This window comes from Zosterops lateralis, assembly GCF_965231275.1.
Source record: "Zosterops lateralis genome assembly, chromosome: 6".
Lineage (NCBI taxonomy): Eukaryota > Metazoa > Chordata > Aves > Passeriformes > Zosteropidae > Zosterops > Zosterops lateralis.
This window is the reverse complement of record NC_139761.1, coordinates 18,608,846-18,753,024: the sequence shown is the minus strand read 5'-3', so window position 1 is coordinate 18,753,024 and position 144,179 is coordinate 18,608,846. Positions and strand designations below refer to the sequence as shown.

The window sequence follows — 144,179 nt, the reverse complement described above, 5'->3', positions numbered from 1 at the left end:
AATTATTGAGCAGTTCTGCCAGAGAAATTGAAGTAAAATAGTGATCAATCTCACATATTTACTTTAAAGGTTTAAGTTCCATAAGTTTCATAAGACTTTTTTCCCAGGGATGTTTTGAAAATTTTTATGACTTATACCAAAGGCTTTCTGATAATAGTGCCCATGATAATATTTTTGAGTAGAGATCAAATCTTAGCCATGCAGTGATTGAAGAAATGCATTTATATACACAATTAAAAGCCCCATTCTTAGACAAGGACATTATTTTCTTTATACCTGTCACTGAGTGAATTTTGGAAATGCTTCTGTACACAAAACGGTATCAGGCTTTCATACAAAGTTTATTGATTTGTGAAAGCTTGCATAAACTTGTACCTCACAGAGGTGTGAAAAGCCTTTAACTGATGTAATGGCCATAGTTTGATGTTTTCTTCAGATTTCTGCTTTTAAAACAAGCAGTGCTGACTAAAGAAATGTTCTGAACAGATGTTTGCAACTGAAGCAACATTGGTATTACTGCACTTTATAATACAGCTGGTCTTTGAATTTCTTTAAGAAAGTATGTTATTCAGAAGCTAGTATTTATTGGCAATATTTATGCTCAACTTACAATAAGGGCCTTTATAGCACTGTATGTTTCAGTAAGCTCATAGTTCAGTAATACATGGATAGGCCTCCTGAATTGAATGAATTCTCTGTTTGCTTTCTAATAATTTCTTCCTAGTTAAATAAGCTGAACAAACTGTGTGCAAGTATTAAGAAAAAAAAAAATGTCTTCAGAAAAAGAGCTGCTACCTGCTCTAAATCAAGGACAATTTTTGGAACCAATTTTTAATTTGGTTGGTTGGTTGGTTGGTTGGTTGGTTGGTTGGTTGGTTGGTTTGTTGATGTGGGGAGAGCTTTTATTGCAAAGATTCATGCAGATCTGCAAAAAACCTATTTAGTTCTTCAAGGTATCATCAGAACTAAACTGTAGATAATTATACCAGCTTTTTCACATTTTCACTGTCTAAACAAAAAGTGCAGTCCAGATGTTCCTGACGTGCAGATCCTTTTTTAAAATTTACTATGTAACAAGAAAGGAAATACGATCCAATGGATATATATAAATACACACTGGTTCAGAGACATGCACTTTTATCACCTTTCTCTGATATTGCAAGATGACTTTAGCTCAGACTGAGGAAGAACTTAATGTGGATATATCAAACTTTCAACTTCCAGACTTGTTTGAATTTACAAAGCTAATTATGTATCTGCAAACTGTAGATCAGACATTTATGTATTTTTCAGATAATCATAAAATGGTTTGCGTTGGAAGGAACCTTAAAGATCATCTTGTTCCACCTCCTCTACCATGAATAGGGACGATTTCCACAATGCCAGGTTGCTCAGAGCCTGATCCAATTTGGCCTTTAACACTTGCAGGCATGGGGCACCTACAGCTTGTCTGGGAAACCTGTTCCAGTGCCTCACCATCCTCATAGTAAAGAATTTCTTCCTAATGTCTAATCTAAACCTACTGTCTTTAAGTTTGAAGCCATTCCTCCTTGTCCTATCACTATATGCCCTTGTAAAATGTCCCTCTCCAGCTTTCTTGTAGGCCCCCTTCAGCTCAAAGGCCTAAGGTCTCCCTAGAGATTTTCTTCAGGCTGAACAGCCCCAGCTCTCTCAGCTTGTCTTCATAAGAGATGCTCCAGCTCTCTGATCACCTCCATAGCCCTCTTGTGGACTTGCTTCCACATATCCATGATGTTCTCATCTATGAGGCACCAGAGGTGGATGCAGCACTGCAGGTGGGGTCTCAGCAGAGCAGAGGCACAGAGGGCACAGAGTCCCCTCCCTTGCCCGGCTGGTCACACTGCTCTGGATGCAGCCGGGGACATAATTGGCTTTCCAGGCTGTGAGCACACACTGCCAAGTCAAGGTGAGGTTCTCATTCACGCGCACACTCAAGTCCTCCTCAGGATGTTCTCAATCTATTCTCTGACCAGCCTGTATTTGTGCTTGGGATGGCCCTAACCCAGCTCCAGCATCTTGCACTTGGCCTCATTGAACTTTATGAGTTTTTGACAGGCCCATCTGTCAATCCTGATAAGGTCCCTGGTGCAGCCATGCTGGCTGTCACTATTCACCTCTTTTTCTACACACATGGATTCAAGGAGGATCTGCTCCATGATCTTGTCAGGCACTGAGGTGAAACTGGCCTATAATTCCTTTAGGCCTTCCTTATATCCTTTTTCAAAAGTGTGAGTTATGCTTTTCCTTTTCCAGTCAATGGAAAATTCACCAGACTCAAGGACTACTCAAATATGCAGATGGTGGCTTTGCCACTTCCTCTGCCAGTTCTCTCAGGACCTTCAGATGCATCTTATCAGGTCCCAAGGACTTGTACTTCTCCAGGTTCCTTGGACAGTCTCAGAACTGATCCTCTCTTACATCAGATGGTCCTTCATTATCCCTGTCCTTGGTTTTGCCTTCCGCAACTTGGGTGGTGTGGCAGGAGCACTTACTGGTGAGAACTGAGGAAAAAAAAGTTGTTGAGCACCTCAGCCTTATTCCTCTTCTGGGTAACCAGGCCTCTCATTTTCTTTAGAGAGGGCCTATATTGTCCCTGGTCTTTTCATCACTAGCATATATAGAATATATAGAATATATACATGAATATATAGAATCTTTTGTATTTGCCCTTAATGTTTCAGATCAGATTTAATTCTATGAAAGCTTTAGCTTTCCTAGCCTAATCCCTAGCTATTTAGATATCTCTTTGCATTCCTGTTGGGCTACCTGTCCTTTCTTCAACCACCTGACAGTTTCCAAAGTTTGGAGCATTAAACTGAATTAACAGTAACCACACTGTTGAGCAGGGTAGGAACTAGTGAGTAATGCTGAGGGAAGGAGACTATTTCCAACCTGGTCTTTTCCATGGCTTTGGGTTTCTAATGACAGCCAGCATTAAACACCTCTGGATTGACAGCCTGGATCTAGGTGCAATGATCTGTGTGACATACATGTGTCAAAACCAGCCAAACCTGTCAGGAGATGCCCAAGTAAGAATAAGCCAGAGACCTGCTCTGAGACAGCTTTAGCATAGTGACTTTCCAGCTCTGGCAGGATGACTGCATTCTTAACTTACAAATTTGCAGCATATATAAATGAAAAATCGTCCCTATAAACCTCAGGAGTCTAGTCAGGAGCCTATTCACCCTTTGCTCTCTCTGTGAGGGTATTTCAGTAACTGCTAAAAGGGAATTCAGGCCCTCAGCAAGCTGACAGACTGAGACCTCATCTCCACTTTAATGTGATATTAGGAAGCTAAAATCCACATTTGTTCTTTAATGCCTACAGTTATGTAGGATAGTTCCTCCAGGTGTCTAAAGACTTTCCTAACAAATGCTTTCTTGCAGATGTCATGAGTTACTTCCTTATATTTATGCAGAGTTTCAGTATACAAGAATTCTTCTTGTTCTGCTATCCCCTAATCAGCCCTTGGCACTAAAATTTCTGTTGCCTAATTTGCTAGGCTCTGGAAGAGCTAAGTGAAATAGAAAAAATATGGATATTAAGTCAATCTCAAAACTGATCAATGGAAATCACACCCACTCCAAATACAGCCACATCAAAATGAAAGAAAAACCTGTCCATACTTCATTAGTCAGAAATGAGAGCAGCAGAAAAAATCTTATGCTTTGTATGTCTTCAGTTTAGACAGGTGTAGCTCTTGCTCCTAATAACCTCACTTCTGCAGGAACTTTCTTCCCAGGGTTCACAACATAATAGAGAACCCAGATTTAATATAATATTTATAGAACTCTGTTAAAATAAGTAGCACTCTTTACTCAGAAATCTCAGGTACTTTCCGTTTCACTTCTGGTAAAGCTATTAGAGAAATGTAGCCAGAAGAGTATCACCTCATTCCAGAGATGGGGTGGGAGCAGAGCTGGTGATGGGGAGTTGGAGGCCTCCCAGGGCAGCCTCCTGCCTTGGATCCAGAGAAGAGAAGGGGCCCTGGGAAGGTGTGAGATCATCCAGAGGACAGTGCCTGATGTGGGCCTGCAGCAGGACCAAGCACGGCTGGGACTGGAGTTTCCCCCAGTCTCTTCCTCTGGACTCTGCTGAAGTAGTATATACTGAAAAGAGAGATGCCAGGCCAATAATGTTCATCATCACTATTCTAAAAAGCCCATCTCCTCTTTTTTTTTTTTTTTTTTTTCTTTTTTTAACATATTTTTTACACAGATTCAGTGAAAGAAACGCATATAGTAACATTTTTCAGAAATTACCATAGAGGAAGAAAAATAAACAGGTTTATTATTTCAAACCCATATATTTGGTATGACATAGAAATAGGTTTGAATATATAAATCAAAGTCTGAAGCTGGTTAGAGATGAGACATTAATAATTTCTATTTTGATTGTAACAACATTAGATTAATATCTTCCCTTTATAAGACGAGTTAAATCCTATTAAAAAAATGACAAGAGATGTATTAGCTTTAAAATAAAGTTAATAAAATGACAGATAAAATAACTTCCTAGGCTTCTTTGAGGCTTGATATAGTCCATAACACTGTGGTGTAGATAAGCTACACTAATAAATTCCAGGAAGCCCATAATAATAAAATTTGGGCTGTCACTACCCCAAAATACTGTGACAACCACCTAAGGCAACCCCTTGTGTCCTCTTGTATATGTCCCTGAAATTGTGACAAGAAGCTGTGCAGTCACAGGATATAGCAGCACACAATTCCATGACAGAAGTAGAACTTGAAGCCAAGAAAGCAAATAATAGCTTCATGAAGACTTTTCAAAAACAGTTTGTATGACATTTCTTGAACTTACAATACCTTTAAAACCTAGTCCAAGCTCCACTTAATGTAGAAACTGAAATTTATTTTACAAGGCCTTGGATCATAGTCCAGGCTACACCTATTCTAAAGTGTTCACTTTAGTGATTACCTGTCCATTGCTTTATAAAAGGTACTAATTGAATTTCATGTCCTAGCAGAAGCTAAAAAAATGGATGGGAAATAATACCTTGTCACTCTTCCGTGTATGTAATTAAGTATCTTAATAGACAACAAGAAAAGTGCAATTATTTGCTGCACATCAATCCTATAACTGCTTTTCCCATTTCCCCCTAGTCAATTTGCCATTCCCTTACAACTCAATTCATAAAGCTTGTAACACACACCACAGAGAGGAAACTGATTCCTCTAGTAAATATTTCCTGTAAACCAATGGGATCAGCACATCTCAAATGAAACCAAATCCAAAAGCATTCCTGATCAGCTGTTTCAGATAAAATTATGAGAAAAACATTTAATCTTCTTCTAACGTATCACTCATCACTAACCCATTTTGAGACATAGAATGTGCAACTATGTAAATATCTCTATAGCCAGAATAGCTACAAAAGAAGAGTCAAATATTCACATATATCCTCTTAATTCAATATACTGTAATATTTTATGGCAGACTATAAACTTACATCTAGCTATCTTCCCCCTTCACCTCCCCACCCGCAATTTCTTTACATGTTCACCCATAAACATTGATGCGCATAATTTGGGGTCACTGAGATGTATTTATTACTTTAACTGAACTTTTTCTTTCCATACAGTGATATAAATAAGAACATCAAAACCCTTTCCAGTAACATTATGTTCTCACATTTTTGCTATACATCTAGGCCATATTAAGAAGCATGCATAACATAGGAGGCAAGCGAGTTTATACATCACAGCCTACAAAGGCTAAAATCAGAAAACAAACAACAAAAGCAAAATCATTGAGGGTAGTGTTGAGATGGAATTCTGCAGAACAGATTTTACCTAACAAATTAGTCTTTGTTCCAAGGCTTAGATGGGATGCATAAATAAGTTTAAAGAGGAATAAAGTGATGCAAGTTACATCTTCTGTCACTCTCTCTCAGCCCATAAATTATTGCAGCCTACCCTCTCACAACCTAACAACCAATGTGGAAATATTAGCTGCATTGTCCCCTTTTGGTTTTTTGCCTTTCACATCCATTTTTCAGCTCTGTAAATATAGTGAGAAAAAATTATGTGGATGAAAAAGTATGCATAATTCTGGTATAACCCTACCCTTTCTCTAGAAACTCAGTTTAACTGTTTTTTTCATTGAACTATTGCACAGTGTAAAACTTGAGTGTTAACAACTGCAAAGCTTACATAATTCTCACACTTCCCAGTCAGTGTGCAAAGAGAGGGTACTTAGCATTTTCAGAGTCAGAAAGATATTTCAATGTCCATTGAAATATCATAAATGTTCCAAAAGGATATAACTTTGTAATACCATGAATTACCTCTAAGAAAAAACTAGGTCGATATTTTTTTATCCACTCCCCATAAACCCTTTCACTTTGTTACTCATCCAAAAAATATAAATACTAACTTGAAATGCAACATTCACAGCTCTGCACTGCAACATGCACATCTCTGTAATGTGTGCACACAAACATTCCCTCTTATCATTTTCTTTCATGCGTGATTTATCAGATGTCTATAATAGAAGCATTTTGCCAGCACAGACAAGTAGAACTTTATCCCACACAAGCAAAAACTTTTTTGAGAGCTGCATGTTTTGACCCACCCTTAGTTTTCCCCACTCCTCAGTGAAACTCTCTATGTTGACAAAACAGTTTTTATCTTCATAGCTAAGTTAATTAGTGATTACAAATGTTCAAAACCCCCAGAAAAATACACTTGAAGCGTGTATTACAGGCAAGTTTCAGCTTTTTTTAGCATACCTGTAGGATCTGTTTTGTGTGCTTGTGGTTCTTCAGAACTAGAAAACAAGGGTAGTCTCCCACTTTCTTTTTATCCCTCCAAACAGCAAAATCTTGTCAGCAATCTGGAGCCTATGTACCCAGCAGCAGGTTAATAGGTGACTGGTCCTCAGCTCAAGCAGTAATTTGTAGCACGTACCCAAAGTCATACACGTATCAGCCTATAAGGTATCCCTTACTCTTATCTTACAAAGCTCTAAATTTAGAGACCTTACCTTCACTATGTAAACCCAGTGAAGGCAGGGAAGAATTAATAAACCTTCACCTCAGTGACTTATGCTGCTTCTTTTCTGTTAGCAAAGGCACAGTTCCAGCTCAGAGCTAAGAGCTAGTCTGAGTTTTGCAGCCTCAATAGCCTTGAGACTTCAAGTCTACTTCTCTCCTGTCTTGTCTCCTGTAAGTCCATAAAATATGCAAGTACAGACAAAGCATTAGATAATAAAGGACTGCCGTCATAAATAAACCTGAAATAGCAGCTATCCATATTCAAGTAGCATACAATGGATTCTGACCGCCTCCTAAAATACCTGATTTGATTGTGCTTTGATCTAAACCAAAATGCACAGAACCATTTTCAACAACTACAAGCACAGTTGGAGTAGTTGTAACAACAGGGGCAGTTCTAGAACAGCAGAAACAGAAAGGAAGGCATTGTTCAGTGGTGAAACCAAAACATTACTTAAGCTTGGACAGTTTTTAATTGCCCAAATAACTGCTAGGAGTTTACACGATAGAACTATAAGTATTTTTAACATTTATTTTTCTTAAAATCTAGAAAGCAAAATATTTCAGTAGAAAATGTTAAAATTAAATATTCTAAATTTTCCAATTTCCCTGAATACATAACATGGTGAAGCCAAGTTAAGTTCAAAACATGTTTCAGAGTCACTGATTGCATTTTCTGCCAAACCCACCCCCCACAAAAAAAACAAACAAAAAACAAAACAAAACAAAAACAACAACAAAAAAAAAACCAACAAAAAAAAAAAAAACCAACCAAACACAACCCCCCCCCCCCCAAAAAAAAAAAAAAAACCCACTAAAAAAAAAAATCCACTCTAAAAAACCAAAATCACAGCCCAAATTCTGCCTCCTCTCTCCAAAAGGGGCATAGTCAATGCTTTGGTCAAAATATTTTACTTCAGTTTATTTACAGTCTTCTTTAAATCTAGTAAATTCTTCTATCACATGATAAATATGTGGAAAACATCTTTTCCATGATGTAAGCCTCCTACATAGGTTCTCAAATTTTATTTGGGAATTTTGTCAGTGATATCTTTAATGTTTGAGAACTTCTATGATCTTCTACCTAAACCACTAGGACTTCAGATCAGTGCAAAAGGATGGGGAGAGGAACCTCCAGAGCAGAGGCTCCCCAGCAGCCCATGGAGGCCCCACACCGGAGAAAATGACTGAACAGAAGGAAACTGTGACCCTGTAGGAGATCCCGTGTTGGTGCAGGACAGTCCCGGGCAAGACCCTGAAGAGAAGTCAGGAGTGAAGCTGAGCCCAAGAAGAAAGGAGGTGATTTTAGACTTGCTTTTACTTCTCATTATCCTACTCTGAATTTGATTTGCAATAAACAAATTAATTTCCTCAAATAGAATTTGTTTAGCCCACCAAGGTAATGAGTGATCTCTCCTTTGCTCTTAACTTGACCTATGAGTTTTTCATTGTCTTTTTCTCTCCCTTTCTCTATGTTTTTCTCTGTGTTTTTAATGGAGAAGGGAGTGATAGAGTGGTCTGGTAGGCCCCTGACAACCAGAAAAGCTCAATCCAGCACACTCACTCTCTGCCTTTCTAATCTATTGGAATTCTGGTATTCCTTCCTACATGGTCAAAATACACCAAGGCAAGAGAAGAGTACAGCCCTCTTTTAGTCAGCATAGGCCACTGCTTGAAAAATTTTTTGATTCTAGTATAAATCTCAACACAGTAAGTAACACCAAAACTGATTTATTGAATTATTACCAGTTCCTGGCAATAAATACCAAGTTGCAGGAAAAAAAAATATATATACATTTTATTTTCACTTGAATGATCTTGGCTATTGTGCTGAGTCACGTTAGTGCAAGGGATAGTTTAAAATATGTGTTTATAAGGCTTAGTCTCACTGACACCACAGAGAATTTATGAGGTATGTTAGCCTCTCGTTGTCAGTGGAGCTTAGGCAGACACTTTGGCACCAGGAGTATTAAAAAGCTTTGCTCAAAATTTTATTTTAATATATAGACCATTTTCAATTATCAGGATCGAGCATTTCTGGATCATAGCTCTGAACAGAGTACCTAGATTGGGCATTGTCCTCACCAGACATGTAATTTGTCATTTACATTAGCTCTGAGATGACTGAAAGTAACTTGTAGCTGTGTGTTCACAGAGTCCAGCTCCAGTTATCCACACTAACTAGTAGCAACCACAGACACCCACTGGTGCCACCCACTTTTGTGGCTGCCTTCAAAGCCTTCCTCACAACAATCAAGATTGTCTCATTGTTCTGATATTGGCATATATGCAAATTCTATGTTTCCAATTCAAGAAAGTTCAAAAGACACCTTCACATCACAAGGAAAGAAACAAACCATGTATGTTTTTTCTTGGCAGGTTCACTGCTTTGGCCTGAACACATCATAGAACCTTCAGAACAGTGGATCTTACACTGAGATATTTGCTAAAATGTTGTTTAGGGATAGCATAAGTAATTTCTTTAGCTCTCTCACCATTAGTTAAACTCCAGGGTTTACAGTTCTAGAACTTAGCCTAAAACGCAGTTCTAAACTCAGGCACAGCTGAGTTTTTCCTTTATGAAGATTGAGTAAAAGAATTTTGTCACTCCAAGAAGCAAGACTTGCCGTAATAAATGAGATCACCCGTCTTTTTGATGTTATCTAGTGTTCTGACACTAAAATTGTTCAGATGCATTAGAAGTTTGAAGGGGAGAAAAAACCCTATTATCCATGAATGAAAATTACCTATAATTCCCTATCTGTGTAGAGAGTTTTCTTGTATCCTGAAATATCACTACAAATAACTTTTGACTATTATTATTTTAGTGATGCTCCAAAAATTTAAGTAGATAGAAGAAAAAGAATTTTTATTATTTGAAATTTTTTACTTCCTTGTTCTATAAATCTCTTCCTGAGATGAAAAGATGATCCTGCTTGGTTAACCATGTCTGCTGATGTAGGTTATGGAATTATTAAAGCCTTATGGGATTAATTTTACTGCTGTAGCATCAGCAAGCCACCAGACATCTGACAATATTGAATGACTAGATGTGTTTATATAAAAGAAAGTAAAAAATTTAATCTTGTTAGTAATTACAATGCTCTTATTATTTCTTGACTTTTTAACTCTTACAAAATTCACAAACACATAATCTCTCATGCATCATTAAACAGTTTAAGAGGTGATGGTGTCTACACAATAGTATCTTACTCAAGTAGCTGCAGTGGACAATCACTGCATTTGACAGAAGTCTGCTTTTCAGAATATACACATGCTACTCTAATTAATCTCCAGTGTCAACCTATAAAGCAATCTTCAGGTTCTGATTTTTGGTTACCAGAATTTTTTCCATTGTTTTAGGTATTGTTACCTTTTTTTTTTTTTTTTTTTTTTATTTGCATACACTACTTATGTCATCTTTTGGTTCTCTTTCCCCAGTGCATGTTTTGGGTACTTTGGGACAGAGAACAGTTTTCACTCTGCAGAGTTAGAACAGAGGTCTCCAAACTTGATTTAAGGAGAAGATGGAACATAGTGTAGGTGTCTGCCCTACAGTTAGCCATGCAAAGTGACAGCCTTTGCCAGCACTAAGTTACACAGGACACACAGGGTGGGGAAAGCAGCCCCAGGTGTATTTTTGGGGACTAGTGCCTGGCTGTACAGCAGCAACACTGTTACAAAGGCAGTTTTGTTTTGCTACAAAAGCCCCTGTACCATACAGGCATGGTTATCACAATGATCAGCTGGAAGTACATCTGAGAAACTCCAGAGTAACAGTGACACCAGGCTCACTTAATACCTTTGAAGAATTTTTACCATGGCTAGACTAGTATGGGTTCAAACTGAGAGATCCAAGGAAAAGCAAGAGAAGTAAAGTAACACTGAAATCCCCATTTAACAGTCCTGTGAAATGCCTCTAGTATTTTCCACCCTCTCAGAAGTACACCATTCTACCTAAAAACTGTATAGCAAAAAAAAAATAATGTCCTTCTATCTCTTCTCAACAATGTAGTTGGTATGTTCAGTTTTGTCTGAAAATACTAAGTACAACAAACCACAACTGTATTCTGTATGATTCTCTAAAATTTAGTTTTAGTTCTTTCTGCATAAACTTCTTCTAGATCTGGAGAAATGAGAGTAGTTTTCAGCCAAAAATACAACAGGGGTTATAACTTTTGGGAAATCTTGTTCTCTTTGAAAAAATAAGAGAAAAATGTTTAGTCACGAAGACAACTTCTCTTTAGAATTTATAATTCATTTTTCCTTTGCCTCAGCTTGTGATTGAGGTACATGAGGAGAAAGTGTAACCTAGGAGCAGAATTAGTTGTGGTGACTATATCAATGCAATACTTTTTATTCCCCCCTCAGTTTCCCCACTCCCACACATACTTTTACTGTAAGCAGTGTTTTGCAAAGATCTTGATGGCAAAGACTGTCAGCTCTGACACAGCTGGTGGTATTGAGAGGAGGATGCTGAAACTTTTTCATTCTTCTGATAAATTACTGTAGCTAAGATAATTCCTTATAATGTTGTCATTTGCAGCTGACTCCCTCTTCTCCTTTCAAGTCTAGTTGCTCTTATTCCTTTGCTGTCCTGGGACCAACAAAGATTCAAAACACAGAAGTAAGATGCAGGTAGCACAGATATTACCCCTGTGGGCAAAGTATCAGGTATCTACAAAGTGTTCTGTCCCAGTCTCTGATCTATAAGATATTCCAAGCCTTTCATCTGAAACATGAAATGAGAGCACTTGATCCTTGGATGTTGCTTTGCTGTCTACATTAATATTGAAAGCCTGGTTTATTGTGCTTAGTTTGTTGTCATAGTTAAATGTCTACCTCTGTGTGTGTAGCTTTCAACATATGAAAAAGAAATCATTGGGTTCACTTAGAAAACAGAAGTCAAGTATACTGACAACCTTGCATGCATCCATGGTGACAGATGTATGTAAGGCGAGCAAATTAAAGAAATACATTCTTAGCTAAGGAAAAATTATATTGAGACTCAACATATTTGTAAGTTTATTGCTCTACTCCAAGAGTTTTGTGGTTTGAAATTCTGCATGATACAGACTTGCACACATAGAGTTGAATACATAACCTGTACATGTAATTCTAGTCATGAATTAAATTTGTCTTTCAACTGGAAAGGACCTAGACAACTTTAACAATTTAATCTTTATTTATGATAAATGCCACATATAAAAAAAAAAAAAAGTGCACTCTCTTCTTTAATTATTACCTAAGAGTAATTTATGTGTCCAGGGATGCAACCATATTGCAATATATTTACTGAATAGTGTAAAATTAATATCCTTGCAACTATATAAATCAATATTCTAGGTCAGGTTTTTAGCAGTTTAGCAAATACAAATTCTAAATATCATCCTTTTTCTCAGTCATTATGATTGATCTTCATGTGAAAATAAAGAGATCATAAGTATTACTTTCTTCTCTTTTAAGGAGAGAAAATGTCCTTGATCATATTATTGACAGCATCTTCCATATTTCCTACAGGAGTGTAGAAGCCCTTCTCTTCGGATAGGCTAAAAAAGTCTATCTGAGCACCACCGCACTCCACTCTCACAGAAGTAAAGGTTACAGAGGATCATTTCCATACTACATTATAAAACTAATTTATTTCCCTGTATTCCTTTCAAGGAAAAAGTATAGCACAGCCATTGCTAAACTATTCGAAGTCTTTCCTTTGTGGAGGAGACAAACATGAAAAGCACTGCATTCAGTTCCCCCTGCCTAGCTGCATTCTCCAAAGTGAACACTGCCATCTGATTTTTCCTTGCTCCTACCCTGACCATCTTCTTTGGCATTCAAGAGATCCAGCTGCTCTGTTTGACCCACTTCTGGACTAGACCTACCCTCTCTGATCCTTGCTCAGGCACTCCAGTGATCAATAGTGTCTTACCAGGAGATGCCCCCTTGAGAACCTTTGCTGTTCTGTGTTGGTTTACAGCAGTTGAATATCAGTGTTCAGGATGGAACAGCTTGTGTCCACCCAGCCTTGCATATCAGAGCATTATGAGTGCCTTTTAAGTCTGGAGTAAAGACATTCCATGATATGCAGCTGGGAGGTGGAGGAGCCATAATTAAAAAGTAGGGAGCATGACTTCTGACCAATTATTGTATGCTTTTATCATGCAACCTGGAATTCCTCTTTCCATCAGATATCTCTTCATGGCTCTAGTACACAAGCTGTGCTGTCTGATGTCCCCTAGACATGTGGCAGAGACCTGCTTTTATTAACCAGAAGAAAAATAGCTAGACTTAGAAGTAGAAGAAGAAAAAACTCCATTTTATTTGTATGGATCTGGGGAAAAAAAGAGAATTAATTTTGTGACAGATTAATCCTATTTGGGAATTTTCTAATTTTCCAGAGAATGTGGATTCAAAAAACCATACATTATTTAATTAATATTAATGCTAAAAAATCTGAACTGAAATCCATTTATAAAAGTATTCCTAGAGATTATAAAAACTATATTTGGATTGAAAGAGGAGATAAAAATTTGGGATAAGAAAAACCTTTCTGACAAGGGAATTTTTTCCTCACAGGAATTTTGGTGGAATTGTTTGGTTTTTTTGTTTGTTTGTTTGGTTGGTTTTTTTTTTTTTTTTTTTTTTTTTTTTTTTTTTTTTTTGGGTTTTTTTGGTGTTTTTTTTGTTTGTTTTTTTTTTTTTTTTTCTCTTTAGTTAATTGCTTCCCTATCATTCTATCATCTTTTCAAACTAATGCTCAAATCCACGCATTTATTTGGAGGCATATTACTTATTCATATATTTATTATTTTATTTTATCTGTCTTTTATTAAATAGGGCTTCTGACTAATGTATGAGCATATCTAGTTCCCAAGAGTCTGGAAGTTCAGATTCAGTCTGAAGATTAAACTGATTTTCAGTATCAAGAAATTAAATGAATGCACTAAATATCTCTTGCAGAATTTGGAAATGTCCAATAGAACTATTTTTTTTCCTGATAATTAGCCACCTATTTTTCTGATGTGAGTTTCAGAAAGCAAATAGAGGTTTTCCTAAAAGTATTGACTTTGTGATACCAATTATTTTTCATAATTTATTATAAAAGTAGTCATACCAAATACAAATGAATGCAAATTTTCCAAGACTTAGCATAGCTAGAGAGGCTTTGCATAGAACAAGCTTCTTAAGATCTCAAAAGCAATTGATATTTCTAAGATGTTATAATCTGCCTGATGAAGATTTAACAATATTGATGATACAGAGTTTTGTGATACACATTATACGATTGAAGTGAGTCACAAAGTAATTATGTCTTTATGGGTGATAGATATGTAGATATTCTATTCTAGCCATATTTGATAGTTCCTTTTCTGACTGCCAATATTTAACTATTTAATATAATTTTCCACCAAAGTCCTGCATTCTCTCTTCAAGTTGCAGATAGATAAAGAACAAAACACATACATGAAGAATTTATGAGACATACACAGTAGAACATGCTGGAACTAAAAATGGATATGCTCAGCTATCAACATTTTCTAACAGTGCTTGAGTTTGGGCAAAGTTACCATTTTTCACACCTCTAATAGGCAGCAATAAAATTGCAAACTCTGGCTCTAGACAAACATTTATAATATTCCTACTTCCTAATGACATCCCTGGGATTACTTTTTTCATAGAAAGAATAAGCTATGGAACATAAATTGACAAGACACAAAGATGACATGCAACAATGAGATTTTTTGTGAAGAAGAAAATCTCTCAGAATAAATGTTTTGTTCATCTTGTTAGCTTGACAATTTGTTTCAAGATATAAATGTTACTGTAACTATGTTAATTCTTAAGTTACAAGTTTCATGCTCATGATTTCTGCAGAAGTTTTCTTCAAGCAGACAGCATGAACCCTAGATACAAAAGGATTATCAAGCATTAACGTGGATGTCTCCCAGGAGGGAAATATACTCAGCAAATAACATTCTTCCCCAGTTATTTGTTAGAGTTGTAGTTCAGATACCAGCTGAAATTGGTGCATTTCATTTAGTAAGGACTATGGAATATGACTGGAGAACAATGGTAATCTGATAGGTTTGGGGTCTGTCTCTGCATTTTTTAATTTGTCAGAGCTCTCTCAGAAAGAAGTGCTGCCCATCCTGTGGTAGGTTTGAGCACTTTGCTTCTTAATATTAAATTAAAAATGAAGCTCAGATTTTATATATATATATATATATATATATACACACACATATATATACACATATATGTGTCTATATCACATTTTATTTTTTAATAATCTGCTCCTTAAGGTATTGTTAAAGGTTTATGTTGAAGAACAAAGTTCCAGTTAAAATAATATATTTTCCCTTAAGATTGCAGTATTAAACAGTTTCCTGGAGTGTATGCCTCTTGGCACACAGGCCCTTCAAAAAAATTGGACAGTCTCAGTAAAAGGCATTTTTGCATTCCACATTGCAGGGTTGGTATCATACCATTACAGGCATTCTCATGATGAGACTTGATGGCTAACCTGCCAGAAAATAGCTGACTTTTTTTGGCTTTCTTCCTCCATTTTTCACCCGCCCCCCTCTGCTCTTTATAATATTTTTAAATAGAGAAAAAAATCACACATTTTTGACAAGTAGGAACCGAGGTCAGAATCAACCCCCATCTCTTTCCCAGCTTTCATCTGCCTGAAGCAACATGGCTTGTTTCATCTCATACCTAGGAAACAAGCCAAATGGAACATGCCCTTTGTAGGAGCTGCCTCTCATACAAAGAGCCTCTCTTTTCTGAAGGACAGGCTGCTCCTCCCCTTCTCCTTAACTAAAAATTACTTTCTATAGGGTTCTCAAAGAAAAAAGAAAAATTTTATTACTCCACTAAATATCTTTTTTTCAGTAAAAGTGCATAAAATTTGGACTCTTGAGCACTTAAAGATGAGGAAACAATAACCTTTCTTTCCTCTGGAACAGAAAGAGGCCATAACTGCTGTGCTAGTATGAAATGGGCAACTTCATGCAAAGTTTGCCTGTGCTATGAACATAAGCACATAAAGCCTCAAAAATACTAAGTGATTCTTAAAGAAGTCAAAATGGCAAGTGTAATTTTGGTTTAAAAGTCAGTGAGGTGTGGGTTTGGTTTTGTTTAAATTCTGTGTTCTTTTGAGGTTGAAATTGTTTTGCTATCTTCAAAAAAAGTGCAAAAGGAAATGTAATTTTTAGCTTGTACATACATTTCAGCCAGTCAGCTATGGCACTGACCTGCATTTCAGGTGTGCAGTGAAATTAAAGATCACACTATTCTGTGAAGGATCTCAGTATTGTTCACAAAAGGTAGATGATAGGTAGAAAAGGGTGGAATGGACTACTTTGACAATGAATTTGGCACCTCTGGACAAAAAAGAGCTGTCTAAACAAAAATATGTGAGCAATATTCTTGTAACAGCAATGTAGAGCTTCCTGTCTGATAATTTCTTAGCTGTTTAAATCAGTCCTGAGGAATTTGACTGATGTAAGCACAACTTAGTACATATGTGCGAAATTCTAAGAGAAAAGAAATATATTTTGGATATATTCCAATTATTCCCCCATTTTTGTTGGGATTTGGAGGGGTTTTGTTGTTTTGTTCTGTTTTGTTTCATTTCTGGAGAGATGTTTCTATTGTATTCCGTATGTTGCTTTTCATGGCAGAGATAATAGATCGATTTCCAGGGAAGAGGGGTTCACAGGAGCCACAAAAAGTGACACAGAGAGTTCTCATGTATAGTGTGGCCAGGAGTTTTAGTCAGGAGAGAAACTGTTGTTGAGTTAATGGTGTCATATTGCAGTCAAATGTGTTTATACAGACCCAAAATTTACAGATTCTTCCAATTCTCGTTACTGGTCTAATGAAAGACAACTGATGAAGCAGAGTTGTCAGCAAGAAACTGTGTTCACTTAACACAATCAACAAAATAAAATACATGACAAAAGTAGTAAGAAATGCTTCTTAAAGTGTGATCTCCTGAGTATAGTACTAACAAAGCTTTTTCACAAGGAACTTGCACTATGCAAGTTGACAAAGGGATGACATAGGAAAATTGAAATATGACACTCTACACAACTTCCATGCTTCTGTAGATTATTAGGCTAAAGGTCTAGATGCTGTGAGAAGAGCTCTTTCAACTATTAAGCCTTTGTCAAGGAATTTACAGTCTACTCTACTTATAACTTTGGTGTCTGGAAAACTAATATAAGTAGGACAAAATTGAGAAGAAAGAAAAAGAACATGCCCAAGATGCTTCAACTAGAATATAGAATAGTTTTTGGAGAAAAGTTGCCTAATCTCTATCCACTAACACTCTTAAAAGCAAACTGGAAAAAGCAAACGAACTTCAAATGTTCCGTTTAAAAAAATCTTTTCTCTAGCTGGAAGACATTTATAGTTTCTTTAATTCCAGTACTGCTTAGTGAACAATGAAAAATAAAGTGGTTTGAATAATACATTTGGTGGGATGGTAATCATACCATTCATTAAAATTTGTCATCTTCATTGCAGCTCAAATTAACAAAGGCATCATTATTTAAGAATGCATTTACATTTGTATTTAAATTTATACTTTTGTTGAAACAGAGGAATTACAAATTCTGTGGTTTTGCTTAGCTTCCTGCATTTAGATGTAATTCTAACATATTACTGCCCAAAGGCTACTGTGAATTATATTTCAAAAGTGGGCAAAATTCTGTCCTACAATTCTTGTAAGTGGAACTGAAAAGAAACTAGAGCATCCATGTTGATGGAGTGATTAATCCACTTCATTCCTACAGCACATGCTCATGAACCCATTACTGAAATTGTGCTAAAGTATGGAGTGAGAGTCAGGTGACAAACTGGTTTTGAGCTGGCACTTTCTAGTGCCATCAGAATTTAAATCTAGAACACTTTAGTTTTCCTGAGGGCTTTTGCCAAGGTAAGTGGTGGGTTTTGGACATTTTCCCTAAGCTGTCTGTATGAGAAAAGCCAATATCAGAAATATTCCATAGAGTGAAAATCAGACTTTCCCATTACTTCATACTCTGTTGATTCAGTTAAATGTTATTAGCTATATGTTATCTATTCTTAAAAAAAAAAAATAAAAAAAAAAATAAAAAAAAAAATTCAAAGACTTCAATAAACATTGAAGTTTTAAATTAGTATTAAAATGCACACACATTGTTTTAGAACACACATGCCCTGTAACATGCACAAAACACAGCTTTTGCTGCTAAGATGATCCAAACACCTGCTGTCAAGTGTCTCAAAAGCTTCAAAAATGCAATTTCTTGAAATTAATAGTTAAAAAAAGGCCCATTTCAATAATGTCTTTACACTTTTCTACATGATTTAATAGAACTGAAGCTACCTAATACCTGAAAAGCATTATTTAAAATTATCTCAAATCTATTTTACAACTCAAGGTGAAATCAGGGAAAGTAATACAGGTCTTCCACAGGTATAAGATATAGGAAACAGGTTTACACTGTCTTTACTTTTCATTACTCTTCCCACTTTTTCCAGTTGCAAACTGAACTGTCAACCTGTTTCTTGAGTTTTCATGTTTTCCCAAATGCTTGGTTCATTCCCTTTTCCACCTGTATCTGGACAAATTAATCCTTCACATTAGTACTTTGTAATGAACTATTCTTGAGAATCAAGAGACTTCCTTCATTTTCAGAGTGGGGGTAAGAGAGGGCTCAACACTAACCTCCACAAGGAAACCAGTAGGAATTCTTCCGTTAGAAAAAAAAAATAAATTATGAAGAGGAACAACATGGGGGATGAAATTATTGTTCCTTATTTATTTTGAAGTGGCATGTAAAAGTCTTGATTTTTGACATCTGTTTGTCCTGTGCAGTTGTACAGAACCAACCTCTGAATTTCCTCCTATCAATGAGTTCTGAAGAAAATGCTGTCTCCTTATCCCCTCTGAAAATATGTTTTGGAAAATTTATTGTGTTTCTGAAACATGTTTTGTATCAATGATTTAGTAATCAGTGTGTTCATGAAATTGTAAAAATAGTCTTTGAGCCCCACTGAAATGAAAAAGAACTCATTGGAATGAAAAATACGTGGAAATTACTATAAAGAGAGTAGAAAACATGATTTCTTGCAGTCATGTCAAAACCTGATTTAACATATGTATAATTAATATGTTATGAAAAAAACCCCTCAGTCTTCTGAAAACATTGGACTGAGCCTGATTTTTGGGCAGAAGATGCATCTAGAGGTAACTGAGATTACTAATGAAATTACTTATCTGATTCTTTTAAGTCTTTGCATGGAAATTCTAAGTGTAGATAAGGAAGCAGAAATACAATTTCCAAAATTTCTAGTCCATATATAATGTATAAGTAGAAGTGGGTGGCTCTCATAGGTTAACCTATGATATATAGTAACCTTCATAGACAGGCTACACTTGACAATAAAGGCTTACACAAACTCTTAGGAAAACACCATCTTAACTCAGGATTGCAAGCTGGAGACAAGAGAACTCTGGTTAGAAATGAAGTACACAATTCTTGGAGAGAAAGTGAAAAAGCATTAGAAGAAATTTGGAGAGAAGCAACTAAAGGAAATTATGTGATTCTTCAGATTCAAACCCATTCTTTTCCCATCCAGGTTCAAAACTTTTAATAATGAAGTCACTATAAAAAAGCCTTCATTCTTCCAGTAGCCAATTGAGAGGAGAAGGCATCTTGCAATTCAGGTTGATTCTGGATCTTGGTGTCTTTAGGGATGTCACTTACACAAGATACCACGGTCAGTTGAGGGGAAACTTGGTGAATTTAAGTTTTCATAGAGAATATCAGAACAGATAGTCCAGTTGTCTCAGATGGTTTTAAATTTCTTGGTTCTACCTTTTCCACATTGCACTGCAGCATCTCATTTCTGCTTTGAAAGAGCTGCTTCCAGGGCTGATAGAGCAGCTCTATCCCCCATTCCAGTCAGGTCTCTGTTTCTACTGCAGTAATGAGCAGCTATGCCAAAGAAGGCCTGCCATGGCAGTTATTTTAAGTAGTCCATTCACTGAAGCAAATATAGAGTAACAATTCAGAGACAACAGAATAGTCGTCAGCTAGTGATGATTTACCAGAATGAAGTTCAATATATACAAACTGTTGACTTAGAAATGATTGTATAAGCCATTACTAATTTTCTGAGTCACCTAGTCAGATCTCCATTGGGTCTTAGATAATATCTTGTAGCTGAACTCAGAACTGCTAACACAAAGCTATAGCAACTTCTCACCTAACAATTACTCATCCTCACTCTGTTGGGTGTAAATTTGATACGAAACATTCCTTGGTAGTTTCTGCCCCCATGCAGCCTACAGAACTTCTGTTCTGAGTGAACACTTAACGTCTTCAACAGTTCTGTAGCCTTGAAGGAATAAACTTATTCAGATGAGCAGAACAAAAAGGCTGGTTCGTGCCCCAGTTCTTACTTCCCTTGAATTCTAAGCAGTCATCCATACAAATGTTGATTGTGATATGGATGTAAAGCGAACCATCGTTTCAGTGTGCTGCTTCTCACAGTGTAAATGGCTACACAATGTGAGTACTGAAAGAGGCCCCGTCAGCTACAAAGAGCAATCTGATATTGAGGTACAAAGTTCATATTTTACTTCAGATAAGTGAATTATTTTCAGATATATCAAACACTTGACCAGTCAGTGAAAGGTTATTTATGAAATTAAATTAAATATTTTGTTTTGAATAGAGTAGACATAGAGATCTAAAAAAAGAAAAAAAAAAAAACAACTGAGCTTCAACTCCTTGCTTACTATAGTGATTAGCAAGCTGCATGTTTTATTTCCTATCAAAAATATATCAACTTTTTTTCTCTATAAGACTTTGAGCATCAGATTTTCCTTGCCTTTCTGGCCTTAAGCACATGTTCAGCTGATTGGTTACAAGAAATTCTTTTACAGTCTCTGGCTAGGTGCCACCTTCCAGCTTGCTTTTCCACATTCTTGAAATGATCAATCTGTTCCCTCTGTTTCGGGGGGATGAGACCTTGTGGTTCAACCAGCTTTTAACTGAGTTTCCAGGAGCACAGAGTGCTTCCTTTTACCTGCCAAGGTACTGTTGCACATATACAAGTCTAATACCTTTCTTAAATATACTTTGTTATTTTTGTACTAACTAAAAAGCATTATTATTTTGAAATTGTACTTTGTTTCTGCTAAACTAAGCAATACTCTCTCTTTCTCTCTCTCTCTATATGTATATGTACATGTGCATGTATATGTATATATATATATATATTTATATGTCCTGTAATTTTTTTTCTTCATATATTAGCATTAGTTCAAGACTAAATAGGTTTGACTGAGTTTGTTATTTTCTGCATTCTTAATGACAAAATCACAGCAAGCTGAATGTAGATCTTGTCTCAGTTCATGCCAGTATGCAGGAATCTGTAATTTCCATTTTCAGTCTTCCAGTTGGAAACCAGCAAATCACTGATTTCTGATCTATTCCATTAGCTTTGGCAAAAAGCTTTCCATACAGAAGGTGGACAATAAGAAATTATTATTATTATATATTTATTACATATATAGTAATACAATTCCTATATTAATTATCCAGACCATCTTTGAGGAGATGAACTTTTGATGTCACTGTTTTGCCATATTTGTCAGGTTTTTTCTAACAAATTCTTTTGATTTATCTCCAGGTATTCAAGGAAGATATCACACAGATATCTGTAAGCTATAGAAAATTTTACTGCAGTGTGGGTATTTTCCATTCTGCACAGACTTGAGCAATATTTTTCCATAAAAGATTCTGAATTCTGAAAGCATAATCTGGTTCTTTTGTCCCTGTAAGAAGGAACTTACATTCAGCAGGGGTTTTTTTCAGTATATAAGTCATTAGTAGATCAAGACTGTGTCACTGACCTATGTTTTTATTATAACCATTACATTATTTATCACTACAAATGTTTTGGCATTCTCTTCACCAAATAGGATTAAAGTTTAATTTCTAATTCAGTGAAAAAAGCTTTTAATAGGTTAGGCTAACATACCCTCAATCACGGCCAGAAAGATAAATCATGATCTCAATTAACATAGCTTTATTATCCCTATGTATATTTACATCTAAAATATATTATTAGCTATTTTATTATGTGACAAAGCTGGCATTGTGCTCTTCCAGTTCATCAGTCAAAATGTACCATGAAAACCAGTCAAATAACTTACAACACTACTCTTAAAAATGTGCAGTAGACTGAAAGGCACAGTTACATGAGAAGTGTATTACCCAAGATGTAATCTAAAGCCATAAAATGACAAGAGGGAGCTCATGGTTGAGAATGTAGATGAAAGACAACTATATATACAATTTATTTTAATATAAACTCCCAGATTTATATATATGCTTCACTATATGTAATGATCACTGACTACATCTTAAATAAATACATTGGTTATGATACTGAAATAGTTTTGTGGATGAGTTTATAATGAAATCAGCCACAGGATTACATGAATGAAAGAAGGATCACCAATCACCAGCCTAGGGTAATAAAACACTCTCTGTCAAAAAAGCTGTCACTTAGGCATGTACTTCCAATATTCAGTATGAGGTTTTCTCAAGACTGTCTACAAAAAACCTGAAAGTTAAAATTGAAATCACAACAGATAAAAATCTTAAGAAAAACAATGAAAACAGGGAATTGGAGACTGACTGCAAGCCACTTCCAACTCATTCTTTAAAAAAATAATTTTTATATCAAACAATACTTTCAATAAAGAAACATAAAATGCTAAGATCTCATCTGAAGAACAAGATTGCAATCACCAGTTTTCAGAAAGAATAACTAAATGTTTGAGATGATTGAAAGAATGAAAAAATATAGAAAAATAAAAGAATTTAATGAACACTCAAATAAAAGTTTTGAGGTATTTATTTTTTTTTACATATATAAGTAGAGCAAACAAGTTAAACAGTTATGCAGGCTTAAGAGTTATTCAAACAAAAAATTTAGCAGTAGAGAAAGCAGTGGTTTATGAACAGAACTAATTTTTTTATACAACTAAAAAATCACAGAATATTTGAAGTCGAAAGGTAGCCACAAGGACCATTGAGTCTAACTCTTAAGTGAATGGCCCATACTGGGGTAAAACCCACAACCGGGCTATTATTAGCACCATGCTATTAACCACCTGAGCTCATCTCAGGGAGAAAAAACCCTGCATCATACTCATCCTGTCCAACTAGTGGTCAATAATAGAATAACAGTGCATCTTCAGTTCAGCACCAAAAAATAAAAAAATAAAAATTTAAAAAGAAAAGTAATTTAGAAGTCATTTGTTTGAAAACAAAAATGGTCTACAGAAATATGAGATTGGTTTTAATGAGCCAGGAGGTTCCATTCATTATTAGTATCCTAAGATGCAGGGTCGAAAAAACTTCACCAGCTGTTATCCTTGTCCACTCACGAGGAATGTACTTAATTAAAAGGCAGCAATTACTATCCTGTAGTTACATAACTACCACTGCGCAATATGACAGCCAGTTACAAAGGACACAGACTGAATTTTATCCAGCAATTTGCAAGCAAAATATCCTACACCCTGTTAAGAATCCCATAGGGTTTTTTGTGGCCCATGTGTCGGTCTTTGTCCCCATTCTGGTCAAAGTCCTAAAACTCCCCAAGAGCTGCACATTGTCACCCTAGTGGAGCAATTAGCAACTGACCATTGTTTTTCCCTTGTTCATTTATGTTTGAATCCTTTGTAATGTCAGTGTTTTAGATATCTTCAAAAGAATTGTAGCTTAACATTTGCTAGTCCATTACAGTTCCAGTTTTCTAATATTTTTTGAACAAGGACTGTTCCACAGTGCCACAGCTATAGGGATTTACTTGTGCTTTCCACCATTTTAAGTTCTTTAATTCAATCAAGCGTACGCTACCTAAAGCTTAGGACAGTGAAAAACAGGCAAAGATATTTTATGGTTTTGACTCTATCTCACTTTTTGAGACCCAAGACCCATTTTGTTTTTTTGAATGCTCAAAATAAAATGCTAAAAAAATAAAATTGCTACAAAAAAGTTACTAAAAAATTAAATTGCTACAAAATAAAATGAACTTCAGGTAAGCCCAGATGGAAAGAAAATATTAGTTGTTTTACTTCCTCACCAAGAAAAAATTCTATCAGCACCTGGGGGATGGACATTTTTCCATAAGTCTGAACAATTTTTAACAATATTGATCATGCCCACCAAGATCATGACAAGGCAAAAATCAAACCTATTTTAAAAAGGGTTCAGTAGACTCAGGCTTTTATGGAACCACATCCCTGATACTTTTGTGCTTCTTACCTAATACGTAAAATAAGCTTTAATCCAAAGACTCAGACTAGTAAGATAATACCAATGTTTCATGCATTTTGAATTTCATAAGTAGAGTTTAAATATCGACTTAAAATAAGACCATTTTGAAATATATGTAAAGTTCTGTATTGCTTGTCAGAAATACATTAGGCCTTATACCTCTATGGAACTACTCAGGCTTGGGAATCCATAAAACCCATAATCCTTCTGTGACATCTTTCAGATATATTCTGGGACATAGAAATCTTTGTTAGGGCCTGAGCATCTCTGGATATGACACACATGATCACAGAAAAGGGTTGTTGATTGTATAAAAACAAAATTCAAATATTACAATAGAGAATAATATTTTTGAATCATTACTCTTCTAGGAAGCCAAAATAAAAAATTTCATGCTAATTCCCTCAGGAAATATAATTTTTAGCTGGATTACTTTGGTATCAAAGCTCACAGAATTTATTGAGAGGAAGGGACAAAAATCAAGTGTGATGCCCAATTTTAACTGAGATAGGAGTTTCAGATGCAAAAAAAACACATCATCTTTTTGGACTATTTCACACTATATTTTTAAGGAACATCATGATATTATAAACTCTTCAACTTTGACACATCAGTGAAAAAATCTTTTTTTTTTTTTTTTTTTTTTTTTTTTTAATTTCTCTACAAGATGTAGTTTGCCTCCAAATCCTGCTGTGCAGGGGAGTTTATAGCACTAATGAAAATATAAGTGGAATAATAGTCTAGAGTGATGATTACTGTGCATCAGATTCTGTGACTAAGCAACACCAACTAGCTAGTCAGTCTGGGTTTTTCATGTCTTGGAAAGAAACAGACAGCTACCTGAATCACAAACATTTTTACATGTCTCCCAAAATACCTTTAGCTCCAGAAATTTTCTGTAACATAGTTTGTGCTTTTCAACTGCTTAATAGTAATGAGAAGTGTTTTTTCTGACTTTTTGCTCCTGTCAAGAGAGGTCCAGTGAACAAAAAAAGAGCGAAGAAAGTGAATCATAACTACAATACGTGGTACCTGATTGAGATTGAAAACAAAGGCAGATAAGCTGTTTAAAGAAATAAAGCTTGAAAAAAAAAAAGTATTTACCTATTAAAAAGACCTTTAAGAGACACAGAAAGGGCTCATTAAATGGAAAATTACAAACAAAAACTTGCTACTTTTTTTGCAAGGTTGCACATTTTGGAAGACTTACTAAGCATTATTTTTATTACAGCAACATTCATAAACATAGTCCTAATCTCCTCCAGCTCTGTACATGATTCAATTTCTTATGGTATGATTCTTCTGCTTTCCACACAGCTGTCTGAACAAGTAAATGATGTAAATACACTTCTCAAATCATCATACTGCCACTAAAAGATGCAATGAAATTCTGGACAATGTAAGTAGAACAGTCAAGGCTAGACTGGATATTTTCCCCCAAAAAGTGAATCAATAAGTGATTTTAAACTGCAAAACATCTGCTATTTATACAAGACTTTAAAAAAGAAGAGGCTAAAAAATTGTAATGAGTGGATGCATAGAGAGGTCAATCTCTTTTCCTTATCAAAAAAAGGAAAATCTTATTATATGTGTTTAAAGACCTTGAGAAAAAAATACTAAATGACTCATCACTGACAAGCAAAAGAAATTTACCAACTGAAACGTGAAGACACGCACTAAAAATAGTAATAAGGTATACAGTTTTCTCTGTTGTTTTTGTTTGGAGTGGGTGCTGCAGTGAGCTATTTTTTTTTTTTTTCCAATATCTTCTAATTAAATACAAGTTAGTATGATCACTCTTGATCATAGTTTCATGACTAACAGGCAGCTATTAACTTTAAGTAGCTATTGATGTATTATAAAACTTCACAATATTAACCCTAGGACTGAGATTTTTATAGCAATAGAACAAAAATATCAACAAGACCAGCAGATAAAAAATCACTCGTTCAAAGAGACTGAAAGAAAAAATGCTTTTATATTTAGGAGGTTTTAGGGAAGGATGATCTGAAAAGGATGGCAATTTTATGGCATACTGAATGTAGTCTCCACTGAAGAGAGTTATTGAGATAACAACAACTTTACAGTTCAGGACCTGAATTGTCTACTTTTGCCATACATGGATGGAGAATAGTGTAGCCCTTTGCTAGTACTTGGTTCAGAGCCATATAATAGGTGAGAAAAAATAGAGCGAGTGAAAATCTAGTTTTGCAACCAGTGCGGAACTCATGATCAGACCTCGGCACACTGAAATTGCCTTGTTTCTGATATAGGGAAGATTTTCTGATTGCTGGCAAAATATGAGTCAGGCACTCCCAATTCCTCCTACTATGCACACGGGGCATATACAAAACAAACATTGATTGTATGATTTGCGCCTTTGTTGCATCAACAGTAGCAAGCAATTGTTTCCCATCCACATGTGTCTGGACAGCAGCGTGGTGCTCACTGAAAGCTGAGATGGGGAGACCCCACTTAGGTGTACCAGCTGAGACTGGCTCTTTTGGCAAGTCCACAAAGACTGGGAGGGAATTTCCTGAGCAATGAAACAGAAGTCTAGTCAAGCTACTCGTCCAGGAGGCATTGAAATGTGAAGTCCAGATTTGTACAACTAGATACAACTACATACTTGAGGAAGAAGTCCCAGCTCACTTGCTGTCCTGTAAGGTTTAGGATTGCTCTACAGTAACATTTGTAAATGGACATCAAGAGTGGCATCTGATGACAAAAACCTACCAATTGGTAGGAATTAACCAGCTGGAACAATTCCCTTGCCAAACAAGCTCAGCTGCAACATCAGAGTCATATGAGGTCATCAGAGCTGCTCTGGATAAGCATCTGTGCAAGACTATTTTTAAATAAGATAGAACTAACAACATCTAGAGAAAATAATCTAAATAGCATTTCTCAAATGATTAGGAGATAGCCATTTCAGCAACATTATGAAGATAGATCTGTCTTTAAGCCTCAACACTTCTGTATTCAGTCTTATAAGAGGATCTTTCAGGCACTGTACAAACCTTAAGAGAAATCTCTTCTTAGTTTCAACTTCAAGAAGCAGAATATATTGAAACTGAACTAAATCAAGATTTTAACGCTGATGTTGCAACTTTTTGTCATTGCTTCTAGTCTCTCACACTTTATTTCTTTTTCTCCTGTATCACAAAAATTATTTGTTTCACAAAGTCATTCCCGAGAAAAATTAAAGCAGCAAAAACATAACAAAACCTATACAATAGATGTCAGCATGAGTACAATATATAATTAAACTGTGGAATTCACAGTCCCAAAACATTACTAGGGTGCATTCTTGAAATGAATTATCTATTTGTTAATATAAAAATGAACTTTTGCAGATATTTACAGGAGCAAAATTACAGGGCTTGTCAGTAAATAATTCAGTACTAAAGAATCTTTCATAGACTTGCAAATTTAGGACTAATTTTATACAAAAAGAAATTAAATACTACATAAAAAGATAAGTTAGTTTCATAATCAAAATTATAGTCATCATAAAATGAATGTTATAAATCTAAGCATGGGTGACATACTCTTACTGACAAATGGTATATCCTAGACTGTCAACTTCACCATTTGTGATTTTATCACATAGAACTCTCAGTCTATAGCCTGTTTGTCATCCTGCTGCTCTTAGGAATTCCAAGTAGGAGGCACCTCACTGTCAATATTAATTGTATATTTCTCAAGGATTTGAAGTGAGGTTTCATTTATCAAAACACTACATTTTTTAGTGTGTTTATTTGCCCTGTGAAATGAACTCAATGTATTTCAGCTGGAAATAACACTGTTAGACTTCCTACTTTAATTCCACAGATTCCCTTATTTCTCTAAGGACCTCCCAAATAACATTGATAGCCCTGTCTGTCCATGTCTAAGGCAGCCATTGACCAGTCATTCATCTGCTGACTGTTGTAGTCTTTTATATTGAATAAAGTTTACAAACACAAGCTTTCTAATCCATTATTCTACTGAATGAAGTTTACCAGATAGATGAAATTGAAAGACACTTGTAAAATGCTTTCCAGGAAGCTAGGCTACAATGACGGTTTTGTGATAAAAAGTGATCAGGCAATATCGTGAAGCATGGGATTTGATTATTCTCAAACACAGAAGTAAACCAATATAACACATCTAATATAATTTATGCAATAAACTACATTATCTATGCTATGATTTATACATAACCCTGAAGCAGAAAGAGAACAAAGGAGGAAAAAATTTAATTTAGGATCAGTCTGATCACTGACACATTGCAAAAATAAAGATTCAGGACTTGATCTTGGGGACATTTAGAACTTTAGCTGCAATGTGAATCAGACCTTTCTTTGAACAGAACTCAAGCATGTTTTTCCTATATTTATTTATTATTTTATTTTTTATTATATTTATTTTTTTATTATTTTTTTCCTCATTTAAAAGAAAAATCTTTCTCTCCAAGTATTTTAGTGACTAGAAAATCATATCAAGTGCCTCAAGCACATGATATTTATGTGTATTAAGGATCTCCAGAAACCAATTCCAAACCTCCCCTTGATAACAAAATACTGAGCACACCCAGTAGTACTGTGCTATTCCCATTTAATAATGGGATGTCAGTGAAAACACAGGCCTAGCAATGTTTTGCTTTGTGAAGTTTCTTCCAGTTCTAATTCAACACTAAGATAATTACTGGATATTTTAATAAGCAATACTCCTTATTGAGAAGAGTAATTACAAATAAAGAATATCTTGTACATTTTATTATTTATTTTATAAATTAAGAAGGATTGTATCAAAGTAACAAGGTATCAAAATATTGTAGATTTCTATTCTTAAATGAAGGAGGGAATTTTACCAGTGAACAACAGAAAACCTACAAAAGCTTCATCATTTCTCAAAGTCTCTGAGATGGATCTCGACTTAGAAGCCTTCATCCTCTTCCTGTGAGGTCATCTCTGAACAGCCCTGAATTTCTGCTTCTCTGAATCTATTTTGAGTCCTCTGATTTCTCCTACAAATATATTAACCTCCTTACTCAAAATATTGTCGTTCCAAGCTCCCAGACCACATAGTTTCAATACCCCAGGAGGTTTTCGTGTTGCTGTTGTAGTGATCCTATGCAATTTGGATGGATTGTTTGTTGTTGGGCTTTTGAACTACTTTTTTTGTTGTTTTGGTTTGTGTTTTGTTGTTTGTTTGTTTTTATTAGCCCCCTTGTTTTCTCACATTTATCTAAAATATTACATTTGCATTTGATAGAGCTTAGAGTATTTATAGTACTATATCATCAGGGACAAAAGGGGCTAACAGAGATCTGAGAAGGAATTTCTTACAAATTCATTACTTCTTGGTTCACCCATCACATAAACAATTAACAGATTACACCCTCCTTCTTATTCCAGTTTTGTAGGTTATGTTCTGAACTGTTTCCTTGGCTCTCTTCAACTGTACTAGCAATAAGCTCAAAGGTACTAATGGCTGAAAGCCTCATACTTGCAGTTTACCCTTGCACCTTCCAAACTACTGCTTTGTTCATATGTTGGATTGGATGCTTGCTTTTTAGCAGCAGCATGTTGCTTTTTACTCAATTTGCAATCTAAATTATTTACTTTTTCTGCTGACCTTCCACATCCCCAAAGATTTTCAGATCTTATATTCAGCAGCTGATGGTTTTCACCTAGATTTTTCCATGTAAAACAGTTAAAAAACAAAACAAAACAAAACCAAACAAACAAACAAACAAAACAAAACAAAACAAACAAACAAACAAACAAACAAAAAAAAAAAAAAAAAACACACCAACTTCCGGGCATTATCAGAGAAATCTTACTCTCTAAACCCAAGCATTTTCCAGAAGAAGACCGGAAATCACTGGTTTTCTTACAATTCCTAAAATTAAATCCATTTCTTAGCTCAAGACTCACAAGTACGAATTACTTGCTTAATTGACAAAGAGAAGAATAAGAAAGTATTAAGGAACTCATGATATATATGGCTTGTCCAACCAGACTGAACAGAGAAAATGCTAAATTGAATCCCAGTTTCTTAATCGGGACCCAGTCCTGGTCACTATGGATATCCTATCAGGCACCCAAAGTGTCCACTCCTTGGTCAGAGCAAGTACCATGTGACAGCGACATCCACCTGCCTGTACATTAAGCTACTTTCAGCAGTAATAAACAGTGTCAGTTGTTACAGAATGTTTTATTGCCCAGTTATTCTCTACCTCCCCTGTCATAAAAGCACAGCTCGGATGAAACATCCCTTGGGTCTCTTCTGACTTAGAGACTGCCTTTAGGACTAAATTGTGTTGATGAACTAGATTTTAATCTTAATTGCAGCCCTCAAACTCAAAACAACCTCATGAGATTTCAGGGATGTCAGCATTCACAGCAGCAGCAACATAGAAACCAAATCACTCCTACCCTCCCCCAGGTGCAATCTGGCTATGGCACCCTCAATTCTATTATCACTTTTGTTCTTGCCAAAAAAATGCCAAAAAATCTATTAAAAAAATCACAGACATTAGTTCTCAGATACTTCCAGATGGAGTTCTGGCTCAACATCTGAAATATTTATTAACTGACCAAAAATATTCTCCTGTGAGACAAACATTTTTATTTTTCAATTATAAAATCAAGTATTGAAGAAGTTTGGGTTTAATGCTTTGTGCTGTCACAGGTGAATCGAGCAGACAACGTTTAAAATCAACCAGCCTTACTGTGAAAATATATTCATTAGTACAGCTAAAGAAAGCATGTTGTCTTTAATTCAAAGTCAATTTAAAATTAAATTGGTATAATAGTTAGATAAAATATTTTAGGCCTTAGAGGACACTGATTAGTGGTAGGGGTAGTAAAGAATTATTTTTTATAAGCAATGGAAAGTTCCCTGTAGCTTCTGGGTTTGCAACATCGGAAAAGTAAAAATGGTCCAATCAGTTTTGACAGGGTGTTTGCAGTATGTGCTCAAACTCCATTTTACTAATCCTGATCTTTGGGATGATCCAATATCAGCCATCCTGGGAGCTGGAGAAGACATTTCTGTTGACTATTTTCTCAGAAAACACACTACATGCTGAAAATTCCAGAGATACTGGAATTTCTATTAGCAAACAAGTTCAACCTTGCTTGCAATGAATGAAATTAAAGTAAGCAAAGGCACAGAAAGTATCAAGGCAGAACTGGAGCAACAGGCAGTTAGTCCAGGATCCCAAAGAACCCACAACCACATTAGCTGGGCTCATGTTTTTAATGCAGAAATGTCATAATCAGCTTTGCTGTTTCCAGAGGGGAAGATGGTGTGTAAGGAAAGGAACTGTTCAGCAAAACCTATTAGAAACAGTGCTCACGTGGCCCTGTCAGGCCACTCTGATTCACAATCACATCCCTCTCTTTTCTCAGGAAGGAGGAATTGTTGCTCAGAGGAATGCAACAAGAAAGGAGGCTCCTTACGTTTTACAAATTATTAAACTATAAAAATATATAAACTATAGGACCCTTACAAGCCCTTTTGGACAAGCAGCATCCTGTCTACTTCAAAAGTGACAACTCATCTGAAGAGGAAATCCAGGGGAAATCTATCAACCCATAGATTAATCTCTGTGACCTTGTAGAACATTCCTAATAATTCTTCCAAAAACTGATCCTTCTTATCCCTGATTAACCACATTTCTCATAAATCTAGACAAAATAGAGGTGAATGCTTGCCTTTCTGTTGACTTTGAGAGAATCCCAGAAAGTCAGAATGGATTTCTTTTAAGATGTAAAACCACTGATTAAAGCATACCTCATTCAAGAAACACTTTTTAAAGAATATTAAACCAGCAAGCCACACTTTAATCCTTTAAAAGACAGTAAATAGCCCAATTGAGTAAAAGGGGAAAAAAACCTCAATTTTAATTACTCAGACAAGACATGACAAACATTTCATGATTAGAAATGAGAACAGTCTTAAATGAAACCTTTTCTGAATTAACTCCAGTGGTGGATTTTTAAAAGAACAAGCACTACTTGAAAATCTCTTAAATAGATGCCAGGAAAATCATTCTGGGAAAGAATTTTAAATTCTCCAACTGATCCTGTAATGACATTAGATTATCCTTCCATTTATGCTTAATAATCTGTAAAACAGTGGATAATTTATGCCAGTGAAACCTCAACCTGCCATAATTTCATTTGTAGTCCTTAGCAAGCCAATTACACAAATTTTTTTTACACTTTTTTTTTAAACTGACAGTCTTTAATGCATATTGATCTGATGGTAAACAGTATATAAATCTGTCTCTCATCTGTGGAGAGGGAATGAAATAAAGTTTACAACTGACAAGACAAACTTGAGTAGTTTAACCTAATCAATCTATCTAATCAAATGTCACTCACGGTTACTGTCACTGTTGAAGTATCTCCTGCATTTAATTCATGAGCAGTATTAAAAGTCACCCCAAAACCTCTGAGGATAAAAGGTAGGCCTCAGGCTCAAACTAAAAACCTGAAGGATATGCAACAACATAAATCTAAGTGTATAATCAAAGAAAAATTTTCACCCTATTTCTTATGCACCTATGAGAAAAAACCTTTTAGATAATACAAATTAAATTAAAATTAACAAGTACTATACAAGTGTGTGCATAACATAAAACAATGGGATGAAAACAATTAATCTCTGGATCCTAGCTGATTAAGACTAAAGATAATTATTCTCTCATGAAAAGTTGACAACTTGCAGGAATACACTCTATTTTGCTTATATTTCATCCTATTCATCTACCTACAATAAGCTGCAATTTACTGTCAGTGTCAGAGTTGTGATCAAGGAATGAATGGGCAGGGAAAGTCAATTCCATTTTGTCAAAATATTAAGTTTAGGATAAAAAAAAGTGAAAATACATGTGCTATTTAATATGTTTGTCCTGTTAGTTTTAAAGTATTTCTTAGAAACCTACACTTTTCATATGCATTTAGAAAAACGCGTCTGAAAGGAAACGTTCTCTACATTTTCTTTATGTCTCTGCTAGGATAGATCACAAGTAGAAAGGGTATATTCAGTAAGTATTTGAGTCACTTGTGAACTAAATTACTCACAAATAATTCTTGACATTATTCAAGTAGTGTTAAGTCTGAGTAATGACAGAGACCGGAAAGGACCTTGTTTTTAGCTGTCATGATCCATTACTACAGCATATATCTTTCCAAGATGTTTAAGATTATGAACATCTCCTCTACAGCAGCTGCACTGGGCTTGGTTTGAGCCATTAGATATTTCCTGGATGTGTGTTAACACAGCCAAAAACCATTTCAGGCTCTGTCCAAAAAGTTCTAAGAAATAATCTGAAAATATTTCAGCTGTTTGAATAAAAGAGGGGTTTAGATTAGCTTTCAGAGTCAACAGACTCAAATTAAAAGTTAACTAAAATGCCTTGAAAAGCAGCTCCACATATAGCAAAACAGTCAGTAATTTAGGATTCTTTAACTTCATTTGAAGGCTACATTTTCTCCAGAGTGTTCAGAGTTTCAAGAGACATTCCTAACACACAAATGTTTTTATTAGTAGCTTTTGTCCCAAGGCATCTCTGAACTTACCATTTTATCTTACTGCTGTTTTGGTACTTTCATTCTCAAAGACAAACTTCATACTACTGTCTAGATTTAGTTCCTCTTATCCATTCCTCTTAGTGTCTTATTCACTATAAGATAAAATAGTACCTTATTAAAAGCGTTGTACCTCCAAAAACATGGGCCATGATCTCCAGCAGCCTCAATAGGTACTACTTTATTTACAGGGGTCATGTCTCCCCATCAGAGGAGATGGGTCAAATCAAAGGACCCAGTTCTGTCTTCAAATTTGTAATCTGTCACTGTAATCAGCTTCAAGCATTTTGGTAAAAAGAATTCAAAGCATTGCACACCTTGTAATAATTACAGAACCACTCTACCAAATCATGAAATAGCAAAATCTCAAAATAAACAACTAAACCACCACAAGGAATAATATCAGCTCAGCTGCAGATATTTTTCTGCCCCATCCGGTGCTAGAGGAAGCAGGTTTCCTCTTCATGCTGAGTATATAGAGTTTTGACTCATATTACCAGGAAGGCTGAAAGGAGAGGCCTCCCCCGAGCTTCTGAACTCATCTGGTATCTACTCACACAAAGACATCAATGTTCTGAGAGAAATTAGCCCCTGGAATGTTTTTGTTTTCAAAACTGTGTTCTGAAAAGGCAGTGTTTGCCACACATCTGGAAAAAGTGCTCATAGGTTAAGGATGAAAATGGGAAAGTCTTGAGAAAATAAAACATGAAAAGGGGCAGACTGGGTGGGAAAACTGCTGCAGACTAAGTGAGAGGATGAAAGGGAGCTATCCTATCAGGAGGATGTCTTGCAGAGAAGCTTACAAAGATAGCATTTTCTTCTGGGGCTTGGAGATGCTTCGCTTGACACACTTCACTCCCCAGCAGAGTGGGAGGACAGCTAACTTGAGATTTTAAAGGAAAGTGAAATCTTTGAGATATAAATACATAGAAAGGATCACAGAAATTTTACACAGGGTTGGTTGGGTGTTCTGGGGGTTTTTTTAAGACGTCCTTTTTTGTTAGAGAAATGCCTTACTATACTCTGATGGTAGAGCATAATGGGTGGGAGAAAAGAAAGAAGATACAGAGACCTTAAGTGCCATTTTCTTCTGGCCTGATTTTTTGTCTGTGGTCTTCCTAACTGTACTTTGTAGTAAACTATAGGTATAAACAAATATGTGAGACATACTGTAGTACATAATATTCCCATAATCAACAATGCACTGCCTGTTGCAGCCTTTTCTCCAGCCCATCACCAGATCTCAAGCCTGTACCTGAAGTTCAGCTGAGAGTTATGAATGTCTCTACAGTCCTTGCAGTCCCTCCAAACACTCAAATGCACTTACTAAGATTGAAGTTGAAGCACATTTCTAGTAAGCAAAATATTGCCATTGCAAGAAGAATCATCTGACTTAGATTTCCAATACGGTCTTCACAATTGATTTCATATGATCTGACCATTCCCATCTATAATGACCTACACAGTTCTTTCTGTTATTTCTGTACATACAGAAAAATATGACTAGGCAGCCATCCAGCATTTGTATAAATATGATCTGTAATGAAGTGAAGGGGAAGAAGCATGTTGATACTGTATAAATACAAAAACAGTAAGTTGTCTGGTAAGGCATTAATTAATAACCAGTAGCTCAAGGATATTTACTAGCTTGCAGATTTTACTTCAATGCAAGAAAAAAAAATCCAGTAACTGACTGAAAAGAAAGAAAAGGTCAGAAAAACATTCTCCTTCCATCACAATTATGCCAGACAAGTTATCAATATATGAAAAGGACTCCAAGTGCAATGGTAAGTCTCAAGAACAGTTCTATTCATTCTGTGAAATGATAAATTCCACAATCAGGAAAATATTTTAAAGCATGTATCAATAAAATTCACAGAGAGAGAGAAAAAACAATGAAAGTGAAATCATAGTCCATTGAAAACTCTAATAAAGATTAGTGGTTGACCTACAAGTCAAAGACTCTTGACAACAGAATTTAAGGCCAGAGGTGAGTATTAGACTGTGTGCTTGCTATAATCTAAGGATTTTAATTACTTATCATTGACAGAGAACCTATGTCAATTATATACTTTCACTAAAACATGCACTTGATTTGAGAACAGTAAGATATGATCTACCATTTTTCTAACAGTTCTCTTAGTATATTGGAAAATGCTGATCTAGATATCCATGGACTGACAAGAACTTGAATTTTGGTCTACCATTTAAGAGTGTCAGTCAGACTATCTTTCCATAATGATCAATAAATATAAAGAAATTCATCTCTATCCCACACCCAAAACACCATTTCAAAGGAAAAATTGAATAAACATGGAAAAAGCTTGAGACTTCAGCCTAGAAGTGAAGAGAAAAATGCAGAGGGGCAGAATCAATCAAAAGGCTCCTCTCTGTTTTTCTTATTGACTAGATGAGGTACCTAATCTGTTTTTCTCCCCTGAGCCTACCCAAATTTGAGACTTGACTGTTGAGAAGCCTGGTCCTGCTATCTATCTCTCCAGGACATTGAACCAGATATTTGCTTGTTAAATGTTTAAAACTCAAAACATCCGCCACACAAAGAAGCAGCACAGCAATAATGACTTTTATCATTCTTAGAGTTTTCACTTTCAGAATTTTAGTTCAATTTTTACCTTTGCAGAGCACAGAAAAAATGTCTGCTGATATGGATGCCATACTGCCTGGTCTCCTTTTTAATCCTGTCCTTTATCAATATATACTAACACCCGAAAAGTCCCTGTTGGTGAACGTGACCTTGGTAAACAATAGTCCATGATATTTCCAGATAATTTTATTATATGCACATTTTTAGCTTATCAAATCAAGTATATGTTCTTCTATGTACTTCTTAAAACTTAGAAAAGAATAGACTAGAATTGTAAGTTTTCTGGAAACTGGTCAACACTTACATGTTCCCTTACATTGCATTTCACACAACACTTTCTACCAGTTATGTGCTTACGTAATAGTTTTTAATCAAAAATTTCCCATATGATGCAGTGTCATTGTTCAAAATAAGTGGTAATATCAGTTTATTTAATCTTGTTTTAGAAACAAAAGAACATTTTTAAAAGAGAGAAGAAAAAATGTATGCACAGATGAATAACAGAGAGGGTGATGCACAATATACATGAGGAGGTGAGAGATTAATGAGAATCAAAGTTGATATTAACTAATCTTGTATTCAGCCTTGTGTGCATACCAATCATAACTCACTAAAAATCAAGGAGCTGTTACAAATGCTTGAAATGGATTGCATTTATGTCACATGTATGTGTTCATATTAAAGCTCCTTCAAACATTAATCTCTTACTTTACCTAAGAAGTGAAATGTAACTGAGCCATTATGCAGAGAGGAACTCTGTTTTAAGCTGTTTCTCCCTGATAATTTTATTTATTTCACAGACTTAGTCAAAACCCAGATGGCAGATGAGTACAATGTACAAAAAATTGTTCCTTGTAAACATTGCTAGCAGAGATTGAACATCAGCTGACAATCCAGAGAACAAGACCATTTCCTCTGGTCTAATTCCAGTCTGAACAAGTGGTTCACTGTGAAATATGAAAACTTGAGATATTCCTTCTTTAACATGCAGAATATATAGCTTTTTCAAAATGAAAACTAGCATCTGTTAGTAGTTTTAAACCTTTGCTAATAAGTAAACCTCAAATATTTTGTGCATGTGTGTTGGACTAGTATAGCATATTTCACTTCAACCAAGTGCATCGAGTGGATAAATTAATCTCTTTTTCAAGCTACAATAGAAAAATGCAAAGGACTTAAATCCATCCCTGGCTTTATCTGCACTAAGATGCAATGTATTCTGGTGATTGACTCAAATGCTCTTTCAGTATTAGTAGAGATTTAGGCAGAACAGGACTGACACAAGTGAGGTTAGCCTGTTCTGAGGCATACATGTTCACTCCACCCCCTTTTCATTGCTGTGAACGCAGAAATTGGATTAAAGTCAATCCATCCTGCACCTCCAGCAAAAATATTTGTCCCCTGGCTAGCATACATATATAACTCTTAATCATCTGTTTCTTGCCTCTGTTATAGGGAGTGGTTAAGAGCACAGCCCAGTTACTCCATTCTTTAGTTACCTCCAAAAGGTAAAAAGGCATCTTAGAGAGCCATAGCCCTGTTTTTGTGCCTGAAGAGGTTTTGGTTTTCTGAAATTCTTTTCCCAGGGAATTTTCTGTAAACAAGGGACATGTTTTTGGAGTTGTAACTTTGTTTTTCATTCCTTCTCCTAAGAGAGCCTTCTTCTTGATCTTCCTCTGGTCTGACCAATGTGAATGTCCTTTTGTCACCAATCAAATTGGCCTGTGTAAAATAGTATATAAGTAAGGCATATCTCAAAAATAAAGGAGTCATTTTCAGCCTTTTGAAGTTTGCAGTCTGTGTCATGGTGTAAAACAGGGTCAGAGAGCAACAGAAAAACTCAACTATTGAAACTTTCCCATATTTAGGCCAGGGCCTTAACATATATAGGGTTGGTTGCAAAAGAGCTGAACCCCATCTGTCCCTGAAACCTGTAGAAACAGCTTTTGCTGACTGTCTTGAGAATTTGGTCACTGCATTTTAAGTTATCATGTAATCCTTGATTATTTAAGAAAAGTCATTCTTCCTTTCCTGCTTGAGACAAAAGTGATGAACTAAACAATGTTTTAAGGAAAAAATTTTCCAGAACATAATAGCAAAGGCATGAAGATTGTCCCTGTCTCCCAGCACACTGCATGGGGATCAAATGACATACATGCACTGCACCTCAGGGAATAGCAAGGGCCACTGTCCCCTTAGCAGCTGAGTGCAAAGGGGAACAGGAGCCAACATAACGGGCAGACCCAGTGCTGGGTACAGGTACCACCAGCATGACAAAAACCACTTGGGTCAGAGAGGGCCAGAGACAACACAACACACCTGAACAAGGGGTCTAACAGGTCTAGCACATTCACATCAGAAAAAGACTAAATTCACAATAAGCTTAAATGAGACCATTTCAGGGGAATGCCTCAGAGAAGACAGGTCAAGGCCAGTAAAGCCTATTAGCAAGCTCTGGGCTTCGCCACTGTAAGATATTGTTGCTCTCTTACTGCAGTGGGAAGGGAAGGACTTAGGGAAAAAAAAACAACAACGAATAAACCCAAACCCCTCATTTATGTGTCTGTTTCCCCTTAAGCTTAAGGTTTTGTATTGTCCATCTTCTCTCTGCTGAGGCCACAAGGCCTACAGCTCTTTAAAAGAAAAACACAAACTTAGCCCTCTAAAAAAGAAAAGTTCAAATGAAAATACAGGTCATCTCCCTAATGCCTAAATTATTTGAATAGCTGTATATCAAAGCTAACAAAATTGTCTCCTTTAGTTAGCTGTGAAGCATTTTAGGTAAAAGTCAAAAAATGTCAAAACATTTTACATTTAGTCTATGCAAGTGCAGATTCAATGGCATGCGTGGGGAAAACCTTTCTTTATCTCTCTATATAACAACTGCATGCACAGGAGCTTTTTTCTCTACTTGGTTACTTTGGCCAACTCATTCCCAGTAAGAATAGTTTAACTGGTGATAACATCAATGGGAATGGCATTCTCAAGGGCTCAGGAGCTCACAGTCTCATTTCATGTCTGACTGGGTACGAGCAGTGTCAGGTTACAGTTTAACTGTAGTTATGGGCTGTATAGCTTCAGTTTTTTAAGCATGAGCATACCCCAATACAGTTCAGGCCATTGCTAATTTTCCAGCACCATCATTGTTATAGGTGTGACAGAATGGGATTCTTGGAAGAACATGTAGAACATGAGACAGTTCCTCACACTGTAAAGATCACAAATATTATCATAGGTGCTAAGATTTAAAAGACGTTTCAGGTGTGTTTTGGCTTTGATGTGTTTTCCTCTTCTAACGCTCCATTTATAGCCCAGATCAAATTAGAAATACTGGCCATAGCCCATGTTTGAAATCAAAGAAACAAATACAGTGATTATCCCTTTTAAAGGAGGGATCTTGGTGCAGTGTTGTGTTCTCCTCTTCTTGAAAAACAGTCAAATGATGCCAGATCCCCGACAATGGATCTGTAAGAGAGATTGATTGCCAGGGAGAAATGGCAGAGGTACCTGACACCTTCCATCAACTGGCAGGCACCTCTGCCACCTCCTCACAACTAGTTTCTTGGTTGGTACTGAAGCAGAAAAATGCAAAATTATATTTGCCATCTTTACTTTGAGGATTTTGACATACCCAAAAAGGGAACTCGCTTCTGTTATAGCTATTCTTTGAATAACAAGATAATATCTGCCAGTTTTTCACTTCCAAGGTTAAAACAAGTTACGCTCTGATATTAAAGAATCATAGAATCACTGAATATCTTGAGTTGGGAAGGGACTTGCAAGGATCAGTGAAGTCCAACTCCTGCACAGGACAGTCCAAAAAAATCACAGCATATGCCTGAGAAGATTGTCCAAATGCTTCTTAAGCATTATCAGTCCTGGTGCTGTGACCACTTCCCTGGGGAGCCTGTTCCAGTGCCCAACCATTCTCTGGTTGAAAAACCTCTTCCTAACAAACAACCTAAACCTCCCCTGACAAAAGTTCAGCCCATTCCCCCAGATCCTGCCCTGGTCACCACAGAGCAGAGATCAGTGCCTGCCCCTTCTCTCCCCCTCACAGGAAATTGTGACTGTACTGAGGTCTCCCCTTGGTCTCCTCTTCTCCAAGCTGAACCAACCAAGTGACCTCAGCCGCTCCTCATTTGGCTTTGCCTCCAGAGCCCTCATCACCCTCGTGTTTCTCCTCTGAATGCTTTCTAATAGCTCAATGTCTATTTTATATTGTGGTGCCCAAAACTGCCTCCAGCACTCAAGGTGAGACTTCCCCAGTGCAGAGCAGAGCAGGACAATGCCCCTCCTTGCCCAGCTGGTGATGTTGTCCCTGATGCACCCCAGGACAGGGCTGGCCCTCCTGGCTGCCAAGCCACTGCTGACTTGTGTTCAGCTTTCCATTGACCAGGTCTCCCAGGTCCCTTTCTGCAGCGCTGCCCTTCAGCCTCTTCCTCCACAGCCCATCATACATCCAGGGTTCCCCATTTCAGGTGCAGAATCTGTCACTTGTCTTTCTTAAGCTTCATACAGTTGGAGATTGTGCAGACCTCTGATTTGTTGAGATCTCTTTGCAGGACCTCGCTTTAAAAAAGTCAACAGTTCCTCCTAATTTTGTATCATCTCCAAACTTGCTTAGTATCCCCTTGAGTCTTGCATTCAATTTGTTAATGAAGATATTGAAGAGAGCTGGGTCTAAGATGGAGGCCTGCGGAACCCCACTAGTGCCTGGATGGCAGCAGCACCCATTCAGTGTAACCCTTTGCACCCAACCCATGAGCCACTTGCTCATCCATCAAATGATGTTTTTATGCAGCTGAAGGCTGGACATTTTGTCCAGGAAGATAGAATGAGAAACAATATCAAAAGCTCTGCTGAAATGTAAGATTGCATCAACTGTCTTCCCTTGATCAACTAGGTGGGTTACCTTGTCATAAAAGGAAATCAGGTTTGCAAAACAGGACTTTCCCCTCATGAAGCTGTGATGACTGATGACTGTGTTCTCCTTCAGGCATTTTTCAATACCCCCCAGAATAACCTTCTCCATAACTTTACCAGGCATTGGAGTGAGACTAACAGGCCTGTAAAAATTAAACCTATCTGAGTTTTTCCTCTGCTGTGCAGTATGTCTTCAGAAGTCAATCCCCAATATATTTCACAGAATCAGACAGAAAGACTTAGGCTGCAGTTTGAAAGAAATGTAAATATAATTCTTCATTATTTTTATTCACACAAAAGTATCTGTTTATAATGAGATAACAAAAATAGGCACAGAGCAATGAAGAAAAAGTAACAAGATAGAAATACTCTTTCTAGTTCTAAGGAAATTCCCTTCCCTTCCCTTCCCTTCCCTTCCCTTCCCTTCCCTTCCCTTCCCTTCCCTTCCCTTCCCTTCCCTTCCCTTCCCTTCCCTTCCCTTCCCTTCCCTTCCCTTCCCTTCCCTTCCCTTCCCTTCCCTTCCCTTCCCTTCCCTTCCCTTCCCTTCCCTTCCCTTCCCTTCCCTTCCCTTGCCATTTTAGGACATGTCAGAATTCTGAGATTTCTCCTGTAGATGCTTTTCCTCTCCTAAGAGTGCTGAGATTCATAAAATTTAGTATGACTCCAGAATTTTTTAGGATAAATAGCAGATGGTATAAAATCTATTTGTCAGTGGATTCATGTGAATCCAAGTAGCTATAAGGAAAGATTTTCCTGCTTAAGGATGGTGTAGGGAGTTGTGTGACATGAGCTCCAGCATGTTGGTGGGCAGCTACATTTCAAAGGAAGGAGGCTTGAATCAAATAAGGCAAAGACCCACTTGATTCTGAAATGAACTGAGAGAAATTCTTCTTGCCTTGAAGATTATCTTAATAGTTTTCCTAATTTTTTTATATATACTGTATTCATACCACTTTCATGTTACTTTTATGAAACACAACTGATAAACTTGCTTTACTGCTCCTCAGAGGTACTTTTGTGTCCAATTAGTTTGGTACCACAGTTTGCTCTAATTAGCCTGGAAATCCGCATCATAGTTAATTATACTGTACACCATTTGAGAGGCTGGAAATAATTAAATATGTTTTCATTACTCAACTGGCCTGGAAAAAGTATATACATTTCAAGCAGTAGTCCTGAAATGCTCTTTCAGATGCTGGCAGTCAGTTACAACAAAACTTTCAAAAAAGCCTGAATATATTGTTGGAAGTACACAGCAACAGTCAAAACAATGAGTGAAAAATATAAATTTAATAGCTATGGAGAATACTTAACATAAACAATAGTATATAACCAGAGAAGTGAAATGAAACTATAAATACAGAAAACTTTGAAAATCAAGCCATCAAATTTTTTTTTTCAGATTTGTCAAGTAAATAAAATTCAACAGTTTCACTACAAAATAGTGCACTGTGATATCTGAACAAGAGATTATCTTTGTTAAAGACCTTAGTTTTTGATAGTCCTGGCCTAAATGTCCCCTGATTCAGCTGGAGTTTTATTTTGAATCAGAGGCCTATGTCTACAAAGGACTTAGGTGACTTTAAAAAATGGGTTCACAGGATCCCTTGCAGGGAGCATTCAGCCAGTGGGAGCCCTCACAGCAGCACACTCAATGGCAATCATGGGGGCTGGAAGCACTCAGTGCTCCCCAGCTCAGCGATCACTAGATAATAATTAGCCAAGAGGGGGACACTGTGGTCAGGAACATGTCAGAAATGTCACTCACACCTATGTCCCAGTGCATGTACCTGCCATACCTCACCTCCAGCCCTGAGCATCCTCCTGGAGGGAAAATCAGTTTGTTGCTTTCTCTGAATCACAGACAGGGTAAAGTTGGGAGGGACCATGGTGGGGTCATCTGGTCCAACCTCACTTTCCTTACACTGTGGTGGGCAGATTTCATGTTTTATTTTTAAAATAACCCACAGAACCAGGTTATCATATGGAAGGGCAAGCTGTTCAGTTTGGATAGCCAGGTCTGTCCTGAGTTGCCTGAGATGTATACCTATTGACCTCCTCAGCTGGTCTGTTCACCTCTACTGCAGTTGCACCAAGCACTGGACACGATGAGAGAGCCTCTTCCAGAATTATCACTCTTTTACACGAAATCTGAATCAAACAATAAAGAGCTTTAAGAAAATCAGCCCTTAACGCTGTGGAGGGGCTGGAAGTTCCATTTTGGGAAAAAAAATTCAATGTATAACAAATTCTCCAGACACCAAAACCTCCAGGAAGGTAAGTTTTAACAGGGGTGACATAAGAGAAGGAAAATTCCTGTGGCTGGTGAAACTTTTAAAGTGTTGTAATTTAGAGAGGGGAGAAAATCTGCAATAGAAATAGAAAATGTAAGTAGTAAAATCAATAGCAAAACGTAATTGTTATGAAAATGGTAAAATGAGACTTTTTAGCATTGTGATGATGTTTTCCCCCCCAAAATAAAATTTTGCAAATTGCATTCCACATATGTAGTATGCATCCCACACACACCACAGAAATGTAGTTTTGTAGGGAGGAATCATTAATTTCAACCAAATATGACCCCCTCAAGATTTCTTTGTCCTGGACTATTTCTTAGCTGTTTCAAGAGAATCATTCTCAATAGACACAAAATTTACATTTAAGCCTGCATTTTGTCAGGGCATTTAGAAAGGTTATCAGGTGAAAGAGAAAACTAGAAGAAAAGCTCTTTCTTCATCAGGTACTTCAAACTAACTTTTAGTGCCTATTTTCTCCAATGGTTTGGAGGACCAGGAGATATGCTTACTGTGAACATCAGCAGAAATCAGCAGGTTCGCTTCAGCTTGCATTTACAAATGAAGCAAATCAGATGCAAAATTTGTTGTTCATGGATTTGCAAATTTGTAATAACAATTCCTTTTTGAAGCTAAGACAAATGAAATTTAACCACCTTATAAAATATTTTTCTATTTAAAAATGTTATTTGTATGATCTGACTTTTTCTCATGACTTGACAGCTATATTAAACAGAGAAATTTAAACCTGAAAAAAAATGTACCTTCATTGTTGTAATTTAAACTTCAACCAGTAACAAATTCAAATGCCAACAATTAAATGTATTCAACCTAAAACAATATCAAGATTACAAGAGGCATATTTTTCTGTTCATTATGTTAATTTAAATTTCCAAACATGATTGTTTCAAATTATTGACTTACACAATTTAAACATATTTTTACTTAATTAAAGCCATTCATGACCCACCAAACTCTTTTTTGAAATTATGCAAGGACATAAAAAAGTTTTAAGTAAATTTTTGTTTCTATTTTACTTCAGTGAGAGTGAAGCTGTATAAAAGCCTCCTGAACCAAACCAATCAGATTTTGCTTAGTAAGGGACAGCAAAGTAGTCATGCTTTAAGGATGATATCTTTAGCTGTAAATTCCTTTGTTTACTTCTGCAGTTGGAATACACATCTGTGTTGAATAGGTACACATACCCAGAATCAAACTGAAAAGCCCATTGAACTCATTAATATTATTTTCATTGATTTTAAAGGGTCAATGCAGTCTGATGGCCTAACCTAATATGTAACTGTGTTTGCTTTCACATGCATTTATAGCTATGAGAACATGCAACAGATTGTACAGAAGCTGCTTTACTTTTAAATGGAATATGTAGCAGCTACATACAAACTCATTTATATGTACTGGATATATATATCAGCTGTTATTTCTCTTCCCACTGAAATATAGCAGAATTAATATAAAAAATAGAGATGATAATATTATTATTGTAGATTTTCTATCTGAATAATGATGGTGTGATTTACCATAGCAAAACCATAAATGTTTTATTTGGTGATTTCCTCTTAAAATTACAACTTAACTTGACAGCAATGCTAGATGAGCTAGATACAATAAAAATCACCCCATTGCACTTGTTTCTGTCATATTATATTTTAAAAAGCCTGCAAGTGACAAGAGCAATAAAAGGCTATCAAGTTCTAATTGCTCCTGCATTGAAGGCTCTTAACAAAACTTTTGACTTCCTGACCTAGTCCAGTAATGTCAAGCACAGCTTGATTGGCAACTTTACTAAATGTCTATATTTCCCTTAATGAAAGGAAAATGAGGGCAAACTGAACATCACATTAATACATTCTAGTCCAGCAGCTCTATGCAAAGTTGAAAACTTCAGGAAGAAGAGGTTCACACTTTGACCTCAGGCTGCAGGTCAGAATTTTTTACCCACCTTGAGGTCCACAGAGAGTCTGTGAAACAAAGGAAATTTTTGACTCAAAGTCCTAGGTAAACAACAAAATTCTAACACTTCAGCCTTAAAAGTGTATTTTTCAACCCTTATTTTACTCTTAAATGTAAATAACAACCACATAAAATTCTACCTCTTTTTTGCCCTATGTGAAGTTTATGCTAACAGACTTTTCACTGTTTGCTGGGAGACTGAAAATAGTGTTATTGATTTCAAGCAGTTTGGAGGATGAGAGGCTGCTGACCTGAGGCCTCTGCAACAGCAGAAGGTGCTGCTGGTGTTGTGACAAGTAATACAGTAGCAGCAATTTAATGGAGCATTTCCTTCTGTACATTAGTTAAAAATTAATTTAGAACCTGGGAGCCTGATTCTAATTTCGAGAAAATCAATGTTTAAACACCCACTGAATTGTACAAGTGAGAGATAAACTTCCAAATTATTGACTGCTGCTGCTTATGTCATCTGTTTGCAGTTCAGGTGTCTGGTTTCCTTAAGGGATTTTAGCAAGATTCAAAGTCTTTCCTTATCTTAAACACTGAGCAAACTCAGACAGACTCAGACATAATCTGCACCACAGAAGGACCAGTCTGACAAGCCAAGGCGATGCATCACTCCCATGACACTCTGGATTTTATAACACATGGAATTACACTAAATAGCTGATGCTCCACTTTTGCTCTCCCAGCTGTTCAGAGCAAGTAGATCTAGTTCCAACTGTGCTAGATCATCACTATTACTATTAACATATTATTAACAAAAGGATGTCTTACCTAGACAAATAGCCATGGCTCCAACTTGTCAGTCATCTCTCAGTCTGCTGGTCTTTCAGGACCTCCTTATTTCAGTGGCATGATCACAGACATGATTCCTTAAGGCTAGGAAAAATCCAGATTTTTTAGGAAGAGGAAATATTTGTCACTGAAAGGAATGCTAGTCCAACTTTCTGAGACAGAAAGGAAAGGGTTCTTTTTAAGCAAAAAAACCCACCCCAGTTTCCGTGCAACAGCTTGTCGCTTTTTCCAGTGGCAGTTGGTTTAGCTTCAGAGTTAAACAAAATTGCTTCCCTTTAAGGGTGGATGGTCACACCTATATAACATCCAGATTTTTCAAAACAAAAGTGATAATATTAGTATAAATATGATCTATAGTAGCCAGGACTTTCCAGATGTAACGTGAAATCAAATTTGCGCAATTAGGAAACAATCTTTAGATGCAATAAAGTCAGTTTTGTTCCTCACATTCTAAAGGTTTGTGCTTTATTTTTTTTTTTTTTTTCTTTTTTTATTCAATTCCTTTTGGTGTGATATTAGGATTAGGTGTGCCCCAGTTTAATAGATCAGGGTAGTTCTGTATCAATCACCAGAAAAGGCAGGCTTATGCTTACTAAGAATTTGAAGGAGATTAGATAATTAGCTGCAAAGAGTGAGCAGAAGAGAGTTTCTTTTCAGAGCCAAGCATAATAAAAATTCACTCACTTTGTTTTAGTAAAACATATATCTTGTAAATTGTTCTTTTAGAGGACTGGATGGTGAAAGTTAGGTAAATTGACTGAGGCAAGGAAAATAAACAAATAATTCTAAAGTAAAAAATCACAAGAACAATAGGAAGAGATTCTCTATTTTTTCAATGGAGCTGGTCCAAAATTCATAATAAAATGTTAAACACAGTCTAATATAAAATAAGCCTAACTTTTCTATTATCTTATTCTACCAGTTTTGCTACTTTACCTGCTATATTTTTTGTGTAATTATATGTTTAGGTATCCTCAACAGCAGTATGTTCATACCTGTAATGACTGAAAATAGATATGAATAGGTGTAGGAGGATAATGAGATTTTTTGTTTTGTAAATAGGTAGTTTGCCTTTTTACTATTTTTTTTAACCTTAATTAGTTTTGCTAAATTTGGGATGTATTTTCAGGTTTTTGAACTCCAGAAAAAAGGTAATTTTGTTGGGTAGAACAAAAATTACATGTAATGTGAAGCATATCTTGCTTTCAGGATAGATCACGGGAAATGCAAGAACAGTAGTTCCTCTACAGAATAGTATAGAAACACAGCAAAATTTATTAAAGACCTACTTTCTTAGGTCTAGCAGCTTCCTCTGAGCTGAAGTTCAAGGTCTCCCTGAGCAGCAGGTTTTCAGTTATATTTATTAGCCTTTCATAGATTATTCTTCTTTGAGTCTGCTTAATGAGTTTTTAAATTTATGTAAATTTTTGGCATTGGCAAATACTTCAGCAACAAGTTGCACAGATTAATACTTTTTTATGTAGGAAAAAACCAAAACATGTTGTTTGGTTTGAGCCTACTATATGAAAACATAATTTGATTTCCATTGCTTCCTGTATTTAGAGAAGCAGTGAATAGTCATTGCATATAAACATACCTTCCCCAGGCAAATAATGCTTCTTTAGATCTCTGTAATTCCCCGCTCTTTGTGTCTTTTCTGTCTTGTATAATCTTAATCTATTTGTATGTACTTAATATAGAAACAATTTATTTCCTTAATCAGCCTTCTCTCCTTTCAATGCACTTTGTCTTTTTTATTATATCTCATTTTTGGTTAAAATAATCACAAAAATAATTAAATGTTGAATCTATGGGCACTTAAACAACATATTTGATAAAAAATTAAGTTTTCCTTTTCATACCCAGTCCCTTCTCTAATACTTCCTAGCACTCAAATGATTTACATTTTGGGGGCTTTTTTAAAATATCAAAACTTAACAAGATTAAATATGTCAAGATTTATAAAATATCTTTTTTTTTTTTCTTTGCTTTCTAGGGAGGAGACAAAGAAAAAAGTTTAACATAAACTATTTAAAACTTAAATCTACAATATCTTGAATTAAAAACTCCTCAATTTTTTCAAACTAGAATCTTGCTATAAACTGAGTGATCTACATAAATGCAAACAATAAATAAGTACTATATTTAGTTAATTTATTGAAAAAAGTTGAAAAACTTTAAAACTGTATAAAGTGTACAAAATCCCCTGTGCAGAATCCCTTCCTCACACTGGCATTTTCAGACTGATTTTTCCTATCAATATTGTATTTGGATATATTTTTCAGTGACTGTGATGTGTTTGTTTTTTTGCCCTTACGTTTTTGCCCTTCAGTTCTTATAGAAAATTACTGTAAACAATAATAATAATAATAATAAAAGCCTTTTGTGGACTCCAATCTCCCATTTTGGAAAATGGAGCTAGATGAATTAGCTCATCCCAGCATGCCCATGACTTTGCTGGGAACGAACTATCTACCTCACTACCTTGCTCTCTGGAGTGTTAACTTGGCTGCTGTTCTGCCCTTCCCCACCATGGAATTTGCACCACCAGCCTGTGCACAGGGGAGCATCATCCAGGATGTCAAGGCTGCTCACATCATCCCCACACACACCCCAACCCTGCCTTCCTGGCCATTTGCCTCTCCACACCCAAAAGCAAGATGGAATCATTGACCCTCTTGACTAATCATAAATGTGACTCCTTTTTTTGAAATAATTAATGCTTTTAAAAGGATTTTTTTCTGTCGAAGTCTCACTCTGAACACTCTGACTTTGTGAATCCTATTTGCATGAATGATATTTGAAAAGAACTGTAAATGGTCTTTTGGTGAAAAGAATAAAAAGATTTTTCAATTAAAAATAGAAGGAAATTAGTTAGGTGACACTGAAGAGTTTTATCAGACCTTCAGTGATCTGTAGAAAGTTAAATATTTGTTTTCCAAAGCAAATTCCACAGCACATTCATCATCACTCTTCAGCTCTATGAGATACAATTTAGCTGCAGGAGCACAAGGCAGAAGTCAGGGCTCTGGCATGCCATTGAAAAATACAGGTGCTTTTCTGACCTAGAAAATGTCACTAAACTTTAAGTGCTTCACCTACCAGATTTAAATAGACAACCATTACTATTACCTCTTTAAAAAGGAGCTTTTAGAAATCAGGTTTTACCTGGCTAATATGAGGGTGTGCAAAGGAAATGGAGATGGTACTATCGTTTTCTCTCAACCTCAGGATGTTTAGTCATGTATGCTGATGTGATATGACAGGGAGAGCAAATATGGTAAATGCTGATCTGTAATAGTTATTATGACTATTACCTCTGCAGCAAGTAAAGAGAACATTTTAATGCAAACTGAAATGAGACTGGCTGCATTTTTGTTTTAACATAGCAGCACAAACTAAAACTGTTGGACATTCCAGGTGCTGAGGTGCTGGCTTTGGGCTGTTTCCCTGTTCCTTACACCATAGCACACCCAGCATTCAGATGCCTTTTTCCAATGAATGGGCCAGATACTTCTACTCTGCTATCATTCCCTTGGAGAGGCTCTCTGTTGTTGCTGGCCACCTAAAGGAAGGACATAGGTGTCCACACACACACAGAGAGCTGCTGAAGACAGGGTGTGTTTGAGTTCTGGGGAGACTGAAGTGAATGTTTCCTTTGCACAGTCAGGGTTACCCAGTAAACAGGTTTTACCTCCATGATCTTTCTGTGAGGGAAATCTAAAATAGATGAATGAAGGTCTTAATGTAACAAGCTGGCTCAAGCTTGTGTTTATCCTAAAGCTTCAGCACACTGTTCCAATGGCATAAAAGACTATAAAATTCAAATATATTTGAATTTATATAGGTTATCTTTACAGCCACTGTAAGGCCTCTTTACAGTGTGCAAGTGATAGAAACAAGAAGCAGGTATGCCTGCAGAGTACTTTGAAGGAAGCCTTCTTTTATAAATTGGAAAGCATCATAATCTTTCAACTCACTATCTCAAGAAGGTTTTTTTCAGCTTTTCCTTCTTTTGTTGTGAGGAAAGGTTTGGCTGCAACCACTTTACACTTATGGCTGACAAGAATATATGGCACTGCCATCCCTGTCAGTATCCTTACTAACCTAAGGAGCATGCTGGGGAGGCTTGCTCTCGCCAGACCTTTCACCACCCCAAAGGCTGTCAAACCTGTTGTCACTCACATGTTTTGGAGTGTAGCAGATCCAGCATGGGGGTTGTGTGTGGGGGAAGATGAAAAGTTACAAGTAAAGGGCATAAATTAGGAAAAGAAAGAGAAAAAAAAAAAAGAAAAAAAGTATTATAAAGAGATATTTTTTAGTGGTAGTATACAATAAACTATAAACAAAGAACCACAATATGTTAAAACTCTCTGGTAAAGGAATTGTAAATGCTGTTGTAATGAACAGTTATGCTTCAAGCATATCTCAAACTTCCTTAGGCCAGATTTGAAATTCTTTATTCAGTCATTAGTGCAAGTCTTGAAACTGACACCATTTTTTTTTTCATTACTCCAGATAAAGAATTGTAAATTTGGCCTTTTGTGTCCATATGATTCATTCCAGCAGTGTTAAACTGAAATCTTTAATGTTTGGGTTTGATAACCTATTGTATACAAGCAATTTATCAAAAGTGTTATTAAGTTAAAGGCTAGCTGATTACAAAAGATTTTTCTCTTTGATTTACCAAAAGTGACACAGTAACCAAACACACATACTCCACTGTGTGCAATTCATCTATATGACAATTTTATCTCAAAAAAAAAAAAAAAAAAAAAAAAAATAAAAAAAAAAAAAAAAAAAAAAAAAAAAAAAGGAAAGGGATAAATAGGTCAGACACTCTGAGCTCTACTTTCCCATCAAAAGTTAAACCGAAGTGTTGCGTATGGAACGAAGAAGTGCTCATGCAAATCTCTGGCATGACAGACCTTAATCTCTTCTCACCAAAATCATTACAAATTAGAGGGCAGCCCAGGAAAGTCAGTACTCCAGTATCAAAGAGTACAGAAGAAAGCCACTCCCAGAGTCCTAGTTATGTAAAAAGCAGGGTGCTATTTAGAAGCCTCACCCTTAGAGGAAATCTGATATGTATAAATTAACTTTCTTAAGAGAAAAGAACCTTGATAACTCTGTCAAGGAGGGCTGCAGATCTGGATGTTGGAAATAGGAAGCAAGGGTGGCTGAAACACCACAGTACAGTGGTTCACACTTCATGTTTAACCAAACCTATTTTAAGTTTCTTAAACAAGGATTTGCAGCATCCAGAATATTACGTGCCTAGAAATTGTTAGAAAGGCTAGAGAAGAAAAGACTATAAAGAGGAAGCTGAAGTCTCTTAATTTACCAAGTCACTAAGGTACTCAGATTCTACTTATAGCCACAATATTCAAGCTAAAAATCAGTCATGAATTCTCATTAATTACCACCAGAACTTGTTTCATGGGCCCAGAGCACCAAATCATTAAGAGTTCCCTGCCAGTGGCCCACTTTGCAGGAGTTCTGCTCCCCAAGTCTTCATTTAAAAGATTCTGATATATATTTTACTCAAGCCTTGCAAGAAAAATCAAGTAAAAAATAGCAAAATAAAAAGAAATTAGAGATGCCACCATAGTTTCCCTAAAATTATGTAAAGATTATATATACTAAGATAATTTTCTCTCAGAAGGTATGAAAGCATGATCTTGCTGCCATTAAACTCAATGGTCCACTGAACTAAAAATATGCCATAAAGTGTCTGTAACCTTATCGTTCTGTACCACTGGTTTTGTGCTGCTGGTGATTTCAAGTCAGTCCTTATTTCTGACCATACTAAGTTGATTAGGGCCACTGGTGGTAAAACCAAACAGGTTTTATCCAGTACTTCACTAATGATCTATTCCAAGTGAGAGAACTTCAAGGGAAATTAAAGAGAACACAGATTTGAGATAACTGCATACAACCAGCTGTCCAGTGAAGCAAAAGCCCTTGAGGTATAAATTGGTTAAAATGGCTTGTCTTGGAGGAGAAAGGATATTTGCAGTAGGAGATCACATCCCTCCCTCTGAGCAACAGGTATCTTCCTAGGAAATCTGTGACTATGCAAAGATAGAACAAGAGTAAAAAAGCAGGCAACTTTCAGAAGTCATACCTCTAAATAACTATAAAAGCTTTCCCTACTGTACTTTTTGTAAGCCATAACTCACCACGTTTTTTCAATCCCAGTTACAAATTTCAGTGTTACTAGTTACTAAATGTTGAATTAATGCCGAGTTAATGTTGAATGCATGCTAGCACAGTTTATGAGGGTGATCCCTGGAAGACCCTCTCTGGGAGATGAGTAACCAGAATTATTGAATAGGGAAATGAATCAAGAAGATCAAATAATTTATATAAATATGTTGTATATAATTGTCTCACTCTCCTGAGGTGCTTGATAAGTTGATATTTTCTGCCTGTCTCTCTTTATCCATGCCACTGTTCCAAAAGTAGAAACATTAGCATCTAATAGCTATATCCTCAAAGGTACCAAGGCAATTTTCTTCTCTTTTGTACTTCAATATAGTCAGAGATATTTAGAGAGGCAGAGTGGCTAATTCCTAAGCTTTGTTTAAAAGTAGTATTCAGATCCTATTTTTTTTACTCATGGGCACAAAACAGAAAATTTTCTCTGGAGAAAAGACAGTGCAGAGATGGTTCTTTGGATATTACTTATAGCTTAAGAGTTCAGCAGTGCTAGGAAGAACATTATCTCTATGGGATCAGAAGTTCAGAGCAAAGTTCAAGAGACAGCTTTTGCTACACAGAAATTTGGAGCTTATTTCATTCTTTCAGTACTTACTCACTGTCACAAGAACGTGACATGAGAGCAAAGCTGTTGTCTGGGTAGGGAATAGTGACTAGAATCCCTATTTCTATGTATCTGTGATGTCCCTTACAATTGATACCCTTTTTAATTGTCCCTAGACCCAGAAACTGATGTTGCTGTGCTCATAAATTGACATGTAGAGATGCCAATCCTTGCTCAAAGACACAACAGCAAAATAAAACTTCACATTTATAGCCACAGTTTATTTAGTAAGATTAAAAAGATACTGTACTAAGAAGGCAGAAATAAAAATATGAGGAATACACTGGGCACAGAGATTAACATTTCAAGAGTTTTATAAATTTGTCAAGTCTTCAAAATTGAGTTACGAGTTCTCTGTGGAAAAATTCTAATGAACAAATTTATAAATGTATTTCTAACTTCTTCCTGGAACTCATGAATTATTTCTCCATTTTTCACAGATCCAAACACTGGTGAAATGGCTAATGTAGTTTGGTCTATAAAACATAACTGGAAAAATCATTACTGCAACACTGTAATATCTCTTTAGTTTCTCTTTCCTCCTTCTCCAAGTTAACTCTCATTAACTTCACCTCAAAAATAGAGAGTTTCAGTGCTCCTGAAACAGCTGTAGCTGTTCCTGTCACAGCATATGCCTTATGCTAGCTGTTGTCTGCTTGTGTCCTTGGTAAGAGTTTTACACTTATCCTGTCATCTTTCTGAGGCAGCTGAAAACATACCAAGAGGCGAAAATCAGAGTTCAAATCCAAGTCAAGCCAAACTCTGAACTAATGATTATCCAAAGTAGACAAACAAGGAAAGATGTCACCACTGATATTCACATTATCTCATTTAATCTTATCCAAATAGTCAAGAAGGGAAGGAGCGAAGAAAACAAAGACCTCCTTATATTCTATTTTTCCCCTTCTTAACCTGGAGGAGCAGGGTAAACCCTGAAAACAGTGACAGCACACTGAATAGATGGCTTCCGTGTAGTGCTGTCAGGGTGGGATATCAGGCAACATCAACAGTCAGGCTGTACTCTGTGGTTTCTGAGGTTCTCAACCATGGCTTGAGATCTGATTTACTTGACTAGTCCACTAATTGTCTTTACATGGAATTCTGAGGATAAAAATGTGAGTTTTAATGGTGAAATGTAATGCATTTTATTTTATGTTTTGTAGATTGGTGTCACCTTCTCTTTTCATTTAATAACTCAGTGATTCCTGACCATGCAAGTTACTAGATGCATTTATGGAAATTATTCTTAAGGTTATAATATTTTCCTGTGGTAACAAAGAGGTACAAACTTCAGTCTTAAGCACCATAACCTGGACCAAAGAAAACTGAAACAGGTCCTTAGAATCATGTAGTAATTTGGGATAGAAAGGACATCCAGAGTCCACCACTCTATCCTTGCTGTAAAATCAGTGTTCCTATAGGGAGTCAGTGACTGACATAAGGGGAGATTTGTCTGTGGTTCCATACATGTGATATCTTTTGTTGAAGTGCTTTGATCGAGCTTGATTGTTTCTTTTCATTCTGTTTAATAAAAAAAATACAGATGGAGCTCTCCAAACAATGAAAAATTGCTCTTCTGTGTGCCTAAGTGAAAAATACTTCATGGAGTTTTTAATGGGATTAGCTAATGCATATAGAAAATAGATCTTTCCTGAGAACGATGTCATATCTTTCAAGCATATATTACAGGCACAAGGAAAAGGAGCTGGAGAGAATCACATTCTTCTTAGTGGTGTATGTTTGTCCTTTGCTGCTTGAGACATCAGATAAAAGAAGAAAGGTTCACCGAGATCATAAGTGGAATGGTCTCAAACCCAAAATACAACCATCACAGTCTCAGACATGGAAAAAGACGGAGAGTAGGAAACTAGGGATGTGACAGACCCATTGACTATTTAATTTCCTTTGAAACACAGCCTTTTTCTGCTTTTTATTAAAGATCTCAATTTCTATTCTGAGAAATGTTCATGAGCTCTCCCTTTGTGTGGGACAGTTGATAATTTCCAATCAATTAGACTAAACTTGAGAAAAGCTCTTCTCTTCCTGGCTTGCTGTGACTCTGATCTAGGCATTTCCCAAGTAAACACACTTCAGTACACTTCTAATAGCACCAACAGTGACCTTTAGAGCTGAAGCCAAAAATAGGTGGCGAGGTATAACATTAACCCTCCTACAGTGGATTATCTTATCTCATTCTATAGGATCAAATGTGAATTTATTTTATGAAATCAGTAGCAAAAACTTGACCCAAAAGATACCTATGAATGAGCAGGGAATATGCCGTTTTCAATGCAGGTAATGCCACAAAATCAGGAATAATTCCATTTAATATAAAGATTGAGAGAACATAAACTATTCATGAACCAATCAACAAGGTCGTAGTGTGAGTTGTTCACTGATTCATATGCCATTTTTATTTGATTTTGCTCTGCATTAGATACCTCTATCTCCTATTTTTAATTCTTGGTTGAGAAAACTGCTCACTCAAATTTCATGTGCTTCCAAAGCCAAATATAGATACGAATTGCTTTGGATTTTAAACATATGTATGGTGTTAAAATTCACAGTGATGCATGTTAGGGAAGGATCCTATTCTCATTTCACACTTCTGACAATCTGGAGCACCTCTTTTTACTTCGGTGAAGATACAGTAGTTCACTCATAAGAGAATTTGGGTCCTAGATTTTAGTATAGCTTTGTACCTTTGAAGGTGTGTTTTCCTTCACCCTAAAAATATGCATCCCCTGAACAAAAAGTGTATACAACAGTTTGCCCATTAAAACCAAAGAACAAGAACAAAAGGTTGGGATTATGTCAATGTATGAACCACAGTCATCAGAATTCATGATGATGACTTCAGAATTCATAAAATATTTCAAATCCTAAAGGTGCAGACCTACCTTAGAAAGGTAAGGTACCTTTGAGAATACTGTAGCAATGAGTCTGCTTTTTAAAAACAGTTCTCAAGTAAGTCAGAATCATAGTCAATAAACAACTATGTGATAAACATCTACAAATAGCTATGCACTCTCCTTATAAAAAAGAATCTATCTGAAACAAGTAGATGTATTTGGCTAACATTGCACATTTTTGCATATATAGGAACTTCTTCAATAGAAGGATAATGTTTGAAGAAAATGCCTAACTTACCCATGCAAGGGTTATTAAGGCTTCTACAAAGCAGAAAATTAGTTAATGCACTCAAAACCTTGTTGCTCTTAAATTACATAGCATTGCTAAGAACTTAAAGGCAGTTATTCAGGTTTACAATTCTTCCCATTCCTGACACCAGTGCAGATGAATTTAGTGTAAAAGTGTTGAATATGTTTACTAAAACTGTGGGGAGATGAAGGTGTTCACAAATAGCTTTTAATTTTCTTTGGTGAATCCTTGTATCTTCAAATTTATCTGGTCAAAGTCTGTCAAACAAAAATGAACAAGAACCTCATCCTACAATTCAGATAGAATTTTAGTCAAAACTTCCCCAGAAAATTGATTAAATTAAGCAGGAGAAAGAAAAAGAAAAATTACTGAAAAATTCTAGGTAATGAATTCATTACAAAGTATTTTTAGGACCTCATCTTACAAGAGTTCATAGTCTGAAAGTACTTCCTGAACTCCTATGTTAATATGTGCCAAGGTGGATCTATATCTTCAATGACTGTATGAAATAAATTCCATCATTCTCATTTGTTTTCTGCCTTTTTTCGTGTTAATTTGTGAATCTTAGGGACACAGTGTGGTGTCCCTAGGTATCCTGTAAATAGCAAAAGTGCAGGAAGGCAAAGAAATAGAAAAACATCTTATTCTGTCCTCAGAAGAACCATGGCAAGAGAAGTATCTCCCTGGGCCACTGCCATCATCCCAGCTCTACAGCTGGCACCAAAATAGCACAGTAACTGGAGACACATAAATATCATAGATAATTATATTCCCTTTAGTTAATTCCAAAACCACAGTCATACTTTTCAAATGTCAGGGTGGTGCTGGCAAATCAACCCTTCCACGTGTTTGACTGTGCTGTGATGAGTTCTCAGGTCAACCACGGCTACCCTGGCCCCAGTGTCACCCTGCCCCAAGTGATCCTGCTGATCACAGACACTGAAACAGCCCCTGTGGGGCAGGCTGCTGCTTCCTTCAACTGCATTTACACACACAACCCGGTTCATAGAAAGTTGTTTCACTGACATTTGCTGTAGCTATCTGCTTTGCTGAGTCATTTTCCCCTAAAATAAAGATTTGTTCACATGAACATCAGCAGTAATTCCAAGTGGCGTCATATTCATTATCCTCTTTGGGGATATACTATGTGAGTGAGCTTGCATATTTTCTCTTTCTTCTAAATTTATTCCTTGTAATTCATATTTCTTTTTTAACAAAGAGCAACACAAGAAACCCTTCTTTCCTCTTTAGTTACAGGATTTCCCAAAGTCTTCTTTTTATTTTTAAACTCAGTGCCATATTTAGCCTCAAATATATTTTTTTCTTTTAAAACACTTGTTTTAAGACATAATGTTAAATATTTTGAAATAGAAGGTAGGATATTTCCTTCATTATTAATTAGGTAAATATTTGGGGTTTTTCTGACGTACAGCTTAACAATGAGCTAAAAATGGACCATAACTGTAGCCACCAATTAGGTGAAATTTTGGTGACTTCATGCCTTTATTATTGAAAGAAGGACTTCATGGATGAGTTGGGTGACATTGATGTTCATAATTTTAGAATGAATATTACTTCTGGGAAACATGCATGCGTAAATTCAAGGTTGGTTGCAAGACTTTATTTAGAAATAAGTGAAAAAATCAGATGAAAATTATAATTCTAATCAAGATTAAGCTAGTTGTATAGAAAATGAGTTGAATTTATATTGGAACACGTGATCATTCTAATATGTAACAAATAATTACTTTCTTTGTCTTGACTACAGTTTCAGAAAGCATTAGTTGGATTCAATTCTGCATCAAAAAAGCTTTTGGCTGCACCGCAGAATCTTCTTAGTATAAATCGAGATTTGAATGCAAACTGAAATAGCAATTTAATCCTAGAGTAGGTTTACTTATTGTGGTTAGCAACCTATTTACACTTTAGCTGTGTGAAAAAACCCCACAAAATAGAATTAAATAAAAACGTATTGTATATAAAAATTATAGCTTATATAATGGCTAAATTCTTTCTGTCTATAAAACTTGACTGATATCTAATACTAATATACTTATCACAAAGCTTACATATAGATCATACTCATATGAATACTTTTATAATCTTGTGTAATTAAATATATGACTAAAATAATGAGTTGATAAAGGCTTTCTACCAAAATGTGGAATTAAAGAAAAACAAAAGAAAACAAAACAACACAAAAAAGAGAAATGAAAAATTAAAAAAAAAAAAAAAAAAAAAAAAAAAAAAAAATGCTAGTGTTATAATTTTCTGAAATATTTTTTGGCCAGAACAATTGCCATTTGATTTTGCCAGCAAAGCAAAAACTTGATACATTTTTTTTCACACTTTATCTATATATGCTCCAAAATTTTCCAGCGGAGCCCAGAGTCTTCACTAGGATAGCTTATATCTCTATTCCTTCTCTTCCTTTGTTCTTTATGCTTCATCCCACTATTTTCTTGTACTTCAGACTAACTTGAAACTTGAGTCTTGCTTATGTTATAACCATGATCTAAGGCTAAGTATTTTGGTCAGGTTTTGGGGTTTTTTTTAATTATTAAACTAGTGTGCTATCAGGAGAGGTTTTAAGGCAGTAGAAACTGATATTAATAGATTTATGATTCTTTATCCTGTAGGAATTGCCTCTGTACTGGTAGTGTTTCAACAGGCATGTTTCAAGCGGTACAATTCTGGGAGCTGACAAGGTTTTACATAGCTCACTTGGCAAAAGAGCAGCTTACCGCAGGGTATGAGTGTGAAATTACAGCAACGTGGTAACTGCCAGGTGCCTGTTCTTATCCCACAGAAAATATGGTGGAGCTTTCCTCTTACCTGCCAGCTTGTCAAACAAGGCATCAGGGCAAAAAACGCAGTGTGCACTGGATGTGAAAATCTTCCCTTTCTTCTTTTCTTGTAGAAAGCAGAGCAAGAACCATAGATGAGAACAGCCATTATAAGTAACTACAAAACTGCTGGGTTTACAGCCAACTACAAAGAGGAATGGGAAGCATAGCCTTTAGTTACTTATTTATAAACTCCATACTCACTCCTCAGCACACAGCTTTTATCATGCTTCTTCTATTTCATCAGTGCCTTTGGTCCAGCAAGTCTCACTGAATGTGCAGGAGCTTAAGCAGTCAAATGCAGACATCTTTACTCTGGGGTACAGAGGAGTAGCAAGAAAACCACCTGAACATTAGAAAGTGTTCATACAAAGTCTGTTCCCTCCTAAAGGTAATACCTTCTCACTCTGCCAGCTCCTCCACATGTAAATCACATCCATTTACACTCCATTTCACTGACTTATACTGTACTAAGTGAGTGTAAGTAGGTCTTAAGGTGTCTAACTGAGCATAAAGGACTCTAAATTACACATTTTATGCATCACCTCTGAACTTAGCTCATAGGTTTTAAACAAAAGCAGAGTAATAAATCGGTAGTTTGGAGGAGGAAGGACATGAAATGTGTGTCCATTTTGGTTTCTCGAGGTTATCACTGTATTTCATCAAAATGAATAAAAAGGTCCTGCCTTTTTACTTGAAACACTATTGAACTCAGTTTGAGATACACACCACATTTTTTAAGCAATTATTTAAGCAGATTAAAAAAATTTAAAAAATGAAGATACTAAGTAAATCAGGATTTAGTTTGGTTTCCTGTTGGTGCTTTAGTTTTTTGCTTTTTTTTTTAATCTCAGATTTGAGTTGTCCCTAAAAAATTTCAGAGAAATGCGTGTTATTTTCTGTTTTGAGCCATGCTCTGAAATCTCTATTGTTAAACTTTGTTCTGATTCACTGTCAATTCTACAATGGAATATGCATTTAAGTAAATTGCTAATGAGATTTGTGGCAAAGCTGTGAGGCTATGAATAGCATCTCAGAGTAAGTAAACTCATATTTAGTAACAGTGGAATCTATTTATTACCCAATTGCTTACTCCTGAGGTCAATTATTGCTACAAACATTTAATTAAATGGTGATGTAAATTTGATGAGCCTACTCAATACAAGCAAAGCCTGTTCTGCACTTTGAAAAGGTGAATAATAGAACTGTCCTTCCATCACTCCAGTTAAAATTAATTGGTCTCCTGGAACTCTAGTTATAGAAAATATGCAAACTCCCTAGTTCATTTTCCCCAGAATCTCATCTCTATTAACTTAAAAATGTAGTAAGAACGAGGCTTCTCAAAGCAGACTAAAAGAACAATGAACATTAATAACAGGAAACATCCTCAGGGTTATATTTTGCTATGGAGGTTTTTTTTAGGATTTGTTTTTTGTTGCCTTTTTTTTTTCCCTGAGTTAGGGGGAGGATTTCTTTAAGATGTGGTGTAGAGCTGGAGGGGAAAAAGCAAAGCTAAAAAAGCTGTTATTATTAGTGCTCTGTCTCCACAGTCTTAAAACAGATTCTGGCACTTAGGAGAATGGGGAATGGCATTGCTCTGTGACTTCCTCCTGATAACAAGTTAATTAGATGCCAAGTGCCAAATGCTGTATTCTATGCATTCAAAGGGACACTTTTGAAAACGAAAGAATTTGGCATCTAAATAGCCTGTGTTTGCTTCTGAAAATATTTATTTATTTTAAGACTTCAAAATAATGACAATCCATAGAATATAGCAGTCACATTTTAGAGTACATATTTCATCACAAAGATCCTTTATTTAAATTCATTCTTAGAAATGATAATTATATACCAAGCTTACCCTGCTAGTACTCCACTGTACAGCTATAAAAATTAAAAGACTCTATTTTATGCATTTGCTGAACCAGAGATTTTCTTGAAATCCCTTTGTTGAAAGAATGTCCAGTATGATGAATGACACAATCTTTTGGTCTTCATTCAGACAACATTTTCAGTGAAATAAAAGACATTTTCTGGTGTAGAGCCTATCAATTTACTCTTAGTTTAGCCCATCAGAGTTAAGAACAGTTAGGAGGGAGACATGGTGTCAGAACCAGAAAGACAGAATGAACTCCTTGAATTCTTGAAACACTAATGTTTCATTACACATTCCATATCTGTCTTGTTTAGTGTCTCTAACAATAAGCTGAAGGAGCTGATGAAGTGCCCTTTCTTCAAGTTTGCAGGTGACAACCAGGAGGGGAGGAACAGTCAATACAGTTGAGGGTGGATGGACCCAGATTTTCTGAAGGAATGGGGTGAACAGGAGCATTATCAAGTTCAGCAAAGACAAATGTAAAGTCCTGTACATGGGAAGCAGAGCCTTTTGCAGTATTACAGGCTGGAATGGATTGGTTCCAGGCAGTTCTACTGGAAAATTCCTGGAGTTTGCAGTGGTTAGCAGCTGAGTATGAGCCATCAGTGTGTACCTGCAACAGAAACGGCTTACTGCATTCTGAGCTGTAGGAACAAGAGGAGAGTGCATTCAAGAAATCAAGACAATTGGTTATTCCCACTTATATGCTACTCTTTAGAGTGCTATACAGCCCCTTTGCCCAGTTTTAGCCAACTGCATCCTGTAAAGACATTGATAAAAAGCATCATAGAATCATTGAGTCATAGAATGCCTTGGTTTGCAAGAGACCCTGAATATCATCTAGTTACAAGGCCTGCTGTGAGCAGGGATGCCACCCACAATACCAGGTTGTACAGGGCCCCATCCAATCTGGCCAGCTAAAAGGCACTCCTCTGGACCTTGTCTTTTCTGTGCTGAAGACCCCAGAGATGGATGCAGCACTGCAGGTGGAGTCTCATGAGAGTAGAGTAGAGAAGAATCACCTCCTTCAACCTGCTAGCCACTCTTCTTATGCAGCCCAGGATACAGTTACCTTTTTGGGCCGTAAGCACACACTGCAGACTCATGTCCACCAGAACCCCCAAGCTCTTCTCCTCAGGCTGCTCTCCAGAACTTCTTCCCCCAGTCTGTTCTCATGTCTGGGATTGCCCCAACCTAGGTGCACCACCCTGCACTTGAACTTGTTGAACCTCAATATGTTCTTGTGGTCTCACTTCTCAAGATTTTTCTAGTTCCCTGTGGATGACTTTCTATCTTTTTGTTCTGTCACCCCCGCCATTCAGCTTCTTGTCATCTGCAAACTTGCTGAGGGTGCTCTTAATCTCACTGTCTGTGTCATTCACAAAGACCTTACAGAGCACTGGTCTCAGAATGAGCCCTGAAGGACACTCCTCACCACCAGCCTCCCAGGCATAGAGGTGAGGCTCACCAGTTTGTAGTTCCCTGGGTCTTCCTTTTTACATTTTTTAAAAATTATAGTGGTAATTCTCTATTTTCCAGTCACCACGGGCTTTACCTGACCACCTTGACTTCTCATAATATAGGGAAAAACTTTTTCCTAGTGAAAGAAGTCAAGATTAAATAGATTGCCAAGGGTACAGTCTGCATCTTTGGAAATTTTAAAGTTCTGAGAGGATAAAGTTCACCTGACAATGAGTTGAACCTAATTTCAGCAATGAATTGAACTAGTATTAAAGAGTACTTTAGTAAGTGAGAAGAAAACCTCTGGAAAGAAAATATATTCTTCACATCAAGTTGTCTTGTGGAGGATTTTGTTCTGAATGATCTTATCTCTCTCTAGCACTTTTGGAAGATACTACTAGAGTTGATACACATCATTCCGAATAAAATCTTTATTTTCATACTAATTTGCCACCGAGGAAAATGGACTATTCCAGTCACAGCACATTTTAGAATGACCATGTCAAAGGCATTTGTTCCAGTCTATCTGCAAATATTGGCCAAGAACTGCTTAACGTGTCTGTCCATCAGAAACATATTTCACAAATACTTGTGATCTCTGGTCTCAAGAGATCAGGTTCAGTGAATTCACATTAATTATACCTCTTTCTCTCTGTTTTTATTTTTTTTTTCTTTTGCATTTTAAGTGTGAGTTGTCTTAAAATTTTGTTTATCTTTAGATAAGTAAGCAAATTAAATTAAAGCCTTACTTATGACTCTTCAGCCAGTTTCCGTTAGAATTAAAGGGGACGCTCTTTAAGAGGTTAGGTAGTAATTGCTGAAAAATCCTCTTTAGCAGCATGAGTCTCATGCATAAATAGACACAAGAAACTCATTTAAATGTCCTTAATTGTAATTATCCCATTTATCCCTTAATAGTATGAAAGTATTATTAGAATGCTTTAAGAAATACGTTTTATTCACCGAATAGGCTCTGGAACCATTATTCTACATTGTGTAAATATATATCCAGTCACATAATGATATTCTATCATTATATATTTAACGACTTTTTTGAATTCTGTTTACTTTTCAGCTACAAGTCCAGCATACCTATGAAAAGCAATGGTAAAAAAACTGGATATTGTTGTAAATGTCCAGAAATGTGCACAAGCTTCCAGTAGGCACACAATTAACCACTGCAGGAACTTGCTCATAATTCAACATTTCTCTTACCAGTACCAAAACTCATCTGCATGTTTTTATGAGATCTAAAAATGAATACAGTTCCTATCAATGTAAACCCTTTACTGAGATGTGGAGGATGCAGAAAATCTGCCATCTACTTTGTAACAGGTGTAACCAAACCAAGGATTACATCAGCGAGAACAATTGCCTCTTTAACAGAAATCCAGAATGAAAGGGTGAAGGAGCATTCCTGAGAAAACATCAAACTTTTTGTAACATAATTTGTAAAGCTTTTTCAAATTTTAAGATATGTTATCATCAATTGTTCTGAAAATAACTACTGCTCTTAACTTAGAAGCAAAACATAGCAAAAGCAAGCAGGCAGTGAGACTGATACCATTTTAATGACTTGACAGTTCAAACCTTGTAAGAAAACAAAGTTTTTGAGATTTCAACACAGCAAGACACCTACTGCCAGCCATGATGACTTGTGACTTGTATGGATTCTTTTGAAAAACTGGAGTCCATGAGGGTTTGCCTTCAGCTAATTATATTCTTCGGAGAAGAGAGAAGAGGAAGAATTTCTGTCCTGATAATACCAAGACTCCTTCCAAATCCAGCATACAGGGATTAGCCATTGAACAAGACATCCAGGGTAGATGCCATGTGATTTACACTGGTTTAAAAAGGACACTGTTTGTTTATTTCTGCCCAGCTAGATTTGGATTTGTAAAAGGCTGACACACAATTTGACAATTTCCACTAACCTGAGTGGGAAAAGTCCTGTGGTGAGGGGATCCCTTCACAGAGTACTAACACCAGGTAAGCAATCAAAAAGAGCATGCTGACATGTTAATTTGGAGTAGAACATATGCTAGGAAGTGAGGTTTTGTCTTCTTCACACCTCCAAAATCATCTCCCAGAAGTACGTTCTGTGCAGGGTTGGAAGGAAGAGTCAGATCTTATATTAATGTGCCAGTTTCGCTTAGTTGGCAGCTGGGGTTAAACCATGACAATTGGAAAGCTGCAGACTTGTTTAATCCAAACACACTACAATTATATGGAGAGACAAGTTGTATAAATGTTGAACTTGACTTAAAGATTGTATCAGTATAGACAGATCCCTGTCTATGCAAACATATTTATTTGTGTATATATTGCATTTTCACACTATACACTGTATATATAAAGATCTCTGCCTGTGTTAGAAGGAACTAAGGAAAAATATTTTCATAAAATACTGTGTTGGAAAAGGTAATAAAGCAAAAAAAACTTAATTTGCATTTAAAACTGAAAAGTGATTGGTTTGCCCTGGATTTTCATCGTTTGAGAAATAAATCCAAGTGAAAATTAAAAAAAAGTGGCAGGCTGCTGGTTAACAACACATTGAATCTAAATTAGTAGGAAACAGCATTCAGATATTCACTGCTCCCAAACTTGCCTCCATCTCTAGCTCACACTTTCAGTTTTCATAAAACTTCTTTTATTTTCCTTTCAGACTTCTTCTCACACTGCCACTGAAGGCTGCACAAATAGTGTAAATTATAGTGTTCCCCGCATCTTTTTCTTTAGGGAGGCCTTTTTGTAAATATCTTTCAAATAATGTATGGTTCTATGAGCCATCCTGTCACTCTTTCACTCTGGAGAGATGAAAAGTGAGAGGTCACAGATAGAAAATACAACATAAGTCACATGAACTATTTGGATGAAAGAAGTGGGAGGTTATTAGTTTTAGAGGGCCATCATAATCCTTGCTCAAAACATGACCAAAATATTGCCACTGCATCTCCAAAATTTAAGACAAATCACAACCTTTTTTTTTTTTCCAAAATGCCTTCTGCTCTGGTGGATGACCAGAACGTTTCTAATGAGTTTCAGAGACAGTGGAAACCTATTGTTTACTAAAGATAGGGAAGGACTTGGGATATGTGGCCTAAAACACTGCTGGACACAGTTAAGAGCTCTTTCACCCCAACTTGACCCACGAAGAAGACTTTCAGTGGCAAGTACACAGAGCAATAGACCCTCTTCTTGATTAGGAACTGCACCACAAGGTCCCAAATATAGCCAGTCACCCTCTGGCTCCACACCTCTTTAACTTACAGCTCTCTCAGGCCTGTTACTATCATGAACTTCCCTGGCAGCTGTGGGGCAGGAGCAGGAGAGCCAGCAACCACTGAATCTGCCAGTTACTGTTAGGTGGAGAGGCTGAGCAATAACCAGTTGAGCAGACTAGCTCTAAATGATGCTGTCAGATATTCAAGAGAGGAGAGATTTTGCTTTCACCTGCCATTACTAAGCAGACTGAGAATGAGGACTGCAGTTTTCCCTGGTATACTGTGTGCTGTGTTTAGATACAAAAAAAAAAAAAAAAAAAAAAAAAAAAATTGGTGGTAATACATGAAGAGAAAATCTTAAAAGATATAGCTTGTGGGGAGGAAAAAAACCCCAAAACATATATATGTCATTCCTAAAATATATCAGTATGGTCATTTCATTTTCTACTTCATATTGTCTTTGCCTATAGGCAGGTGGGGATGAAGTTCAAAGTTGGCATCTTTTGCTATCTGTCCTGCAGGGGCAGAAACAGCTATATAAAATGCAAGAGCAGAGATTAATGGGGGCATTTTCCCCGACCCTTTTTCATTTTCTTTTGTAAGTTATAACAGCACAGCCACTTGTGCTTATTACATTGCACTTTGTGATTTAGGACTTGAGATTCTGTGCTAAGATAAAAGGGGATTAAGAAATGAAAGGGTAGGGGAATGAAGGAGGGAAGAGGAGTACAAGATGAGAAAATCAGGCAACATGAGAAGAGTTATGTCTTTTGAAGCCATAAATAAATCCAAGTTAAGAATAATAGAAATAGTTAATCCACAGCATACTTCAGCACAGATGAATAAAACAACAACCTCAGTGACACAAGTGGCAGCAGCGGCACAGCCAATCTATAGGCAGAAAGGAGGTGTAAGGTAGCAAAGGGAATTAAATAGCAATGAAGAATAGACAGTCAGAAGGCCTGACTGTGCTATGGCATTTAGCAGCACAAATTAAATGGCAGGAAAAAGCAAGCTTTTTCCTGAACATTAAAAAATTTTCCACAGAACACCAGAAAAGCACAAAACATGGGAAGTCAGAGATAAAGTTTCATCTTTATGTGGCCTTGAAGGACAAAAAAACGGAGTTCCTTCTATCTGGTGCAGTTAGAATTTGGTTTTTCACTAGTTGCTCAGCCAAAACTATGAACTTGTTCTATTGACATTGTGTTACTAGCTGTTTCTAGTTGAAGCTCAGAAGTTTTTCCAGAGCCATGTTATACTCCATGCTGATGAAGACCAGAAAATAGAGTAAAAATAGAATTCCTCAGTCTTTCAAACATGGGTGCCTGCCAGGAGCCTTGGATAAGTACCTATTTCTTGATTGTTTCTTGAGAATGAATGGCAGCATTGATAACAGGTGATGTATTCTGCTGTTTTGGAAGGAAAATGAGAGAGTGGCAGCTGGGATGTGTGGGTGGGTGATGCTGTAGTTGACAAGGAACCGGTAACCCACAAAAGAGTGGAAAGACGAAAAAAATTGCTATTTAAGGAAGTTAAGGACATGATTCCATTTTGTTTGTGATGAGAAGGTTCATATGTCATAATCTGTAGTAAGGTACAATAGCTGAAAATTCAAGGTAGTCAAACTCAAATGTATAATTGGCATTGAAGATAATTGGTCATCATGATGGATTATCTCACTATGTTTCCAAGCTATGTGTTCTTTCTCAGTTAAAATTTACTGGCTTAATAAAAATATTTAAAAATCAAAATAGGCATACTCTAAGAATGCTTCATAGATCCCTTAGATTATTCCATTGCTAATTTAAAAATATAACATCTGTTAAAGATTAGTTTGCTTAACTTCATAGTACAGTGTATATAAAGATATAAAGTATTTCTAGTATTTATAAAATTATTGAAATTAAAACAACATATGAAAAATTAAAAAGGCTGGTGACGTATTTGTCCCTTTTTACTTGGCTTCTGCTTCTTTATTAAAACTATTTAATAGTTTGCACACTATCAGAAATTTTAGTTTTGGTGAAAGTAGAAAAATTAATTACAGAGAGACATTAATGAAAACAGAGCTTCAACAGATTTCTCGTGATCTGATATTATTTCTAGTCTAAAGAATTACCAAACACTAAATAGTGTTCACCTGAGCTCAAGTAAATATAGTTTCTAGGCCTCTGAAACCTGACTACATGAGGCAATGATACCACTGTTAATCTGCCTGACTCTGCTAAATCCAAAAGCAAATTAACAAGCCCATCCACATTTTTTTCCATTTTACATAAACCCCCATATTTCATTGATTCCATTATGTCAATGTACCTCAGTTAAAAATCTGAAATATAAAGTATATACTATTTTATCCTTCTACAGTAGTACAGTATCTGTCTGATAACCTTCACCTACTCATAAAAAGGATTTCCTTGTGAAGGAAAGCATGATCATTTGTCCCATTTTACAGATAAAGATCACAGCATCTGTACAGCCCAAAATTAATGTTTCCACATTTACTTCTTTCAAAGCAGTCCTCTTAAATTTGAGTTCTTTATCTAATTTGTAAAGCACTTTCTGTAACCCAGTTTTGCCAGGTCTTTTAAAATAAGATATAGTAAAGATGATGAGTCAGGTACCTAGAGGAAAAGGACAAGTATGATAGGAAAAAAAGTTAATATTTTAATTAACTGAAAAATAAAACATGATGCATGACAAAAAAAAAAAAAAAAAAAAAAAAAAAAAAAAAAAAAAAAAAAATTAAAATCATCAGTAACAGTCCTTATCCCCTTCTGGCCATCAATCTAATAATTTTCTGCTGACAATTCTACAGAAATTACTTACAATAAATGCTTTTGAGTTTTAGGCTATGTTAAGGAAAATGTCCAGAGCATAAAAGATAGATTAGGAAAAGGTGTGTAGGCTGTTGTGGTGTATAACAGATCCTCAATACTGAGATTTATCCTGCCTTGCTGGGGCACATTAGTCTTCTAGATAAATAGTATTGTTGACTATAAACTCTTGCTAAATGCAGAAAAAAAAAGCATTATCAATATTTCTGGGTTGAAACTGCTAGGTTACAAACATACCTGGTAATCAAAAAAAATCAGAAGCAGACATCAGCTAGCAAGAAGTAATGGATGGTCCAGGAGAAGTAAATGAGGAAGAATGCAGACAAGTGCAGAAAGATGTATGGAGTGTTCAAAATGCTAACGGATGACAGACAGTTCAATGCAGATAAATGAAGTGCAATTATGACTTTGATGAGCCTTCGTGACACAAGACTACTCTTTGTTCGAGATAAAATATGAGGAATATAGATGAAAACAGATGAAAAAATGAGAGACAAGTCATTGTGCATCATTAATAAGAGATAAGAAACAGAAAGAAAAAGACAAATCAATGCATTTAATGAATCTTAATAGTCCAATTGTCTATGTCTCTGGATTAGTATGCGCACGCTTCATAAAATATGATCGTTTAGAAAAAAGTGAGAAACAAAAGGGAGCTTCTTCATGTTCTGTTAAATACAAGGTGTCTAACTGAGCACTCAACTAGAAAAATATCATCAGTTTCCCTGACTTCTGCTTCTTCATCCATAACTTTTTTAATCAAGATATGTTACTTGAACAATTGGCCAGGTGGTTTATGGATTTTTTGCACATTTCTCTAAAGTGTCAAACAACGGCATGGCCAGAAGTAGCAGGCTGCTGGCACAGCTATGCCAATTCTCTGAGCCATTGCATCAAAAGTTGTGCAGTCAGTGTGATCTGACTCAGCTGACTCAATAGAGTTTGCCCTGCAACAGCAGGAGACATTTTTGTCCATTTATCTCCAAGTATAGAATTCCAGATTTGTCATAGTAACCAAATACGTAGAAAGCAATTTAATGGTCTGTCTTTTAGTACAACTACAGAAGAGATGTTCCCAAAGGATCTACTCACATGTCTCCAAGAACAGATTTCCTAGGAAATGATAAATTTAATATCATCCCCTGCAAACCTGAAATAAGCCTAGCTAAGCCAAATAATTCTATCAGAGGATAAGGTAGGTAAGAGTAGACAATGGCCTGAGGCTACAGGCAATAGAGAGTTCACAGGTACTGACTGCATCACACTCCTTAGCTCAGGCACAAACATTGTTCAGCATTTTTGGGCAGTTTAAAATATAGGGGGAAAAGGGAGGGGGAATCAAAACAAACAATCCAATAAATCCAACTTTAGCAGTAACAAAAAGTGAAATAAAACCAAAACTGTTAACTCTGTAACTATTAACTTTTCTTAGTCACAAAATTGAAAATCGTGAGATTCAAAACCTGCATTTCTAATGGAATCATGACAAGAATCTGTGACATGATGTGGAATTTTAACCCAATATTCACTAGGAATTTCTTTCTTGCAATAATTATCATGTTCACTTGCTTTTTATTGGCTCGTTAATGGGTTATTTTTTTTTGGGGGGGGGGGGTTGACTTTTTTCTAGTTTGAGGATTAACATTCTTGAAAGTTAGAGACTTTTTTTTTTAACTTTAAATTAGAGCTGTGACTGTTGACTCATTTGCAGTGGGGGATTAAGCAGCACTGGTTAAAGTTATTACCTCCCCCAGTTGTCCACCCATCCCTTTCCTCATTTTCCCTCAATAGGAAGAGCTTTTATAGACTGGGAGCATCTTTTGATAGTTATCTGTTTACAGCCTAGCAAAAATATAGGAAGCTGGAAACTGACCCTGGTCAGTGCTAGTACATATTTTGCTGTCATCTTCAGAGGTTCAAGAATACATCTCAGTAATAACTACTGCAGAAAATGTACCTGCAGGAGCACAGCAGAAAGTTTTGATCGATAATTTCTTAAACCTCCTCAGTTTAGACGACAGCAAAAATCTGCATGTCTCAAGCAATAGCTTTACTCTAGAAATTATCTCCATCACATTACCATCAATTATAAGAAAAAATATAAGACAATTGTTCAAAATGGTAATGGTGTATCTCCTCTCTGAGACTGTCCAATCTCATGCACAAAAATGAAAAGACTAAGAAACAAAAGCCTTGATAGCATCTGAATAGAGCTTAAAACTTTCTTACATATAGATGAAATATTTGATCTTTCAAATATGTAACACTATAGACTATCCAGTATGGATTGGTAAAACTAAATATTGTTGGAGGAAAGAGCTTGAGCTTGTTTGTGAATTTATGAAATGGCCCTTCAGATAATTGATTTATTCATCAAGTATTAATGTGCATTTACTGGTGACTAGTGTCATAAATCCAGAGTCTACCATGTGCCCTGACTAGATCCATCCTTCCCTGGGAACCCCCCTCCTCACTTCTCTCCAACTCTGCTCAGGTGCAGGGGCTTTGTCACCTTGGAGGTGACAAGATGTAGTCACCTCTGGAGGTGTGAAGGTCTCCAGTCCTCTCTTCTGGATGGACACTGGACAGGTATGATAGCCTTCTTTACAGTTTTGTCTCCAGTCCTCTGTGAACCCTGAGCCTGAATCTACATCCTGATATGCTTGGGAATATTAATGAACCCTTTTTTGTCCTCCTTGTCTCCCTTCTGCAGGTCTGGCTGAGGGGACTGCCTTTTTCTAGGATCATTCTTGACTTCCAGCTCATCCTCTCCTTTTCTTGCTGTTCCCTACACCAAGTCCAGCAATAAGCTAAAAATTATGAGAATGCTAAGACTGGCCATATGGTTCAAAAGCCAACAATAACCTTTGAGACCAGAGAAATCCAAGGACAATGACAATAGAAGTATACAGTTCAACAGTGGTTAAGACAAATCGTGTTTGACAAATGCAAGAAACAAACACCAAAGATGTTCCTGCAGTGAAACCCCAGCTTCTCTGAGCTTGCAGAAATCTGTCTCTCTGATGAACAAATGTTGACAAATATGCATAAGCTTCAAAATTAAAAAGAATGAGCCAAAACCTGAAAACTCTCCTCTCCCTAACTCATTGTTTGGACTTACTAAAGTTCACCAATAAACAACTACACACTCAAGCTGTTTCATTTTCTCCAGGGACAATTTCACTGTCTTCTCTAACCTTACCAAAAAGAATAGCTTAACTTCTCAGCATTCTTTTTGCCTGAGGCACAGAAAGGAGGATCATTTTATGATGCAAGTAAAAAGTTCAGTTTATCCTGGGGGTATGTTCCTGGCTCTTCTTCATAACTACTCCACCTAGAACATTTTAAGTGTGGTATGTTTAACTAAATAATCTCATGGTAGATTTCAAGTGCAATTTGCTACCACCAAAGCAAAATTTACTGAATAGATAACTCATCATGAACTGAGAAAAGGTTGATTTGAGTTAAAAGCAAAGAAGAAGGAGATCTCAATTACTTAGTTGTAAATTCTGCAAGACAATTAAATATATATGTATACGTATGATCCAGAAAAAGAATTTCTCATGTCCTGTTATCTTTGAATATAGCTGAGGTTTTATATAAAATGGTCAGTACTCTTTCAGAGGTTGAAGATATAAAGTATATATAAAAGGCAAAATTGGTCTTTCCTCGGGGATTGTTCAAGATCTTGAGAATTGTAAAGACTGCTGAATGGGAAACATAATTTCACAAGAGGAATGGGATTGCCTAACAATGACTCCTAGCTGAATTAAGTTCACCCTAAATTTGCAGTCCTGGTGCAATTGTGCAGATAGGTTTTCTCACCAGAAGGTTCCTTCAGCATCCCACCAGTGAAGCAAATTTAGACTTTCCCAGTTCTGCTATGCCATGGGAATGAAACAAAAAAATCTACTGGCACTAGGCACCATATTCTTCATAGCATTGATTAGTAAGCAGCCTCATAACTTTTACCACTGCATTTCTACTTCAACATAACACATGTCCCTCATGAATGCATTTTCTGTCAGCCAGCCATGGTTACCTGGATGGGCACCTTTCACTGGTTCAGTAGATCTAACCAGAGTTCCCTGCTCCTCCTGACAACATTTCCCTTAAGTCTAAAAGGCAGTGCCTTCCTGTTCATAAAGAGATTATTGAAGTGATACAAAACCTCTTTTACTATATCCTAAGAAAAAGTTTTAGGTCTGAACAAAATTAATCTGGTACTCTATGTTTTGAAAGAGTTGAAGTTGTTGACTGTTGTGACAACCTTTCTATCCCCCTCAGTCCATAAATCTGTGATGTGGGTGCTTTGCACTGCTAAAGAGCAAGACAAATGATTTCACATTTTCACTGCCTCAAAATCCTCTTGAAGACCTGAAAGCTTACTGCCAGTTTATCAGGATTCAAAACAGATACCATCTGCCTAGTCTTTTGTTTTGCTTTGTTTTTTCCTTTCCTTTCAGGTAATTGGTCTGTACCGTGGTGACATGTTTTTCTGCTCTACAGTAATAGCCTCTGGAAAGGGGACCTCTTGGTGCACCAGCATGCCAAGATTACTGCTCATTTATTTCTGAGTTTGGAGGTGTAATCATGTAGTCTCTGCTTCTTGACCCTGATGGTCAAGGTAACATCTTTGTACCTTTTCCTTTAGGTAATTGAAACCAATTTTCCTTTTCACCTATCCTTTTTACAGAAATATGTTCTAAAATAAATAAACAGAAAAGACTAGAAAAGGTTTTACCAAATGATGCTACCAGATTATCAGAATCTAGGGAATAATACAGAAAAGGCAAAAATCAATACATTTCAATAGAAAATTTGCATTCTCCATTGTATTCTATTACACATAATTAGCTGGAATTGAAAGAGAGTTAACAGTTGTCAGATAGAGCTTGAAATATTTTGAAATACTGTAGATCAACCTTGCTAACCTTGTGTAAAATGATGTATGGAAATCAGGCAAATATAAAGATAAGCTATGCCATGAGCCTTGGAGTCTGTATTATAAATGGTAACATTTTTAAATGTTCTCTCTTTAAATAATACTGAGAAATTTTGATCAGGCTAATCTTTTAAAAATAATGTTCTCCTGTCCAACTTTTATATATTCTCATAATTCTAATGTTCATTCATGTTCATTGGGCTGAAAGAAAACTGGCTCCTTCTTGATCATTTAGAGGTCCCTGTCATAATTGTAACCATCCCCTAGAAAATCCAAAAAGTTACAGAAATAGACTGGACAGAGACAAAAGTGGAAGAATGATTTGAGCTCGCCAAACCTGTGGACAAGAAAGTACAAATAAATCTGATTTTTTAATCAGTAGGAAATTAGAATGAGTGAGCTCTTGAGCTCCCATGGGAGATTGGGTAGATAGTCTTGTAACCAGAAAGGGTTGCTTTCCCTACAATAGATTGTTAGCCTGCCTTCTAAGCTTCTCCACTTAGAATAAAAGTAGAACACTGAATACAGAAGGGGGAACTTAATGAATGCTCTGTGACTCTCACTGAGGTGCCTTGGCTTTATAGAGTGAAGCAAGAGTTTGTCTGATAGAAGTGTGTGAATTATTTTTTCCAGAAACATAAAGGTGCAGTGACAGAATCAGAGATGGAAGATATTCCTTTATTTTAAAAGATGGCTATGACAATGAAAAGGACCATAATGATTATGCTTAGAAAAAGTGAAAGAAAAAACTTTTGTGGGCTATTTGTATTTGTTATTGAGAAGGCTTTACTTATGCCTTCCACTCATCATGGTAGGTATTTAGGTCAATCATAAATTAATTACTGTTTCATAAATATGTTGATTTCAGTTTTTCTCATTATTCTATTTTCCCTTACATTGTGTATACATAAAAAAACCCAAAACCACAAAGAAACAATGCATAACAATGTTTAATGACTGCTGGATTCTTTTGTCATGATTTAGCTGCTTTAATTACCTGAATTTTATAAAATTAAACTAAATGTTTGTTGGATTGATCTACATTTGTGCAACTGTCATAAGCATGAAAACTATGGTAAGAAACATCAATATTCTATAACTGTGTACGGTTCCCTTCCCTTCCTCTTTTCTGCCCCTTTCCTACTCCTTCCGTCCCTTTCCTTTCTCTCTTTCCTTCCCCATGCCTTTTCCTTTTCCTTTCCTTTCCTTTCCTTTCCTTTCCTTTCCTTTCCTTTCCTTTCCTTTCCTTTCCTTTCCTTTCCTTTCCTTTCCTTTCCTTTCCTTTCCTTTCCTTTCCTTTCCTTTCCTTTCCTTTCCTTTCCTTTCCTTTCCTTTCCTTTCCTTTCCTTTCCTTTCCTTTCCTTTCCTTTCCTTTCCTTTCCTTTCCTTTCCCTTCCCTTCCCTTCCCTTCCCTTCCCTTCCCTTCCCTTCCCTTCCCTTCCCTTCCCTTCCCTTCCCTTCCCTTCCCTTCCCTTCCCTTCCCTTCCCTTCCCTTCCCTTCCCTTCCCTTCCCTTCCCTTCCCTTCCCTTCCCTTCCCTTCCCTTCCCTTCCCTTCCCTTCCCTTCCCTTCCCTTCCCTTCCCTTCCCTTCCCTTCCCTTCCCTTCCCTTCCCTTCCCTTCCCTTCCCTTCCCTTCCCTTCCCTTCCCTTCCCTTCCCTTCCCTTCCCTTCCCTTCCCTTCCCTTCCCTTCCCTTCCCTTCCCTTCCCTTCCCTTCCCTTCCCTTCCCTTCCCTTCCCTTCCCTTCCCTTCCCTTCCCTTCCCTTCCCTTCCCTTCCCTTCCCTTCCCTTCCCTTCCCTTCCCTTCCTCCACCTCCCCTTTCCCCTTTCCTCTTTTCTTAAAACCTTTTTAATAGGCCAATATTACAAAATTTGACCAAGAATATACCTAGTGATTTTTCCCGTCAGCTGCATGAATTTAAGGCCTGAAGTAAAATTTTACATTACTGACAAAAATTGAGATTATTCAGTATGATTTAGACCAACCTCCCAGTTACAAAATTATGCCCATTTCCTTTTACCCTCTTTCTTGTAAAGCTGCAGAAATCAATCTAACAATATAGCTGGAAGAAAAGAAATATTAAAAGGATACTTTCATTTTTATAACATTTCCTTATGTTACCCCATCTTACATTTTCTATAAAATAAGTGAGGTTGTATTATGGATCAGTGGACCATCACTCCAGGCTAGCCATCTTGTATGATCACAGATAGTTTAAAGAGAATATATTTCTATATTCTCCTTTCAGTTTACAGCTTTTCAACCATGCAAAGCAGTTTGCTAGCAAATAAATAAATAAATAAATACATCCTTGACACATTTATAGTCTGGTGATGGTGAGGAGAAAATTTGTTTAAAATCCAAGTAATCAGACTATTACCAAGATTAGGTGGAGAGGGGGGAAGAGGGGGAAGGGGTGTGCAGCAGTGTAAAGGAAGGAAGGAGCGGAGGGGGAATGTCCATCCTAGCGCTGTGCTCTGCTGCCACCTTGGCCGCGCCGCGGGACGTGCAGGCGGCCCCGCTCCGCGCCCGCGGAGCTCCAGCTGCGCACCTGCGGCAGCGCTGCCCCTCCCGCCCGGGAAACTGCCCCGGCCAGGGCCACCCCCGGCCCCACCCACCTCACCTGCTGTCACCAGCTGGACAAGGATAGATGTGATGTCTAAAGGGTCAGTTCGGGGGAGGGTTTTTTTGGGAGGGAGGGGTTGAGCGTGGCTGGGGGTTGTTCTTCAAATGGGGTTTATTTGCCTGCTGTGCTTGCTTAAAATCGGAACTTAGAAATGTGAGTGGGAGGAGAAAAAAATGGGCTTTTTTCTATCCTTCTGCTTACTGTAGGACTCTTCTCCTCCCTTGCCTCCCTTGTCCAGCCTTATCTTACACATATAATGAATAAAGCACTGAAATTCCCATTCATACACATCTACATCATGCACATCTACCTCTCCATCCTTCCTTCTGCATGACCACAGGGGCCCTGGCAGGACCTCCCGGAGCTGCAGTCAGAGGTCGTGTCCCCACTTTTTTTTTTTTTTTTTTTTTTTTTTTTTTTTTTTTTTTTTTTTTTTTTTTTTGAGGTGGGGGAGAGGGTGGGATGAGTGCAGAGAAGGGTGACAAAAACATCCTAATGCACTGAAAATATATATAGTTGAATACTAGGCAACCAATAGTTTGCCAATCTTGTTTCTCTGTTGTCATGATGTTGTCTTTGACATCGGGCTCTGGGCTGGTGTTACACACTTTGGAAAGCTTTCAGGCACTTCATTTCATCTTTGAATTGCACATGCTTTTCTCTCAGTTTTAAGATTTCTTGTGCTTAGGAGAAAACATGTTCTGACATGCTGGAGTTTGATGGTGGTAAATATTTCCTTTGAGTACAAAGTGCATGTGTGAAAAAGGCTTTTTTTTTCCCTCTTTCCTGAAAATCTGTTTCTTTCTCGCTTGCTCCTTTCTCTGTTGCAGTTAATAACCTGTAAAAGAGCTGAATCTGGAGAGCTGAGTGAAATGGCACTTTTGGAATTGTACTTTTAACCACAGCACGCTGGGGAAAGTGCAGAAGCTCTGGATATGTGGGTATGAAAGGAATCCGTGCCATGCAGATGAGTTCGCAGACTCGGTGACAGGGACCACAGGTGAGTCCCCAGCAATCTGCTTTGCCAAGAGGATTTTTCCAGCCCCTAATCACAGAAAAGCCCTCCATCTGCTCCCCAGAGTTGGCGGTTCTCATCTGTTTCAGGTGAAAATAACCAAGAATAGAAAATGGCACGTAATAAAGAATCCTCAGCCAAGTAGCCGCGTTGTCCGGCATTCCCCCCAATCCAGCATTCCCCGGTCCCCGGGCGAGAGAAAGAGCTGCAAAGGGTTAAGCCGCTGACTTGCTTGCTAGGCAAAGTTTGAGGAAGAATATGTCTGAGGCTGGATACGCTGCAGCCCCGCGTTTGAAATGTGTCAGCCTCACTTAGGAGCGCCGCATCCCGGGCTGTCAGCGGTGAATAAGGATGGCTCGGCGATAGCATCGCTCGGCGGTGAGCCCGGGCCGCCCGGGGGGAGAGAAGACAGGAAATTGAGAGGCGTTTAGCCGCTCCAACGGGGTGTTCCTCGGTGTCATCGGTGGGTGTCAGGGTCAAAGGACCGGCTGGAGAAGATAATTTCTGCGGTCAAATGACAGCTTTGGGAAGATAGTTTCTTTCCTCCTTTCCTTGAGAGCAACCTTGGGTGTTGGCGACCATTGGCAGCTATGGAAAACAGAGCCCTCGGTGGTGATCCTTAAGGCAGTACCATGCTGGAGCACAGCCCTTCTGCCACTTTCTCCCCTTTCAACCTGCCGGACCCGGTGGGCTTTGGGTGACCTACCGAGAAGGAACTCGCTTCCTCAGGAGCAGGTAACGCCTGATTAAATCACTTTCTGGATTGACACGATCTTGATTTGACCAAAACGGGTCCTGAGTACCGTTCACTGCTCTGAAGTATAGGCTGGTTGAGGGTGCAGGGACAGGGAGAGGAACAGAAATAATTCCGCCTAATCCCTCTAAGACTGAGAAGCAGAGCAACAACCTCCAGCCTTGCAGAAGTTTTTAACGTTCCCACTTTCCTCCCTGATTAGGGGCACAGAGGACAGAAATGCCGGTGATCGACAATGGCCAGCTCTGCCTTCTGTGCTGACGACAGGTTGCTAGTACGGGGGACATGGGAAACAGAGGGACAGGTGGACTAAACATGAGAAACAGAGGGGGTTTTTTTTTGCCAGAGAATTCACTGGTTCTCCATCAGCTTCGTGAGGGAGATATAAATCATGCTCAAATAAGAGCTCTGAAAAGTATGCAGGGGCAAAGAAACAAAGAGAGAAAGATCTTAAAAAGTCAAAAAAATACCTAGAACATTATCCTTTGTACTCTACGGGGCTCCTGATCCTTTCATCCCTCGGGAGCAGCTGGCAGCTGCGAGCAGACTGGACTGGAGCGCAGGCGGGGCCGCAGGGGCTGACCGCGGGACTGACCGCTGGCACACCTCTCATGGGCCGGGACCCGCGGAGAGCCCCGGGCTGCCGCCCCTCCGTCCTGGGGGCGTAAAGCAGGGAGGGAAGCGAGGTCTCGTCCTTAACTCTCTTCCCTTGCCGAGTCCCCTGAGAAATGCTGGCTACCTGCCTTTCCCCGTCCGTGCCCGCTCCCCACCCCATCCCTCCGCGGAGGTGAGGGCACAAGTCCAAATCCGAGCGGGCAGGCGGCACGGCTCGGCCCGGCCCGGCTCGGCTCGGCTCGGCTCGGCTGAGGGCTGTCCATACGCGGGGACTCTCCGAAGGCCCCTTGAGGGCAGGGGGTGGAGGGCAGGGGGTGGAGGGCAGGGCGGGCGCGGGGGCCGGAGCCGCGCCGAGCACACGGGGCTGGGCTGACCCTCGCCGGGGCTCCTCGGCACGGCTCTATGGAGCCTTTGAAGTCGTGAGTGGTTCAGCCCCGCCAAGCGCAGGGCGAGGGAGGCGCGGAGCTCATAGCCAGTGATTCAGCTTTTGAGGTACCGAGCAAATAGAAGGCACTGAGCAGCCGGGGCTGAGGGGGAAGCCAACCCCGAGGCATTTCGGTTCCCTTTTCTGTTTCCTCGACACATGGCATTGATCAGCTCCCTCTCCTCCATCCCTCCTCACCCTGTTTCTTAAAGTAACTGGCAGCAAAAGCTGTGCTGTGCCTTTTCTTTACTCATGTAGAAGTTTGAGGCAAATTCTCTTGGCACACCCCACGTCCTACCTTGACGGCTGTGTCCTATCGCTCAAGTGCTTCTCGGTATTAAATACCCTTGTCTTTGAGTGGGCTTGCCAGGACAAGGCAGTGGCGAGCTGGACGGCGGGGGAAGGGTTACTCCGAAACCAGCGCAGAGGGCCCGGCGTGCACACACACACACACACACACACACACACACACACACTCATATACACACACACACACTCATATACACACGCGCTGAATGTGTACAGGGGAAATAGGGGGTGTGGGTGTTGTTACAGCTTTAGGGCAAAAGGCGGTTTCTCCAGAGGTTTTTAAGTCTTTATGACTGATGATGAAAATCAGACAGAATACTAGAGGAGGTCCGTCTCTTCCCTGAGGGTCGGAGATTCTTTTATTCTGTGTTATACTGGTACCGCGTATCTAAAAGTTCGCAAGGGAGGAAGGAGAGGAAAAAAAAGGAGGTGGGGGAGGCGGGCTCGGCGGCGGCTGCACATGAAATATCGCCATGTTGGTGGAGAGCACGGCTGCAATTATCGCTGGCGAGGGCATCTCCCAGAGCCGCCGCTCGGGGAGTTTCTCAGCTCAGTTCCCAGCTTCCCTTCCGATAGGCTCCGGTACGCTCCGCGAGCCCCCGGAGCAGCCGTGCCGCCCCGGGGCAGTCCCGCCGCCAAGGACGGGACACCCGCACCTCCTCCCCCGCAGCGCCGGCCCGGCGGGCCCGGCATGAGGCAGGGCGGGAGCGGGGTCTGCACAGCCCGCACGGCCCCCGCAGCGCCGCCCGCCCGGCTCCCAGTGCTGAAAGCGGGCACAGGGCGAGCCCAAATGCGTGAAGCTCGCCAAATTGTCCTCAGCAACACAGGGGTTAAAGCAGCCGGGGGGGGAACGGGGGGACGGGGGGATGACGGGGAGGGAAATAAGGAAAGAAGAAAAAGAGAAAATCTAGCCTGACTTTGCCTCTTGGAAAGCTTTAGGTTGCAGCCCTGCCTTCCAAGCATTCTTTAAACTAGAAATGTGGGAGGGACTCCAGGAGAGAGAGAGAGATGGCTATCAACTGAATTCATTACTGTAAACATCTCCCTGGGGTGTCAGGCAGGGAGGAAAAAAGGCACGACTTACATTAGCAGGGAATAGTGAGATGTGAGGCATCATTACTGCTAAGATCAGCCTGCAATCCCTGCTGGAGGCAGGCGCAGGACCTGGAGAGAGCCAGACACGCTCACACATATACTCACATCCATGTGTCCGATGCCTTCTCCGGCTTACGAGGGTCCTGGGTCGCCGTGCCTGCTCCTCATGTGATCCTTTCATCATTTCCAGAGGATAGAAAAAGAAAAGGAAAGAAAAAAAAAAAAAAAAAGAAAAAAAGAAAAACAAACCCAAAAACCACCAGAAAGAAAGAAAACCCAAGACCAAGCGTAGCCGCGGCTCCCTCTCGTTTATTTTTTTACCGGAGAAGGAGGAGCGGCGGGGGAAAGAGAGAGCGGAGCGAGGAGAGAAGGCGCGTTGGGAATGCCAGAGCCGTGGGCTGCGCGCCGGAGGAGGAGGTGGCGGAGCAGGGGGTAGGACGATGCCGCCGCCCCGTGCGGGCGGAGGAAGGCGCGGGAGGCGCGGGGGGCGCTCGGAGCGGCGGCGGCCGGCGGGGAACGGGCCCGCGGGGCCGGCCGGGAGCGGCGCCGGGCGGAGGGCGGCGGCGGCCACCACCGAGGAGCGGCGCCGGCAAAGTTTTGGTGTGGGGGGCCAGAGGCGCGGAGGGGGATTACGATCGGTGCCGGCGAGGGATTCCCAGACACCGCCAGGTACAGTTGGGATTTCATTCCTCACTCTTTTCCTTTCTGGTAGTTCTAGCCCCGGGCGATCTAAAGGCGCGGTGCCCTTTGCCTTCTCCCAGATGGCAAAGTTGAGGAGCCGGGGTCGGGCTGTGTCAGGAATACCGCCTTAGAGCCCCAGGTCCGCGGCGCCGGGCACACACAAGTGCGGATTTATGAATGGCCGGCGGCAGTGCCAGCAGGCTCCCCGGGCTGTTTAACGCCAGCCCGGGGCTCGGGAGCGGCGCTCGGGGCCGGCAGCTGCAGCGGGTCCGGCTCCCCGGTCCCCTTTCACTGCCCGGCCGGGAGGGTGCGAGCCTGGCCCCCACCCCTGGGGAGGGGAAAGCCGAGCACTATCCTGCGGCAGGGCTCCGGCAGAGCGCACCAGCGCCTCTGCCTGGGAGCTGGTTCGGGGGAGCGGGACCTTTAGAGGTGAGCCTGGCTGGGAAGAGAGAGGCAGTCGGCTTGTTCGGCGCCGCCGAGGGAGTGTTGAGGAATCTACGGGGAGAGCCGGGAGCTGCGCCCGGCAGGAGGATCCAGCAGATCCCTCAGCAGCCTCCGGAGCGGGGCTGGCGGTGAGTGGGTGGGGGCGAGGATCAGAGAATCGGATCGAGACTTCAGAGTACAAAGGAGGGCTCGGAGACCTGACGAGTTAGACGGGGAGCTGACAAATAAGAATAAATACTGCGGGGGGCTGGGTGCGTGGAGATGGTGTGTGAACAAAAAATAGCAGATCGCAAAAGGAAGTCAAGCAGCTGAAAAGATCTCTCTTGAATACGATATAAAACCCCGTGAAAGATAAATAAACAATCAGCAAAGTTAAGAGAATAAGATTCTCCACCTTCTTTTCAGAGTGGGAAGCAGTCAACAGGAGCTTTTAATTAATTTTAATGGAGGAAATCTGTTTTAAGGCTTACAATAAGCTAATAAATCCAAGGCACAAATCCGTGTAAATTCCTGCACTGTGTGTGGAAGGTACTGATTACATTTCTTCAGATACTGTTTTTTTGCAATGCAGCGTTCAGCCAAATAGAAAGGGAGAGTTTCCTTACAGGAGGAGCAGGAAAAGATACTAAAAGCAAGTCAGACCTCTCCCTCTCTACCTCCCTCTCCTCTCTCATTCCTTCCCTTTCCCTCTCCCCCTCCCTCTCCCCCTCTCCCTCTCTCTTTCTCTGAAAGTCAGAGTGTATGTTAAAGAGAGGTTTATTTACTGTAACTAACTTTACAGTGCTTGCAAGGAAATTAAACCAGTTTAGAGGTTGGGATTCATCAGTGCTTGGGTTTAATAAACCCAACTAACCATACAAAACCCCCCACAAATATCCATGGACTTAATTCCTTGCTTCGTTCACTGCCATGGTCTTTCTCCAAGGAAAGATCTTTATGTATTTGTAGTTTAAGACAAAGCTAATTGATTGATTTTCAATATATGTATTTTTTGAAAGGTGAAAAGTTCATCCTGGCATTTTTTCAGAACTCTTAAAAGGTACTATATCTCTATCCACTTCTCTTTTCCTCCTTCTTTGAAAGAGTTAATATATGCAATGTTATCTCTAAGCCATAAACTTTGCATAATGAAAAAGATCTAAACATTGCATAATAAAAAAAGACATAACAGATGTGATTTTGAAGTCATTATTTCTATGTGAGAAAAGTGATGTTAGAATGTTAGTGTTGATCTTGTTTCTGAAAATTACGTGAGGAGAGATTTCAAGAAGCTATTTCAGTGTTTGTTCTGTGTCCTGATATGGTAGTGAGGCAGTTAAGAGACTTTCAGGCCTGGAGTACTGTAGGTAAAACAAGGCAGAGCACTCTGCAAATATAGTGTCTATAAAACTACCTGTGACTAGAACAGTCATCAGTGTTTTCCAAAGTCCAAGGCTTTAGCAAGAGGTGGTGCTGGAATGCACTCAGCTTTCTTATGAGTTGCTTCTCACACACACGTACACCCTATATTTTGTGTAAGGTGATGTTATCTGTCTTTGGCTTGGGGAAGTCTGGATCTAATTTGAGCCACTGTTACAAGTCACATTTATATCCTGGCCTGCTGGAGAGTTTGATTTAAGATGTAGACATATCTCCTTTGCGCAATCCTACACCCTTCCCAGTTGGAATCTGCATTACATAGGCTGTGCTTTCCTTCAAGAATCAAGAATGTGCTTGCATTCAACTGCTTAAAATAGCAGTATCTAAAATGTAGGATGTCATTAGGGCTGACTTCCCTACCCTTCCCACTGCAGAGAAGGAGAGACATAGTTTTTCCAAGTGAAGAAAACAAAAAGGAGTTGAAACAAGTACAACTATCAGGCTTTTCCTGTACTGAACTTTCTATATGAACAACTAGAAAGAAGACACACTTAAGATAATACTGTTTCCAGGAAGGTGAGAGCTTTATTTCTTAATCATTTCTGTTACCTCTTTAATCTCAAAATGAGTGTATTTTTGTCTAGGATACTTCCATGTAACTTTCAGGCTTTCACTAGGCAGATTCAAATCCAGTCCATTAGTGACCTCTATCTGTGAGAAGGGTGTAGTCAATGGTGCTTTTTTCCCTTCACCATAGTGGATTGGAAACACAGACTATAAATTGTTTTAGTCTTTTACTCCTGCAAATCACCTAGGGTTTTTTAAGTTGTCAATATTATATTCGGTGCAAACAATGTGATTTTCTAGTGTTTTAAGGAGGAAGACAAAACCAAACTCCAGTTCCAAAGATGAAAGTGCTTTCAATGTGTTTCAGCTATTCCAGTGATAATATGATAAATATTTGCAAAAATCAGAAAAATAAGAAGTAACCAGTGCTATTGAACATCAGTACTAAGAGAATTGCATTTATATTTGTCTGATGTTTTAATACTTATTCTAAAGCAGGCTGAACCTGCGTGAAATTTTATTGCCCCTCAGTGCTTACATAATTGAAACTTGAGAGAAACTCTCAGATCAGATATACTGTGAGTAGAGTTTATAGTAGCAGGGTGTTTAAAAAATACATAAAAAAAAATTCAGTGCTGTCTATATTAGGCATACATGTCAGAGATCAAGGAAAAAGAGGTCTTTATGAAACAGATGGACTCTTTTAGAGGATTATTAAACCCAGCTTTCCAATACTAATTTGCCTCTTGTTTATATCCACAACTATATTCCATATTTTAGTTAGTGATTGTAAATGGCAGTTAAGGACTTGATCAGCAAAATCTTTGAGTAGATGAATACCACTGTTTGACATTTCTCAGATTGTAGTTGATTACCTCAGCACTTGGTAATGTGATGTTTTTAGGTGTTTCCTTCCCTCCCCCTTGGGCAATCTTTTTAGGAGTCTTTCTGAAAAGCTTTTTATTTATTTCCTCAAGAAACCAAAAGAGTTGGAAACTTGCCTCAGAGGTATAAAAACTGCTTTTTCTTTTTTTTTTTTTTTTAAACAAATATTTGTAATTTTTCTCTTATTAAAAAAAAGTAGAAAAGAATAATATACAATTGTTATTTTTTTAAAGAAGACTAATTTAATATACACTGAAGATATGAGCTTCATTTTCCCTACAGCTTTGTGTAACCCACAGCTTTCAAGTAATTGACTTCTTTTAAAGAAAAACAACCGCAAAAAGATCATCATTAAAATGATGGCATGTTTTATTCATTTATTTTAAACAAACCCAAACCTTAATCCATTGATGATACTAAGGAAAGAAGTGTTTGAAATAAAAGCTCTACTCTGTTTAACAAATTATATTCTAATCACATCAAACAATATGCCCCAGGAATACTACAATTCAATCTGATATATTCAGCCACTGGTGAAAGGTGTTGGGACCTTCTTATCTCTTTCCTTTTTTATTAATTGATGATTTTCTCAGTTAACAGGTTGTTTGTTTGGTTTTTTCTGTCTTTGATTCCTTCTTCTGATGTGGCCCCTTGAACTGTATCAAAATTAAATACTACCAGCAACTTAAAACAAATCCATCATGCTCTATTCAGCATGCCTGAAAACTTAATGATGCAGAACAAGGTCTGTAAAGTTTCCCTTTTTAAAAGAAATCTTGTGTTTCAACTCTACCTAGAAACAGTCTTCTGTATATTTTACTTCAAGCTATGACTGCTTTATTTGGTGTGGATTTTTTTAATAAACATTTTCTAGCCTAGTTTAATGCAAAGATGTATTTAAAAAGGCATATGACACAGAAAATAGTTTATCATTCAAGGGCACTGTCTTTGAAACTGCATAAGTCCTTTCAGACAAGATCCCTTTTTTGGTATACAGGATCAGATAATTGCCAGATTTGGTCCTGCAAAGTGATGGCTTTACTTTGGCCCCAGGTGAGAGGTGACTTGCTTCAAACAGGCCCTGGTCAGTGTTTTGGGGGATCTGCCCCTTACTAAGCAGAATATTAGATGTCACAGGTAATATTCCAGCCTGACTTCTAAGTCAACAGGCAGTTTTCATCACTCTTAAACACCAGCTAAGTATTCACAATATAACTTATCATTTTAATTTTATGCAACTGTTGTGGATTAAAGACTGCAGTCAAAACATATTGAAGAAAAAGAAAAATGTTGAAAGGTAGTTCAGGCTTTATCAATCTGTGGATTACTGTGATGGTCCGCACCGTGTTTTTGCAAATCCTGGCCCAGGCAGAGACATACCTTGAACCATGGAATTCAGTACTTACTTCCTTTTATCATAATTTATTTTTTAATATTACACAGTGAAAATGTCTGGATGAAGTGACAGAAGTTCTGCTCTTTGGTCAAAGTTCTTTATTGTGTCCAAATTGCCATTGGTAATCTAATTATCTAAAAATACCATATAAATATGGAGCTAGTTCCTTCTAGATAACTAAATTAACCTAAAGAAATTCCAAAAATTCTCTTCAGAGACAAAATTTTCCAGATTTTTCTAATGTCTGAGATCTTGTGGGAACATTACAAGTAAAAGATTTTGAAATTCCATATCTGATTTATTAGACATTCATTGTCATGTACATCTGTGTTCAGGAAGATGTGGGCAGGCTGATGCTACACACTTCTGTTGTAGTAAATACTGTAAACTATATGGAATTACTATGTGACCTCTTGAGAGCAGAGAGGGTGGAAGCTCTGAATGAAAAGCCTCATCAGCACCTCCTGAAAGCAGAAATCAGTGTGCTGCAGTGTCACTCCCAGTTCTCACTGGCAGCTTTTGTCATTCCTTCATAAAACCAACAAAGTCAAATTAATCTAAAGAGTAGAGCTTTTTCTGACAGCACTTGCAGTGCTGCAACACACAGCTGCATTAGCAGCCCATACCTGGCCAAGCTGTTCTGTAGGAGTTAGCCAAGAGACATCATCTTTAGAAAGGTTGTCTGTGTGGGAGTGCTCCAGCAGCATGTCCTAGGAATGCTAAGGGGCTTTGGTGATGCTCATGCACAGTCTTCAATCTTCACACAGGTTGCAGAGGATCAAAACGTGGTCAAACTGCAGTCATAGGTTCATCAACTGCAGACCTGTAGGTTCAGAGTACAAATATTTCTTTCTCTTAAGATTTCCTGCATGTTTTTCCTACAGAGAAAGTGATGACCTTTAAAATGTCATTGGAAACCAATGCCAAAAAACCACAATTTTATATCAATATCATACTCACAAAACATGACAATTTATGCAGTTAATTAATATGCAGTTTTGAAAAAGAAATGTAGGTTTTATATGCATATTGCATTTTATCATATATACAGTTTTTCTTTGTGTTACAAATATAGGTGACTGTGACTGTCACAGTCTTCCTCAGCTTCTCAAAGCATATATAATTAATATTAATTCAAAATTAATTTTGTTGGTGAGCTGCAAATCAAATTAAACAATAAGAAAAAAGGTATACTTTTCCTCCAGTGTGTTGGAAATTTGTATACTGGATAAGAAAGCTGAGGTGCTCCCATGAGGTATTGCTCCCGAGGTCAGTGGAAAGAGTCTGTAGCAAACTTACCTGTGCTTATAAAATACAGCTTCACAGCTGAAGAACTGCATTTTAAATTGTTGGACTTGATTCCAGACTCTATCCTTCTCTCTTTCACTGGCAAGTTAATTTCACAGACACTCTTCTCATTATTAGGTATTACTCATGTGAGTAATGATTTAAATACCCCAAAGTGATGTCATTTAGCTGTAATTGAAGATGATACAACTCCAACAGCATGTCTCTGGTTATACTAATGTATATATGCTTTCAATAGGAGTTTCTTCAGGTATGTATAGGAAAACAAGCAATGTAGGTAAAAGTAATTTAAGTTATTAGAATTGTGTCTTTATTAGGATTGTAGCAGTACATATGTTTGTCACAGGCACAGCATACGTATGTAAACTTCTGTAAAAACTTTCCGTAGATGGGACATCGTGTGTGCATATCATCTAATAAATTATGATTTTGGTAGATGAGGGAGATTTAGTGAGCCTGTTTCATGCCTTAAATGCTGACTGAAACCATGTCAGGTGTCTCTAAATGAATGAGTATTTGTTAGCAGTACCTTATAATTTCATTTGTGATCTAGGAAGTTTTTCCTAGGTGGTGCTTATGTTATTGAGAGATTTGCATCCAGCTAAATGTATCATGTTTAACAGTCTTGTTTGTCTGGTTCCACAGGCCATCTCATTAGCTCGTCTAGGTTTAACATTATACTTATCTTTACCCACTCGGCTTTGGAATTAGTCACAAATGCTCCAAGTCTACACATTTCTTGAGCCATATCAGTTGATAAACTTGGTCTTAGGTTTCATAAATTGTTATGTAAAAAAACCAAACGCAAAACCAAACAAAACCAACAAAATCTACAACATTTTGATAGCTGAATTGTTGTTATCTTAGATCCGGTGATTGTAGGACTCCAATTTAATATATTACTGTTCTGGATGCATATTGCATCATATTGTACAGATCTATTACTGTAAGCCCCCATATTATTCATTAGAGAAGAGAAAGTGGAGGCAGAAAAGATAGGAAAGGCTAACCAACAGCTCGCACTTCTCTCTCCAGTATATGCTCATAACATTTTCTTTCCTAATTTAAACTTTCTTTCCTAATTTAAATTTTTTTCAATATTTCATTTTTTTATGCTTTGAACTACCCAGTGACAATTTATTTCCAAAACAAAATAAGTAAACTAAGCAATAAAACATGTTATTATCCAGCCTGATAAATTTTTCCCTCTTTAAAACAGATTTAGTTGTCTAAGAACAAATTTCCTGATGTTGAAGATGAGTATACAGTGGGAGACTGTTAAGATTTAACAGAACATGATCACACATCATTCTCATCTGTATTGCCAAATCCTGTGTATCAAATTGGTATACGCCTAACAGTGAGTTTTGAAATAGCTCATTCTGGCCCTGTGCCATGCTGCTCAGTGAAGAGCTGCTTCTTGAACAGTTCAACAGTAAATTGTAAAATGCATTTTGCCAGTAGAAGTTTTTTTTTTGTTTGTTTGTTTGTGGGTTTTTTTGTGTTTTTTTTTTTTTTTTTTTTAATTTTAGAAATTACTTTCACTGTTCAACAAAACTAATGTCAAAACCTTATTGTTTATCAGTGGTGCAGCAGAATTACAGTCTTTACTCATGGAGAGAAGTATCTACCACTGTAGCTTTGAAAATACTTAGAAAAGAAAGAAGCATAATGGACACCTCTCATTCTGTTAAGAATGTGCACTTGGAATTCCACAGCCAGACCTAAGTCCCTTATAATTGCCCAGAGATGCCTAAGCATCTGTGGAAGAGCATCTGACAGTAATGTTACTCTAGTTCTTTTATCCATGTTGAGCCCTATAAAAATCTCCTTTTTGAAATCTTTTTTATTTATGTGGTATTATGTATTTAAAATTATAAAAATGGAAATACATACATGTGTGGACACACAAAAAAATAGAGAAAAAAAACAACAAAAAAAGATTTTCAAGAGAATTAGAGTGGCAAAAGATAATTTAACTAAATCTATTTCCTTCTGAAGCTTAGTTAGCATCTTCCTTTTTTATTATTTAACTAGGTAATGGGGTGGTGAGTGATACTGCAGAACTTTGAAATGGAAACTCTTATGAGTTTTTCTAATTTGTTTGGTTTTCTACGGCAGTGTTGTCCCTCCACAGTTAGTACAGAACAGTTTTCACAAGTATTACTCTATTCAGTCTTCTACTCAATACAGTCTTAAGAAAAGCATTGAAATTTGATTTAATTTTAAATTCTAGATACAGGGTTCTGTATCCCTTCTTGTGTGATAACCTAGAACCTCAGCTTTTAGTTATGTATAATTCCAGTAAAATGCTGTCATTGAAAACTAAATAAAGACTAAAAAAACCCAACCAAAACCCACTAAAACAAACTCAAAAGCAAAACCAAAGGACACCCAAGCCCACAGTTCAGGAGCTGTGGAAATCTCAATGCTAACAAGATGGTTGTTTTCTGTTCCACACTGGATAATCTTATCTATTCAACTTTATATTTAGTACCACATACAGGTTTGTCTATTATCACAGTAGTCAAACACTCAGTTCTCTTCTCAGATCAGCACAGTGTATCTTTATAAATCTGGAATAAATGAGATGTTAGAGTTGCTGCCAGCAGCTCTGGCAACAGAACTGTTGATCTGCCCAGATTCTCTTTCCTACAAAAATGTCTTATCAGCAGATCCACACATCCTACATGGTGTGACTGCAAATTTACAGATAAGGGGACAGAATGACTGAAAGTGGATGGATGGCATGATCATAAATAGGTCATGAGTTACCAACTGAGGAGCTTGATCCTGAGTACCAGGAGACATAATTATAAATTTCAGAGCCCTTCAAAGGATAAGGAGGTCTCTAGGTAGAAGAGTTTTAACTCTTCACCCTTCATTTGTCCAAAACTGAAAAGTACATAAATCAGTCTGTACGAGCAGAGATGACTCTGAAATTCATAACCACTCATCTCTGTGACATTGATGGAAACTCTATTGAATCAAATGCATAGATATTCTAATTATGAACCTCTGATATTCAGAACTTCCCTTAGGCCATCAATATCTCATATGCAATCATATTTTACAAGCTGCTGAATGATTGTCTGGTTATGCATGTGCTGACCCAGAGAGGGCATCCTCTAGTACAGCCAACCAGCTGCAGAAAGATGATCCTTTTTGAGCGCTAGGAGAATAAACACTTTTAAATTTCAGATAACATCAGTGTCAGTTCACAGGCTGCTTAAGTCTTGTGAAAAAAATACTTGGCAATCTTGGGAAGGGGTGTTTCAATATAGTGCTGTATATTGTCTTGTGTTGATTGATAGCCAATGCTTGTCGAAAGGCATTCTTTTTAACTCTTTTAGTGCAATGCTAGAAGATTATCTCCTGTTTAATACAGTAGGAAATTAAAAAAAATACCTGGAGCCTTGCTATGAAATTTGCCTTCCCACTGTCCGGGGTACTTTTATTGACATGTGTTTGTATGCTGGTAGCAGCATACCACTCTTCTATTTCTCTCTTTCCCCTTTTTTTTTTTTTTTTTTTTTTTTTTTTTTTTTTTTTTTTAAATAGATGCAGCAGCATAGGTTGAATTAGAATTTTTAGTTAGCTCTTCAGCTTAGAAGGATCTTTATTTTAAGCTAGAGTTCATCCTCTTATGTCTGTCATGTCAGGTGCATTGAGGACAAGTATCCTAAAGATACTATCAAAACTGAAATAATAATGCTCATAGAAGCTTTTGTTTTCATTCAAATATTTCTCATATAATTTTTGAAAGTCAGGTATTGAAGTATTGTGCCAAGGGAAGATAAAAGCTGGAAAGGGAAAGTAACTAGAAAATAACTGAAAAACAGGATGGAAGTGAGTAATCAAAATTGCCCAGACCAAATGAAGTCCAGAGATAAACAAGTTCATGTGCAATAGAAAATCAGAATTTCCCTGTGATCACTGTTTTAACCACCTAAGCTGTTATTCATCTGAGAAGAAAATGACTGCCATGACAGGAGGAGTAGGACAGTGCACCTTCTAGGACAAGCTAAGATAGGACAAAAGGATCTGTTGCATTCTCTTAATTGTTTCTGTGGTGTGCATAACACATTTGAACTATCACACAGTTAATGTTCTTTCAGAGTGTGTTACCTGTAGAACAGATCCCTTGCTGGTTTTGTGAGCCGTATTGTTCTTTAGCCTATTCCCTATCCATATTATTCTGTGTTCTCATTTTTGTGTCTTTAGAAACTATACATTTTAACCGTAAGAAAAAACAGATACAGAGTAAAGAGGAGATGTATAAAGCATCTTTAGTGAGATGTGAGAAACTAGTCTTAAATTTTCCTCTCAGGAATGGGTTCATTCACAGAAAGTGTGTTTACATGAATAAATCAAAAGGGAATAATTAATATTACTTGTTACACATCCCATCTGAAAGAGATTAGAGATCCTTTATGTGACAAAAAAAGGAATGAATTAGGGGAGCAATGGGGACAGTGCCATGGGAGCAAATGGCACCAAAGTGAGTCTTTATTATTGTTGTTTATAAGAAATCCGATGAAGGAAATGTTAAGTGTGCACTGTAACATTCAGAATTGTGATGTTTTTTTCTGCATCCTCAGTACATTTATGCTGTCCTGTTGATTAAATCACTGTCTAGGTCAAACATTGATCAAACTCTGTACTGTGGTCTGCAGTATATTTTGCTGCTTGCAGCTGGAGGCAGGGCAGAATTCAGCACTGAACCCAGTGACTCTCCCCTGCAGTCAGGGGACAAGAAGTGGTACAGACTGAGGACTAAACCAGCAACGGCTGCAGAAACTCCCTGTTCATGCACATATGGGAGGGTTGGCATTTCTCTTCCCCCAGGCACACCAAATGCCCACAATCAGCATCAGCACCAAGTCTGAGCCCTTAATATGAAGGAAGGAGATAATACATGGTGAAGGCTATACTAAAGATATATGTCCTTGCTTTGTTAGTGAGGGTGTGCATTTTTTTTACAGTGTCAGCCTTCTCCATGAGTGTTGTGGTAGCAATAATATTTGGAACAACATGTAATTCTAGTTATTTGCTTACATATTATCTTGCAGAAAGTCCAGTAAAGAATCTTACTAGAATTCAGTTAGTGTAACTGTAAAAGGGTAAAAAAAGCTCAGTGGAAAAGTGGCACTGTATGAGTTAACATGTTAGCCCTTTATTCTTTCAGATCAAGCTTCCTGTGAGTAATAAAACACAAGGCAGACGAATTTGGCTGGTCTCAGTCAAGCCTCTCATGGATAGTTGCCCACACGGGAATAACTACTGCATAGATTAGCTCTGTGAATAGTTCCAGGACAGGTGTGGGACTGAACTGCTTTGGCAGAGCTGTGCCAGGGAACTTGTGTGTGATGATTTGCTTGCTGGTATCTGCCTTCCCTTTAGCCAAATATGTTTTTAAGTAATTGATTTTAGGAAATTGGAGAAAACTCACATTTTTTTTCAGATTAGCAAGTACTTTGTTAGACAATTCAGACAAATTAAGTACAAGTGGAAATTAAAATGCCCTTACTAGGGTAAGAAGTTAGTCAACATGTCATTCCTGACAACAAAAACAGTGTCATGGTTCCTGATTCGTATTTCCTAACAGTCTAAAATAAATAACAAAAAAAAGTACAGTATTTTAAAAGCTTTTAGGGGAGTAAATGACACAAGATTTCTCTTGCTGAATACAAAATCTTTTTCTTCCTGTTTGAAATCCAGGCATAATGTTTCATGATCTACATGAAATGAAAGGTGGACTCAGGTAAACCCACCACTATTAACAGAGTGTTATTTTCCAGTCCCTTTCAGAAGTGACAAGATTTGTTAGGTAAGGAAGACAATCTGCTCTTTGACCTCCACATGCTCCTCTTCCTCTGTTCTTACAAAGCAGACGCGAGCCTGTCACACTGTACAAGTCCTTGTAAAAAGCACATTATCAGAAACAAACTCTGCACGATTTTTCCTGACATAAAAAGAGAGAATGTAAACATAAGATAGAAGGAAGAGTTAAGAGCAGCATTTGATCAATGAATTCTGATGCACGAGCAGATTCAGAAAGCTGTTTGATATTAGATGTGTAGTAGCACTTGCGTAAATCAGGGCTTGACCACTTTACAGCTGAATTATCCACAACATAAAACCGAAAATTTCTCAGTTGAGCTCCTTGTTAAAGCCATGACTGTAGGCCAGCCTTCTTTCTTAAACAATAAGGGGAAAGGATTGCAGTCCAGGAGCTGACACTGCTGTTTGTGCCCTGACTTCCTCAGAATCAATAGAGGACCCTGCTCTTCAAATCTCTCACACAAAGTAAATATTTTTTTTCTTGATTTGACTGGAAATGCTTGAGCATGCAATGACTAAGGTCAAGTTTACAGCACTGCTCTAGTTATTTGCCACACAGTTTGGAATTTCAGAGTCCTCTCTGGAGTAATTTATTGAGGCATCTATTTTATACTGCAGTTATGATCCTTATATCCATCTCACAGCAATTGCCATACCCATTGTGACTGACATGTTTTTCATGACATTTTTCATGCATTCCACCATTGCTATAACTAATGTAGCTTGATTTTCACAGGCGTGTGACCATTTTGGGCATGTAACATGGCTCTACAAAATTTACCAGCCTAACCATCACCTCCTTCTGCTAGAGGACTACAAACATAATGGTTTTATCAATGCAACAGTGGACTTTTGCCACTTGCAGTAAATTTCAAACTTAGCAGTTTTAATGAATTAAATAATTTCTCCTGCTGCAGGAGCTCTCTATTGCAGGAGTAGGGAGAATAATGACAGAAGTTCTCTATCAATTTGCCATTTTTAAATTTCAGTTAGGCTTATAGTTGTGCATATTCTGATAATGGTGTTGTGTAAGAAAGATAAGAACAGCTTGAGACTACTGCTGTAATGTTACCGGAGAAAATTCAGTATTGCTGTGTTGCAGTGAATATTTATCCCCAGAATTTACAGTAAGACTTTGCTAGCTGGTAACCAGTGATGTTTTTTCATTCAGGATTTAGTGGCCTTTTTCCAGAACAAATTTCAGTAGTACCCCAGAGACTGTTAATGTCTAATAACAAATATGTCTTTTCGTTAGTCATTGTTTCCTTTATAGAAACTAGTACAATGTTTTGCAACTAGACATAAAACAAAGTGAATAATAATGAGCCACATAGCCTTCTGTTATATGTGATCTTATTCTGCTCATCACTGTATTAATCTAGTGCCAAGATGTAAAACTATAGTGAAAGCTGCCATTACAAAAGTGTTCTGCAATGTTCAATAATATTACATGTCTTTATATCATACGGAGAATTATTAATACTCAACATGAGACCTGGTCAGTCAGAATTGAAAATCTTTAAATTCCCTTCTGATGGTGAAATTCAGGGCAGTGGTTTGTACACACAATAATTTATGGGTGCATTGATCATGTTTATAACTCTGCTGACTCAATACACGTGCACAGTCTAGATAAGTAATTAGCAAAATGACGTAAATTCTGCCGCATATTCCAACTGCAAATAACAATGTTGCAAAAATTACTCCCAATGGATTGTTCTTCTAGAAATGTTATATACAGCATCTCTCTCTCACCCTTGCTCTCTCCCTCACTTTGCCCTTGTGTTGTAACCTCTAATGCTTAAAGCCCTGGATATGCTGAAATCTTGGTCTTCCCACCAAGATTAAAGGGTTGCATTTTCACAGTACTATGATTCCATCTATTTTAACATCTATCAGAGAGGAAGGAGTCCACAAGTTCACTAATAGATATCAGTACAAAGCTGTCATTTTAGGCTGTGGGAAAATGAGATTAGAGCTGATCTGACAAGAAACAAATCTCCTCTTCCTTTCTCTCAGGTAATTACACAAGTTGAATTCATGATCCCAGTGTATTTCTTGCTTTTCAGGCAATTTCCAGGAGGAAGATTCTCCTTATTATAAATGAGTACCCACGTTCTATAATTGCTGACAGTCATTTGGGGGACTTTTTCCTTATATGCATTGCTGTGCTGCAAATAAAATAATGTGAAATAAATAACACCATCTCTCATATTACTGCTCTTAAATAGAGGGTGTTCTTTCTGATAATTTTTCACTGTTTAAATCTTCTCATGATGTATCATTACCAATAAGGGAAAAGGAATTGTAAAACCTGAAATAGCAGAAACTAAATTTAACTGGTCACACTTTCACCACAGCTTTTTTCCAGTATAAATATAGGTTTATTCTTCTAAAATCTGGAATTACTTTACATCTACATAAATGAAGATGAAAAGACTTACTTCTTGTTTCAAATCTTCACCTATAGGGTAAAGCAGAAAGAAGATGAACATCCTTCTATCAGACCAATTGACAGTGTCATGGCAAAACATATTTGGAGCTGTAAATAATCAGGAACAGTGCATGTACAGATCTGAATGGCTGAATAAAGGAGAGAGTGCTCTTGGTTTATGGATCAATGTATAGATATCAGTACATTGACAAATCAAAGGGGGAACTACAGTGATCTGCCTATTTGTGCAGCTACCTATATCCACAGTAGTTTAAAAAGCAATTGCAAAAATCCACAACACTTTTGAAAGCAGAATCAAAAGCACTATATTTAGTCCAAAGGGCATGTTCAAAAATTCATTACTAAAAATGTGTTAGATTTTCATTAAAAATACTAAGTAATAGGTAAATGTAAAAAAATCCTCTGCTTTTTAATATAACCTATAAAAACTTCTAAAAAATGGCATTCCACAAATAGCAAAATTTTCACACTGTTTGAACAGAGCTTCTTGGTTTATTTTGGTGATTTGTATGCCATCCTGTAGAGAAACTCATGCATGTGCTTAGTATATATCACCATTTTGCTATGTGAAGGGCCTGGAAGGATAATAAAAATAAACCCAGCAAAAGAATTGTCTGCTTCCAGCCCAAGTACAAGCATTAAAAATTCTACTATAATCAAATGATTCCTAATGAAGCTGCAGCTTGAAAATAACTGAATTTTTCCTATATAAAGAAAATTTAATGAAATTGGGGAAAATAGGTGAAGGACATTGTAAATCTCTCCATGAAATACAGCAAAAATCTGAAGAATACTGTAAAAAAGAGACAGTAACAGCTGACTTCTAGGGGCTTTGCTCCTGGGACAATTAACTCCACATTACCTGATTAAAAATTACTTACTTAAAACCATTACTTAATCAACACTATCTATGATTGCTTTACAAAGCTTAAGAATAATGCAGCTGTACTGCAGTCATTTCATGCTAAAACAATAGAAGTTTTTTAGATTTCTCCCCTACCTTCCCACTCTCTCCCAAGAGTGACTAAGATATTATTCCTGTGAAACCCAGTTCTCTATTTCATGCTGCACATGACATTGGTTCCTTCTGTTTCCAGTTAGATCAAAAATAAATTTGAGAAGCAGTCTCCTTTCCACAGCTGAGGTCAAGTCCTTCAGAACTCAGCATACTTTAAATCCCAGTAAAAGTCAATTAGGTTTGAACATGATAACCATTTGCAAGGTCTCTACACATACTTAAACACGTTTCTTTCAGTGGAAATTTCTTTCAGCTATCTCCACTGGAAGGACCAAGAAGAACCACCTTTATATTTTTAGGTTTTTGAGTGAGGAAAATTTAATTTCAAAGCGCAGTATGGCCTAAAATATAAATCTGAGACAATTTGAAGTAAAAGCTCTTTCTGAAGATCAAGTTGTCTGATGGTGACTTTTTTTTTTTATTTTAAATTGTAGCAGTATTGCCTGCAAAGTCCATAGAACAACAGCAATATGTAATAAAAGTAATAAGAATAGGCAGCAGGTTGTTTGGCATGCAATGAGAATTTAAGCAAAGACCAATCTCCCTTGGTAAATGTTGATGTGAATAATTAAATGAAACAGGCAAAATACAGTCTTGTCAAAGCCAGTTCTTTCTAGAGACATGGGAGGAATTAAGATTTGTTTTGAGGGAAAGCTTTTATGCATGTCTGCAACATCTTGGTTTGCACAAGTTGTCTCTGGGCTAAAGCTTCCCTAATAACTAATAAAGTTATAAAGTTAATAAAATTATTCCCTAATTTCCCTAATAAGGAATGTTGGAATATTTTTTTTTTTTTTAATATGCAGTTTATCCTAGCAATTCTTTATATATATGTGAAATTTTCATTCCCATGTGTTTCCAGAAGAGAAAATACTGCAATATTCTACTGAGCTTCAGTGAGCTGAAATGTGGTATCCAGTTAGTGATTCAATGTATCTGATGATGCTAGAATATATACTCTGTGTTCTGAACATGCAGCTCTGCTCCTCACTAGGTCTGTACTGACGTAATTTTATTAGAATTGTTATGCTAGTTCAGGGCTTGAGCAGAAGAATGAACAGTCAACTAGATGATCTGATCTGATTACCTTTCCAGAATAACAAAAAATTAAAGAGAATGTAAGACATTAATGAGAAATCCATTTCTCCTAAATTTAACATAGTCATAAGTTTTCTTTTCCATATTATGTCCAGAATTGTCTGGAAATTTTAGAAATATTTAAATAAATTTCAAATAAAACATTTCGATTTGGTGGAACATCATATCTAAAGTGATGCAATAAGAATTACCTATTTGGTGTCCTAAACAGGTTTGAGCTGCATAAACCCCTGAAATTTAATACCAGCCCATTGTGACAGGCAATTGATTAATTTGGATGTAATCTATTTTTAGGGATTTGTGTGGCATAATAGCACTGAAATAGCTAAGATTCTCTGTTTTGATATATGTGGCTGAAGTTCCTGGAGTCAAAGACTTAGGTGATGGTTTGTCCTTCAGCAAAATCAATAGAAATAGTTCCCAGTGATATAAAAGAAATGGGGTAACTTCTTCTGACTACCCTTTCCGTGTCCCTTATGGTTAATTAAGATTTCATTCAAACACTTCATTGAGTAGTTGCTACAACTCTTAATATGTTTATGAGATATTTATCTTCATTCTTTCAGCCTTTGTCTCAAATAAGCAGAACATCAGAACATATAAAAACAAAAATTAATACATAGTCTCCAAGAAATTATGTAAGCCTCATTTCTAGGCACAAATGGAATTAGCTTTGACAAAGCACTGATGTATTAGTGTTGAAAATATGTCTGCAGTGACAGAGCAGGCACAGCTGGCATAAGGAAACCTTCTCACTACTTAAGATAAATTAATTAAATGTATTTGGCCACTTGGAATAGCATAATTGATTGATCAGAGTTGAGCCATACTATAGGATTTGTATCTTCTCCACTGACAGAGAATGCACTGACTACAACATCATCTTCAATTAGAGCCTTAGGTAATTATGAACAGAAGGCACTGAAATAGTAGTAAGGATCAGTTTAACACTGGAAAAGTTCTTGTCCAAGCACATATTCATAAGATCTGTTATGTATATCTTCCAGATATTTTATCCTTAGACCTTAATTGCTAAACCCTTAAAAATGTCTAAAGTTCCATTCACATCAGAAAACCACCTTCACACAGAAGTACCTACAGTGCAGCCAGTAGTTAAATTCACACACTGTGGAAATCTGTAGAAAGATACTATGTAACTTATGTTGTTAATACTCTTCTTTATTTTCCTGTTTCTCTCTTACTCCCATTGTGCATTTCCTCCATCTCCTTTCCCTTTCTGAGGGACATCAGTGCAATAAGTCAGTTTAAAATAAAACATTGCAGTAGAAAAAATGCCTTGTTGACAAACTGTTACATAGCACACAAGACAGGCAGATATATTTCTATTTGGATACTTTCGGTGGTTAGTTTAGGTATATAGGTAATATAGGTAATTAGGTAAATTAGGTATTAATAACATCAATATTTATATTACTATAAGGTTTGCTTGTGCTAGAATGTCATTTATATAGTGTTATGTTTCCTGCAAATATTCTTCCTGTCACAATAATTTCTGGCTTTTTGAAGGTAAACATACAGGACAACTAAGCCAAGTGTATGGAATTTCCAGTATTTTTATTGTTATGGCTATTAAAATAATGACCTTCATGCAGCCATCTGAGGCTCTATGCAGTGCCTTAAAACGCAGAGGTTCTTTGAGATTATTAATAGCAATAACATTATCTCAGCAATGTGAGAACTGTAGCTGTCCAGATTGAATGTCATTGGTAAAATTGCATTGGAAAATATGCCCATCTGAATTGGTTAAAAATATAAGTACTAAATCAAAGAATCCCTTCTTCAATCTCAAATATTTCTCAAGCATATTGAGCAAAATTCTGGATTTTCAGCAAATTAGTATTTTCAATAAAGTATTGAAGGTATTAAAGCTAAGCTTCCATTAATTTTTGAATATTGCTGCAAAAGGCTGTAAGCAATTTGGCATTTACAGATTTTTGTGATAAACTTATCAAGCATAATAATGATCGGAAAAAAAAGTTATTTTAAGGAAATAACTGAATAGCTTTTTTGCTGTTGAAAAAAGAAAAAATTAATCTGATGGGCTAATCAAAGTTCTCCAGACTACTCAAAAATACAAAATTTTGTTTTATTGTATTTTATTTGTTCCACAGTTTACAAATATTTGTGACAAAAACTGTTATCATTGTTAGTTCTATACATATAAACAAAAGTTGCTAAAGTGTTTCTAGATCAGGTTCACAAAATGGTACATTGTCCTCGTGTTCTTTGGTGCAAATAGCCTGATATGAGATAGGTCTTTCTTCAGAAATTTTATTTAAATTTTACTTTATTCAATTTTTGTATTATAGTGTCATTCCCGATAATAAGTTAATGCTATGCTGGAACTATTTAAAGAGATTATAGTGTCAGTAAATTTTAAATCAAGCTACTTGCCTAAGCTTATATTACAGAAATAATGATTGATGAGCACTTCTGTAAAATCATGTGAAATCAAGTACACAAGAGGGCAAAAAATATCACCAGCAACACCATCAAAACAGACTTTAAAAGTTTAGTAACTGAAGAGTTTAAAAATTTAGTAACTGAAGAGCCACTTAGAGCCATTGTGCTTTAGTGATTAGAGCAGGCAGAAGCATATTATAGAAACTGAAGTGAAATCCTGGCTAAGCAGAAAATGCTGGGAAAATTATGTTGGCTCTAAAAAGATGAAATTTCACTCCTGGGGCTTATTCCTTCTGACTCTGCTGCTGACTCACTGAGCTCATTTGGTCAAGTAATTTAACCTTTGGACTTAGCTGGTTAAAAATTCCTACCAATCCCAGAAATTTTGTTCAGAGCTAGGTCATCTTTTGTCTCTAAAACACTTAAAGATGATGTAGTGAAAGACCGTCTTTGTATGAAATGTCCCAGAAAAATCTAAATATCTCAAATTCTTCAACACTGAAGTCACCAATAAGAGAGATATTTTTCTGGGTTTATTGTTTTTAATTTTTTTTCCCCCAGAAAGAAACATCCATTTTTCACAATATAATTTGTTGCAATTGTAAGGAGACATTCACAAAGTAGAAGTATTTAGCTCAGTAGGGAGATAATATTATAATACGAGAGCTATTAGGTAGATAAGGAGAATATTCTTAAGTGTCTTTTTCCTCAGATCAGATCAAAGGTCTGGAAGTCAACTACTTCTTAAAGTGATTGTCTTCTCTATAGTGAGGAGCTATCCTGCTGGACTAAGTGCTGCACAATTTATGGTCAGAATAAGTACAAGCTATTTATATGAATAACAAGATATTCTTAGGTAGGAAAAAAAGAAAAAGACTCTATGTGCCCTTGTATGGGAATGAATAAGACAGCAACTAATCATTCAGGAACTATGGAGAAGCTCAGAAACCTGTTCACAAATGTGAACAATTAAGAGTTTAAGATCTGTGCTGCTTTAGTCTTCAGGACTTTCTGAAGCCTTTGGTGATGGCCACTGCTTTTGTCTAGTCTGTCTTGCCCTTTTGCTTCCTTTTGTGATGAACAGCATATATTTGCTGTATCAAACCATTCTTTTTCTACTCAGAATCATGACATTTACCATATGGTTAAAGAAGTTATACTATCTTCTTTTTCATGTATTTTTTTAACAGTAATCTTCCCATTTTGTCTAATACTGTGTGCCTTTCCAGCATGTACTTGCAAGGTTAGTTCTGATCAATCTGCATATATCTAAGATACCAGCCTATGTTAGTAAGCTACGTTTTATAAAGTTGTTTTGCACATAATTCTTTCTATGTAGCATGTATTTCTGATTTTAATTTTCAGCTTATGCAGCATTTTCTTCTTCTCGCTTGCTTTAATGAATTATGAAGTCATTGTAATAAAACAGTAGCAATTTTTGACAATGTAGGATTTGTCTGTAACAATAGTAATAATAACTTATTATCATAACCCAACAGTGAAAATATAGACTGCAATGATTTAATCTAGATGGACTCCTAGAAAATACCTAATGTGAGAGATTTTCATCCAGAACAAGTTGCAAGAATCCCAGAAGGGTACCTTTGAACACTTAGAATAGGAGATTGTAGTGTCATTCACCAAAGATACAATTGTGGGTTTTAACACTGGGGCTTATTTCTAAAGCAACATATAAAATGCAAGGAAAGCAAGCGTGCTCTGAGTGACGTATTTCATTGTCCCTATTGCAGGGAAACAGATGAGACAATTTTGTAGAACTCGTTCCAAATAAGATAAATTAAGTCTTAGGCTCAGGGTTAGAACTCTGTTACTGAGTTTTCAGTGGTGATGACACTGAAAAATGCAAAGGCAGAGAGAAAAGCTAATGGAAGCATGTATTTAAAAACTGATATTTCTTCATCTGAGAATGCAACAAGTATTAAGGTTGCGTAAATTTCACCTGGGAGATTTGAAACATTAAGTCCTACAGTGTTTTTCACTAATTGGAGAAGATATTTTAAAAGAAAAAGAAGGAAGTGGTTATCTTTGTTAGTGTGGCTAGGGGTTCTTTGTCCTTCTCATAAGCAAGGATTTAAAACACATTTTGAGACAAATATTTGAGACTATAAGTACCTGTGTAAAATCGGATGGAATATAATTTGCATTAGCCAGAGATAAAGGGGGAGTCATTCTAGACTGGCCTGATAGCTGTGTTTAACAAGATAACTGGTTTTCTTGGAGAAAATGATAATGTGTTTTTTCTATCTAGACTTCAAAAGAACGTCTATCTGATCTGGTGAAATTCTTTAGCATGGGGAAAAATGTTAGAGACTTAGAGACTAGAAAGAATTTTTAAGTGTAAAAAGACTAAAAGGAAGGGAGTTAAAAATACCATAACTTGTCTCCATAGATATTACTATTAGAATTCCTCTAACCTTATCTTTGGTGCTGACAATTATTTATCATTTTCATCTAGAAATTTATTTTATTAGAATAAAATTAATCAATGGCACATATATAAGATAAATTCTCATGAGAGTACTGCCATAATATCAGAAAACTCTTTGACTGTTCTAAAAAAGAATTTTGATGAAATTATTAAAATATGGAAATGTTTTAAGTATTGATGCATTTATTTTGTTACTTTAAATAAAAGGTTCAACTTGTAGGTGAGGAGAACAACAGCTGGGAGGGAGACTTGAATGTGTGAGTCAATCACAAAACACTTGAGTGCCTTGACCAAGAGGGAGAGAGGAAGGAAGGAAGGAAGGAAGGAAGGAAGGAAGGAAGGAAGGAAGGAAGGAAGGAAGGAAGGAAGGAAGGACAGGTTAGCATGCATGAAGTGAAGTATCTTCAGTAGGTAAAGAAATTTTGAACATTAGTAATGGAAGGGTTAAAACTATTTGGAGCATTGAAGAAAGTATTAATAAAAAATATGTGTTTGAACTGGAGCAGGTACACAGACCAGCTGCTTTGATAACTAGAGGAATGAAGAAGCTGTTTTACATGAAGGGGCTGAAAGAGCTGGATTTTTAGCCTAGCAAAATAATAGCTAGGAAAAGTACGATTGCCTTCTATAAATAAATGGGGGGCAGGAGGAAGATGAGTTATTTTTGCAAAAGGACAAGGTTACTCAAGAGCAAATGAATATAAACTAGCTATGGATGCATTTGTTCTGCAAATTCATAAAAAGGGTTTTAAGGTGGAGCTCAAATGAGATGAATGGGATTATATGACATGATTATTTATGATAGCAGGGAATTGGATTCACTGACCCAGGATGCCTCCTCTAGTTCTACTGCATGTGCGTGTACAAATTGCAGTTCTGTTCTCTGACTAGTAGTTCACCTATTTCTGTGATTAGCTACTTCCTTTGCTGAGATATTGTAAAACTGATTTTTGTTTCTAGTGGTGATGCAGTCAGAGAACTGGATTTAGATCCCCCCCTCCACACACACGCACACACACACATTTTTCCCCTCTTTTTTTTTAATCTATAGGAGAACTAATGTTATGCTTCTGCATTTTCCAGTATTTTTGGCAGAAAAGCAGATCAGAGTGAGCGGAGGCAAAAAAGTATATGAAAGGTAGGTGGTAAACTTTCTGAGCAGGAATTATGTATGAGTAGGTAGGAACAGGTAAAACAACTAGTTTTACTCCACTGTATTTTGAAATTTCAAATATGAGCACTAATATATACATGCATGTTACATTTTAATGTTGGTATAAAAAAGTGTTAACAGTTACTTTGATTTAACATTAAAGAAGTGGGGTTTTTTTACAGACATATAGGAAATTCAAATATAAAGCTGTATTTCTCTGTAGATTTTTTTTTGTAAGTGCCAGTAATTCCACAGAAATTTCTTGCTCTCTCGTATCACCAAGTTGATTTTGTGAGTGACCTGATGCCTTGAAGTGCCACATTTGCTTAGGGTGACCTAATTGGCTCAGTTGACTAAGGTGCATCTGCTCATCTTGTTACTCACATTCCTTTCTTGATGAGTTGGATAGACAGAGTTATCTTTTCAAGAACATGCATTATTGATAATTTACCTACAAGGGCATGTGTGTAAATCTTGAAGAATCACCTTTATAGTCATTGGCTATGATGTTGCAAGAACTTGCTAGGCAAAAGAAAATGGTCAGCAAATTATAAAGTTCCATACAAAAAAAAAAAAAAAAAAAAAAGTTCCTTAATAGACAGAAAGTTTCTCTCTCCTTTTATTTTGTTTTGAAAAATAAGTACGTACATCTTTATAGTACAGCTGACAAATCTGGGGAAGTGATAACAGAAAGAGCAGAAATTTTGGGAAGACTTAAATGTTAATTTTTTTATTCATCCGCTGCAAGTTGTGAGGGCTGTTAGTCAGACAAAATGGTTCATCAGTCATAGTGGTCAGAATTTCAGCTCTTCTCAGCTACTGAGCATGTGCTGGATCTGACTGTGGTATTGTCAGGCATGCTAAGCAAATATTAAGGAGTGTGAGAGCAGCAATGCAGAAAAATTCAAACTTGTGTTGCATTATGCCCTGTCAGTCACAGTGAATGTGGCCTGACACAGCATGGTATTTGTGCCCAGATGGTCTCAAGGGCTTAAAAATTTTTAAAAGGAAAGTTTCTTGTGAGCTAGGTTATTAACAGTTTCATCTGAATAAGGAATGAACGTTGTGGCCCTTTAGAGACAGTGTCCCAAGAGATTCCTGTGTCTTTGTCAATTTAAAAGGATGGCAAACAGTGGCATCGTATTTGTTCTATAGCAGTATTTATATTAATAGCACCACATAACAGCTGAAAAACATTCCTTCTCTATCTGGGCATGTCGCCTCAGTACATTAGCAAAGGTTCAAAAACAGAAGATGACAGGCTTTCATAGAGAATCATGCTGTTAAAATAACATTCTCTCCTGTGCCATAGCTTCTGGCACTGGAACCCACCATCCTGCTGTAAATTGCTGACATCAGTGTAGTGCAGCATTAATATTATGTCTTTAACCCTTTTGAAACCATTTTTCTGGTTAAGTCTGTATCATATTTAAAAGGAAGAGAAAAAACTTCACAGGAAAATGTACACATATACATACATACACCCATATAGCGCATTTCTTGTTCACAAATTTCAGAAAACAGACTTTCTTTAGAACTCTCACTGCTTTTTCAAAATGATGGCATTATTGATGACAGATTTTTAATTTATAAGTAAAAGCAAAATGAGATCCTGTATATTTAAAACATTGTGTTTCAGAAATTCGTGATAAACTTTGTCAACATCAATGTATTAATTTCAATGATAGAAGAGTGAGAAGGAGGGAAGAGGTGGAGAGGGAGAAGCACTCAGCTGTTCCAGTCATGTTCTTGTTTTGTTTTGGTGACTGTAACTCTTTTCAATATATCAATCATAAATCACAGTTCTCCTCTGTTTGATGCTATGCAGCTTTAAGATTAGATCTCTTACTGTGAAACATGGTCTTAGTAATTTTTTGTAAACATTTTAATCTGGTGATTCTTTATGCATAAAGAAATAATCTAACTGCAGATGCGACTGAATGCAAAATAAGAAGACAAAATGGACACCCAGTTAACCAAGGCTTCTTTATCTGCAAGAGGGAAAAAGTGTTTGCAGTGTCAATTTACAAGTTGTAGATAAATTTCAGAATTTCACTACAGAGAAACTGAAGTAGAAACAAACCATGATTAGTGATTTGAATAATGCAGGAGGGTTTTGAACATTTTTGGAAAGAAGCATCACACAAACGCTGACCAAATCACACAAATGTTAACCAAATCTGAGTTACTTAACAGAATCACAGTGCAAATTACAATTTGGAGAAGCCTCTTACATGTTAAATTAGTACTTGAATTTAATTCTTCCTGTTCAACTCCTTAAGAAGTTGGCCTTTTCCTAGAACACGTCGTAGATAAAATCTTTATTCATTTTGCCTGCCTTGCATAAGGACCTTGTTCTGCAGCAACGCTCTTTCAGGTGTGAAAAATACTTTCTCACCCCATATACTAGAGATTCCCAGCTATACTGGGTCAGACTGCTTTAGATTCAACTTATTTTCTGCCTTTCGAATAGCTGTTTAATTCAAAATATATATCTTTGCAGCCCCTCATGGCATAGAAATGATACTTTCTGACATTTGTTTGTCTATAGTTAAATCATAAGGTGATAGCATAGTAAAAAAGTTTATTAGATTTTCTCCTCCTGTGACAACCTTCACTGGCAGAAATTCTGTTGTTTAGAGTTTGGCCCTAAAGTATTCTTGGTATAATTCCATTAAATCTAGCTTTCTGTTTACATCAAATTCTACTCATTTGTAGGGAGCCTGATTTGATATGGGATTTGACTTACAAGATGTGGGATAAGTGAACAAAAGTTAAAAGGTATACAACAGCTTAGACTGCCAAAACTGATGTATTCATCCCTGAATGTGCCTCATTTTTTTCAGTGCACTTACAGTGTGACAAGACAGAGAAAAACTGAAAGAATGAACTTCTATGCTGCAAATTTGTGTTAAATATACAGCGAGCTATACCAAGAGCTCATCTGGTTTAAAGTATTATTTTGAGGTATTTTTGCTTGGAAAAGCACAGAGTTGTTCATATACATCTTCTTCCTTGTTGCCTTTGCTGAAGCAAGGACAGATAAATTTCTTCCCATGAAGCTAATTATGCACTAACAAAACCAGCCACAAACAGGAAGTATCACTTTGATTCATCCCTGGAAATTAATGCCATACTTTCCAACCTATGCACCATCATGGAGGCATATGCCACTATTTCTGGAGGTGATGATAGGCTAGTGAGCTCCCTAAGCTTCTTGGACTTCTGCCACTTCTCTTCACACCAGCTCTATTTTACCCTTAAGGACCCTGGATCCAGCAACCTCATTCCTCTGCAAACTACACATTTCTGCAGTGTTTTGCTGTCCCACGTTTCAATTCTTGTTACTGTTTTGGTTTTGGTTTTTTGAGTTCTTTTGGTTTGATTTTTTGTTTGTTTGTTTGTTTTTGGTTTGTTGGGGTATTTATTTTTTTTTTTTCTATTTGTTAGGTCTTATTCCACGATCTTTTTAGTTCTCGACTAAATTATTAAGTGTAGATGTATGCTGCAGGGCTTGGGGATTTAGCTAAAGGCTCTCATTAATGTTAATGGAGGTCATATAAAAATCTTATGTTCGGCATAGAGAAATTTTTACCCTTCATTTTTTTGGTGAAGCGTGATATGAGTGTGAACAATTTTCTTTGATATCATATTAAGAACGTTAAGAATAAAGGCATTTAAATGACTTCTCATTTTGATACAGAGTAAAAAATACACTAACATGCCTATGTATGGTACCATATTTTCCCATCTTGTAATTTCAGTGAGTAGAAAAGATTTAGTTTCAACTTTTTCAATTATTAATTGTTGTAGTGCTGGTTTATCAGGCTGGAAGTGTCACACAGTGAATGTCTATTCAAAGAAGAAATACAGCACAGGTGCTATGAAGTACAAGCCATGCTTTCATCCTCTGTTCACGCATACAAATCATCTCATTCTGTCCCTCTTCTTATCTCAGAGGGACCTTCTAAGGAATAACTGGATAGTTTCATCTCTGTTACTGTTCGGGGATTTTTGACCTCACAAGTGCACAGTTACTCCAAATGGGAATTGTGGTTTTGGCTGTACCCAGTGGTAGCTGCACTGGAATCTAATTCCTTATTTCACACAGAGCTGCCATCAGCTGGTAACAGTTGTCAGGTCCAGCTGAGATTCATTTGAAATAACATGCCAAAGTTTGAGGGAGTGTGTTGTCTATTTTCAGTTTTCAACCAAATGATTCCTCATATATTAATCTAATACCATGTCTACAATCTGTGTTCTTTTCTGGACATTCTTTCCAATCTAAACTTCTATAGGCTAAAGCTAGGAACAGGTCATGCAGAAACTCTTACAGATCTGTCTGACTTTGATGTGGAAGCTAGGGCTAATTGCATTTGACCCTTACTGCTTTGGGTGAATCTGAACTATCCTAGCTCTAAATCCTGATTACTTTCAATTTGTACCTCAAAAAAACCCATGTGAAAATGAGAACTATGTTGAATTTTGTTTTTTTTTTCTCTAATAGTAATGACAGGTAGAACTCTTGATATTTTTCGAAGTGTCTCACCTCAGCCTTAATAATTTTTTTCCAGATTTACTAGGTACTTAAAACCATAGGTAACTATGAGACCTGAGCTAGGCAATGTGAATATGACATTGCACCTTTTTTTTTTTTCAGAATATATGCCCAGAAGAATATATATTAACCCATTATTATTGTGTAAATGTGAATTTGGCCAAGCTGAGGTGCAGTGGTGGGTTATCTGTTCTGTCTGTGTAAAACTGTGAGACTGATTGAAGTCAACCCTGAGTTCACTGGTCCCATATCAGTAGTAGGAGGATGCTGGTTTGAATGAACACTGAAAATATCAACCGTGTTTAAATAGTACTAAAATCCAAATTACAATTAAAATTTTAATTTTAGCAATGCGCTACAAAGCTTTTTAATGTCATTGATTCAGAACCTTTCACCAGAAAATATGCACTGATGAATAGTACATACCAGTCAAGTGCTACACATCTAAAATCCTATTAGAAATCTTGTGGTTGCTCAAAATCTTCAAAATACAGCTATTTACTTTTCTGCTTCAGCTAGTTCTATAGTATTTATCTACCCTACAGAAATGTTTGGTGAATTGTTCATGTTTACAACATGCTTTTAAATGTAAAAGGGCATGTAAATCAAGGGTTGCTGTGGTCCATCCACTGCAAGCAGCTCTTAGTCTGAAAAACATCCTGATCTCACTCAGAGCATGCCTGCCATACTTCTAAATTTCATTAATTTTTTTACAATTCTTCCTGGGTTAAGATCTCACTTTCGTTGTGTAATTGTGGTCTCTAAATGGTAGGTATAATAATTTGCCATTTAGAAAACACATGTGAATATTATTAGGATTATATGCTTGAAAATGGGGAACCTTATTAAAATATTCAAAAAAGTTTTTCAATGTAGTCCTAGCATTATCTAGTTATCTCTATATTTTTAATCAATGTAACTAAAGAATTTGATTTTTCACATCTAGTATTCTCATCTGGGTTTTGACTCAATATTATAGTTGTAGCTAATTGCAAATTCTATATTTAAGTTGGCTAAGAATTTCTTTAAAAAGGATTACAGTGAGCTTTTTTTTCAGAAACTTCCACATCTGTCTTATTTACAGCAGAAATCTGATATTAGTTAAGAGATAACCCTGTGATTTTCTTTTTTTCCCCAAACAGTTCAGTTTCTGATTTGGTGGTTATACAAAGTGTTAAGCATTGTAATTTCTGTTTTCTTTTTTATATACTCAGTATTATCAGACAAAGTAAACACCTTTTGCAATCTGTCTGAAGCTGCTGATAATGTTCTGAGAGCATTCTTCACTTTTGACAGTGGTTATAATAGTTGAGGTGAGGATGAAGGCCAGAGCCTCCACATGTACACACGCTTTCCTTAGTCCAAGGGAGAGGCAGGACACCCATCACTGAGACTAGGGACACGCTGGGGCCCTCCCTATAAACTCCACCATCTGATATGTCCACATCCTGTTCTACTCATACTGTCAGTGAAGCAAGTGAGGTAGGAGTTCCTGCATGACTAACAATGCTTCAGTGATTTTTCATGCACATGTTGTTTCCCCTGTAGAGGTAGGTTCTGAACTTGTCTTTCAGTCCAGCTTTTCTCTGGCAGAGAAAAGTCAAGTGCCTATAAATTCTGCAAGTACCAGAGTCACCTTAAAGCAACAGGTCAGGTGTTATAGTAGAGCAGAGATATCAGAGCCCAGGTCATGTGAGATCCAGGGATTTACAAAGCCTTTGTGGTAGCATTGTGTTCAGTAGAGGTGTGAGGAGAATATTGATTCTGCATTGGTATTAGTATTGGTAGAAAAATATCAGAAGGAGCCTTCCAACCATTCACATTGGTTGTTTTGCCTACTTTTATAAGCCACAGGCCAGAAAATTCATTTTAAAGCCCAGTTTAAGATGATAAGTCAAAACAGTTCTGGCAACACAAATAATATGAGGTTCACAAGTAAGAGCAACTTCTGAGCATGTGAGCATAGGAAGTAAAATACCAGCCACTCTAGGAAGGATAATAATGCCTCCTCTCCAAATATAAGTGGAGTGAGAAAATGGGTTAAAACCCAAGCCTGACAATAGATTTAGCTGAAAGCATTTTTTTTTCTTCCTTCTCGAGAGTGCACTTAAGAGACTGTGCTGCTCCAAGGAACATAAAAGAGTGCTAAAGAAAAGAGGAGAAGGTGTATCCATTTCTTCTCCCCTTCACAACTGTTGTCCAACAGTCAATAAATAGTAGAAAATGCCCCAAACCCAGATTTTTTTAATCTCAACAGAAGGGCAAATACATACAATAGGAGACCATCAGCCTTTGAAAGAAATATAATGCAATCAAGAAATTGAATGTTTTCAAACTTGTATAGGTAGTAACATACTAGATAATCACAATTCTTATCACAAGTTTATCCTGATTTTCTGTAGAATTTGATCTTTTTTTTTGAGACCTTATTGATGTACAATTTATTTTCTCTGTTTTATGCATTTTTGCATTGGTCCTAATTACAGAAGGGAACTCTACTTTAAGATATTTTACTTGCAACCACAAAAGATGATATGCTCATGATATGCTGCTCTTTCCATACTTTTTGAGTCCTTCACTGTTTTTTCATTCCTGATTCCTGAACTCACCATCTACAGTACTTTTCCACTAAAGTATCACTTAGCAATGTTTAATAGCAAATTTAGTGATGTCTTTGTCCAACCCATTACAAGCAAATATATTATGCGGTGTGTACTTCCCAGTATCCAGTACTCCTTTGATGCCTAGCATCCCCAAACCTAGACTTTTAATTTAAAAAAAAAAAGTTGAAACATATGCTTTATTAAAATCAGTAGGTCAGGAGAACCTTTGCACATTTGGCCTTCAGCAGGGAAGCGTCTGCTAGGTACTATTGTACTTACAGATGAAATAAAGTCAGACCAAATGTAATGATCAGGCCTAGTTGCATGTCAGGGTTTTTTGTAGGTTTTCTGCTGTTCATTTCTTCTTGATTATGCATTTGGACTGGAGCATCATTACCTAATGTTTCTACTACACTTGAGAGGTGAAAAGTAATTTAGCACAGAAGTACATTTGCTGTCAGTGTTAAATGCTCTTGCTGTCTCCTATGGGTAGAGCCTGGACATCCTTAAATCCATTTATTCAGCAGAGAAGGCTTCTTTCAAGAAAGATGGATTTATTTCCTATGCTTTTTTCATTGATGCTGTTTCAGAAAGATATCAGCACACTAAAGGAAACAAAATGTTCAGCTCACAAATCTAAAGGGAACTTGGAGCTGCTGAGGCACAATTTCTTTGATATTTAAGAAGGATAAAAAAATCCCTTAGAAATTCTGTTTTGAAAAATTAAGAATAAAAGAAGTATACACTTTCCAACCGAATACAGTTTTTTAAGAAATTCAAATGCCATTTAGTTTATGTAAGTCACAGGAGGCAGAGAATATCAGTCAGAAGCCTGTCCACACTTGCTGAACTCCACAGAAACCTCCTGGAGTGGATTGTGCTTCACATTGGGGAGTGCATAGATGAGGGAGGAAGAAAAATGTGCAGTAGGGAAAAAGGGAATGAAAAGGTAGAAATACAGATGTGTGTATGTGAACTTAGGTCAGTGTTACAAATTAGGGGAAAGAGCATCCAGTACAGGGTTCCAATTGGGTTCTTCCTTGGCATTATGCTGGTAGCAATGAGAGCTTCATCAGGATGGAGGGAGCATTGATTTGTTTTGAAAGATGTGAGTAAAAGTGAAAATGCAACAATGCCTGGAATGAGTTAAAGTTTTGGCTGACATTAATTAGTGAGACTACTGTTAATACGCAGTGGTGTTTTTATCTCTGCTTCCAATTAAATCAAACCATGGCAGTGAGATTTTACGCAGTGCAGGATGGTGCACTGCAACCAGATGAAACTTTAGGATAAATTTTCATTTTGAAAAGTGAATTACACCCTTAAATATCCCATGAAACTGATGGAGCCCATTATCTTGTTTATTATTCAGGTCTTTAAAAATCCCTTGATGCAGCAATAATTGCTTTCCTGAATCAACTGAATTTATTTAAAACAAAGTTTCAGCTACTTTCTTGAAAATATTTCTCTCAAGCCTATTACACTAAATGTCGTTTAGAATAGTCCCAAGAAACTTGGAGAAAATTGCCTTTTTGCTATTTTTCCCTAATATACTGAAACTACTCTCTTGCAGTTTTATGTCCTTGTCATTCCACAAAGTATTAACTGTGTTTTTCTACTGAGCTGCCATTGTTAGCAGTGTAACTATTGCATAAGCTGCTCAGCTATATCTCGAATTATAAAGTGGGATGGAGAAATCAAGTCAAATGATTGGCATTATGTGCAGTTAACAGAATAGAGCACTATAAGTGATGATATTTGGTCCAGCCCTCCAGGCTCATTTAATTCAGTAATTCTCTCTGTTCATGGGCATAAAAATTCTTTCAAGGTCACACCCAAGGTTAAATCATGGGAACTTCAAAATGGGAAACTTTAAAAAATACTTCTGGAAATAAAACAAAGGGCCTACTGAAACTAATGGGAAATTTTCCATTGACTTCAAAGGCAGTAGAATAGAATCAGAGCCATGAAACTTTATACATGGGAAAGGAATCCATGACTATGATTTTGCAGTAGTTTCTCAAATTTTACATTTCCTATTGACCACCTTCTTTTATCAGTTCAAATAATTTCTGGCTTCTCTTGAATAAAGAACAGAGTCTAGAAGCCTAGTGCAAATAAACCTACTTCAAAAATAGAAAATATGATAAATAAAGCATTATAGAACTTGAATGTTCAAAATAAAGCAATAAAATAAACTCAGTAAACTGTTTTAAACTCTGTACTAAAAACATCAATATTAATTTTGTTGAGAAAGTATTCAGATTACATATGTTATGATGACATATTAGCACATGACATTGGGAAGAAAGTTATAGTGGAGGGTGTTGGGGTTTTTGTTGTTATTGTTTGGTTTGAGGTTTTTTAAGAGAGGAGGAATATTCACATTCTCAAACTTCATTATCACATTGTGGTATCTGTTTTAAAAAAATAAATATTTCGCCACAAATCTTAGATACATTTGAAATAAACCTGAAAGAAAAAAAAAACAAAACCAAGAAAAACCCACAACCCTTTGTAAGGTGCTAAGAATTATACATCTCCTTTTTACTGATTTCTCTGCATGTACATACCATACCTTAGACAGAGCAGTTTGAAATGTCAAAATATCATGCAGTATGTTCTCAGCCAGACAAGCACAATAAAATGGCCATTTTCATCACAGGAGAATGTGGCCCTGGAACCAGGAATTCCTGAAAATGGAAGAGACATATTTGCATTCCTTTTTCCTTGATTCTTGGGCACATTTACATGAATCTTGAGAAGGACTTTAATGGAGAATTGTAAGCTGTTGTGTTGAGTTGGTCTTACAAGCATTTCCACCAGAAAATCAATCCTAGAGCATTCTGACCATTGAGCATAAACCGAAAAGCTCTTCACATGACTAATGTGACCAACTGCAATTAATGACACTTTCAATAATAAGCCATCTCATAGCTGTAATATGCAGAAGAATTTATTGTACAATTCAAAATCATAAATATATCTTAGAAAATCATAATATCTGAATCAAGAGCACTCCAGGAACAGAATAAAAGGTGATTCTTTTTTTGCTATTGCAATGTTTTATCTGCATTTGAGGTCTAAGATGGCTTATCCAACAGTAAAAAGTAAAAACAGAACAGTAAAAAGAACAGTAAAAAGAGTTGAAAGAAGTGGTGAAAGACAGCAAGATTATTTAACTTTGGCAAAAACTTGTCCACATGGTATAGTTGAATCAAGAGATTGGGATAATCTGCAGCATTAGCAACATAAGGGGTTTTTTGGGTTTTTTTGCTCATGTAGTAAAATAGTTGCCATGAATAATTGCCACGTCTCATTCAGGATACATTGAACCCTGTATGCTGTATAATCTAGGCACTTCAAGCCATATGAATCTCAATATTTGAGGTTTATATTTATTTTTCTTTCTTCCATGCATATTTGACATAGTATGTGTAACTATTCCTTCTGGTTTTCAGTCTTTCTTATTCAAAAACGAAGAAGACAAATTCCCTCTGCAATTCAGAAAAGGCAGACTTGCAACTTTTCAGCATTTAAAAAGCCTTTTGTCACCCACTGTCAGAGAGAACAAGGTAAAACCAGCATTGTCACTTTGGTGCTTAAAGCAAAGATGGATTTGAATAGTTGCCTTGGCTTTCTGCAGTGTATGTTTGTCCTGTTCTCTGCACAGCACTGTAGTTTCCAAGCTGTCTTAACCACAACATCAGGGGAAGTTGTGTGCTTGTTTCCCTGTGTCCTTGTAAATCATACTGTCTTATTTACATGCTTTCAAGAAACAAAAAAAATTCTACAAGTGCTTCTATTAAATTGACTTCCCCACTGTGACACCAGTCTTCTTCATTCTGCTTGCTTTGAATGATTCTGTCTGGGGTTGGTAGTAAAGGCTGAAAGGAAAAAAAACAAACCAAAATAACAAAGCTGGAACAGTCAAACCTCAGGCCATTAAAGGCTGTGTCTTCAAAGCCTTATGTCTAAGCAGAGAGGACATGTGGTTTCATTGATTGAGTGCAGACTGAGAGACAGGAACTTGTAACTTTTAATTTTACTTGTGCTCCCGTCTCACTTTCCAACCCTGAAGCAACTTCATTTAACTCTGCAGAAGATCTAGCATTGTCTTTTGTAGAGTCACAACACCAATTCCAAAGGCCAAGGCAGATTTAGGCCACACTTTGAGCTGTACTCATTCTGGTCTGCTCCGAGGGGGCAAGAAGGCATCCTGAAGGTGGCCCAGAATAACCACCCAAGCCAGTACAATGATGTGTACTAAATCACACGCTTATGTGCTGTCCTCAAGCCCATGGCCTTACTCTCCTATACCCCATGTACTGGGTCTCATCCTGTATTTCATGGAAAAGTCTTAGCTGCTTTTGATACCAGCTGTGCAGTCGAGCAGTTTCTGCAGTATGTGTATTTACCACAGGGCTGTGTGCCGTTCACAGCTGAACCCAGGATACTCAGCCCCACGTCTCAATTTCTCAATCTAAACTTAAAAATAGAAATGCTTTTTGAATTCCAGGAGGAGGCTAATGATGCTTGTCGTGTCGTGACTTTGCAAGAGATCTTTAGCTGGCCCTGGGAATAAAAGCAGCTGAAGCACACACTCTTACCTCCCTGGAGAAAACAGGGAGGGGCTCACAGCAGGAAGAACAAACCACACATCAGCTCCCAGCTGAGGTATTACCTTTCAGTGGCAGGGCTGCCTGCGAGAGCAGGAGTCTGGGCTCTGTGACACACGGGATCAGTTCCAGGCCCACTATGCTGTAGCATTCGGACAAACCAGGGAATGAGCTCCGCTCCTCCTGACAGCCATCTGCTCAGAAGCATGGCCAGGGCTGCTGTTCCAAGACAGAGCTTGCAAACCCCAAACTGACATGAGTAAAGGAGTGCTAAGCTGAATATAATTGACTGTAGCTCGTATTAGCAAAAAAAACTTCACAAAACCAGCATGTAACCATGAGGCCCAACATTTTGATTCCTTATTTTGAGTAGAGAAATCCAAAACCTTAAAAGTTTCAAGAAAAGTACAAAAGAGGAAAATGTCCTCTGTTTCTACCATGATACTGGCTAAATGAAGTCTGTGGTACTGCTCCAAATCCTGTTTCTTTGCCTGTTCAACACAAGCAGCAGAGAACACTTTGTCTTGTTAATTTTTCTTACCTTTGTAGTGAGATATCTGGGACATCCTACCCACACAACTTGATGGAGAATGCTGTTTTTAGGTGCATAACTTCATTTTACTTTTTATTATGCTTGGGAGAGATAGAGTTGTCATAAATATTTAAGTAGGAAGCCACGTAGGATAATTGAATTAATCAGTCATGTTTACTTAATGCTTATATTGAGTTTAAGAAACACATCTGCTGGTGTTATGTCTGATTGTGGGTTCTGACTTGCAACCTGATTTTACTGTGAATTTTAATATGGTTGTCATGTCTTTCATGGCATCTTCTCCTTGACCCAGTGGGTCCAGAAATACTTAAGCTTGTCTTCCCTGAGATGCAAAACTTTGTGATTATAGGTATGAGGATAAGGATTGCAAATGTAAATGCTAAGGGATGCCCAGGCCACCATAGCATTTCTTGGAAAAATTAATTACTTCATTGATTAAACAGCACCATTTAGAGGGGCAGGGGCATTCTACTTGCCATACATTAGAAAGATGGTCTCATTTTCCATCCTGTCTTTATCTACTGCTTCTAACTGTAGGGTAGTTTTCATCCAAAGAGCTTGTCACAGGAAACATCAGCGTCTACCAAGAAGAGAGATGGAAGAGTGGAGGTTTTTTTTCTGTCAGTGGAGTGACACTAATCTCTCCAAGCTCCCCTTTTAGAGGCCTGCCTGACTGCTTCTGTCTCAGTATTTAATCAAAGATTTGGCGTCAGGAAAAAGAAACCATCACACAAGCATTACCTCCTCTTCACACCACTTTGGCATCTACTTCTCCTAAGGAATAGCCTTAAGTTGCCACCTCATTTTTCACCATACTCATAGCCTGTTCTAATGACTGATGGCTGGACACTACTGTCCTAGTCTTGATTAGAAAGGATGATGAGAGAGTGAATAATGTTGTATACAATGACAAGTATGACTGTGCCCAGCAGATCCTGGGATATAATTATGCTTTAGGAATAAAGCAGTATTTGAACTCTCATGGCTGTGTTAACATTCTGAGATGATGTTTACTATGTCCTGCAGTAACTGATGCAAATGCTGACCTGACTCCCTGAGAGAGAGGCTGCAAATATAACATGGAAAGAAAATTATCTTCTGGGATCACAAATTTCTTACTTCATTTTTTTAGAGAAGGAAATAATTCTTGTTTGCTGTTACCAAGCATTTACTAACTGCCAGTGCCACAGCTCTCAAGAGACCATCCCTGGATTTCATTTATTTTTAGGACATTCAAACAGCAGGAAAACAGTGATTGGTTAGAAAATAGACTTTAGAAATCATGATTATTATTGCTTAGGTTAACAATGGCAGAGAATAGTGGAAGTTTTTGAAGTTCATCCACAAAAAGGGGAAAGACATTGGTCAGGATGGATGTTGATGTGTTATGGGTGGTGGTAGAATGGAATCAAGCTCAGTATCAGAAGATGTGGTTATCCTCTGCTTTTGTTTCTCTTTATCACTATATTATGAAATTTTCTTTGTGATAAGTGTCTAATTTAGAAAGGGAGACATTTTCTCTAAATTCTCCTTACTCTGAAATACAAGTAAAATTATGGATTCTATATGTTAGTAGAAGATGAGGATATTTCTAAATATCTTACCTCAAAGGAGGTGAAGTGAGATGGTGAGCAAGCCTTTCTTCAAAGGATTGTGTTTGACAATCTTCTCAGCAGTCAAAAAGGAAACTATATAACCTAGAAAGTTCACAGACTTCATATAGACTTTATATAGCATCTGATTGGATGACCTCTTTCACCAAAGTTTCACTGAGAAGAAAGATCCCATTTATATCATACAAAGAATAAAAATGGAATATATATATAAAAAAAGACGTTTATAGAAAAATTAGATAAATAAAAAATTACAGGTGTGTTCTAACTGAAACACTAGATTCAAAACAGTCTGAGTTTCAAGACAGTAAAAGTCTATATACAGACATTTTGGCTTGGTAGAAATATAGGAAAGGTGCAGAGGTCATTGAAGAAAAGAATATAAAACATGATGATATGTTTTAGTTCCTTCTGTAGTAACTACTTCACTCTATAAAATTTCCAGTCCTCTAAAGCTAAAGCTGAACATTGCTATTTAAGGAACCAGAATTTAGGCCTGGTAGCACATTTTTTTGAATCATCATTTTACCATTTACCATTTTATTTTCTTACTTGCCTTAAAAACTCATGTCCTTTAAAGCAATATAGACCAGTAAAGTCACCCTCCTTGTTGCATTTGGAATACTCCTGAGAATACGTGATTAGGTAAGCTTAGGTTTAACATTATATTTATGGTCATTAGCAACCATCCAGAATTTCAGAATGCAGAATTTGAGCTGTTTCAATGACTTTTAAGCTCTTAGATACATTACAGGAAGGCACCATATCTAATTTTTGTCTCAGCTACTCTGGAAATGTAATGGACAGGTCCATGCATGCTGCATTTCTATTGTTGTGCTCAGTCCCTAATTCAGACCATAAGATATGACTGACTAAAACAAGAAATTCTCACCTGAGACAGACCAACAGTGTTCCATCTATCTCAGTGTTTTATCTCCAATGAAGACAAGGAATTGTTGGAGTTGCTTTTTGCCATCCAGTTCCCCCTGTACACATCCAGAAGTGCCTGAAATAGTGGAACTAGATGTATTAGAGGAGGCATTCCTTTCTCTTCTCTTTAAGGGAACTTATTTAAAGACCAGGAAATTGTGGAACCCTTTCCAAAGAAATTTTCACTGTCTGCTGTAGAAAGGAATATTTATTGTTACCTGTTTTACAGATACCATACTAATTTAAATTAATCTCAGTGTCTCTTGATATTCAAAATATGATTTCTATGCAAGAATTTTCCTAATTCAATGCTTCTTGTGAGGCAGTGTGAGTCAGAAGCTTCCCAGGTGAAGACTGGTATTTGCAGTTAGTTTGCTGCAGGTGCCTATTCAAATCACCTCACATTTTCTTTTGTTCCGGTGCAGCTCGGTGATTTGTGGGAAGTGAACTCAGAAAGTGACCAGAACAGCCACAGTGAATGTGTTTAAACATTGGCATGTGCTTAGTCACTCCTTATCTGTGCTTTAAAAGTAGTTGGTTATTAGTAATAATAGTGCTTTGACAAGATTTCCTCCTTCATATAAGCCCTAAGCAGAAGATTTGAATAATTTTTTATAAAAGAGGGTTAATGCTTGAAATATTTTCAGGGAATATAGAAACCGATTTTTTTTTTTTCTCTTGAATACAGGACAGTTTTCTTTTTCAGTGGAACAGAGGAGGGCAATATCTCCCAAGAGACTCAAAAGCCTTGAAGGTAGCTGCTGCCAGGGTGGGCTAGTTTGAGAAACTGTTCAGATAGAGCATGTGGCAGCATCTCTCATGATGTATGGTATTAGAAAATGCAGTTCATTTTGATTCAAATAGGAAGGAAAGAATTTCTAAAATAATACATTACAGTAAACAAACTTAACTGTTGTGGGCTGAACTCTTATGAGTCAATAATTTTTATCCATGGAATAACTGTAAATGTTTTATTTTTTGTCTTTTACTACTTCACACTATTTTTTGAGTGAAGGTCAGCTGTTTGCTGTAATGGGTCAGAGATGTCTAGATAGATTTGGAGTGAAATGTCTGACAAATTTTGCCAAATCCAAGCTGAAGGTGTATGGGAGTGGTGGTGGTGATGGGTGAAGCCTCAGATGAATTTCCCCTTCATATTTATTCTAATCATCAGTGCCACTTTGTTGTCTAAGCCATGTATTCTACATAACACAACACAGATGCAGTAGCCCAAAGACAGAGGTGGGGTAAAAAGGGATTTGCACTATAAGAAAACTGCCTTTGTATAATCAAAGCAACATCTGCAGTTACTCAAGTTCTCAAAATTATTTTTCCAGGTTTTTTACAGGCTCTTCTGCCATTCAAGTCTCCATAAAGCAGAGGATTTTGATATTTTTCCTCATCTGCTCTGCTTCCATGTACTCATGTATGTATCCAGTGTATGCAATGAAACAGGAAGGTGCAAGCCCATGCTGTTATGTATGTAGCAATAGCAATATTTCCATGGCCATCGAAGTTGATTTGCTTTTAAGTTCCCTTAATTTATACCACCCTATAAAAAAGGAACACATAGAGGTCAGAGCAAATGAGCAGATGTAATATTGCTGAGATTTAGTTGAGGTTGTAGAGCTGGGTTGGACTCATTGATCTTGGAGGTCTCTTCCAACCTTGTGATTCTGTGAAAATACCATGGATTGCATGTAAGTTAACACTGTCTTTATACCCTACATCAATGGGTTATGCCAACTATATGCCTTATTAGAAGAAGTGTAAGTAAAAAACCTGTGCATTTAGTGTGCAAAATTTTGATGTAGACATAAATCAAAATCCAAGATTTCCCATACTTACAAAGATACTTGTATTAGGGACTTAACTCAGTTTTTGTACAAAGAAAAACCCATCAGCAAATCCCCAAATCCCATAGCAGATCTTTGTATGTAGTTCATTTAAAGTACCCAGAGGTCTGCATAGAAAACATGAACGTCTTCTTATTTGATTCATGCAACGACCTGAAAAAATAGAATGCTCACAAACAGAAGAAAACAATAATTGCATTTTTGAGCAGGGATATTTTGCTGCATGTAGTATAGCTTAAAACTCTATCTCAGTTTTTCTTTATATATTTCTCCCTCTGGCCCTCTCTCAGGTTTTGTTGTGCACTGCCTCTCTGCCTTTCTGAACTCATTTGAGATGTCCAGTTTTGTATAAGCACAAAATGCTGATAAGACTTTTGTGATTCCTTGCAGTAACAACTGTGCTGAAAAGTAGCACAAGGACTCATATTGATAAGGACTCCGCTGACTGGAATGATTTGGCACATGCCAGATGGAGTTTGCATTTGAGCTGACAGCCAACTCCAGGCTTCTGTACCTCTCAGGACCCACTTAAAAGCTACTAAGAGAGTTTAAGTGGTTTGCAATCTCTTGTTGGCTGTCTGCACATGGCTAAAAATCACCCACCATGAAACTTTAATGGCAGAGAATGATGGGTTTTGCTTTACTATTTGTATGTGCAATTTGTGGGCCTCCCGGCAATTTTGATCAACTGATGCAACCACACACAGACCTCAAAGGTAAAGGGGAGAAGTGGAAAAACAAAGGAAAATTGCCTTCTGTGTTCTTTTCCATCTTTGTCAGGATTTGTTCAACATAAAGGCTTTGAACTTTACAGTTGAAATAAGCTTAGACAAGCTCTTTTTAAAATGTTTTAGAGCAGTTACTGAGAAAATATAAAGCTTCAGGACAGAATAGCAGGGCTATGTTCTGAACTGCTTCTTCATAAATGCTCAAAGATGGCAGACTCTTTCTTGTGTATCTACTCTGTACATTGTGGAAAAAATTCGATCTGTTGCCATTACTGTATCCTCCTTTCTCTGTTCATGGTCAGAAGACTTGTGATTTGATATATCAAGTGAAACTATTCACACAGAATATTCAGTCCTACAGTCATCAGCATGGGGCAAAAGAAAAATTGGCTGGAGCAACACATCCAGCTTCTGGAAATTATGTCCTTTTGGCTCTGCTTTGTCTTTGAGCACCTTCTGTGTTGGCAGCATCTCTGCTCTTTCAAAGAAATAGTATAGCAGAAGGAAGACTGAAAAGTGACTTGAATCATAACTGCAGATGTAAACACCATTTCTTTTCTGCTCTCTCTTTTTCCCTGGGGAACTGAGCTGCTGCCAGAAACTAAAGGCAGATAGTAGTTTCTTGGTTGATGTAAACCATTGCAGTCAATGTTTAAACGTATAATCGGTACTCCTTCATCCTGAAGGAACAGTGCTCTTGCTGGCTCACACTGTCTGTATGTATTATTTTGTGATCCCTTAAGTTCTCATGAGATTCTTGTGGTTTTAATTCCACAGCTGAGAATCACTGGGTTAGAAATGTCTATTTACTATTTCTATCTTGCTCTTATTTCTACTTGTACTTAAAACAGAAGCTGGCCCCTGTTGAATTCTATTCCATGCACCCTTCTTTTCTCAAAGAACTTTCAAGGTTAAATGGGAGATCTGAATGGCTCTTAAGGAAAAGTAGTAAATGGGAACCAAATCAGAGCAAAATGCCAAAAAGTTTGCTCTCTGTCAAAGTCAAGAACTGGGGAGGATTCACATCCCCATTTCTGCAAAGAAATTCTTTAATCCTATTATATTTTTGTCAATCCTTTTAGCCCTCAGATGTATATATTCTTAGGATATTTGCTTGAGCAGCAATGCTAAAAAGAGAAAACGGGGCTCTTTCACTGAAAATAGCTATTATCATAGAATTACTGGAATCTTGAATGACAATTAGCAAAGAATAAATGGCAGAACCAAACAAAAGTAAGTGAGGTAAAAAAAAAAGAAAAAAAAAGTTAATGGTCTGTATCCTTGGTAAACTTTTCTCTCCTACTGCCTCTGGCACTTCTTTCCTCTCTATACTCAGAAAAATCACTGGGTTTACTGGTGTCCAGATAACCAGTGTATGGATGTTTTTGTATTGCTGTAAGACAGTTACAGTTGCAGCTATACCTTTAGTGTTTAATATTACTGATTTTTTTTTTTTTTTTTTTTTTTTTTTTTTTGATTATACGTGGGAGCACAAGTTGTTTCCTGTATGAAGTGCAATGTCGTGTCTAGTGTGTCGCAGTGAGATTATTGCACTTTCTCCACCTGTGCATACAGAAAAGTGTAATTGGATCACTGGGAAAAGATAACAAATCCAGATCCCCAGGCTCTTGTCAGGCGCTGTTGATGCTGAGATATTGTACAGTTGATAAATAATTCAGCTATTTAGCTGAACAGGGATTTCAGAGGCTTAGCTGTACATTCTTCATCCATCATTTTAATATCTTTCTCCTTTTCTGTTAACTGGCTATCTGAGGGCAATGATTTAAGAATTTTGTTTGATAACTTTCTATTTGCCTGTTACATGGACTGTATCATATAAGCAGGATTTGTTTTATATCTAGGGAACATCTTCTGTTCTCTGGCCCCATAAGTGACTACACCATACATAACAGGTTCTCCTAAGCAGAAGTTAAGAGTGCAAACAACTTTATTAATCTTTCTTGATAGCTCCTTAGAAGTGTTTATGGAGTAGTTCTTAGAGCAGTGAAGGAGCAGCATGCTAAGTAATATTAAAACAGGAAAGAGAGATCTCCATCTGCCTTTGTTGGAAAGATGACACTTTCAACTTTATTTATATTGAGGTGCCTAAGAAGTTGAGGGGCAGCTCCTGCCATATTTTCTCTCCAGGCCATATGCTACAAATATGGAAGACAAGAATATGACAGCCCACGCTTATTTGCCTGAGATCCTAAATGAACGATACCCCACAAGGTAATGTGACACCATACAGGATCTCATCAATGATGTAGCACCATGCAACACATTTAAAATGTGTCAAAATGTTGTCTCCAAAGCAGCAATGTTTAGCCACTTAGGTCACTAAAAGCAGCTTTTTCAAATTCTCCACAGACGTTTTGCCAGGCTGCCCACATATCTCTAGATAAAAGCAAACTGTTTGCTTCACAGTGTAGAATAATTTATAGGTAGGGACCAATTTGCTTGCAAAGAAACAGCAGGTTGCCATCCTTTTTTCTTAGTGCAAAATGCATTATGCTAACCGCAGTACAAAATGTATGTGTTCCAAAAGGGGAATTATTTGAAATTAGTTTAGTATTATTAGTTTTTCTCAAATAGCCGTGTCCAGTTTTGTCAAAAAAAACTGTAAGCCCTCTGGAAAATGGTCAAGAAGGCAAAGAAAAATTATCTTTCTGTTTCTTTCACTGTGTTAAGTGCAGCTGTCCAGAGGCAGATAATTCCACAACAATTTTCACAGTTTTAAATTGTGGAACATAAACACTATTTTACAAGTGCTTTTTATGAAGTGGAATTGTGTCCAAACTTATGTTTTTGGGTAAAAAAGTCAATTTTTTATTCTTCCCCTATTATTTTTTCTCTCTCTGTCTCTGATCACAAAGGATCAGAAAACACTGGACCTCAGGCACATTTCCTATTGAAAACATTATCAAAACTGACAGATCTACATGCAAGTTTTTGGCTTCAGTGAAATAATATATTTTAATGAAAATGTATTTCGTTGAAATGTTTCGGATAGCTCCTCATGTGAGATTCTTTTCATCTGCCATTTCCAGCTTTCTCAAACCAACTTCACATCTTCACATGGTGCATAGATGAGTTTATAGAGTCCTAGCTGAGATCCATCAAAACTATTTCACCTAAGATATGAGAACAGCTTTTGGGGATGAAAGACTAGAGAATTAATTTACTGCCATACTAAATAGATCATTCTTACTGTTTGACAAATTTGTTAAGTTTTGAACACTGCAGCATTAGACTGGTGAAAAATGAGAGTAGGCCTTGGGGCAAGGTTAATAAAGACACCAATAATCCTTTGCTAGTAGGTGCAATACTCCATTTAATATGAGTCCTGGAGGTGATCATCTGTTCCTCTTTGCCCACTGGAGTGAAAATATCATGATGGTCACCATCTGGAGTAATTTTCCAGCATTCAGCAATTTTATAATAAAAATAGGCATATTTTCTTATAAAAAGATGCTTGGGCTATCAATGACTTTGAGCTACCTTGAAGTCCTACACAACTCAGAAGCTTACATTGGTTAAAAAACTGGAGTTCTGCACCTTTTCTTCTTCCTTGTGTTCCATAAGGGAGTCCTGTCTGCTCGTGTACAGGCAATTAATGATTTTGCTTTTTAATTTGCCATGTGTATCCTCATTAACTTTTACTCTAACAGCTACAATTTAAATACTAGGCTTGGATGTTTCCTACATTAGAATTCAGGACTCCACAAGCAGGACATTCCTAGTGGCGGTTTTCCATTTCTAGAACTCTTAAGATGAAATTATCAATAGGAATAGGTCCATGCAAGATTAATTCAGGCACACAGTAATTCAGATAAGACTGGATGGTATGACAAAGCATGTACTTGAATGGATTTGTTTTCCACTAGATGTGTTACAGTATTTAATTTGTGTTACAGTAATTAATTTATTAAAAAATAGTCTTATTTTTTAGACTATTTAAAGACAAAATTTGTATTTACCTATATGTGCTTGAGCAAAGACAATTTTTTTTGTTGTTGTTGCCACAGACTGCAAACACAGTTGTTTCTGGGCTCAGAGGTTTGTCAGTTTTCCCAGGTGAGGTAGTCTTGATGAAGTTGTGCAATGTCAATTCTTTAGAATAACTTCTTTTACAATTCAGTAACTGTTAAATACAGGAATGAAGATAACATTAGTCTAGGGAGTCTCCACACCTGAACTTTAGCACTTCAACTCCCATTTATGGGTCTGAGGAGCTGAGCAGGGTGTGTCCTACAGCATAGTGCTGCCCCACCTGAGGGCATTAATGCTGTTGATCTTGTAGCTATTTCAGCTCTGCTTCCTGGAGTACAGCAGTCACTCTAGTGATTATGTCTTGTAGTAGGTTCTCTCTCTTGACCTGTTACTGGTTCCTGTTAATGTGTGCAAAGAAAAAAATCTGTTCTATCTGAGCTTTTTACCCCAAAATCTATCTTTTTTCCATTATTTGTTCTCTTTTCTCTCCCTCTCTCTTACGTGCCTCCTGATGCCTATGAAGTAATTTCACTCTGTAGTAACCCACAAGTAAAAAAGTCTTGAACCATGAAGCTGGGAATAATACTTTTATAAGACTACATGAACATTAATTTTTCCAGTAGCAAAGTTCTATACAACTCAGTTTGCCAGGTATGTAAGAGAGACACCATTACACAAGTCAGCAGTCAGAGACAACTCCAAGGAAGAAGTGTGTGCATGTGTGTGAAGACAGACAAAGTGGGAAGAAAGCAAGTCCCACATTTATTTATTCATTTGTTTATTCAGGGGAAAGAAAGTTTCCTGCAGGCTTAGCTCCCTCTCCTGGCAGTCAGGAATTGGGCTGTATCAGAGTCCTGTTGAACCTGTACAGTACCCAAATTTCCGAAGACAAAGCTCTTGTTCGCTACAATAGCATACCTTTTAAAAAGGGATTTCCTGTTGCCTGCATCCTTCTGGGCAATGACTCTGCATAATAATTTACAGGAATGTAGCTAGAAAGAGAAAAAAAGGCTTGGAGGACCAGAAGATTACAGAGGAACCAGAAGGAGAAGCATGGCAAATTATGTCTTTACACCCATTGTTGCAGGATGTACCACTCCCTAAATTTTCTCCCGTGTCCAAGGCAGATACAAATCAATTTCACTTGCATCCTCAGACTGCCTGATCTGAGGTTTTGAGAATAATTATATATGCAAATTGAGAAGTAAAACCAGAAACATCCTGGTCAGAGTAGAAAAAAGCACAAGAGCTCAAATGTGTCCATTTGCTGAATCATTTTGCTAACAATATTGCAAAAACAGTAACGCCCTTCTCTGCCAAAATCGGTTCATACAGATTTCATTGAGGCTGTAACAGTGTATACTGATAATTCAAGGTTTCCTTCTATACTAGCTACTGATCATTATCCTGTCATCAACACTCACTTTTGAAGAGGGCACCAAAGATGGTTTCTTCTCTCTGTCTCTTTTTCTTCTTCTCTTTTTGTTCCTTCTTACCTCCTCTTCTTACATAATACACACCCATAACTATGAAGCAGCCAGAACAGCAGGCATACAAAAGGGCTTCCTATAAAAGTACTTTGATTCCTTTGGGTCATTTTCCCCGTGCCTTTGATGCAGAGATTACAGATTCATATTAAAATTTGAACACAAAGTTCAAACCCAAGTAACTCATAGAGAAATATATACAGCAAATTATCACCCAAGGTTCCTAATCACTTAAAAAAACAAACAAACCAAAAAATCCCCAAAAAAACCAAAACACTGAGATATTCATTAATGTGTACACTCACATATATGCACTCTACTTATATGGAAAAAAGACATTTGTTAGGTATTATTCTGTAATTTTTCTTGTTACCAGTTGATAGACACACAGGACATTTTTCTTAAGAACAAGGAACTCTGTACTAGATTTCATATGAATAGAATTAGATTTGTTTTCAGTTTGTCATTCAATTCCAGACATAATAGCCTTGTACTTACTGTATATTATAATTATGTAGAGTAAGACTATGACTTGATTATAACCCTGGTCTGCAGTACAGCCAAGAAAATTTATGCCAAATGGTTTGGTGCTAAATAAGAGTCACTGACTGGTAACTGAAAAGAATAGTTATGACCATTTGGTTTTGGTTTTGCTTGCCTTTCAGTTTATGTTGCATGACACTCAGGTCCAGATACATGGATGAACTGCTGGGAAAAGTGGTGCTAAATGGGACTATCAGAAAAAAAGAGGCCTTGGATTCCTTTGACCTATTCTTTTATTATTTTCAGGATTTCTTGAAGGAAAGAATAACCAAGTATTCTTAATTTTATTATCTCTGAAAAATTTACAGCCTTAATGTAAACCGTGGTTAGGCTAATGAGGACAGACAACCTGGCTATAGGAGCACCTCAAAATTCTGTGCTTATAAACATAGGGCTGTAGGTATTCATATGCTGTCTTCTCCATTTATTCTCTGTTATCTTCCCTGAGTACCACTAGGTTCTCAGGTAGCCACAGGGACCTTGACTGCATGTTTGGAAGACTGCAAAATGGAAAATGGGAAAGATGGTTGTAAGGGCAGCTTTGGAGATTCTTTGGACAGCATAGGCAGAGCAACTGAGGCAGTATACCAGTCACTGAGGTAGGGAAAAGTTCCACAAGCAGACTACTAGTGAGTTGATTTTTTTTTTCCCTTACATGCCAAAATTTATAATTGAATATAATTTTCAGTAAAATATTAATTACTTCATGGCTATGCACAGCAGAGTGACAAAGGATGGAAATTGTATGGAGAGTTCTGACCAGTAAAGGTATGACTAATAAAAAACTTTCATCTTCCCAACTTACAGCCAGATGTTTGGACCTTTAAAATATCTTTAATCAAAACACCTTACATCTTATCCAGTACATAAACCCAGAATTATTCTTTTCCAGCTAGCATCAGTTATGCCAAAAGGAAATTTAAACAAGGCAGGTTTGAAAAAAGATGGTGACATAAAAATGTTTATCAGAAATGCATTGTAAGTTATGAAAATAAATATTTCCACTGATTGCAGGAGCTACTAAGCCAAATTTTCAGACTTGGCCACTTCAAATGTGTGATATTTTCTCATCTGTTTCAATGCGGTTTTCTTAACTTCATTGTATCATTCCTTAAATCCTAATGGGGCTTCATACCCTGGCTGCAGTAAGGCAGGAAATGTCTTACACTTGGAAGATATAACTTGTGTCTAAGGAGGATATTGTGAGAAATAATAGAAATCAAGTGTACAGGGGAGGAAATAGAAACAAAAATTTCCAAATTGGTGATGGACAGATGTGTTATTACTGAGGCATTTGCTTGTTGATTTCTTTAATTTTAAGTTAATTGTGACGCTTGCCTTTTTCTCTACCTTGATTGGTTTATAGAGCTTTCTGACTTCAAATAAGCAAAGTTACTGCTGCCTATAGCTTGTCAGTCAACTCCCAAGATTTACAATTGCAATAGCTAAGGAATGCCTTTAAGTCCTCCACTTCCAAATTTCTACTTCTGAAAACATTAGTAAATTTGCAGAGAGACTCAGTTTAATATTTGCAGTAATACTGAAAACAGAGTTTGCTTCAGGAAGCCAGCATTTCAGGAATGGGGTGGGGGAAGCTGAGTGACTCTACCTGCCTTCAGTTCTGGCCTTTTACTGAAGGAAAAACTGTTTACACTTTCATAGCCTTTTGGAATTTACAGATGATGGTTTTCCTTCCAAAAGTTTCTTTTCTTTTTTAATCAAGCAGGTTTTCAACTCTTCAATATTTTTAATGTCTTTGGGGTAGAGATTTCTGACACAGAGACGGAACTCACTTTTGCATTAGGGAAAAATACAGCAACTGTGAGCCCTACTTTAAGTTAGTATTAAGCAGTTGTAAAAGTCTACTGTAGTAAAACCCTTCTCAAAAAAGTTATTTAAATACATTCAGTTTTATCCTTACTTCCTCATTCTTTACCTCTTCCACACCACATCAACCCTGAAGTCATAAATATGTAGTTAGATATATCCTTGAGCTCTTGCTTAGTATGATCAAGAGTAGTATCAAATACATATAATCTGTGCTGATTTTTATTGTATCAGTTTATTAAGGACTGATATCTAGACTTTAGGATACTGGCAATAATAAGAGGACTACCTTTCTTACCATCATGAGGGAGAAAAACATTAGGAAAGTTTTAACAGATTCTAATAGCAAAATCCATGTAACATAAAAAGGAGAAAAAGTCCAGAAGTGACCGTCCAATCAAAGCTCTTTTTCCTGTAATATCTAATGAGAAGTGCTGTGTGCTTGACCTAATTTGTTTGAATCATTACTGAAATCTTTAATTCAGGTGCCACATCTACTTAGGTGAGAGGTACACTGGACAGAGTACTAGAATGAGGTGAATGCATAAATCAGTTTTAATATGACAATGCCTTCTTAGGAGATTCCCAGCAAACTAGGAACTGCAGCTGCCTGTGGCTGCATGTTCTGAGCTGGGCTTTCTATTATACCCAGGAGTGAAATAAAACCTAATCAGTAACTGGACTTGCAATCGGAAGCGAGCTTAGAACAGGGTATTGGATCTGTTAGGAGGTACAGCCTGTCTCTCATGATGATGATGGAAAAGTGAGAGAACAACTATTGTTAGTCTGTGTGGTCCCAAGCATCTCAGAGGATGCTCTGCATATCCATTCTCATTTTAAAAGAGAGTGTCATGACAGATCAGAGCACTGTGATCTAGATGAGAGCCAGGCCGTATTAAAGGCGGATAAACTGTCACACTTAGGCTCATGTTAGAGTGTAATCCTGTTAAGAGTTTCTCTACAGGATCACGTCATCTGGCATAATTGAAAAGAAATCACTCCTGGCTGAAATATGCCTGTGAGAGAGAGAACCATGAACAGTGGGGTACCTAATCTTACTGTTTCTAAAGGATGACAATACACAGTATAAGCTGTGTTACATTATTACATTTACATATCTTTAAAATTTGAATTCATAATGATAAACAAGGTTTTTCAGGGTGTCGCTTTTTTATCTCCAGCTGTTTGAACCTTGAGGCTGATATCTGACGATGCTCTAAATAAATACAGTGATCTGCAAGTGCAAGGTTAAAGGGTTATAACAGTTTGACTCCTATGGATGCTTTCTACACTACATAGGATTCCCAAAAGTAGCATCAGGGACATGTTATAAACTACACAACTGTATTAGAAGAACAAGGTTTTATGTACCACCAAAGTAAGTCTCTTTCTGAATAACTTGGATGTTCCTAAATCGTTTAAATAAATATAAATATAATAATAAAAAATAAAGGAATTTTTTTAAAAAAAAAAAAAAGCAACCACCACTTTGAAACAGGATTTTTCACTAAAAGTCTATTTTCTTGAAATCCCAGCCTGAGTTTTGATCTAGATAAACAAAACCTGGAAGATTACTGTGCTATGTCACTGCAGTTGAAGACCCTGAGATCTGCCCATGCTTTGTACTTGCCGAGGTTGATATCCTTCATTAGATCTAACTATGCATAATGCATGGCGGGGCAGGGGGATAACAATCATTGGAAACAACATACAACAAGACAAGATAACATCAAACAACACAGTACCTTTCATTCCATCCTTTAGACAGTGGGAATGTTTGGTTATAGATCTGAATATTAAGTAGTAGCTGGGAACATAAAAAGTATGCTTACAAGCTGAAAATACACATTAAGGAACTCAGCTATACTTAAGCTAACACACTTGTTTATGTGTGTTAGCTTCACAGATAACTGTGTAGCAAAATTAAAAGCCATATCTAACCTTTATGGTTTCAAAGGAAGTGTTCTGCAAAACTGCTGTAGTTTGAGCTGAACTCCTAAACCAATACCTTAGCAGATGTGAGCCCGTTTCATTTAGTGGAATGCAAGCTGTGAAATCTATTGATAGCACAGTTCACATCAGAACCAATATCAAGATGATAGTTTTAGCAAATATGTGTCTTACAGCAGGGTATCTTACGTTTGTGGACTACCATACTTGTTTAAAAGACTTTCTTCATAAGTCTCTAATTCACTAGAGTGAGTACAGTAATCTGGCAGTGTATATTAATTTGGACAATATATGTAATGGTATTACAGAAATAGAAGCAGAATATTCCAGAGTCTGGTATAGAAAATGAAAAAATGAAAAACATTAATGAAATGAAAATGAAAAAAAAATGGTGATTAAATAATACAGCCCAGAGTCTACTCTGTCAGGCATCAGTGAATAGCAGTCATTGAAGTCAGTGGTTCCATAAAAGAAAAATAATTACGTGAGCAGAAATTTCCAGTTAAATGGTTTAGGTTTTGGGTTGGTTTTAGTTCTAGAATTTTAAACAGACTGTGAGAGGACAAAGACTGGAAGTATAGTATGCAAATCCAAGTAATAGACCTAGCTTTCACTGAAGTCACTGAAAGTTCTTCAGTCATTGCAATGACTTTGCATCAAATCTATTTCAAGACAATTTAAGAGTAATATTAAGCTAATGTTTAATATTAATGCCTTTTTTCCCCCAGAAATCCATAAAGAGCTCAGCCTTAGAATAGTCTTCTAATGGGCTTGATCTTCCCTATTAAACGTTTCATGCTATTCAGCTTTTTCTTTTCTCTTTTCTTTTACAGGCAGGCCAGATCTGGCAGATAGCGGCTATGAGGACTTTGCTGACTTCAGAAAGCTGACAGAAACCAACAGACTTCAGTGAAATACCCCTCCAAGCACAGAGACTTTTGGTAGATTTAAAGTAACCTGTTGTTCATCTGCAAAGACATGGCTATTGGTTCTTTCAGCACACATGGAGGAAGGCAACAAAAATTGTAACCCTGGCTAATAAGACTGTGTTTTCCTTATCAAAAGTGGGAGGTAGGCCAATTATAAAAGGATTATTTTATGCTTAGCCTCCAGGACTTTAACTCTGGCCTGAACACTGGACATACGTAGAAGCCAATTTTAATGACCTGAGATTTTGTTACCCGTGCATTATTATTGTTATCAGTTCTTAAACACTGTGGTACTTTATTTCTTTAAATTAGAAATGGGTTCGTGGACTAAAATGTGGCCCACAGATTGGGCTCTTCTCATGAAATCATGGCTTGTCTTTTCCCTGGGGCTCTACATACAGGTCTCCAAAACTTTGGCCTGCCCAAAAGTTTGCCGCTGTGACCGAAACTTTGTCTACTGTAATGAACGAAGCTTGACCTCAGTGCCTCTTGGGATACCGGAGGGTGTAACCGTGCTCTACCTCCATAATAACCAAATTAATAATGCTGGATTTCCTGCAGAGTTGCACAATGTCCAGTCTGTGCACACAGTCTACCTGTATGGCAATCAGTTGGATGAATTCCCCATGAACCTGCCCAAGAATGTCAAGGTTCTCCACCTGCAGGAAAACAACATTCAGACCATTTCACGTGCTGCTCTTGCTCAGCTTTTGAAGCTGGAAGAACTGCACCTGGATGACAACTCCATCTCCACTGTTGGCGTTGAGGATGGGGCATTCCAGGAAGCCATCAGCCTCAAGCTTCTGTTCTTGTCCAAGAATCACTTAAGCAGTGTGCCAGTAGGCCTTCCTCTGGACTTACAAGAACTTCGTGTAGACGAAAACAGAATTGCTGTCATTTCGGACCTGGCCTTCCAGAATCTCACAAGTCTGGAGCGTCTGATCGTGGATGGCAATCTCCTTACTAATAAAGGCATAGCTGAAGGCACCTTTAGCCACCTCTCCAAGCTCAAGGAATTCTCCATAGTTCGGAATTCACTGACTTACCCTCCTCCTGATCTTCCAGGTACTCATCTGCTAAGACTTTATTTGCAGGACAACCAGATAACCCATATACCACTTACAGCCTTTTCAAACCTCCACAAACTGGAACGTCTCGATATTTCCAACAATCAACTTCGGATGTTGGCAAAGGGAGTATTTGATAATCTCCATAACCTGAGACAACTCACTGTAAGGAATAATCCCTGGTTATGTGACTGCAGTATAAAGTGGGTCACTGAATGGCTCAAATTTATTCCTGCTTCCATCAATGTACGGGGTTTTATGTGCCAGGGACCAGAGCAGGTCCGAGGTATGGCAGTCAGGGAGCTCAATATGAATATGTTGTCATGCCCCACCACCACCCCTGATCTGCCACTTATCATCACCCCAGTCCCAGCTACAACCATGCCAACTACATTAGTTCCCAGCTCATCATTTCCTCCCTCAAGTAGTAAATATAATCCTCTCACTCCCATCATAGCCACACTCCCCACTGTGCCTGACAGGGACAACAGAGAACGGGTGACACCTCCTTTGTCTGAATGGATTCAGCTCTCCATCCATTTTGTGAATGACACTTGCATCCAAGTCAACTGGATGTCACTTTTTACCGTGATGGCATATAAACTCACGTGGGTTAAGATGGGCCATAGTCTGGTAGGAGGAATTGTTCATGAACGAATAATTAGTGGTGAGAAGCAGCAATCAAGCTTGGTAAATCTGGAGCCCAAATCCACTTACCGGATTTGTTTGGTTCCACTGGATACTTACAACAACTACCGAACTGGAGAAGACACTGTCTGTTCAGAAGCCACAACCAAGGCTTCCTTTTTGAATGGCAGCAACATCCCCTCTAGCCATGAGCAGACAACTTCTCAGAACCTAGGCTCCCCATTTCTGCTGGCAGGGTTGATTGGGGGTGCAGTGATATTTGTCCTCGTGGTCTTGCTCAGCATTTTTTGCTGGCACATGCACAAAAAAGGTCGTTACACCTCCCAGAAGTGGAAATATAACCGGGGCCGTCGGAAAGATGACTACTGTGAGGCAGGGACCAAGAAGGACAACTCCATCCTGGAGATGACGGAAACCAGCTTCCAGATTGTCTCCTTAAATAATGATCAGCTCCTTAAAGGAGATTTCAGACTGCAGCCCATTTATACCCCAAACGGGGGCATTAACTACACAGACTGCCACATCCCCAACAACATGCGATACTGCAACAGCAACGTCTCAGACCTGGAGCACTGTCATACGTGATAGTGAGGGAAGATGGGGGTCTCCAGGACAAGGAGAAAAAACTCTAGAAAAAATAACCCCCTAACAATAATGAAAAAAAAATTACATTTGATAAATGTTACACAGATGCATTTATGCATTTGAATACTCTGTAATTTATACGGTGTACTATATAATGGGATTTAAAAAAAAAAGTGCTATCTTTTCTATTTCAAGTTAATTGCAAATGGTTTTGTAACTCTTTGCTTTTTAAATCTTTAAAAAATATTGCTGAGTACTGTACAGGGTTGTACAATAAGAACCCAATGTCATGGCAAAGGAAAGAATGACTCATTCTTCAAACATTAACCACTTTGCTGTCGAAGCAGCCTGAGGGATGTTAAGTTTCTAGGTGTCCTGGAATACAGGAAAATAAGTGCATATTAAAACAGGGTCACTAGGAACAGACAAAAGCATTTCAGATAAAATGGGCACAACCCTTCTGACTTGAACCCAGCAGTTGCTGTTGAGCTTCAAACAATTGGAAATACATCCGTTCCTCTTTGTCAGTTCTGCACTTCTCACCTCCAACTGAAAGCTGGAGTTCGGAGTGCTGCCAAAAAAGCTACTTTCTTGTTTGATTACTTTTCTTTCAATCTCCTCGGATAGGAAACGTGGAAAGAGCTCAGTGTCAAACTCAAAGTGACCTTGATTCCTATTTGCAAAAGTTGCTGGGAAAATGTCCCCTATAGTAGATACTTTATCTTAGAAACTGTTCGTGCTTTTCATTAGCATTAAGAAGCTTTAGGCATTCTCTGACCCTTCTCAGTGGGAGGTGAAGGTTATGTAACAGTGTGTAACAGAGAGCTGTCATTAAGTTGCACCTCTTAATAGAGCATCATTTGTTGACGTAGCATGTTCAGGTAAAGCCAGTTAAGGGCAAATTCTGAGTGCTCCGATCTCTGCAGTATTTGCATACATGTTCATGTAATTTGAAATCTAAAAGTGCATATTGCTGAAAACATGGTGCAAAATATAATGGCAATGGAAAGGTTTTGCTATTAATTTTTGTGGTTCAAGCTTTGTTTGACTTAAGGGTCTGAGTTATGTTCAGTATGGAGAAATAGGGAAAAAAAAAAAGACAAAAAGAGAAAACAAACAAGAAATATAATGTAAAATGTTATTTAGTACTGGAAAGATCTCCAGGGCTATTATGAACTGAAATATGTTCATTGGGGAAAATCATGTACAAATCTTGGTGGGTTTTGTTTGTTTGTTTTGCTTTTTTTCCTTCCCAATTAAAGTATACAGAGACTGACAGTAGCTAAGCATTTGATTGATTGGGGAATTTTGAGAACGCAGGTACACAATGCCCCTCTGAATTACCCTTCTTTTACCTTAAGCATTTTTGAGTTTTCCATAATGATTTCTGTTTCACAAGTAGTAGGTGGGTTTAGAATTTGCTTTTTTATACCCTCAGATTCTTTAGCTGCAATACCTTCTCAGTCCTTGAGCTCTACATGCACTATGCAAAACATCATGCTTGTATTAAAACCATAATGCAGCTCTCAAAATTATGTAATGCTTCAGCCATTCTGCTAACTCAGTGACTGCCAAGAACTGTGGTGGAATCTAATTATTTGGGGGTTTTTCAGTTTGCTTCTTTAATGTATCTAATTTTCTAATTTTCTCCTGATTCTGGGAACAAGCTAAAGCTACATCACATTAGAAAAAAAAAAAAATCCCAAAAAAAACCCAACCAAAAAAGAAACAAAACAAAAAAGATAGAAACAAAAATTCCTGAGGTAGAAGGGAACCAAAGAGAGAAAGTTTTACAGTGATCACCTAGGGATAGACAGAAAGTTGCCGCATGTGGATTGGAAGTAAAGACTGAAGCACTTTCACAGTGGAATGCTTAGACTCTTCACTTTATGAAGCTCTTTATGCTGGAAGAGAGAGTTTTAAACCTTTCCTTCGCTCATTTCACTCAACCCATTCTTGAAACTCGGCAGTCTATAAGCATGTATTTTCTGCAATTCAGATCACATGATAACACTAATTTTCTGCCATAACAAAATGAGCCCAGTTATGATTGGTGGCAAAATGCGATCATTTTGTAAGGAACCACATCCTCCCACCAACACCTTTTAAAATCACATTTGAAATTCCAATCTATATTCTATATATTTGTTATTTTCTGCAGCTATAGCAGTATTCTAAGAAACCTTTGTGGCTACTGTAGTAGTTACTAAAATTTTGCTGATTAAAAATTTGCCATATGATTTAAAATGGCATAATTTTAGATAGAAACGTTTGGCCAAATGGAGGGTTTTTTTTCTGTGATCTATTTACTGAAGATGATGAAAAGGTTCATAATTTTGGGCTTGGGATTTTGGTTTTGGTGGGTTTTTGTTGGTTATTTGTTTGTTCTGTTTAACATATTTTAGGTGCCACAGCTCAAAAGACAAGCAGCAAATAGTTGTGCTTCTGAACACTTCTGTTGCATGCTGGAGTTTGCTTGAAGTTAAACAGAGCCAGTGATTCCTGTTGGGTGTGGACATAGCATTTAATTTCAATGAAATAACTGGTTGTACATTTGGTTTCAAAAGGCCTCCTTTGAAAGTACATGCTTCCTAGTATTTTGTACTTCAATGACTGATGCAGGAGGAATCTACTGTTCTAGAACTTAGTATACCATAGGCACCTTATTTGTAGCAATTGACTTATTCAGGGAGTTTGGCCTGTACTGCAGGTGGATGATCCACAAGCCCAACCTGATGACAACAAATCTGGTTATTTCCCAAATAGGCTGAAAATAGAAGGCATTCACAAACTCTTTTTTTGATCTTGAATGATGAAACATCTATCTATCTATAGATAGATAGATAGATAAATAGATATACGTAGACTATGACTCACCTAGATCAAAAATCACAATGATATTAAGGATAGAGTACTTTATGATTCTTTTCAGTATGAAGAAAACTATATCAATTTGTATGAGATACTGACAAAAGTTTCTTTACTATAAAGACTTCTGAAAAAAACAGCAAGCACCTTATACCAAAATTTGTCTATAGACTTGGGAATATTATCCAAAAAATAAGGAGTTGTAGTCAACTGGAGGGTCATATGTGTCATTTGATGAATGTTTCCCCTAATTTAATTGTTCCTTAGCTCCAGAGCAATATTTCAAACTACAACAGAATTTTGGACTTCTCAAAGTGCCAGTCACACAAACATCTTGAGATTTCATTTCAGTTCCCACCTAGATAAGCACGTAGTGAGCAAATTTCACTAGGTAAAGTGTGTAGAAAAAGTCTCAATTAAAAATGGACAATGATCTTATGGCAATATAAAATTTAAGATTAGTAGACTTTTCCTTGGGCTTTGTAAAAATCGGGTGATCTTCACTTGGGACAAATATCTGACCACATATAATAACTAAAGGCTATAGAGCAGAAGTGCCAAATATGTGCATGTACAACTCACTCAAAATGTTCACTTTTAGGTCTTCATTTGATCAAGTTCATTGGATCTGGGGAATTTTTTTTTTTTTCAGACAAAATATCTCACTCATCTTCCATTGTATACTGCTAGTAGTTGACATAGATGTGCAGAAAGATTCGTGAGTAGAATAAAATAAACATTTAATTGAAATTGCGTTAAACAAGTGTCACAACATTGCTGTTCCCAGTACTTGGGTTCCTTCTGAAGACATATTTGTTTACAAAAAAGTCCTTATTTTCATGGATTCTATCACTTTAACAAGTGTTCCCTGCATGTGGCTTGTTGGCAGAAACAAACACCTGATTAATGCATGGACTTTGTGTTAACAGATTTGTATTGGAACATTATAACTGAATTTCTTTATAAGAATATTCAGGGAATAAGCTACTTTGAACTGAAAAGATATTAGCAGTTTTCCCTGTAAACCAATAAAGGACTACAGTGAATATCATGTAAAACAGAAAAATGAAGTAGCATATATTTGCTACTAGAGTAGTTCAACTATATTTTTCTTGGAACCATTTTCTTCTTTTTCATGAGAGCAAGTTTCTGCCTCTGAAAAATTTATTCATTTCAATTTTGCAAACAAAAGAACTTTATGCACATTGATATTATTATTTTAAGGCTCTACATAAGGCACTTTATTAATGGCATTGAAGTGAAAGTTCAGTCTCAGCTTTTGACAGTAAAGTGGTTAATTCCCATTGAATTCTACATTTAAAGTACTTGTTCACCTTAAATTTAACATAAAGATATTAAAGTTTTTTTCTTTAGAACATGAGAATTATGGTTTTATACATGACTTATCTTTACAGCTCAGTGGAAAAACAAAACAGAAGTGAGTGCCAAAACCAAAAGCTCCTGGCTCTGAACCTCATCAAATCCCGCCTGATGCTCTCTTCTAAACACAGAGATAATCCTAGGAAGCTGATGATCACTCCTTCCCTGAACTCTATTGAACAGGGCACTTTGTATCCTAGATGATACTGCAGGCAATATTGAAGCATTTGGCGTTAAACTTTTGTACAGCAGAGAATGTTTTGCTCTTTAAAAGGACGCTGGCTAGTAGTCCATATGGAAAACTAGCACAGAAGAGATTTGGCAACCTTTCATTACACTGGGGCTCTGTGGAAATGTGCCTCATGAGAGCTGAATTCTGATCCTCTCAGAAACAGATAAGCTACTAAACAAATTGTCATGATGAGTTGACCCCAAATATCTGAAGATGATCTTTCATAAAATTGATTTTAACTGATATGCACACTTGATTCTGTTCTGTGTTTGGTATACTTTCTATCTTTAACATGGAAAAATAGATGGTTTGAAGTCTGCGTTATCTGTTTTCTGCAATCTGCCATGTTGCACGCATTGTTAACTTCAAAACCTCACTATACACTATATATTATCTTGTTGACATATTCAGTAAAGAGTTATTTAAAAAAATACAACAATCTTGCTGTATTTATATGAGCAAGTTAATTAAAATAAGGATGTGGGTTTCTGAAAGGGACAAAAAATATCATACTTCTGTACTTTCATTCATGGAGGTATTTTCAGATGGTCTACTGAAACTTTTGTGTCTTCAATCCTCTCTTCAGTTTAAAACATAAATATCATCTGTCTCTCAAAGAGTTAAATATTTTTTTAACCTCAGTTTCTCAGATTTAATCTTATCTTCAAAAATATTTCTAATATGCATAGACTGTACTCCAGTGTTTGCAATTAATAGGTACACTTTAGGAGCTACACGTCTATAACAAATATATATATGTGGAAGCTGTGACTCATTATATGCATAGCCATTTGATAAATGCATTTGACATTCATCCATGACAATCATGAATCTGGTTTTTTAACTATTATTATCTATTTCCTTGTTTCCTTGACATAAAATATGATTTTTTCCAACTCTCCCTTCAAAATTGTTATTGAATGCACAACATTCATACATATGCCTTAATAAATTTTTGTATAAAGCAAATCTTATACATAATATATATGATAATAAATATTATATATAAAGAGATGGTTTAGCTACTTAGAAATGGAAATTACCCCTCTTCTACTTCCATGTACAAGAACTAATTTTTTTGCTTTACCAGAAAGTGAGATACTGAATGTTGCAATCTATGTTGCTTCAAAGCTTAGAAATTTAATATTGCTGAGTGTCAGTTCCCCAACAAATTATCTTACTCTCTTTCTTAACCCTGAGTATCATGTAAAACTACTGAGGGCTGGTGTGCCGTACATCCACACCTAGTCCTGCCTGTTTTCCCCTGTAATATACCTCCCCTGATTTGATGTTTCTACTGAAGCACATTAGACCCTAGTAATTAAACCTACTTGCCTCACCACAGAAGGGTGGATAATAGAGATAATGAAAATGACAAATGCCTGCCATCAGTTATGTATTTCTAACAATGAGGGCAACTGACAATATTTTCTTTCAAAAAAAAGAGTTGACAACCACTGACTTCATCAGGTAATCTTTTAATAATCCAAAATTATTTATTGTAGCAAAGATAAAAGTTTAATGCTTCTAAGCTCAGTTATCTGGAGTTGTTCACACATGTTCAATTGTGCATAGATTTAGCTACAAAGATCTTTCAAAGAAAGAACATGGAGGAATATTTTTCATTATTGTTCAAAGTTTTTGATATTCCACTTTAAAAAGAGTTCTTCCATTGAAGAAGAGTTACAGTATCACATGGAGAAACTGCATTCCACCATTAAAGTATGTAACAAATATTTTAATTCTACTTGAAATGCCTCCATCAACAAAGGCTGAAACTAAAAATTACTAAAATACTTCCATTATACAGAGAGAGGCTTGGTGAAATTTTTAGCAACAATTTTCATTCCTGAAACAAATTAGCACATTTTATGGTTAAATTCTGAGCCTACTGATTTCAACTATAAATCACAATAGTATATAACAGAAGGATTATTAAAAACAATATGCTATGCAATATGACACATTGTAGAGCATGTCACACTATGTATCCCCAAATGAAATACATCAAATGAATAAGGCCTATGCCTCTCTTATGAAAAGCTGGGGAAGCTGTGAAAAAGACTGTGCAGAAAATGAGGGGGAGATAAGTATGTACAGAGCAACACTGGCCAGTATAAAGCCATGGAAGATAAGGACATTTAAAGCCACAAATGGACCAGTGAGCATAGGAAGAACATTATTTTTTCGCATAGGAAGAACATTATTTTTTCACATAAACCTTTTTGCTTATAACCTCATATTATGGCTAAATTGTGACTGAAAAATGCATGTATGAACATTGAGAAAGAAGAAAGAAAGGAAGAGACAGTGCTTGACTAGAAGGTCAAACAATTTAAATGACGGTTTTATAATCCTGAACTCATTATTTTCACAAGCTTCTTTGGGCATTCACAGGTCAGGAACAAAAACATAATTCATTGCTCTCTGACTTACAAGGCAAATGTTAGGAATTTCTACCCATTCAGGAAACATGTTAAGAAAATTTGAGAATTGATGTGAAGTCAAGTTCTGCAGTATATGCTGATATGAACAATTACATTTATTCAAGAAGGGCATTAGCATGTGTTTGTAAGTGAGGACTGCAGAAGCAAAGCATGCACATTATTTAATTTCCAAGAAAACACTACACCTGACAAAAAAAGCATGTATGAGTTATCAAGAATAGATGACTTAGAAAAATAAGCAAGCAGAAACCTGAGTAAGGGGAGATATTCCCTGTTATTATAGTTATTTTAATAGTATATTGTTAAGTACTTTAGGCAATTTAAAAAAGGGTTCATAAAAGTATTTAAGCTTTTCATATTTCCTGTCCCTAGGAGCATATATTCCATTTCCAGTTCACAAGAAATTAGTTTAGAAAACTTTTTACTTACATCTTCGTTGGAGGTTAGTTTTGAAGCCAGAGTTTTCTTTTTAATTTTTAATTGGTAATGATGTTTATTTCAAGTCTTTGCATGCACTGATTTATTTTATTAGCTATGAAGAGTTTGAAGGATAGACTACTACTTTATGTGCAATACTTGCTTCAATGAGAAACAAGTAGCAAGTGTATGTCTAGAGCTTTCTGATTTTGTTTTGTCTTTCCTTTTTGTAATTTAACTTTACAAAAATGGAGCAAATTTGAAGTAGAGCAAATTTTAATTATTCTCTGCTGTAATTCCAGCAGTGTTAAGACTGTGTATTCTTCCTAACAGATGACAAAATTTAAGAATACCGAGTTAACAAAAATTATCTTAAAGAATTTTGATATCAATTTTCAGTTGAATTAATTCTTTTTAAACATTTAGTTACAATAGTCCTGCTGAGAATTTGAGCTAGAAACACTGAGTAAACTCAGGTTTGTGGTTATAGGAACTTTGGGTTCATAGGTTCAGTTTTACAGATTATTATTAGCAGCCGCAGAAAGAGAAGTGAACAAAGGTTTCTTCTTGCTTTCGGTAATGATCAAGGAGGAAATACAGCTACTTCACAGACATCTCCCTCAAGAAACAAGGTGGCCAGAACAGAAGATGCATGGAGTCGTGGCATTTCTCTTTGATGACTACAGGAGCTGGTTGAAGTAGAGCTGAATCATGTTATGAGGGATGCAGCAAATTACAGGTGTTCTGCATCATTATTTAGGACATCTGGTTTGTCCAGGACCCTACTAAGGTGCCCTCACTGAGGTTTGTGCTCTTGGAGGGCTTGTGTCAAAGGCCAAAACCTATGCCCATAAAAGCAGGGAAGGATGTGGGGTTTACTTTGTTTTCTCTACTCTTTCCTGTAAGTTCTGGAGTGCCAGCTACACCACAGTGTTCAAGAAGGAGTGTGCAACGAGGCAGGTTTGAAAGGTCACATTTCTGATGACTCTCCTTATATCAATACAGATATTAGTAAGGTGCTTGCAGGCAAGATTCCAACCTACAGCAGATGTGATCATTGTGTTAGCCATCAGATCAGACACTATTTTCAGTTTAGGTCTTTATTACTTTTCTCCCTTATTTCTTGTCAAATTATTTTTTTCTGAATACCTGAAACTAAGCAGTTTGTATTATTGCTTATTTGTCCCAACACAAGGAAAAGGTTTCTACAAAATCATTATACCTACAAACTGTGATGATTACCCAGCAAAGCTAAGCTACAGAAATGCTGCCAATACAGTGAAGCATTTGTCATGAAATAATGGTCTTCTACTGTGATATCAATTCAGTTTATATGCAGACTATCAAAAATCCAGAGGCACCGATCTCACAATTTCTGTTGCTTTTGCCTCATTTCTTCTATGTTGCATCAACCTTCTCTAGCATGATTGGCTTGGAGGACAGTTTTGTGCTTGATGCCTCATATGGTTATCTGGTTTACTAGTGTTTACATTTAAGATTAAAACAAAAACAAAGCTCTTTTCTGATTGCCTGCATCTAGTCATAATTTACTCTGTACCTGTCCACTATTAGTTTCTCACCATTTTCCACACACATAAACATCTGTACAATCACACTGTATTTATACATTTTCTTTATGTATGTTCAAATACTCAAATATACAAATACATAGACATATGGTATGCATATCTGTAGTATAAATATGGATTGATCTATGTTGAGTCCATCATGGATCTTTTCCTCTGCATTTATGCATCAATTCAGTTCCACCTTAGCTTGTTCAAGAGAGTAAAGAGGTAGAATAGGAGGAATTTTTTTTAAGAACTGTAATGTCAGTAAGAGAATGTTTTCAATAATTTATGTGCTTTGGCAGCATATGCACTAAAACTTGAAAATTACAGAGATGATTATCTCAGCTCCTGGAAGCAGATAGTGTGCACCTTTTGGAATACACTTCAGAATACACAAAGCACATCTGAGGTATCAGTTTATAGCAGGACTGTTCTGTGTGGTCACTAAATAAAGTGCAGACAGGAGAAGGTGAGAGAAGGCAGTATGAAACTGAAACCCAGTATGAACAAGAAGGGAAAAATTCAGATAGTTCTATGTCATTAGCATTACTGTTGAATTTCTGTGTAAATTTTTTTCTCTCTGGTCTGTATTTCTTTCCTTGTATTTGACAGTTTTTCCTTGTCATAATATCTATCTTTTAACTCACTCTTCACCTTCTGCTTTATGAATACCTGGATTTTTTTTACACAGGATTTTTGTGGAATGCCCCAGATAAGCACTTCTGTTATACATGAGCAAATACATTTGTGTGTAGGAGCCCAAATGGACAGTGTTCATTGCCACTCATCCTCCTCAAGTCATTAATTAACTGTTTGAAAAAAATCTTTCTGAGATGAGCCACATGGCCAGTGTGCTGTTACAGGAAAACTCAGAAATTTAGTGGGTAATATTCTTTCAGTGTTTTACTCTGGACTAATAGTAAATGAACTGATATAAGTAGTGAAGTTCCTTCTAGTTTATGAAGTTCCACTAACAGACTACTCTGAACATCAAAACTGTTTTAGTATTTAGAGTAGGGGTGGAGACAGAGAGATAGATTTAAAAGGCAGAAATCCTGCCAAAAAATATCTTCTAAATAAATATGGGGCAAAATAGAAGCCT

The 144,179-nt window shown here is 37.1% G+C and overlaps 1 protein-coding gene across 5 annotated transcripts; it reads left to right on the top strand.

Annotated features, from left to right (window-relative positions):
• Positions 1-77,777: 77,777 nt before the first annotated feature.
• On the top strand, positions 77,778-135,917 carry FLRT2 (fibronectin leucine rich transmembrane protein 2). 5 transcript variants are annotated; one of them, XM_083863416.1, is made up of 2 exons: positions 77,778-78,130; positions 131,767-135,917. In XM_083863416.1, exon 2 carries the CDS (start codon positions 132,177-132,179, stop codon positions 134,160-134,162), a length of 1,986 nt encoding a protein of 661 aa, XP_083719542.1. In that variant the 5' UTR covers positions 77,778-78,130; positions 131,767-132,176; the 3' UTR covers positions 134,163-135,917. The 5 variants fall into 5 exon arrangements, with proteins under 5 accessions (XP_083719542.1, XP_083719541.1, XP_083719538.1 ...); XM_083863415.1 differs by lacking the exon at positions 77,778-78,130 and adding an exon at positions 80,367-81,024; XM_083863412.1 differs by lacking the exon at positions 77,778-78,130 and adding an exon at positions 81,034-81,261.
• The last annotated feature ends 8,262 nt before the right edge of the window (positions 135,918-144,179 follow it).

Coding starts and splice junctions, on each gene's coding strand:
- FLRT2 (XM_083863416.1), top strand. CDS start 132,177: ATGGGTTCGTGGACTAAAATGTGGCCCACAGATTGGGCTCTTCTCATG.